Raw genomic sequence first — 144,179 nt, forward strand, 5'->3', positions numbered from 1 at the left:
TTTTTGTAACTGTTCTGTACAATTTAATCAAATATTTTTTTTAATGATTTTATCATTATTAATAATACATGTATAGCTGTCGTTCAAATGGTGAAAATCTAGAACTACCTCACGTAACAAGCCTGGATGGCACTGCGGGTAATAACAAATAGTCCGCTTAATCTTACAACCGCAAAATATTTGATTTCCCTGTTTACTGTCTCTTCGCAAGATATGGATAGGTGATTACTTGATACGATAAATAACGGCAGTAAACATGAATTATTCATTTTTTTGTTAACAGGAAGAAAGGGAATGTTCATTTGCAAACAAGCGTCGGCATTTCGTGAATTTTGAAGTGTGTACTCGACTGGAGCAAACATTTGATCGTGTTTGATATCAAAATGTTAATCCTTACCTAGTGTGATGAGAAGACAATTGTTTTAAACAGTAATGAAAATAACTGAAAAAAGGAAATTGCTAATTCACTAACATAGACAAAACAAAAGAGCTCACAATTTATGTTTCAACTTTCCCCAACTTCAACCTTATTTTAAAGACCTAATGTATTTTATAGCCCAAACGGTCGCACACAAAGAACCTGTTAGGTAGACTACGACGCCTACGCATGTGGAATTCCCCAGTTTTCTGGAAATACATACCCATCGTCTGAAATAGAGCAAACAAGGTTCCCAAGTCATTGTTGACGTAGCGAGTTTCAATATTTGACAGGCACGGTTATAATCCATTATGGCAAAGGTTTACGTTTTGTAGTTTGGAACTTTGTATTTAGGAGCTCGACACATTTTCGTGAATATTGATTTAATTGATGACTAAGCAGCAGGCTTCTCAAAACGTGTTGTCAAAATCCTCTTGTACCAAGTTTGGGCTGGAGCAATGAATATGGGTCAAAAGTTATGATATATCATCATATCGTTATATAATTCCCAAAACAATTGCTTACTTATTTACATTGACTATTAGGCGGTTGAAAAGGAAAGGTGTTGATATCAAATAAAAGTCAGGGAAGCTTACTACAAGCATAATTTATTATTTTTGTTCCCTCTTCATTATATATGATTACAATTTTGACTTCATTCCCTTTTTTGGGATGTTCTCTTTTGTTAAATAAAAGTCTACTGTCAATCACTTTGCTGTTTTTCATCATTTGTGTTCTTGCTTGCATATGGGTGTATCAACCTTTGAGTTTCCATTCGCTATTCGAGAAAACAATATGCTCCTCACACGTGTACAATAGTGCAGGGACACATGGGCAGAGATATATCACGAGACAAGAAGATAGGAGGCTGTTCGAAAAAATAAATGTTTTCAAAGTTCTGTGAAAGCCTAGATATATTTTTTCTAAAGGCAAATTTATTTTTGCATTCATTAACAAAATCAAAATCAAATATATAATGATTTTTTTTTCTCAATAAAACTAAAATAAGAAAACAATGAAATTAAAACAGTTATACAATCATAATATATAAATGTGACCAAAATGTAACTACATGTATATCATTATAACGATAAATAAATGCAGTACATCAACCGTCATAATCGTCACAATTGTCTAGCCTTACCTTATCTTCAATATTGTAATATTATTTGGGCCAATGTTTGAACAACGAAATTGGAACCGTTACACAAATTACAAAAGATAATTTTAAGAATATGTACAAATTCTTCCTTTAGATCCCATTCCCTAGCATTTTTCTTCCGTTTAAAAACCCTAAATATATATGATATACATAGATTTCAAATAGCATTAGTAATGTTTCGCACAATCCATAATATTACTCCTTGCAATGATTCCCAAATGTTCATCATAAATAGATCGGTCCATTATCACAATACTCGCTCAAGTAATAAATGTCATTATCCCAAAGTTAATACACGATTTTTATTTAACTCATTAAGACACAGAGGAAATAAAGAGTTCAACAAATATAACTTCATTTATTAACTGAAAAAGTTATATTGATGATTATTTAAACAAAAAGCCTCCTCTTTATTAAATGTACAATTACCATTACCCTCCCCCCCTCCCTGTATGATTGCTGGTGTTTGTTGGTGTAGTGTGTTACTGATTAATCTGCAAAATTTATATTCTATTATTGCGATTGTTTATTGTTTATTTTTCCTTTACTGGGAACTACTCCATACAAGTTTTTATAAACTTTTTTTGTAGTTTCCGTTTTTTCTCTTACTATGTATATTTGCCATTTGTGTACATATTATAATATTGTTTTTATGCTTGAGAAAAATTAATAAACTGAACTGAACTGAACTGTACTGTACTGAACTAAGCAGGGAGTTTGAGAGGATGGTGGCCTGGGAGGTGGAGGGGGGAAGCTACATGGTGACAAAAAGGCGTTTTATGATAAATAATGTATTCACATCGTCATTTAAATGCGTTATTTTAATTGTTAAACTACACAAAACTAAAAATAATTAAAAGCGTGTTGTGTGGGTCAATGCAAGTGCAAACGTGTGTTTGTTTCGTGATATATGCGGTGAAAGGGTGCACTATAGAGTGTATGTACGTGATGGTGCGGGTGCCAAACAAACGTTTCTGTCTTATGTACAGTTATGCGCCATATGGATAATAGTAATAATATACCAATGACGACTAATTTGCAAATACCTAATAAACTTTACACACTTTAAACAATTACATGTTTTATGAGTCTTGCATAAGTTTGAAGCACTGGAGCACGGGCCAAAGTTTAACTTTTAAAATGATTTCTGACCAAAGAAGCTTGGTACAAGGACATTTTGAAAACACTTTGTAAAGACCCTGGTGCTCAGGAATCCCTCCGTGACAGAAATATGTTTAATGAGGTGTCATTGTATCATTGTACAGAGGATAAGTTACTCTTCCTTATGAAATAGATTTCATTGTCATATTGATTATGACTTCTCAATTAGGAGCTACCAAAGTTGGATACTCTTTTTTTATACGCATGGTTTATCTACATAAAAACAAAAAAAGCGCAACTTCCGCAGAACTGCTTGCCTAATATCCCACAAAGGCCTCTTGCATTTGCCAGCCACAAACTTGACAATCGAATTTAATTGATAACATAAAGAAACACTGTTTTATGGCTGTTATTTCATCAATCCAGTAGTTATTATTACTTTTATTACTACGATTACTATCGGTATAATCATCACTATCATAATTGTTTTAACTATCAATTTTGATAGCGTATATAAGCAAAGGGCTAAAAAAAAATAAAAAAATCTCATCTCTGTTAAAACAACGACATTCACCAAGCCAAAGACCCCAAATTTGTCAAAGCGTGGTCTTTTACTACTTGAGTGAGAATGTTCATTTTGATTAAACAATAATCAATACAATTATGAATAGAGAATAAAAGAAACCTATACGATAGTAAGCAGTTTTGGGAGGTGATATGTTTTTGTATAATAACAATTACATCTCAGACAAGAGCTGCAAGTTAGACTGATCAACTTGATGCACAGCTGCTACTGGGTCTGAGGTTTCTTGAGCGACCAAGAATACAAAACAGAACAATCTTTTTATAGTGAAAAAAGGAATAATAAAACAAATACAAATCTGCTTGGTACAATTTGCATATACAAAATACACCTTTTCCATTTGCTAAAGATGGCAGCAGAATATTCTCAAATTTGTGACATGAGCCCAATTGCCAAACAGTTTAAAAGCGATCACAATTATAATTAATAAATGACACATATTTGGAAAGCTTAGATCATCCTCTTTCATTTGATGCAGCTCTTATGATGCCTATTTCACGCATGACTGATTAAAATCAATTTGAAGAGAGGAAACCAAAAAGTCATTTGGCGGGCGGTATCTGACTTTCAAAGAGAAAATCACATTTCTAGGAAGTTGAGTTTCTGCCCTTTCATATAACACCTCAATCAGGAAAAAGGAGCAAGGAATAACAAAGTTCTGTTTGTTTGAAGTGATGCTTGCATTTCCATAATTTTATTAAACGATTTCGTTTTCACAGGCTGCCTGCCGTAGCAACAAACGGAATTGACAAAATACTTAACTCTGTTTCGTTGACGATCAGCCATAGACGAAAGACTACATGTGTTTCACTCCCATGGGCTCTGATACAAAGAGTCTGTGTACCTCTGAAGGTGTTGGTTCATCGTTGTGCTGTTGTTGCACTGCCATCGATCTGACTTCTAATGAATAGAGAGAAAAATATGCATAAGGCACATTTGAGCAAGAAAAAAAAAATCAGTTGTTAGGCTAAAACTTAAAAGGACAAGACTTAAGATACATGTATACTGCCTTTGTTTTTCAAAAGAAATGTTGACATTATTTAATATTGTTTAATGTAAAACTTCACAATATCACACTAAAACAGAATAAAGGAAATAACATGCTCAAGATTGAACCAAAATTTAGAGCCCTTACAAGTTAATTTGACGGAACAAATGTATATATAAAATATATAAATGATATTGTTATACAAATCACATATGTATACAAATAATGTACATACAATTACATGCAACCCTAGATTCCTTTGTATGACTTATCCTTCATCACTACAATGTTTCATGAAAATGTATTTCCATGTTCGCACTATAGTCCTTTAAAGGGGGAGTCCATTCTGTCCCTTATCCCTGTATTAGTGGTAAAAGGGAAGTCCACTCATAAATTAGCTAATAGTTCTGAAAGCATTAACATTTGAAAAATTATAATTGAAAGTTTGAGCAATATCAAATTAAAAATAGGAAAGTTATGAATTTGATAAGTTGTCATCAGTAAAACACAAAAATGTAACACTGTGAAGTATCTTGCATGGTCCTCACTAATTTGTTATGTACAGAAATTTCATCACCTTTAATTGTCTTAGTTATTTATGACAGAAAAGCTTTGTTTTAAAAAGGGGTGGTGTAGATACACATTTGTAATAATTATATTTAGGGTGAATGCATGATTGAACATTTTCTTTACATGAGGGAAACTCTAAATTTCTGATTTTTGTTTAAGTACAAAGCTAGTGGGAAGGAATCTCGCGAGATACTTCACAGAGTTGCCAAATTGTTTTTCATTAATCGCAACTTCAAAAAATCATAACTTTCCCTTCTTTCATTGGATTTTACTCAGACGGTCACTAACCTGTTTCTCTAATTATTCTGCCTTTACTTAAACTAACTTAATATCATGGTGGGCTTCCCTTTTATTAAAAGCAAAACAAAAATAAAGACAAAGAGTCATGAGATTGGTGAGAGTCTGAGTAAATTCTGATAAATAATAAGTTTACTAGTTATGAATTCATAAAGTTGCAATCATAGTGAGGTCTAGTACCCATCGGCATCAACAATTCATGATTCACATAACAAACATCGTCCATGACCATGGCCCATATTAGCTCGAGTAGGTTGACAAATACAGGAGGTTTACACAGTCACAGCATCAAACATGTCGTTATAGGGTCATATTCCAATACGTGTATAGTTTTTACTAATATGAGAGTGGGAAAATAAAAATCATTTCTTTTCTTTATCTAAGATGGATAGTAGGCCTATAACTTAACTAGAGAATATATATTTTTCGGAGATGATGATTTATAAAAGGTGAATTTCAACAACAAAAAATCACATAAACATTCTATGGATAAACTGGAATATTAATTCTTCAACACCCTAAGCTAACTTCTCACCACCCGCTATCATGTATATTTTTAATGCATCAATTTAAATATGAATTCTTCAACATCAATAGAAAAGAGCACTTTGTCTTTAACACAAGAAGAAAACAAAAGGGATTTGTTTTTTTACATAAATCAACCTCAAAGCGAAAATATACAACTTTTTAACACTGGTAAATACCCCTGCTAACAAGGGTGCAAAGCCCCAATTTTGAGGATTTTGAGACATGTGATGTACAGTTGTAACAGGTCGTTTGTTGTCAACGTGTTTAGGGGACCACCCTGCACGATTCGTATGTGGAATACCTTGAAAAAGTGCTGCTGAAAAAAAAATGGCGTCAATTTTTCAAAATAACCACCATGTATAACAATTGTTGCACAATGTTGGAGATTTCTCATTAAAACAGAACCTCATGTCGCCATGATACCATGGTAGCACAAAAAGGTTTTGGGGATTATTTGTATAACAGTTTCGAACTAAAAAGTGTGATTTGTACAATTGTTAAAGTGATAAATTTAGTTATTCATCTAGACTAACATGCTTTCATTAAGGGTAGAAATATTGCAGGAGCTATTAGAAATATGTTTTATTACTTAAAAACAAAAAACCAGGATAATTTGTTATTTCCGATGAAATGATTTTTTAAAAAAGCCTTCAATTTAACAAACCATGAATTTAGTTATGAATCACTGGAGTCTGTAGGGTTAGGTCCAACATTTATTAAATGGGTTCAGACACTATATTGTAACATTGAAGGATATCTAGTATAAAAAAAAGGGCACTTCAACCGGGTATTCCCTATCCCCAGAGAGGTAAGACAAGCCTTTATCCCCGTACCTTTTTCGAAGTGCAATTGATATGTTAGCTTCTCGTTTAAGAAATACGGCAGAAATTGAAAGTCAACCAATACTATCATTATGTGCAGATGAGTAGCATTTTGTTTATATTATAATTCAGTTGAAGTATTATTCGTTGTGCTCAATATAGATGTTCTAGTCTGACATTTAACAAAGAAAAAAAAACAGAAATATTTACGATTTGAAAGCATCAATGTACTTAGATTATGGATGATAACCGCCTCGTCAATAATTTTAGAATCTTAAGAACTGAATTTGGGTACAATGCTAATGATTATCAGGCACAAAAACAGAGGTATATACTATTATCACTTAGAAGAGAACTACATGTTTAGAAAAAAAGAAATTGAACTTTATTTTATGAAATACATATCCTTAATTTTTTCGGTATATCAAAGTATATTTACGTATTCTCGTCGATTCTTATACCTGGCTGAGATGTGAAAGAATCTAAACTATATTTTTACGTTTTTCTATGGAAAGGGAAGGACAAAGTTAAACGGAATGCCAACTACCTACATTCTATGCCTCTATTAGTCCAGTAGACGGTACCATATACCATGTACATGACCTGGAAAAGTTGATAGGTACAAGTTTTTGTTGTTGATTTGTGTTCTAGATGGGTATTGAAGTAAATTCAGCTTGGTTGCCAGCTTGGCAACCTTGGGCAACTTTTTTAATAGCCATATTAGCATAATCATCTAATAAGCATTTGTGCAATATGTAATAATGTTGCTAATCTCAATCCAGGAAGCCTGAAAACATGGATAATACGACTTTTCAAGGGTTTTCTATGACGAGGAATTCATTTATGACACCAGTTTTTGATTCCAAGTAATGCAATTGTCTTACATAGCATAATTAGCATATGTACAATGTATGGACTTAATTGTCATTGTTTATCTATATAAAGCCTAAAAATGGTGCAATGCAACATTGTAAATCACTTTTGAAAGATTAATCATTAATTCATGAGAAGATATTCCTTGTATATGTAGTATTTTTTAATTAATAATTGTACCGATAATGAGGAGGAAATGAACATGAATTTGAATTCAGCCCATTTTAAAACGTTTTTTACATTACTTATTGTGGGAGGTTTATATATCGTCGTAGGAAAAAAACTTACCAATAGCTTTAAAATCTCAGGAACATCGTAGGATGTCGAAAACTTTGTTAGGGAATCGCAACTAAAGCTAAACTGTACGCTGCAGAATCTTCTCATGATCATGGGTTTAAATCATTTCGCAACTTGCTTTCTGTATAACCATAAAAGGCTTGTTCTATTGTTGAGCATTTTAATAGGGATCATGTCAGGAATGTGGGCTCGTCATTTTTCGTTATTGACAAAGTGTAATTGTTCAATGAATGCTTGATTTCTATATAAAATTCACGAAGTTTTCACACAAGTTTGTGATGGCTCAGTAGTTTGGAGGGACTTTTTACAATAACAACCATTTCCCTAGCAGTAAATATTCCCACTGAATAAAAGTAGTTTGCCTGAAGGGAATTATAGCATGAAAATAATCGCTGCTTTTCTCGAAATAAAACAAAATAAACTTCAGTGTACAAGAATATACATGAAATATGTCAAAAATGGTAGAAAATGTCTGTTTGTGTAAGAACTTCAGGTAAACATTGTTATTAAAATGTTTTCTCTATTTCCGTTTAGTATTGACCCGCCCCCCCCCCCCACTCAGGGGTCGGAATGACCGCATGCGTGTTGCCAAAATGTCCGGTAAAGGGGTACTTTTCGTGCGACAAAGTCCGGCCCGAGAATTGTAAAAAAAGGGGTATATTTGACTTTTCATCCGGAGATTTCTTTAAAAAGAGGGTGCTTTTCATTTTTTTCTCTCATCTCTTTGGACTCCTTAAAAGTTATTCCGAATTTGGGGGGTACATTGAGCATTTTTCCTGATTTAGGGGGGGGGGGGGGACTCCAAGGCAGGAAAAGCCCGCGAAAGCCCGCGAAAGGGGGTCGGAAATGTTGGCAGTCCAATTTTAACTGAGCAAACCGAATTCTCAGTGAAGCTCCGCCCATCCCTAGGGGGGGGGGGGGGGGGGGTAAGCGGACACTTTTTTTTTTTTTTTTTGGAGTCGCAAAAAAAAAATCGCAACGACTCAGCCAGCCGAAAAGTCGCTCAGTGGGGGGGGGGGGGGGGGGGGGGGGGGGGGGGGGGGGGGGGGGGGGGTAGTGAGCACATTTTTTTTTTTTTGGTCCTCGAAAATTTTAAAATTTGCACCCCCCCCCCCTTGAGCTCCAGGGGGGGGGGGCCCAACCCCCCAAAAAGGTAAAAATCGCATGATTTTGCATGATTTTTTTCTCAAGGGGGGGGGGGGGGGGGGGCCCGGGCCCCCCGGGCCTCCCCCCCTGGATCCGCCACTGCTACATAGTAGGTAGGCTACGTGTGCATTTCTATTCGACTCGAGCTCGAGTCAAAGGTTAGCAGCCGGAAATATAATAAAATTTGTACACATCCTGATAATGTGTCCTTAGAAAATGTGGATTTGATGATCATGTGTTATCATTCTCCTGTTTATCGGGAAACAACCTTATGACCTTATGACCTATTTATTTGTTAGCGAGGAAGAAGCCAAGATACAGTGGGGGAGGACCTGCCAGAGCTATTTATTAGGATAGTGTGGCCAACCTGGTTTGAGTTGGGCACGATATTGCTTTGTTGAACAAACACAGTACAACAAATATACGCCATGTTGTGACCAAGTGAAACCAAGTTGGCCAAATTCTGTGTATAAATGGATCTGGAACCAACAAAAATGCCCCTCCAAAAAATTTGCCCTTCTACGCAAATAAAGTACTATCACGGCAATAAAATAAATACCCTTCCTAAGGAGAAATATGTTCCTTCTTTTTTTGTTGCTCCCTTAAATAATATTCTTGACCCATTCGTGTGCTTTGTTCACTCATTGCAGTCCCCTGCCTGCACCGCCACTTAGGCCACCCCGTCCCCCTAAACAAAATTACAAAATATGGAATCATGGAATTATGCAATCATGAATAGGATAATTCATTCAAATAGAAGTGTCAATGAAGTTTATAATTTTGTTTGATCTAAGTTCAAGTAGAGTAATCGATATGATATATTTTCGTGGGTTAAGGCCCGGTCACACAGAGAGGACGCATGGGGGACGCACGGCCGGCGCATGGGAAATTTGCAATTTTGGTCAGTGCGTTGTCGTTCGCTAGGCGTGCGTCATCACTCGTTACTCGCTCGTCGAGCGCGCTGGACCAACGCTGGACCAGCGCTATGCATTCGTCGTCATTCGCTGTGTGCGTCGGGATTTTTTGAGCATGCTCAAAAGTGTGCGCGGAGCTCGACGCATGAATGTACACGCCAAAGGCACGCCAGACGTGCGTTGAGCGCGCTAGACCAGCGCCAGACATACGCGGAGCACACGCCCTGTATACGCACAGCGCGCTAGCTACACGCTGTGCATTTTGTGTCAGCTCGCTAGCTTTTCCAAAATCATGACAAAAGTTAGGCACACGGCCTTTTCCGATTTCCAATGCGCTGGCCGTGCGTCGTAGAACGCGGTGCATGCGTGGACCATTCGTCCAGCGCGCTAGCAACACGCTGTGCATTCGTGGAAGTTGTTATCATGTGCGCTCTGGGTACGGTCTGTATGCGCACTGTATGCGCCCTGTATGCGCTCAGCGCGCTAGCAACACGCTTTGAATTTGGTGACAAAAGTTGGGCGCACGACAACGCACTGGCCAAAATTGCAAATTTCCCATGCGCTGGCCGTGCGTTCCCCATGCGTCCTCCCTGTGTGACCGGGCCTTTACGTACAGGATAAAATAGCATGGACTTGCTAGCATAAATCTCAACGTACCGTACAACTTTTTTTAAAGAGCGCCATCTAAAACAAAATGTCAACATGACGTGTAAGTAAGTCTGAGATGCGGATCTGCCGTGTTACCTCTTTAATTGTGACATTGATGATGATTTGAAATTTTAAAATGACGATGATTGCTGATGATGATGATGCTGCTGCTGATGTTGGTGGTGATGATGTTGATGATGACATCTTAATAATTATAATCTTCATAAATTACATGATTATTATCAACATATTTTCATCAACATCATCATAATCATCATTATCATCATCATCATTGCCATCATTCTTTTTCACTTCTACCAACACAATCAGAATCATCATTACGCCCATCGGCCATGTCATCACTATCATCATCTATTTCATCCCCGACCTTGTCATCTACGTCATCATTTGAAAAAAACACCTTGTCACGGTATCGCTGTAATCATCATTTTCAATGTTTATATTGTAATATCATCATCTTCATCATCGTCATCATCAGTATGCCCATCACTCATGTCGTCACTATCATTCCTATGCTTTCAACAATATCACATTATCTATTTCACTATTATATTAAAATACACCTTTCCATGATATCACTGTCATCATTACTATCAATGTTTTTTATCGTCATAATCTTCATCATCATCGTCATCATCATCATCAATCGACTCCGTTTAAATCATAACTATAGACAATCAATTATTCTACATCATTATCACATAGTCAACATCAACATCACCACTGCCATTATCCCTATTTATTCCTTTCATTCATTTGATTATTATAAACGTAACAACAGACCATGAACAATGCATGCGAATTGCTGAAACTAAGTATTTACTTCTGTATTTTGTATAAGGGCTCTCATCATTGGTTACTGTTTCAAGAATCATATTTTAAAAATAAAACAAAACCAAAAAACGAACAACAACCAAAACAATATACAGAAAACAGCAAGACAAAAAAATCCAGATCATCATCATCATTCGCCACCCTTAGCAAAATTACTGGCAGTTATTTGTTGTACATTCTATCATCTTTAACACGGACTTTAGCGACAAATGAGACTTTCGAAGGAAGTAGGATGACCTTTTGAACAGCAGCAGCACTTTAATTATTGATCCATATCCGTACATTAAGAGTGACAATGTTCTTGCTTGGCATTTACCAGCTTTCAAATAAAACGATTTATTTTCGCCTCAAAATATAAACTGATACATACACAGGTTATAGAAAGAAAGACAAAAGTATTGTTGTGATGATAGTTTCTACAATGTTTATGATATACTCTACATTACCTCATATTTCAAGTTATGATAAACTTGTCCCAATTACTTTAACTTGTTCATACACATACAGAACATTTTAGGTTATAGTTGTAATACATGTTTCTATACATTCACATAAACAATCCTTGTTCTGTTGTTCTTCTTACGAAACAATATACATTGTCCAAAAAAGAATGTCAAAGAGAAGACTAAGTTCTGGTACTTTCTGAGCTTCCTCGTATTTTGTACATCAAGCCAAAAAAATATCATAGTAGAAATATCACCTAAAAGAGAACGCAGTTAAAATTCCAAGTATGACAATATGTAGCTGTAGAGTTTGGGTCAAAATGTTGCGTATAGTCCAATATACTCATGACAGTGCATGTGATCTTCAGCAAGCTGTAGTCTGTTGGTCAAAGCCTTTTCTATTATGATAATTTAAAACCTCACAGTATACATCAAGACTTATGTTTTACATATTGAACTTTCAACATTTGCTTCTAGGCAGTATCATTCACAGTGTCAACATAATTAATTTGAATTTGATAGGAATTACTATTGGTCGTCTTACTTACATGATTATATGCATACTTATTTCATTCTTTATATTGTTTATATGTATCCTTCGCGTTATTTTTCATATTTTATTACAAATATGTTTTGTTAAATGAAATATTCATGTTACATGTCAATTCAGTTTTTCATTTTAAAGACAATGTACTCTTTTGACCAGAACTCATTTTATCTAAAAGAACATGAAGAAATATATACACCGAGATATAATTTTTTTGTAGAGCTTAGGATGATCCATTTTCCTCCAATAACTCTGTAAGCTTTAGGAGTTCGGGATTACCCGGTGATGTACAATATTCTATTTCTTTGGCTTCTCTCAATTATGATATATTTTGAGAATTATCAATATAATATACACAACTTGCACTGCTTACATTTTGCAACAATATTATCCATGGAATAACCACAACAAAGTCTCCTTACCATTGACGTATAAATCATTCCTTCTTAACACTATAAACATGTAATTTCCCAAAGAACTTGAGTTACAGAACGAAATGATAATACAGAGATGGAACTCTACCAATATAGGTGTATCCTACATGCATACAAAAAAGAAAGAATGGAAACACAAGTATTTTCTATTTCAACTTGTCTATAAGGCCTACTTTGAAAGACGATGGAGTAAAATGATTGCAAGGTCGTCATGTGATGGTCTCCACCTATAAATGTATTAAACATAAAACTTCATCTTTTAACATGACAGTGAAATTTCACAAAAGCAGTCAGTTATTATCAATTGCAATACTAATTACTAGTTTTTTCATTAAACATTCATTCATAGTCATATATATATATCGAAGTTTTCAGTTTCCAGCTTAGTTCCCCATAAAAGAAAGATAACAACAATAAAAGCATAAACTTGATAATACAAATTATGAACACAAAAATATTCATATTTACATTTACGTATACGTGTACATAAGCTGATAGGTGAGAAAATGAAAGAAAAGAAATAACTAGATTCAGATTGTAGGAGCTGACAGAGGCCAAAGACCTGTCAAGGGCTAGCTTCTATTGCTTGATTTAGAATATCATTCTAAAACATTGGAAGGAGAAAAAGAAGGGAAAATATAAACAAAGAAACAAACTAAAAAGTAGAAAGAAATACAGAAAACGGAAAATTCGGAATTTATACAAGTATGACAATTCACAGTATTTGAGTTTTAAAGGAACTCAATTAATTTTGAGCCAACCATGCCAATGGCTTCATTAAATATTATTTTGTCATTATCATACTACATGTACAACATATTATCTAATGATAACATCTCAAAGGTCTAAGTACAGGTTATATATACCTAACAAAAGTCAAATCCAGGGTGGTGTTTCGCAAAGATTCTTAGTCGAACTTAACTCTAAGTGGACTTAAACATTATGGAGAGCCATTTGTAGCCTTAAAACAAAATATATTCAAATGCAAAAATGTTAGTATTTCAAACTTTTCATAAATTCCACATCAAGAACATGAAATCTCCCATGATAAAAGAAAATATAAATGATTTAAATCAACATTTTATGCCCTTTAAAATAACTTTTACAACATATTTTCAAAAAAAAATGCTAACGGCTTTTCATAATTGTTAAGTCCAACTTAGAGATAAGTTCAACTTAGGATCTTCGTGAAACACCCCCAGGTCTATACATCTATTCGAGCTCAACGTAAGCTTCTACAAAGTAAAAGTAAAATAAAAATGTAGAAGTATGCAATGGTGAGAATAACAAGTTGCTTGAAACATTGCCATTTCTAACAGAAGTCTGTAAGTATATTAACTATACAAAGTGCAGATTATTCTTGTCATGCTTTTACGATAATTACAATTAAAGTGTTATGTATAACTTACATTTTATGTGAATGCAAACATACTCGATTATGTGTAGTTGAAAAATAACGCTTATATCTCATTTATTACCATCCCATTCATGATTCTATTTTTTTCTGTATCAAATCTATGACCTTGTGTGTTCCACGAATATCTTATATTATATGTGAAAGAAACGTTTAGTTACTTTGTTTTTTTGTAATAGATTAGTGATACATATTAACACAATCTGAGTAGGAGCGACCCAGTTACATTGGTCAAATTGGGACTCTTCTTACAGGTACTGCTGTTGTTATCAGTTGTCAACATTATCTGTTGATACCTGAACTGGCTGTGGTTCGCATTTGCATATTACACACCGAAAAGAATAAATCGGTAAAACTGTATGTTTTATATACAGTAGGCTTGCGGGTGGGGCACCATGTGAGAGAGAGGGAGGATTGAGGAGTCCTGAAAAGGACTCTCGGTAATCTTTCTTGAGGGTTTGTAGTCCTGTATGTTTTATGTTACGTCCTGCTTTGGCAATTGCATTGTCCTGTATGGGTCATAGATATTTTGTGTTATTTGTGATGTATCTTTGTATGTGATCTATTGGTACCACTATCTATGTTGATTGTGTAATCAAGATTGATATTGAATTAAAAGATAGTATTTTAAAGTGTTTTCCCCCTCAATTTTGCGTAAAATGACCTCAGTATCCGTCAGTTAATAACCAAAGTATTTTTAAAGGTCATGATAGGTATGTTTTCATTGTGGTTATTTCTGTAAACCTTATTTCATCAGACATTAACAAATGATGTTAAATTTCGAGGACACAGGTGATTCACAAGGTGATAAATATGGTGTTAGTGCCTGTTTTGCTTGAATTGACAGGATTCATTTCCATCGGTAGTCCAGCTTTACATTACCGTTGATGCGGTCTAATCGACGGGTAGTCCAGTGGTACTTTGCCGTTAATGCGCGATGACGGATGAAAACATTTCATTTGTTGACGCCTCTTCAATCTAAGAATCGGAAGGGATCAATGTATCTTTCAACGCAAATTAAAGAAAACGTGGACACAAACATAAGTCTGATTGATTTAAATAATAATATTTTAATTAACCCTAATAAGGCCGGGGGGCCATTATGACCCCCCCCCCCCCTCCGCGATTTTTCCGATTGCTCGGGAACGCATATGAATGGCGCCCCGCCGCTCGCTGACTTTTTTCTTTCGAGTCTTGCGCATCTTTCAAAAAAATTAATGTAAAAATCGGACCAAGAGTTACAAGGTCACTTGACCTTTTGTCTTTGCATGTCAGCCCGAAAATCGCACATTTTTGTGATTTGTGTACAAAACATATGGAAATGTCATTTTCCTAAAACTTGGTTATTGGGTCTTGTTTAAAGTTTAGGTGATTATTTTTGGAGTCAAAATAGTTGAATTGTAGTAAGAAATGAAATAAAATAACAAAAACAATAAAATACATAAGTTAAAAAAACAATGAAATACATAAGAAATTATAAAAACAAGAGATAACATAAGGAATAAGCTAGCTCTTCCGAATTGTTTTTGTCGTATTTTATTCCAATTGGTCTAATAAAGATATGTAGTGAAAAGGAATGCTCAAATATGAATAATGTATGATATATGGGCAAAAATGTGATTTTATGACTTTATTTGCATAAATTACCATAAATATGCAAATAAGTGAATTTGTCAAAAAATTGAAACTATCATATCATTCTATACACTTCACTTGACAAGCGTGCACATTTTCGCGGAGATCGGCCGCTTCACGGCCTAGATCTAAAGGAGGGGGGGGGGGCATAATGCCCCCCCCCCCCCCGGCCGTACTAAGACCTCAAATAGCCCGGCCTTTTTAGGGTTAAATTAAACATTTAGTCATGCTTTTATGCGCTTTGTTTTTCAAGATATTTTGCATAAAAATAATTCTAAATAATTGAAAGTCAGAATACAACACGTCACATCACGTTATCATACATTTCGAATTCAATTAAATATTTAGTCATGTTAGTATGCATTTACATCACGTTAGGATACATGTTTAAATCATTGCATAATTGTGTAGTCTTCTGATATTGGACTGATATCATTCATGGACTGATGTGATGGTTAGTTGAATATATAGAGTCTATCAGGAGTGCAGAAAACAATTTCCCCTGATCGGAACTTGCATAGACTGTACCACTTTATCTCAGGCTTCTCTATATTGTGATTAGAGATGAGAGTCTGGACGTGTTTCAGCTCGCTTGTGTACTCATCTATACTAACCAACCCATCATCATGCTTGACCCAAGCGATCAGGATTGAATTATTTTGAGTCACAGCGGCCGCTGCGTTCATGTTTGATTTCTCTACCTCGTGTTTTACTTTGCCATCTTTGTCAACTATTCTTAATATTTTACCATGTTCGATGATCAATAAGTCATTATAACTAATGATCTGAATAGGTTTATACCCATCGCATAGTATCACTCTGATCGCCCTCCCACCTGCTGGTGAGAACACCTGGATCTTCGGGGCTTTCCAGTAGCCGACAAAGATAAGATTGTTACTGTTTACAGTGAGACAACCAATCCCACCTTCATCAGTACTCAGAGTATCAAACGTTACATCCAACTTCTCATACTCATGTGTGTACAATGTGATGACATTGTTGGAATTCAGTAAGACATACCGACCATCAGACAGATATCCTACATCATACACTGTATCTCCCTTGAGGACTATCCTCTGTAGCTGGCCATCAGCAGAGAAGATATCGATTCCTCCGGTGCTGTGTCCCACTGCCATTCTGCCATCGGGTGTAGCAGCCATGCTATTCATGCTGCCTTTCTCAGTGAATTATACATCACATTCCAATTCACATTTCATGAACCTCATCTCACCAATGTTCAACTGATCACATTGATTGTTGGGTGTGAATATCAGTTGCTCTGCACGATCAGCTACATCCGTAGCCATCTTCTTCTCTGGATCATCCCTATCTAGTACATTCTTAAACTCACCAGACAATGTATCACGAATAACAATGATGTCACCTTCTAATGGAGCCTTCATGCTATTACCTGCTAACACACTCGCACTCTCAATACTCGTAATCAACCTCTCATCAACATCTTGCATCTCATCCAATCTTTTACATAATTCCACTTTCTGAGCGTCCAACTGCTTGTCTAATGCTGCTTTCCTCTCGTTTAATTTCTTGAGTGATTCTTGATAACTCTTTTTGACATCAGCCCTTTTGCCGGCAATGTGATCCGTGACACGCTTTTTCTGAGTCTTGATGCAGGTCACGTGATTCTTTATGGTTGTAGCTTTCGTTTTACTTTGGGCTTGAAGAGATTCAATTTGTGTCTTGGTAGAAGCATTGTATTCTTCAGTATTCTGAACTGTGTGACCTTGATTCTCATGACTCAGCAACCTACATCTCAAGCAGATGAACTTCTTACAGGTGATACACACATCAGTACAGATGTGTTTTTGCTTATCTGATTTGTGTTCTTGGCAGTCAACCTCTTTTTCGAGGACCACTCTTCCCTCTCTGACGTCTTCTGCTCTCACAACTCTATGCTTGACATGAGGCGGCCATTTGTTGTGAATCTCAAGGCATGTGTTACACATGTTCTTACCACACTCACAACAGAAATGTACAGCTCTCGAGTATGTGTAGCAAATTTCACAAACTTGCTGGCTATTCCTCACATCATCAATGAGAGACTTAAGAGGAAAATTAGTACTTAAATTCAAGACATTGCCACCCTTTACAGATGTTTCGCTTCGACAGATGGGACATGTTAAACAAGTTTTTGAAGAGCTTTTAAGAATATCATTGAGGCATTTCTTACAGAAAGTATGTGTACATGATAACTGCTTCGGGTCACAAAGCAGCTCGAAACAAACAGGACACTTCAAATTGCGTGAAAGTCTGTGTTCAAATTCCGACATTGTGATTCTCCTATCTCACTATGCACTGATATGATACATAATGCAAACAACAATAGTACATCAATGAAAGAAATTGAACATGTTGACTAGAGGATATTTATATTTCTCGTATATTCAATACAGATCCAGCTCCAGTAGGCAATGGATTCATCAGGTTGTCTAAACTTCTTCAGTTATCATAAACCGCCTTTAATCATATCAATAATTATTTAAAAAAAACGGGCTGAAAATAATCGAGATAGGACGAGAGATTGTCTTGTTAAGTTTTTCAGCTAAAAGTCTTATCGGTAATTACTAAGAAACAGCATATAAATTAATGAAAGAGTACTTTTTAAAAATTATGGTTAGGGGTTTAATTTACCAAAGTAACAAAATGTAAAGAGATGGACGGGTGAGTTTACAGTCGGGTATATTCTCCTTCCTGCCGTTGACCACCACGTGCTATCTGCTGCGGATCAAGAACAAGTCAGGAGGCAGTCTGAAGAGGACTGAAGATGAACTCATTTCTTCTGATCCGTTCTCCTCACAAAATATGCTAGTTTGCCCTAAATTTGAAAATGAATAAATAATGATACAACATAATAATTGGGCCTTATATACCCAGGGTAGGGCAACTGGGTTAATACTGCTCTTCCTGCGGGCCCCCAATTATAAGTAGCCCACCATTCGTCAGTTACCTATTTACACCTGGGTGGATGGTGGTAAATGCGGGCCCCCAGTTATTTTTGAACCACTATAACACGACACCTCCAAAATATGACCAGTCGAGTCAATATTGTTAGTAAAGAACAATTATATCTTTGATTATAATCATAAAGAATTTTGCGTCACCATGGAGAGCGAGAAAGAAAGGAATGACTAGGTACGGGCTACGAGGAGGGGGAGGGTGCAATGAACCAGAGAGAGAGAGAGAGAGAGAGACACACACACAGAGAGAGAGAGAGGAGTTTACCGTTCATGACGGTGGTCTCCTGCGATTTTTTAATTTATCTTTTTTCATTTAAAAATATTTGTGTTTGTATGCATCATATTTAATGTACCGAATATTTTATAATTATGTGTAATGAAGAAATAATTGTTAATTTATGTATATGTTTATGTACTATTTTGAAAACATTTAAAAAAAAAACACAGAACTGACAGAAGGCCTTGTGTTGATATAGTTGCATTTCCCTTCTCTATATATTTTAACATATTCGTGATGTTTCAAACAAAACAAATCTTGTCATTAATACATTTACTAAATAAAGTATACAATAAACTGTGCGATTGATATCAACATTTTGCTATAATATACATGTCGATCAAGGTCGAAAACTATTCAACTAACTCTCAATAAAACAGATACCAATTTCACATATTCACCTTATAGAGCGTTTGAGATAAAATGTGTTTCAAGACCTATAGCTATAAACATGAATTTTCTGCATTATTTCCACATTAAAATAATCCCTAATATAATTTCTAAATGTGAAGTTTTAAATATTTGTGAAAAGACTGTTCTTAAACAGGTCATCAAAAGACCGATATCACCATAAAATGCCTGACAAGTAGCTTTAAATCCATTTTCAAATTTGGAAACAAAGTTCATAGTCTATTAAAGTGCAGACATCCTCTTTTCGAAAACGTCCTCACAAAATTTCCAATCAGCCTTTTTGGCAAATTGACAACTGACTATGATGCCAAAGTGGAGGTCCCTCTCTTCGTTTTTCATTTCATGTTTATGTAATGTGCCAAGCATCCTCATAATGAATTTATTCAAGTAAAATTGGCTGCTATAGTCATAGAACAATCATGCAATACTTTTGTTTAATGTGATAATCAGTTGATGGTTGATTTAAAGATTTATACACCGTTATCATGACTGTGTATATCGTACACCATAATCTGACAGTAACTTACATAAACCACGTAAAATCTTTCGTTGGACTCGAATGCATGTTGTCCACCTAGAAGATTCCTCTTTGCTGTTAATATTTCGGATCTAGAATAAAAAGGAGACATGTTAGTAAAATTGAGACCAATCTATATTCATGATAACACGGCAGGAATTCATTCAGAATATTATATGGGCGGGTGGGTGTGGTTATTTACCCGACTGCTAAGAAAGCATACATGATTGTTAGTAAGCAACCAGACGGCCGACGGCTTTATTTCCTCTCCGAGGGACCTGGTAATGAGGATTAGTGCCTTACCAAAGGGCACTAGCACATCAACTTGGTTTCGAACCCGGGTCACCGGATTATGAGACCACTGCTCTACCGATTGAGCTATCCCGCCTCCTCTTATAAATCAGACTCAACTATAGTCATAATAGTAGAGTAGACGTTCCGTCACGATTATTACACTAGAAGATTGTCAATTTAATAAAATGTCGATCAGTTGGCAACATATATTAATGGGCTATGATAACTTTGAAAGACAATCTTACCAAATCTCTTTGAAATTCTAATAATTGAAGCAAGTGTCATTCCAAAAAGGCTTGGACAAGGCTGAAAACTTCGATTTTCAGAAGCTAAAGAAACAAATCGTGTTGCTGTTGATAGAAATCTCAGTGTGAAATAACGAACAAGTTAGTTCCTGGTTTGAGTAAAGCCTATCCTACAAAGGAATGAAACAATGACAGGAAATCAGTTGGGTTCAAGCTAGATACGAACGGTACACGTCAGGGATCAAATCGGTGACTCATGGTTAACACAATTCTGACGATATTCCAACATGTAGGATACCTTACTATGACATAACCTTCATTCGATCCCCTAAACATGGAAAGTCTTCAAAGGGAAGTTTCCTTAAAGCCTCGGCCACAAATGCGATTCCGAACTGCTACGAACGCCATACGAACGATTTTCAGACCATTTCGTAAGATCTTCTTAAAGGGACTTAGTAACATTGTTCAGATGAGAGAAAGTGGTGCTAAGTTAGTGACTCCAATGCTAGATGTACAATTAAAGATAATCTAAATATTTGAGTGAAAACGGACCATTACTAATGATACAAATTGGGAAAAACTGATCTGATCGATTCCTTAATTCTCCCAACTATATTACAACAATTTAATTACATTTTAGGCGAATGTAAACTGCCACAAGGCAATACATTGGCTTTACATACCATTACAGACATTTAAGTTCTGACAGATTTTTAATAGCCCGTTTTTATGTCTCTTTTTCATGGAAAAACAGTTGGGGAGATTCAAAAATGGTTGGGAGAATTTACTGTTAATCACTGTTAGAGAGTGTCATACATTGACACCTTCAAAGAAAACCATAGATATCTTCGTGGTTTGAGAATGTTTTCAGGATTTTTTGCATGTCAGAGGGTTAGTACAGTATATAAGGAATGTAATAAGTAACATTTTATACAAAAATTTAGCAATTTTTTAATCAACCTTCAACAATGTTACCGAGTCACTATAAGAAGGCCGACCTAGGCATTATGCCTAGGTCACATTTGATTGTCCAAATCGGGTCAATGTCGCTATTCATAAGGTCCGCTATTCATAAGGTCCGCTATCCATAAGGTCGGTAAGGACCGCTATTCATAAGGACCGCTTTTCATAATTGGAGAAAAGGGTCATTATTCATAAGGTTCATTATTCATAAGGACCGCTATTCATAATCAGAGAAGAGGGTCGGTATTCATAATACGAGAAGAGGGTCGTTATTCATAATGCAAAATCGGGGTCGTTATTCGTAAGGGTCGCTATTCATAATAGGAGAAGAGGGTCGCTATTCATAATACGAAAAGAGGTTCGCTATTCATAATAGGAGAAGAGGGTCGCTATTCATAATAGGAGAAGAGGGTCGCTATTCATAATAGGAGAAGAGGTTCGCTATTCATAATACGAAATGAGGTTCGCTATTCATAATAGGAGAAGAGGGTCGCTATTCATAATAGGAGAAGAGGGTCGCTATTCATAATAGGAAATGAGGGTCGCTATTCATAATAGGAGAAGAGGGTCGCTATTCATAATACGAAATGAGGTTCGCTATTCATAATAGGAGAAGAGGGTCGCTATTCATAAAAGGAGAAGAGGGTAGCTATTCATAATATGAGAAGAGGGTCGCTATTCATAATAGGAAATGAGGGTCGCTATTCATAATAGGAGAAGAGGGTCGCTATTCATAATAGGAGAAGAGGGTCGCTATTCATAATAGGAGAAGAGGGTCGCTATTCATAATACGAAATGAGGTTCGCTATTCATAATAGGAGAAGAGGGTCGCTATTCATAATACGAAATGAGGGTCGCTATTCATAATAGGAGAAGAGGGTCGCTATTCATAATAGGAGAAGAGGGTCGCTATTCATAATACGAAATGAGGTTCGCTATAGGAGAAGAGGGTCGCTATTTATAATACGAAATGAGGTTCGCTATTCATATTAGGAGTAGAGGTTCGCTATTCATAATATGAAATGAGGGTCGTTATTCATAATAGGAATAGAGGGTTACTATTCATAATAGGGTCACTATTCATAATACGAAATGAGGTTCGCTATTCAAAATAGGAGTAGAGGTTCGCTGTTCAATATACGAATGAGGGTCGCTATTCATAATATAGAGTTAGGGTCGCTATTCATAATACGGGATGAGGGTTGTTATTCATAAAATGAAATAGGCCTAAGCAATATCCAAAATGCTCATAACAAATGGAAATATTGGACGGAGGACACCCCCAAGGCGACACATGGCCCTGAATATTTGTCTTGTTTTTAAGTAGGTTTGAAATTTGTTATCCAATGTTATAAACATAATTGAGAATTTAAATCAATAACATTTGAATCATGAAACATCCTCAAGCTCACCTCCCCCCTCCCCCTCCCCCCCCCCCCCCACACCCGCCGCCTTCGCCTTTATGATGACGACTCGGACATTCAGGTAGCGGACCGTAATATTTATTTTCGGGGGGGGGGCTGAGGTGGTTTCCTTATAATAAATATGGTCTTGTCACCAAAGTAAATTTTCTTAAGTTTGACTATCAGTTGAGGGGAGGGGGGGGGGGGGGGTTCACACAAGGGGGACAAATTACGATAGGATTATGTGTGTGTTATGTTTCCCTTTTTTTGTCACCACTGGAGCGGGGGAAATATATTAGCTAGATTAGGGGGATGTATTTTTATATAATTATCAAAGCTTAAAAGAAAATATAGGCCTACTTTAAAAAAATACATAATAAAGGGGACGCCACCGTTTGCATAATGCTTTACGGTCGCAAAATCGTATCTTATTTGACTTTAAATCTTGAAAATCTTACTTCCTTACTTATGAGGAGAAAAAAAAATCGTGCAATGTTATATATTTACGAAAAGCTTGAATATTGTATATAATCTAACTCTCTACAACCAGGGGCGTCGCTAAGGGGGGGGGGGGGGGGGGGGTGTGGGGTGCGACAACCCCACCTGTCAAGATATTGTCGGTAAAATTGCGCTGCTGTCGGGAAAAATGATAAAAGGGGGAGGGGAAAAAGGAGAGGGAAAGGGAAAGAAAAGAAAGAAAAGGAAAAGAAAGGAAAGAGAAGAGAAAAAAGACAAAGACGAAGGAGAGGAAAGAAAGGAAAAGAAGAAAAAAGAAAGAAAAGGAGCAAAAGAAAAAGGGGATTAAAGAGAAAGAGAGAGAGGGTATGTTTGGTGGAGTCGCCACGTCGAGGGAGCAAGAAAGATACGCATAGATAATTTTGTTGCTGTGTCGGGTCCGCTGTGTCGGTATTCTTGCTCGATCTTCGTATACTATATTTATGTAGAAGTTTGAAGTCGGTGAGATGTATTATGTCGGTATTTTTTTTCCCCTACGAAGTGTGACTTTTTATCGGATAAAGAAACATTTTTGAGAATTCAGACAATGATTAAGAGTCGCCCGAATCGTCCGAATCGTCTTCTTTGTCTAATATTTTAATGAAACGTTAAAGCTTCCGCGCTTTAACGGGTTATTTTCGTTTCTTTTTGTCCTTCATTTTCTGAATGCATTTCATGAACTAATGTAGATGAAATGAAATGAATGAATGTTGATGATGTGGGAGGAAAAAGGAGTTACCTAAAAGTCATTTCGAATATACTGAAATAACTTTCCATCTATCACTGTACGTCCCATATAATGTACACTAAACACTCATTACATGTCGTGGGAAATTTTGAAAAAAAAGTAGAGCAGCAAGCCACATTCCCCAATACGCGCATACCTCCTAGTTAATTTCAAACAGCTCATCAATATGTAAGACCTGAAATGACCTCAATACAAGCAAGCACATGCATCTTACCAGGTAAACCATCTGCAAGTAAAGCATTATACAATGTACTAGGTCATCATGGAAATTCTAGAAAACAACAAGGGGAGGGATCAAAATAAGCTTTGAAGGGCACTTATACGGGGAAAAATGAATTCAGACAAGGATTAAGAGTAGTGAACGGTACAACGAATCGTCTTCTTTCTCTCATATTTTAATGGAACGTCAAAGCTTCCGCGCTTCGCACGGGAAGGGGGGGGGGGTTGAAAATAATTTAGCTCCTTGCCCCGGATTTATAGGGTTAAATTTGTAGACATTGGGACATTGGCATTAACATATATATATATGTTAATATATAATTGGTAGCTATTTTTGTCGGTATTCGGTGGCCTCTTCACCCCCCCCCCCCCCCACCTCAAACTGAAAAAGGTCTAGCGACGCCCCTGCCTACAACCCCCTTTTTGTCGCTTCCATCCTTTGCTGAAGGTAAGGGACATGATAGATCAACCCCTTGATGGCAACACTGCTACACCCCAACCGCACCCCCCCCCCCCCCGTGAAACACAAACAGTATACGCCATCTATGAACTAATTGGACGAGAATTGTCAGTAATATGTACTTGTACCACGGAAATAGTGCAGGGAGGGTAGGCCGAATGGTCGGACTGATGGGGGGGGGGGGCACGCCTTTTTCTTTTCTTTTGTTCAGAAATATTTTCAATATGTTTTCAATAAATGTTTTCTACAAATATTCGGGGCCATGTGGCCCCCTCCCGCCGACGCTACAGCCGTGGGGTATCCCCTATCCATTATTTCGCCTACTGATGTTTATTGCTTATTTAATTTACGTTTTTTATGAATAGCAACCCTTATACCGTATTATGATTAGCGACCCTCATTTCGTATTATGAATAGCAAACCTCTAGTCGTATTATGTATAGCGACTCTCATTCCTTATTATGAACAGCGACCCTCTTCTCCTATTATGAATAGCGAACCTCATTTTGTATTATGAATAGCGACCCTCTTCTCCTATTATGAATAGCGACCCTCTTCTCCTATTATGAATAGCGACCCTCATTTCGGATTATGAATAGCGACCCTCTTCTCCTATTATGAATAGCGACCCTCTTCTCCTATTATGAATAGCGACCCTCATTTCCTATTATGAATAGCGACCCTATTCTCCTATTATGAATAGCGACCCTCTTCTCCTATTATGAATAGCGACCCTCATTTCGTATTATGAATAGCGACCCTCTTCCCGTGTTATGAATAGCGACCCTTATAAGTAATGAACCTTATTTCGTATTATGAATAGCGACCCTCTCGTCGTATTATGAATAGCGACCCTGATTTCATATTATGAATAGCGGTCCTTATGATTAATGACCCTTAATATGAATTATGAATAGCGACCCTCATCTCACGTTATGAATAGCGGTCCTTATGATTAACGAACCTTATTTCTTTATGAATAGTGACCCTCTTTTACCATTATGAATAGCGGACCAGGAAGTACGGGAATTTACACGTTATGAATAGCGGTCCTTATGAATTGCGGACCTTATGAATAGCGGTCCTTAGGAATAGCGAATAGACCCCTCCAAATCAACAGGTCTTGCCTCTACCAAAAGCCACGAGAGAATGACACGATTTTCACATGCACGTACGCGCTCTCACAATCCCGTGTTATGCGTTTCGTGTGCAAAAGAGAGCGCATTCGGAAACGCGCCAAAAAAGCGTGTCTAGAGGCGCCAACTTCTTAACACTGTAAACAAACCAGCCGATAAATAAATATTTTTTGAAAGCGTTTTTGTAACTCTTTAAAGGAGCACCGTCCCGGCAGAGTAGTTGCGCTGCTCTGGTCATCGCCATCTTGGTTCCGAAGATCGACTTCTAATTTGCAGACAGCTGTCAATCAAAGTACGCGCGTCCTGGCCTGCCTTCGCCAAGCCAGCTGATCGCTGCCGATCGTGACGTCACGAAAGTGGGCGGAAACAGCAGCCGAATCTTCGAGCCGAACTGCGATTGGTATTACTTCGGCACATGTATGCGCTAATCGGCATTGTGCGGGCATTCGGAACATGCCATCTGCGTAAGAGCCGTATTCTGTTGGTGTCAATAAATAATAATAATAATACATAACATTTATTAGGCGCTTAATACTGATGTTTCTAAGCGCACAGTGTTCTGATTAAGAGAAGACTATAACCCGTAGAATTAAATTAGAAGAAAAAGCAAAAATACAAAAGTAACATAGATAAGGTAAGAAAAACAGTGGCAATCAACTAAATAAAGACAAATATGGTGCGCACCTCCATTGACCGACGCTCAACTGCAATTTACAATTTGAAAAGATAGGTTTTGAGTAGAGATTTGAATTGAGATACAGAGGGGGCGCAGTGAATAAAGGCGGGCAGTTTGTTCCAGAGAGCGGGGGCAATAACTGAAAAGGCGCGGTCACCATACCGGGTGTTAGTGCGGGGTCCAGGTGTTAACAGTAATGTGGAAGATGAACGAAGTGTTCGTGACGACGTACGGGAACGTAAGGATATGAGATCGGAAAGGTAAGAGGGGGCTAATAGGCAATAGGCAGCTAGCACCGTCCGCCAGCGGGTACGTATTTTGAACGCCCTCTGGAATATGGGGAACATGCCCCTTTAAGTTTCTTACTTAATAAAAACAATAATAAAGAAGCAAACAGCCGAAGTTTTTCGGGTCAAATCGAAATTGAATTGTTGATGTTGATATTTATCACGAATTCTAACCTTTTTTTCTAATGTAGGCCTCCCTATATATAAACACGGGAAAGTTAGTAAAGTATGCACATAGATCGGCAAAGCGACAATTCGTGTAATAACACAATAAGCCAATTCATGGATAGCCTGCAAACCCGTATGACGTCACGTGTCAAACGTCAAATGAGACATTATGTCGCAATTTTTACAATCGATACGCATATATTCAAGTAGTGCACTCAAGGTAAATTGGTGTGCAATATCTTTATGTGCTTAATCTTTTTTCGGTCATCAACTTTCACATTTTCACCTTTTATCATCTGACTTTATGAAATGGAAAAAAATGTTCAGAACATCAATCTTATCTCCAGCGTATAGTTGACGAGACAAAACATACGCATTCTGACCGAGCAACCAGGGGGCGTTTCACAAAACTTGTCATCAGTGACAAATTACAGTTTTTGTTTTAAGCTACTGAAATCCTTGCTTCTGATTGGTTATCAGCAGATTTGTCACTGTTTTTTGTCATTTGTCATTGAAAAAAGGCTTTGTGAAACGGGTTCCAGATGTGACTAAGTGGGAAGGAATTCAACAATTTGGCAGAAATACTAACTGAAATTTTTGTTTTATTTTCATTTAGTATTGACGGGTAGTTTCTAACGTCTTTAAGATGCTTTATTGAACTGAGCGAATCGAATTCTCGGACAAGCTCCGCTATCAGCTAACCCGGGGAATTTTGGACTCTCCTTGGGTGTGGCCGTTAGTGTAGTTGGGCTAGCAGGCAGCTGTAGTAGACTGCAGTGCCGTGCAAAAATGCACAACTTTGGCAGTGCTGTGCTCTACCTCTTTTCAGAAATTAAGTTTCTGTTTTCCCGACATACATTTACTGTTAGACAAACGGTAATATTAGATAGCTTAGACAGAAACCGAGATGTAATTGGTCCAGAGCACGTCCTGTGATATCAATTGCGAGAATCCAAATTGTTATATTTCCTGGCCGGTCACCGTTTTCAGTGTTATAAAAAATACCAGCTGGTGAAATGAATATATTTTTTATCAATGCATGTCGCCCTCATGAGGACTGTATGTCACCAATACACCAGTTTACGGTTAGGGGCGCCATTTTGATTGGCGAGTAAACAAAGTCAATGACCTAGAAGTCAGTGGTTTGTGCGTAATTGAGATTGCGCACATGCAAATTATGATAACATCACTGCCTGCGCGCTGCGTTGTGCGCTCACATCATAATTTGCATGGGCGCAATCTTAATGTACGCATTAATACCACTAACCTCTAGGTCATTGGCTTTGTTTACTCGCCAATTAAAATGGCGCCCGTGTCTGCGCATGCGCACTGATATAACCGTAAACTGGTGTGTTACACACATTACACCATTACCGAGGGTCATTTTTTGTCAATATTTTTTTCATGAATTTTTTTTCCCCTTGAAATTATTTTTCCATTTTTGTTTTCTTCCCCAAAAATGCTTTTTTAGCTAAGAATTTTTTTATTGCCCCAAAAAAGCTTTTTTGGGCAAGATTTTTTTTTCCCAAATTTTTTTTAATAATCATTTTTTTTTTAAAGGTTTTTTCCTTTTCTTGAAACATCTCGAAATATTTTGTTTCACTCAATCCTTTTTTTTGCACTTCTTTTTCGAAAATTTGGATTGTCCCCGAAAAATTTTCGGGCAAAAAAAAGTATGGACCCCCCCCCCCCCCCCCGAAAAACAAAAACAAAATCAAACCAAGGCTAACTTATATAACAGTTATTGACTGGCAGGGGGTATATAACATTCTTTGGACCTAAAGGGATTTATATTTTCCCTCAGCCCTGCGCGCTTTTGGGAAATATAACTCTCTTCAGCAGTCCAAATAATGTTATATTACACCCCCTGCCAGTCAATAACTGTATAATATATTCCAGTCGGAATGTATCATAGACAAATTTTCATTATGTTGTAGCCTACTTAGTAGGTACTCAACTTGTGTATTTTTTATTCGACTCGTTAGGAGTCGGAAATATATAGCATTTGTACGCTTCCTGAGAATTCGTACTTATAACATGTGGTTTTGATGATCATATACTCGCTCAGGTTTATAATCTTCCTGTTTGGCAGGAAATAACCTTATGACCTATCGATTTGTGAGCGAGGGGGAAACCGAGATGGTGGGTGAAAGGTGGGGAGAGGACGTCCCACAACAGGACCTGTCAGAGCCATTTATTAGGATAGTGTGGCCAACCTGGTTCGAGTTGGGCACACTATAGCGAGTACTGCTTTATTAGTCAAGTACAAAACAATAGAATATACGCCATGTTGTGACTTAGTGATACAAAGTCGGCAAAATGATGTGTATAAATGAATCTTGGACCAACACAAATGCCCCTTCACAAATGGCCTTCCTAGCAAAAAAAAGTACTAACCCGGCAATACAATAAGTCCCCATCCTAGGGAGAAATACGTTCCTTCATTTTCCGATGCTACCTTTGATAATATACTTGACACAAGTAACATTCATTAATAGATAGTGGAGGCATTATTGTGCTTTGTTACTCCATTGCATCCCCCCCCCCTTTAACGTTACCCGAGCCACATATGTTGAATCATTATTCTAGCCTGTCTAGTAGGTCAAATAATCATTATGTATGGGAAAGTCCAAAAGTATGTCCCACACCAAGGAAAATGTAATAATGGAAACATGAACATGTACTCGAAGTTGAAAACACTGAATATATTTGACTTATATTTTTTTGAATTAAATTGCCCTGCTTGGATTCTTTTATTTTCAAAATAAACTACCGCAAAATATGTCTAAAATGTTCACTTTAAATAATGATGTTCATAATTATAAAACTCGTGGGCGAGACTCTTTTCATTTTTTGGCCAGTTAAGACAAATATATATTTGAAATCTGTAAGAAACAATTTTCCTGTTATTTGGAACTCTATTCCTCCTGACATATCCTCATGCAAGTCTTTAACATTATTTAAAAGAAAATTGAAGCAGCATCTTATATCTAAATATCATTAATTCTTGTTCCCATATTCATATTAAACAGCATTACTTATAACTGTTTTCAAACCTATGATTTTGTAATGATTATTTCCATTTGTATTACCTGCCTTGAACGATGCCCCTGTCATGTTTTGTCATGTATGTTTCTTTTTTTAGCTTTGTTTGTATATGTAAATCTCTTAACTACTGTTCGGAGAACTATGCTTCCACAAGGCCTTATTTTTTAGTTCCCTATTTTCATTTTCTTATTACTGCAAATGCTTATCATTGTATATATCTTTATATTATTTTTTTTTAAATGAAAATGGAAATGAATAAAATGAATTGAATTGATTTGAATCGATATCAATAGAGGTGTTAATCAATTTGATATTTGTCTGGTCTAAGGTCAAGCAGGGTGATCGGCTTGACATATTTTGGTTGATTACGTATGTGAAAAAAGGTAGGACTGGCTAGCATAGATCTCAGCGTACCATAAAACTTTAAAGAGCGCCATCTGAAACAAAACGTCGGCATACTTGTTAGTAAGTCTGAGATGGTCTTCCGTGTAGCCTATCAAGTTGTAACATTGATGATGATGTGACATGTGAAAATGACGCTGATGATGATGTGAAATGTGATGTTGATGGTGAAACTAATGATGATGATGATATTGTTGATGATGATAATGCTGCTGCTGATAATGAAGGTGATGATGATGTTGACATCTTCATACATTTAATGTGTATTTACAATATATTATTATCAGCAGCAGCATAATCTTCCTCATCCATAACAACTACCAACAACATCATCATCATCATCATCATCATCATCATTATTGCAATCATCTTGTCATCACCACTACCAACACCGTCAACATCATCCTCATGTCCATCTTCTATGTCATCACTATCATCCTCTATTTAATCCCCGACCTCGTAATCTACGTCATCATTATAAAATAAGAAAGTTTTCACGGTTTCACTGTCATCAATGATCCACATCATTATCATCCTGCCCACCGTTCGTGTCGGGAATATAAATGTTATCACCAATATCATCATTTACGTAATTATTATATTAAATAAAACGTTGCCATAGTACCACTGTCGTCATCACTATCAATGTTTCTGTCTGTATTATCATCATCATCATCGTTATCATAATCATCATCATCTTCATCACTATCATCATCGTCAACATCACCACTGCCATTCACACTTTGTTTTCTTCATTCCTTTGAGTTGTATAAACGTAGAGTCAGACCATAAACAATGCATACGGATTGGATAAAGGGTGTAGTCTTTTAGTCAAATCCTTTTCGATTATGATAATTCAAAACATCATGTGATACATAAAGACTTATATGCTGCTTGTAAGTATCGGCTTGCATGGTGATGTAGATATACAGTAGGCTTGCGGGTGCACCATGTGAGAGAGAGGGAGGATTGAGGAGTCCTGAAAAGGACTCTCGGTAATCTTTCTTGAGGGTGTGTAGTCCTGAAAAGGACTGTTGATTATCTTTCTTAGCTTATAGTTCTAAGGAGAACTATAGCGCTTGGAGAAGATGGGTGGCGGGAGTGGCTCGACGTTTTGAACAGGTTAAAGATAAACTTTAGTACTGGTAATGCGATTGCATTGTGAAAGAAAAGGTGTGGAAAGGATCAGAAACAGTTGATCATGTAGCATGTAAGTATTGGTGTGCACTGCAAGGTTCTGGAGTCATCAAAATCATAATAAATTTGACCGAGTCTTGGTAAAGTACCAAGCACATACACAGAAAGCTATATATGGGACAACAAACATGATGTCGGGGCTGGTACTACCTTGATTCCTTGTCTTTCTATGCTCATTACTCAGCCAGTATACATTTTCTTCCAAAATTGTTTGGCACATGTCATTTATTTGTAATCTTGAACATTCAGTGTAAGTTTCGTTTGATTCTGTGAGAAATAATTTTCTTTTTTTTTTACCAGAACTCAAGTTTATCTTTAACTATCCGTCGTCAGGAGAAAGATTACCGAGAGTCCTTTTCAGGACTCCTCAATCCTTCCTCTCTCTCACATGGTGCACCCGCAAGCCTACTGTATATAAAGACTTATGTTTTACATACTGAACTTCCGCCATTTGCTTCTAGGCAGCATCTTTAACAGTGTCAACACAACTGTTTTGAATTTGATATGAATTACCGTTATTCGCCTTCCTAACATAATTATATGAATACTTATTTCATTCCTTATAGTGTTTACATGTATTCAAATGAAATATTCATGTAACATATACATTTAGTTTTCCTTTAAAAGACAATGTACTCGTTTGACTAGAACTTAACTTTTTTTTAATAATTTTTTTTAAAATCGAGAATGAAATGAATGAGAATTGAATTTAATTTAATTGAATCTTAAGGAACTTAAGGAAATACTATACACCGAGTTATTGCGTTTTCGTTGAGCTTAGGTTAACGTTGATCCATTTATTTCAAAAAAACTTTGTAAGCTTTAGGAGTTCGGGATTACCCGGTGATGTATAAGAATGCTCCTCTTTGGCTTCTCTCAATTATAATTTGTTTAAACAAAATAATATTCATCAACATATTATACAGAAACTGTACTGTTCAATCTTGGCCTACAATATTGTCCATGGGATAACCACAAAAAAGTCTCCTAACCATTGACGTATAAATCTTATACTTTCTCAACACTATACAAATGTCATTTCTCCAAGAACTTGAGTTACAGAATGAAATAATTATACAGGGATGGTACCCTACCCAAATAGATGTACATGACTGTCTCCAACACAGAATAGAAATACAAGTATTTTTCATTTCACCTTGTGTATAAGGCCTACTTTAAAGGATGATGGAGTAACATGTTTACAAGTTCATAACATGATGGTCTCCACCTATACATGTATTAAACATACGGCTTCATAATGTTATAGCTTCATCTTTTTTACACGACAGCAAAATTCCATCAAAGCAGCTAATTATTATCAGTTGGAATACTTATTATTACTTTTTCCATTAAAAATTGCGTCATAGCCATAAACATATTCATGTTTCCAGTTTCAGATTTACTTCCACTCATAAAAAAGATAACAATAATACAAGAATATACTGAAAATACAAGTTATGAACGTATACACATGAACATATTCATTTATTTATACGTGTACATAAACTGATAAGTGAGACAAGGACAGATAATTATATTCAGAGTGGAGGAGCCGACAGAGGCCAAAGACCTGTCAAGGGCTAGCTTGTTGTGGTCTTGCTTAATTTAAAATATTATCCTAAACATTAGTAATTGAACAAGAAGAAGTAAGGAAATAGGTAATTATTATTATGACGATTCACAGCATTTGATTAAATATATTTATTTCAGGAAATCAGTCAATAGTACTTTGATTTTCTCTTGACTGAAGACAGGTTTGATATTGACCCTATCAATGTCTACTAAAAATGCCACTTCAGTTGTAACAATCTTGAGCCAACCATACCAAAGGCTTCATTTCTCTTGATCATACTATACTCAAAGGCCTAATTACGAGGTATATAAACAATACAAATAATCAAATCTACGTCCATCAATATACTATATTATTCCGATTCCACGTAAGCTTTCTATACCAGGTAAAGTAAAATGAAGAGATAAGCATGCCGTTATGAAACATACATTTTTTGCGGCAAACAATGCTGTTTCCAACATAAAATGTATACTTTAAGCAATTGTATATCGTATTGTATATTGCAATAACATATTTTAAAAGATGCATAGGCCATTTTTTTTTTAATATATCAATTACATTTAATTTTCACCTTCATTAATTATGTATTACTACTATTATTATAATTCTTATTTATTCATTTAAATTATTATGCTATTGTCATATAACACAAATCTGATATTATATATACGTAATATACATACGTAATATATATATATATATACTTGTGAAGATAGGTATACAGAGGATTGCTCAGATGAGAGTAGAACAGTGGGAGGAGAAGAGACAACAAAGACAGCAGCTAGTTACGGCTTCAAAAGCACAGCAACAAATGACTTTTGTCTGCAGCAACTGCAACAGGACCTGCCTCTCTAGGATTAGACTGTTTAGTCACAGCATGAGCTGCACACCAAGAAACTAATTAGTACAACTATAGCGCAATATTATATTGTCTTTCGAGACAGACATATGCCAAGTATATATATACATATATATATATTATAATATCATGTATAATTTATTTCAAGAGAATAATTGAAAGTCATAATACATCACGTTAGAAGAATTTTTTCAATCATTTATAATTGTGTAGTCCCGTGATACTGGACTGCTATCATTCATGGACTGCATGGTGCGATGGTTAGTTTGAATATATAGAGTCTATCAGGAGTGCAGAAAGCAATCTCCCCTGATCGAAACTCACGGAGATTGTACCATCTTGTCGCAGGCTTCTCAATCTTGTGATCAGAGATAAGAGTCTGGACGTGTTTGAGCTCGCTGGTGTACTCATCGATACTTACCAACCCATCAGCATGCTTGACCCAAGCGATCAGGATTGAATTATTCTTAGTCACAGCAGCGTATGGGTGAATGTTTGATTTCTCTACCTTGTGTTTTACATTGCCATCTTTGTCAATTATTCTTACTTCATCAAAATAATTTACGAGTAAGAAGTCCTTAAAACTAGTGATCTGCACAGGTCTATACCCATCGCATGGTATCTCCCTGATCGCCTTCCCACCTGCTGGTTGGAACACCTGGATCTTCGAGGCTTTCCAGTAGCCGACATAGATTTGATCATTACTGTCTACAGTGAGACAACCAAACCAACCTTCATCAAAACTCAGAGTATCAAACGTAACATCCAGCCTCTCATACTCCTGTGTGTACAATGTGATGACATTTTTGTAATTCAGTACGACAGACCGACCATCAGACAGATATCCTACATCAAGGATACCAACATCCTTGAGGACTATCTTCTGCGGGTGGCCATCAACAGAGTAGATATAGATTTCTCCTGTGCCGAGCCCCACTGCCATCCTACCATCGGGTGTAGCAGCCATGCTTTTCACGCAGTCTTTCTTAGAGAGTTCTACATCACATACCGACAAACATTTCACTACCCTAACCTCACCAATGTTCAACTGATCAGATTGATTGTTAGGTGTGGACAATATACACGCAATGACGATCAGAAAGACTGGGAATCCTACCATAACGATTCCGATAGCTTTCTTCTGCAGCTGACCAAAGTTCAACTGACAATTAGGTGTCAATGTCATTTGCTCTGCAAGGTCAGCTACATCCGTAGCAAGCTTCTCCTTTGGATCATCCCTATCTAGTACATTCTTCAGCTCACAAGACAATGTATCACGAATAATAATAATATCACCTTCTAATGGAGCCTTCATGCTATTACCCGCTAACAAACTAGCACTCTCAATACTCGTAATGAACCTCTCATCAACATCTTGCATCTCATCCAAGCTTTTACATAATCTTACTTCCTGAGTTTCCAACTGCTTGTCTGATTCTGCTTTCCTCTCGTTTAATTTCTTGAGTGATTCTTGATAACTCTTGTTGTTTTCAGCCTTTTTGCAGGCAATGCGATCCGTGACACGCTTCTTCTGAGTCATGATGCAGGTCAGGTGATTCTTGATGGCTGTAATTTTCGTCTCACCTCGGGCTTGTAGAGATTCAATTTGTGTCTTGGTAGAAGCATTGTAGTCCTTAGCTTTTTGAACTGTGTGACCTTGATTCTCATGATCTAGCAACCTACATCTAAAGCAGATAAACTTCTTACAAGTGACACACACATCAGTAAAGATATGTTTTAGTTTATCCTCTTTGTGTTCCTGGCAGTAAACCTCATTTTCGAGGACCACCCTACCCTCTCTGACGTCTTTTATTCTCACAACTCTATGCTGGAGTTGAGCCAGCCATTTGTTATGATTCTCAAGGCATGTGCTACACATATTTTTACCACACTCACAACAGAAATGTACAGCTCTCGAGTTTGAGTCGCAAGTTTCACAGACTTGCTGGTTATTTCTCACATCATCAATGAGAGACTTAAGAGGAACATTAGGATTTAGATTCGAGACATTGCCAGCCTCTACATATGTCTCGCTTCGACAGATGGGACATGCTACATAATCTTTTGAAGAGCTTTTAAGAATACCATTAAGGCAATTCTTACAGAAAGTATGTGTACATGATAACTGTTTCGGTTCACAAAGCAGCTCGAAACAAACAGGGCACTGCAAATTGCGTGAAACTTTGCGTTCGAATTCCGACATTGTGATTCTCCTATATTAATTTACACTGATATGATACATAATGCAAACAACAATAGTATATCAATGGAGAAATTTAACCCGTTAATTGGTGAATATCCCTATCTTCCATGGGTTTGGTACCAAAATTACCAGTTCCAGTAGACAATGGTTTTTATCAAGTTTGACTTACCATCCTTTGTTATTATACACCTTCAATCACGTTAATGATAAAATAAACCGGACTAAAATAATCGGATTAGGACGGGGGATTATCTTGCTTTCAGCCAACGGTCTTATCGGTAGTTATTCAGAAACCGTCTGATAACGTAATGACACTGTATTCTTGTATTATGGTAAGGGCTATAACTAACTAAAGTAACTAATTTTAATGAGATGAGAGGGTGTATTTACAGTCGGGTATATTCCCCTTCCTGCCGTCGACCACCACATGCTATCTGCTGAAGATCAAGAACAAGTCAGGAGGCAGTCTGAAGAGGGGTGAAGATTTTCTCATTTCTTCTGATCCGTACTCCTCACACAATGTAGTAGTTGGCCCTAAAATTGAAAAATGAATAATAGTGATACAACATAATAATTGGGCCTTATATACCCAGGGTAGGACAACTGGGTTAATACTGCTCTTCCTGCGGGCCCCCAATTATAAGTAGCCCACCATTCGTCAGTTACCTATTTACACCTGGGTGGATGGTGGTAAATATGGATTAACGTACTGCCAAAGGACGTTAATGCCGGGCCGGTATTCGAACCATCAGCCCCAGGATTAATAGTAAAGTGATTAATGAACCACTTTAACACGACACCTCCACACTATTACCAGTCGAGGAAATATGATGCGATATTATAAACAACAATCTGTATATATATATGATCATCATCATAAGGGAAGACAGGAGAGACAGAAATAGCTATGTACAGGCTCGGGAGGCAAGGGGTGGGGGTGCAACAAATCAGAGAGAGAGAGAGAGCGGGGGGGGGGGGATTACATGGTGAATGTGTTACCAAACACTTGCCTCCCCCTCCCAATAAGAGAGAGAGAGAGAGAGAGAGGGGGGGGGGGGAGTGGTTACACAGTGAATTTTTTACCAAACACTTGCCTCCCCCTCCCAATAAATACCAGATATACACCGTGATTCATATAAACACGGACAACAATGAGACAGAGAGAAAGTATTGCTTATTAATACGGGAATTTTCAACCGAAATTCGGTACATCACCCAAATAATATCTTTTAGTCATTATTTCATAAAGAGCGGTTCAGAAACTTCTGAAGGCCCACTTTTTTGTCAGAGAATGGAAAGGATTGCTATTTTGAAGTGTTTTATCATTGTGTAAGTGGCCCTTGTCCTGATCCGTTCTGGATGAAAATTTAAAGCGCTTTTTAACTGCAAGGCAAAAACGCTACACCAAAATACTATGTCGGTTGGATGGGATGGGATTAAAGAAATGTATTCATAATATAATTACTAAACTAGGCAAATAAACATGAATTATAATTCATAATAACTATGAATTACATGTGGAAGAGGGTTAGCATATTTCCAGATGTTAAGCAGTTTGACCACAACAGGGAAATGTAAAGGAATAGGAAATTCAAATGAGGTATCTCCCTATAAAATGGTCCGGTAGTGTCAAAAAAAAATCAATAGAACGCTGTTCATCAAAGCGAGAAGTAAATGAATAAATTCAATAAACGATGGTAGGTGTACTGCGATTATGGCACATTTATCATTTTTATATCGAACACCATAATCCGACAGCAACTTACATGTACCACGTAAACTCGTCCGTTGGACTTGAATGTATGTTGTCTTCCTAAAAGATTCCTCTTGGCTGTCAATATTTGCGATCTGAAATGAAGGGAAGACACGTTTGTAAAGTTGAGGACCATATATATTCTATAGTCATGTTTGTATCAGTCTTTGAACTAAAACAAGCGTTTTGAACTGAAAGGCACGAACACTGGAACATTTTTGGATAACAAAGGTAAACACTTGGAAGAAGAATTCGGGAGATATGTGAAGGCGAGTTACCAATTGCACAGTGCCAAGCAGCGGTTAATAAAACGCCAACAGGAATATCACCAGGTAACAATGCCTCACAAAAGAATTGTATTATCAGATTCTGGGACATTGTATCTGCTCCTTTCCTATCAGCCCTCAGTTCATTACAACTCCTTTGTGTTTCTATTGTAAGATCCGAACTGTCTGCTATTAATCAAAACAATGTCTTATCATATTAATATTTTAAACTGAACAAGGATAAACACAATTCAAGAAAATTACCGATCTCATTGATAAATGTCTTTAAAATCTTTTTAATAATCATTAATCCAGATCAACATGCTTTTATCAAGGGTAGAAATATATTTGATTTTTGGAAAAGCCTTCGATGCAATAGACCATGAAGATATTTGTAAAGCACTTGAGTCTTTAGGCCTAGGCCCAATATTAATGAAATGGGTTCAAACACTCTTGTAACATTGAAGGATGTGTTCTCGATAATTGTACTACAAACCGGATATTTTTCTATATCCAGAGGAATAAGACAGGGGGACCCTTTTTCTGTTTGAAATTGAAATGTTAGCCTCTCGTTTAATAAATACGACAGAAACTAGAGTGAATAAAAACTATTATTATATGCAGATGATTTGTGTGCATGTTGTTTCGATTATAATTCAGTCGAAGTATTATTCAATGTGAAAGCAATAAGATAGATGTTGTAGTCTGACATTTAACAAAGAAAAACAGAAACACTGAAGATTGGAAAGCATCGATGTGTTCAGATTTATGATAACCGCCTTGTTGGTAATATCAAAGTCTTAGATGGGGTACAATGATAATGATTATCAGGAACAAATACTGAGGGATATGCTGTTATCACTCAGGCGAAAACTACATGTTTGGAAACAAAGAAACTTAACTTTATTTGGTAAAACATATCTACGGATATTTACCTATTCTCATCCATTCTTATATCCAGCTGGGTCGTGAAAGAAATTGAAACTATATTTTAAGTATTTATATTTAATGGGAAGGACAAGGTTAGACGAAAAGTAATTATAACACAAGTTGAGAAAGGAGGTCTTAAAATGGTAAATGTCAAATCCGTGTTCTTGGTACAACAGTTAACCTGGATTTTAAGAATAAAGATTAGAAACAATCAAGCCTAATTCAATAATTCTAATTGTTATAGACATAAATATGGTGGTGCCCTTTATTCATAACTGCAACTTTGGTACTGATCTAAAAAGCGTACATCTACCTCCACAATGAATTAAAAAATAGGAATGTCTATATTTTATTACGAGGGGTAGCTTCATGCATGATGAAGGGCAGTGATCAAAAAGTTAAATAGTCAAGCTTACAAAGTTGAAAAAGACGCAACTACTAAAGAAATAATTAAGCCTAATCGGAGTTTAGACATCTTAAGGTGTTAACAAGTTAACACGTTTATGAAAAAATTGTTCAAATGGAGAGAGAGAGCAATCTCTGAGTTTTTTCGTTTAAAAAATTAATATGATGTGAGTAATACTGAATTGTTTGAAGTACGACAAATTATGATCAATACAAATATTGATACATAAACACAAAAGATCCAGTCTAACGTTTTTCATAATATTATTTTATTATGTGAAGCATTCCAAAATACATATAAAGCCTTTCAAGTACTTTCGTTTGGCTGTAAAAGTTCAGAAACCTTAAAACATGCAGTATGGCAATGTAGCTATATTTAGACGTTTTGGAATGATGTTGCTGATGTTTGACTTATCTTTTCTGAATGTAAAATACAGTAATCGTAGCATATTCTAAAAACGTACCGACAAAGTATAACAATACATCATGTTTTACGATAAAATCATCTAAACAATATTTTTTTTAAACATTGGTGCTACTCTGTCTAGCTCCATACCTGATATATAGGAAACCTTTGAAAATTATTTAGCCAGTCCAAATGAAAAGACTTTATTTTGTGTTCCTGTAGCGAATTATGAGGTTACAGATGGTGTTAGTTGCTTGAAAAGGAAGGAGAGCCCTCGATATGACCACCCTATGAGAGGAAATAAATAAATAAATAAATAAATAAATAAAAAAGTAATGATTTGATACGAGATGTAATTTCATTTGTAGTCTTACCTCTCACTCACACTTATAACTTGTCTTTATTGCATGGAAGTGTTCCTTTTAAAAAAAATAGCTCAATTTGTGCCTTTATATAAAAAAGAGAACCCTGTAGAAACGGGTAATTATATTGACCAATTTCTCTACTAACTATCTTCTCTAAGATTTTGGAAAAAACTTGTATATATTAGATTGATAAAGTTTTATAAGTCTTGTGAATTTTTCTCAAATTCTCAGTTTGGTTTTCGCGAGAAACACACAACTTCTCATGCTGTTTTATGTCTTTTAGACAAAGTATCTTCTGCACTTGATAAACAACTTCATACGATTGGTATATTTTTGGATTATTCCAAAGCTTTTGCTACGGTGAACCATAATATTTTGTTACACAAGCTTTCTTATTGTGGGGTAAGAGGGTCTGCACTCGAATGGTTTAGAAGTTATCTGAGTGACAGACAGCAATTTGTGCAGCTCAACGGAATTTTTTTTCAGTTATGTTACCCGTCAAGTGTGGAGTACCTCAAGGTTCCCTTTTGTGTTCCCTGATTTTTATTTTATACATGTAAATGATTTTCCAAAATCCTCAGAGACGTTTTCTTTTTTCCTGTTTGCAGCCGATACAAGTGTATTCTGTTCTCATAGAAACTTAGAAACTCTTTTAGAAATTGTAAATAGAGAGCTCTGTGTATTAACAAAATGGATTCTTGCAAATAAACTGTCACCTAATTTATTGAAAACGAAATATATGTTATTCAGTAATAGTTAAACAGTAATTTTATTTGTTGACCGATTTTAAAATTCTTTTCATGAGAAGAAAGGATAGTCCACTAGCAAACCTTAAAGCCACTTTGCAATATTCGTCAGGTACGGAAAGAGGTGATTTCGGACGCATTTTGCCTTTTGGTAATTTGTTTTCCCAGTCTCCGCGCAGGCCTAGGCTATGGCAGTATGGATGCCAGTTAAGGCTAAGTGATATCAAATTACCAATATCATATTACACATTATCACTTAGCCCTTAATGCTAACTCAAAATGTCATGCCAGCATACCCGAAGTACAAAGTTTTAACCTAGCAAGTCAATGAATAGTGTCTTGCAAGCTAAATCAAATTTTAAAGCCTAAATTTTGTCACCTAATAAAGTCAAGCACAAGCTGCATGAAATCAAAGATTTGATGAATATTAATGAAAACAACCTTTATCTTCAGTACATCTATAAACTAAATGTACAATGTTTACTCCATATTCTCCTTTTCTGTTCTGAGAATTATTTAACCGGACAAAAAACATGACTACATACTTCTACGTACGTCTATGGAGTATGGGCGCTGCCATTTTGGATTCCAATTGCCACGTCCATTAGGGGTCCAGACAGCCCGACCCTGGCAAATCCGACCCAATACTAGTAACCTAGACAACTCGACCAGGTCAGGTTGGCCAGGGTGAGGTGCCTCGGCGACCCACTTTTTTCCCCTAAACAAAATATGGATAGAGGGTCTACTGCTTAGAATGAAGGTGATATTAGGGTGTCTGATCGCGCAATCAGTTTTGTGTGCTTAAAATACTTCCCATAGAGATTGCACGCATCCCTATTCAATCCATTTGCATTGCAAAATTGGTCAATGTTTTTATTACCAAAATGAGATTCAAACCAATAGTGCTCGTGATCCTGAAGGTGATACTCAATAAGTGAGGTGTCATATGAAAGAGCAGTTTTTTTCCTCCATATTCCCCAAAGGGGCTCACCCCAAAATTATAAAAAATATCTTGATCAAAACAGCAATTTAAACATTGTTTCTATGGTAACTCGGAGATTTACTAATTTCACGAAGTGAGCGCCAGAGGGATAAGTTGGGCCAGCCGTAAGGAGTATTTCCATGTGCTTATTTTTTCTCTAGTCCCAACGGATCACGAGCAGTTACAGTTTGAAAATACCCTTACTCCAAGCTTTGCATATCGTGCTGTGCAGATTTTGAGCAAAAATTATAACTCGGCGTGTACCACTTTTTTGTCCATTCTGACCAAAATGCTATGAATATTGACTAGGGTCTATAGGCCCCCTAGATTTATTTTTTATTTTTTTTAAATTTTTTTTTTTTGAGGGGGGGGGGGTTGTATCTGAGTAAACGATTTTTCCAAATATCCAACCACAATTTTTTTGTTTTGTAATATTCTTTATTGTATTCACTCAATAAATAATATTAATTCATACAAATTGTAATATATAACATATTGGAACCAATTACAGAGTACAAAATACAGTAATCTCAATTATATTGAATGAATTAATATTGTTATAACCCCCCCCCCCCCTGGTGACAAACGATCCAAAGGGGAAAATTGAAAAATCGTCCAGACACCCTACTCCCTAGGCTAATGATTTTGTATACATTTTTATTATGATATAGGTTAGGAAAAGGGTTAGGGTTAGGTTAGGCTGGCTGTCGCAAAAGGAATTCTTTCCAAAAGTGGATCGAGCTTTCCGCCGAAGCACCCCATCCTGGACAACTCGACCTCGTGGAGTTGTTCAGGGTATTGGGTCGGGTTGTCCAGGGTCGGGCTGTTTGATGGTTGGGTTGTCTAGGATCCGTACATTATGCCAATGTGATGCGTTCCGTACAGTTTTGTATAGTCTAAATCCTCTATGTTATTTTTCCGTTTTATAAGTTCATATTTAAGTATATAAATTAATCTTCACACTCACTTCTGTGGCGGGAATAAAACTTCACCAGGAATACTGGAACGGCATCTGATGGGTTTAGCTAGTAAACTTATCAAACCGGACAAGAAGTCGATTGCCAGACGACAGTGACAACGTTGTTGTTGTGTTTTGAGTTATTGGCGATTAGTCAGTGATTTGACTATTTGACTACAACATTGACCTATGGTAACTTTAAAGTAAAAAAGAAAAAGAAAAAGATTTTAAAGATGCTATTGTCCATTTTGCAGTCAACGTCAAATTCTGTAGAACTGAATACTGAATTGTTTGAAGTACGAAAAATTATGATCAATACAAATATTGATACATAAACACAAATGATCCAATCTAACGTTTTCATAATATTATGTTATTATATAATAATTACAAGCATTTTAAAATACACATAAAGCCTTTTCAAGAACTTTCGTTTGGCTGTAAAAATTCAGAAACCTTAGAACATGCAGTATGGAAATGTAGCTATATTTAGACGTTTTGGAATGATATTGCCGATGTTTGACTTATCTTTTCTGAATGTAAAATACAGTAATCGTAGCATATTTTAAAAAAAGTACCAACAAAGTATAACAATACATCATGTTTTACGATAAAAGCATTTAATACATTTTTTTTTCTAACATTGATGCTACTCTGTCTAGCTCCATACCTGATATACAGGAAACCTTTGAAAATTATTTAGCCAGTCCGAAATGAAAAGACTTTATTTTTTGTTCCTGTAGCGAATTTTTGAGGTTACAGATGGTGTTAGTTGCTTGAAAAGGAAGAATAGCCCTGGATATGATGGTAGAACTAATGATTTGATACAAGATGTAATTTCATTTGTAGTCTAACCTCTCACTCACACTTATAACTTGTCTTTAATGCATGGCAGTGTTCCTTAAAAAATGAAAATAGCTAAATTTGTGCCTATACATACAAAAAAGGGAACCCTGTAGAAACTGGTAATTATAGACCAATTTCTCTACTAACTGTCTTCTCTAAGATTTTGGAAAAAACTTGTATATATTAGATTGAAAAAGTTTTTGAAGTCGTGTGAATTTTCCTCAAATTCTCAATTTGGTTTTCGCGAGAAACACACAACTTCCCATGCTGTTTTATGTCTTTTAGACAAAGTACCTTCTACACTTGATAAACAACTTCATACGATTGGTATATTTGTGGATTATTCCAAACCTTTTGCTACGGTGAACCATAATATGTTGTTACACAAGCTCTCTTTTTATGGGGTAAGAGGGTCTGCACTGTTATCTGAGTGACAGACAGCAATTTGTGCAGCTCGACGGAATTTGTTTCCAGTTTTGCTAGCCGTCATGTGTGGAGGTCCCCTGATTTTTATTTTATAAATGTAAATGATTTTCCAAAATCCTCAGAGACGTTTTCTTGTTTGTTGTTTGCAGTCGATACAAGTGTATTCTGTTCTCATAGAAACTTAGAAACTCTTTTAGAAATTGTAAATAGAGAACTCTGTGCATTGACAAAATGGATTCTGGCAAATGAACTGTCACTTAATTTATTGAAAACGGAATATATGTTATCCAGTAATAGTGGAACAGTAATTTTATTTGTTGACCGATTTTAAAATGCTTTTCATGAGAAGAAAGGATAGTCAACTAGCAATCCTTAATAATAATAATCTTTTAGAGTCCACTCCAAATTTTATTAAACCGAAAATGGAAATTCTTTTTGCCCAATTGATCGTGAGCCCGGCAGCCACTGAGTAGCGCCAGATCGACGTTGCTCTATCCCTTTATTATTGAACACCAAACAAGGTAGCAGGCAACTCCCGTCTTTTAACGTCTTTTGGTATGACGCGGCCGGGGTTCGAACCCACGACCTTCCGGTTGCGAGGCGGACGCTCTACTGACTGAGGCAACACACCGGTATAGGCCTTAAAGCCACTTTGCAATATTCGTCAGGTACGGGAAGAGGTGATTTCGGACGCATTTTACCTTTTGTTAAGTTGCCTCCCCAGTCTCCGCGCAGGCCTAGGCTATGGCAGTATGGATGCCAGTTATTAAGGCTAAGTGATATCAAATTACCAATACCATATTACACATTATCACTGAGCCCTTAAGGCTAACTCAAAATGTCATGCCAGCATGCCAGAAGTACAAATTTTTAACCTAGCAAGTCAATGAATAGTGTCTTGCAAGCTTAATCAAATTTTGAAGACTAAATTTTGTCACCTAATTAAGTCCAAGCGCAAGCTGCATGAAATCAAAGATTTGATGAATATTAATGAAAACAACCTTTATCTTCAGTACATCTATAAACTAAATGTACACTGTTTACTCCATATTCTCCTTTTCTGTTCTGAGAATTATTTAACCGGACAAAAACATGACTACAGTACGTCTATGGAGTATAGGCGCACACACACGGGCGCGGCCATTTTGGATTCCAATTGCCACGTACATTAAGGATCCAGACAGCCCGACCCTGGTAAATCCGACCCGATACTAGTAACCTGGACAACTCGACCAGGTCGGGTTGGCCAGGGTGGGGTGCCTCGGCGACCCACTTTTTTCCCCTAAAAAAATATGGGTACTGCTTAGAATCAAGATGATATTAGGGTGTCTGATCGCGCACTCAGTTTTGTGTGCTAAAATCCTTCCTATAGAGATTGCACACATCCCTATTCAGTACGTGTGCATTGCAAAATCGGTCAGTGTTTGTATTACCAAAATGAGATTCAAACCAATACTGCTCCATATTTGTCCATATTCCACAAATGGACTCACCCTTAAAATAATAAAAATATCTTGATCAAAACAGCAATTTAAACATTGTTTCTATGGTAACTCGGAGATTTACTGATTTCACGAAGTGAGCCCCCGAGGGATAGTTGGGCCAACTGTAAGGAATATTTCCATGCGCTTATTTTTTTTCTAGTCCCAAGGGATCACGAGCAGTTACAGTTTGAAAATACCCTTACCCTTACAAAGATTATAAAGTACTTTTCTTTTAAATGTGCAGTTTAAAAATTTGTGAAAAGACTGCTCTTAAACAGATCATTAAAAGACCGAAATCACCATTCCTATAATACCTGACAAGTAACTTTATATATATATAGTATGGTATTTATTCATCAACATATCGCAGCCAATGGCTGAATTGCATGCATGATTTATAGAGATTTTATTTAAAAAATATTTAAAAACAACATTATATTTACAGTTCGTTATTTAACAATAATTCAAAGACAAGAACCTCAATAAACTCATAAAGGGAAGACAGAAATAAAGCAAATATGGAGCGGGGAGATAAGGAAAGAAGAAAAGGAATGTTGAGGGAGAGGGAGTGGAGAGAGAAGGGGAGAAGAGAAGGGAGTGTGAGGGAGAGAGAGAGGGAGCGAGAGAGGTAGAGAGAGAGTGAGAGAAGAACAAAGAGAGAGAGAGAGAGGAACACAAACACAGAGCTGGTATAATATTTAAAAAAATGAAAATGTAATTGAAAATGTAATTGAAAATAGTTATTTCATCCACATAAGTGGGAAGGAATTGATTTGTAAAAAGTTATTTTGAGGCAAGATTTTCCCATTAAACCCATTTTCAAATTCGGAAACAAAGTTCATAGTCTATTAAAGGGATCGTTTAACAATGTTAAATCAAAGATGCACGGCCCTACGTGTAATCAGTGTCTGTGATATAGTGTTATATTGAAGCCCTAAATAAATTGTGCTTCAAAATGACCAAGAGGTGCCTCAAAAGTAAAAACCTTTGAGTGACCGGTTTTGGCATATTCTTCTCCCCCAGTAGACTGTAGTGTTATGAAAACCGTTTGGCAAACGCAAAATTTGATTTCGATTTTCAATCATAAATATCTTGATAATCAGACAGGCGATCGGCTTGTAAAAGTCATAGAGTTCCTGACTGACCTAAAGGTTTATAATTATTATTGCAGCATGAGCTAAATCAAGGATAACAAAAACGGATTTAAGACAAAGTTACCGGATCCCTTTAAAGTAGAGACATCCTCTTTCCGAAAACATCCTCACAAAATTTCCTAAGCAGCCTTTTTGGCAAATTGACAACTTACTATAATGCCAAAGAGGAGGTCCCTCTCTTCGGTATTTCATTTCATGTTTATGTAATGTGCCAAGCATCCTCATAATGAATTTATTCAAGTAAAATTGGCTGCTATAGTCATAGAACAATCATGCAATACTTTTGTTTAATGTGATAATCAGTTGATGGTTGATTTAAAGATTTATACACCGTTATCATGACTGTGTATATCGTACACCATAATCCGACAGTAACTTACATAAACCACGTAAAATCTTTCGTTGGACTCCAATGCATGTTATCTACCTAGAAGATTCCTCTTTGCTGTTAATATTTCGGATCTGGAATAAAAGGGAGACATGTTAGTAAAATTGAGACAAATCTGTATTCATGATGACACGGCAGGAATTCATTCAGAATACTATATGGGTGGGTGGGTGTAGTTATTTTACCTGACTGCTAAGAAAGCATAAATGCTTGTTAGTAAGCAACCAGATGGCCTACGGCTTTAAGTCCTCTCCGAGGGACCTGGTAATGAGGATTAGTGCCTTACCAAAGGGCACTAGCACATCGACTTGGTTTCGAACCCGGGTCACCGGATTATAACACCACTGCTCTACCGACTGAGCTATCGCGCCTCCTCTTATAACTCAGACTCAACTATAGTCATAATAGTAGAGTAGACGTTCCGTCATGATTATTACACTAGAAGATTGTCAATTTAATTAAATATCGATCAGTTGGCAACATATATTCATGGCTATAATACCTTTAAAAGACAATCTTACCAAATCTCTTTGAAATTCTAATAATCGAAGCAAGTGTCATTCCAAAAAGGTTTGAACAAGGCTGAAAACATCGATTTTCAGAAGCTAAAGAAACAAATCGTGTCGATGTTGATAGAAGTCTCAGTGTGAAATAACGAACAAGTTAGTTCCTGGTTTGAGTAAAGCCTATCCTATATAGGAATGAAACAATGACAGGAAGCCAGTTGGGTTCAAGCTAGGTACGAACGGTACACGTCAGGAATCAAATCGGTGACTCATGGTTGACACAATTCTGACGATAATCCAACATGTTACATACCGTACTATAACGGAAGCTTCATTTGCTCTCCCGGACATGGATATTCTTCATGGAGAAGTTTTCTTAACCCTGCAATTTTCTAGAAAATATATTTCCATGTTAGTATTCTGAGCTAGGTTCAGGAAGGATAAAGTATTCTTAATATCAAGGCTAAGTAGAAATCCAAAGCAGCATGAGAGATTGGCCTTTATCACGCTTGAGGAGGCGAATACCTTTGAACATCACTGGTATTGATACATACCACAAATTTAATAACTAACATACGTCAGCCGTCTTTGAAAATTGTTCTCACCCAACATAATGATGTCGTAGAACTTGCTGAAAAGGTCGGAATATTGAAGGACTTGCAGAATATGTTGATGTGTTAGGGTTTGCGGAGTAGGGCGTGAAATTATAGGAACTGAAGAATAGGTCAGGTTGTTGTAGGACTTGCAGAAGAGGTCAGAATGTTGTAGGGCTTGCAAAATAGGTCAGGATGTTTTAGGGCCAGCAGAATAGGTCAGGATATTGTAAGGCTTGTCGCGTAGGACGGGATGTTGAATTTCAATTAAGTTGAGTTTATAACGGGAATATTTACATTACTAATTGACAGATCTTTAGATGTCATTGTAGGACAAATATTTTTTACAAATAGCCTTAAAATATCTGTAAAATCTTAAGATGTTGGAAGATTCGTTGGGGGAATCGCAAGTCAAGCTCTACGATATGCTGCAGAATGTTTTCATGATCATGGGTTAAAAGTATTTTTGTTATCTGATTTCTGTATAACCATAAAAGCTCGACTATTGTTGAGCATTTGAACAAGAATCATGTCAGGAACGGGGTCCAGTACCTTTTTCTTGATTAAGAAAATCAGGCAGAAGCTCTTATTGATTTTGTTTAGCATTTGACTCTATTTACATTAGAACTATAGGCAATCAATCATACTACATCACTGTCATCATCGTCAACATCAACGTCACCACTGCAATTATCACTAGTCTTTTCATTCATTATAAACGTAACATCAAACCATAACACAGTGCATGTGGATTGATGAGACAAAGTATATGCTTCCGTATTTTGATAAGGGCTCTTATCATTGGTAACTGTTTCAACAATAACATTTCACTATACAATACAAAAACAAGTAAGCAAACAAAACAATACACACAAAACATCAACCAGAAAATGAGTTCATCATTTGCTACCATTATCATAATTCCTGCCAGTTATTTCTTGTACGTACTACCTGTAAAAAAGGAGTTAACGTTATAACCATGAATGAGTATTACCCAAGTCACAATATAAAATGTATGGGTAGAAGAGCAGGATGATATAGACTGAGGCGTATTTTACGTGCTAATAAAAGAATAACATGCTACATCATTAACTCGTAGTGGTAAACAAAAACGTAAGTTAGAATGACCTGTCCTTACAAAAGTTTGCCTGATTTAAATATGTTTAATAATGTTCCTTTCTGATCGGCCTAGATTGCCTATAGATGAGCCAATCACACGAAACCATTTGTCTGTTTCCACATACCTGTGATGATTCAGCGAATTTTCTTGTCACCTGATTGAGTTTACTCTACTAATTTAGGGTGGGTCAACTTATTCAGAATGAGGAGGAGCGAAACCTTGTTGGGATGTTGGTTTTGGGAGAGAAGAAAGCCTTTTGGGTAATTGGATCCATATTTTATCTGATCTCTTTCGACTAATGTATATGCTTTTTTTTGCGTTACTAATAAGCTCATATTACCAGGGTCATTCGATGTAAATGTGACTTTTTGGAAGTATTATGTATCATTAGTAGATTCTCGTTACCAGAAGGTTCCAGGTTTCAACTTGACGTGTTTGTCCCCCGGAGAAGGCATTAGTTTTCAATTCCGTCAGATTTAGCATGAATTTCTAAGTCCACTGGTTACATATCAATATCAAACATTTGTATTATTTGGGGGTCAAATAAAATGAATAAACCAATACAGAAAAATAGAATCCCTAGCTGTTTTCAAGTTTTAATTCTTAAAAAAAATTATATTTTCATATGGCTCCGTTTAGTCTCATTTCACGACGCCCCCTATCGTCAGAGCATCGTCAGCGTCAGCAGCCTAACATGTTAGCCTATGGACGTTTTTAAAAAAAATCGTTAAAAATTCATTTTTTGTTTAAACGAAAAGCACATCCACCCCGACGTACGTTATCACTAGCTCTTTCATTTGAGCCCTCATGTCTCATTGACTTTTGAAAGTTCACCCACCGTAATTTTTCAAAATAGGTTGCAAGCTCGTCATTGCCTATAATACACATGTGAAACAAGTCTAACTTTGGACTTGTAGCGACAAATGTTACAGTGCATTCATTTATAATTCACTGGTATACATATTGTGTTTTTAATCCAAAATGGCCGCTTTAGAAGTCATTGAGAGTTCGAGGATTTGGTATTACGCCATGTCCTCAGAACTGGTTTTAACTCGATTTATTACTGCACGATGTTTATTCATTAGTATTTTGATCACATGACCAATTAACATAGATGTACGCGTATTTATTCATAAGTATTTAGATCACGTGCTTAATTAACATACATGTGCGCTTGTTTTGAACCAATCGCGCTGTAGTTGATTGGCGCTCTTCTGATTTTCCTGTGCGGAAATCAGTGAGCTGTTTTAATATTGGTATACACACATGCTGTCATTGTGTTGATATTTGTACCTAGAAAATTGTATCCAACGAGGATTGAACTGCTACGTCCCCGGACCATTCCCGGTGGACGTGCTCACCTATTTACATCTTGTACGTTTTGCAAGATATATTTTGACTCTCTCGATGTTCAACATTGACGACACTTTAATTCACCAGCAGTGAGAATAGAACATTTAATATGATCTAACGTTTTTCTCACCTGCATTATTGTTTGACAACCTTTTATCATCGACTTCATATATATTGTCTCGACATTTGATTCTTCGACCTGCATCGCAAGTCACTGAAGTTGATCTATTGACATTGACTGCATCATCATTGTATTCATCTGTTAACTGATTCATCATCGTTGTCTTCATCACCGTTGTCTTCATCATCGCTGTCTTCACCAGCGTCGTCTTCATCGTCGACTTCATCATCGCTGTCTTCACCAGCGTCGTCTTCATCATTGTTGTCATCATCGTTGTATTCATCTAGCGTCGATCATCGTCTGCATATCCTACGCGATCGACAACCAGCTCGTCGACCACTGTTTTCGACTAGCTAGTTTCTACATCTACCTAGAACTTGAAGAAGATCTACTTTGAATTCAACTCCAATGACTCACGTAACGTTAATTATATTGTGATTTATGCTTTGCATTGTTTATCATTGTGAGGCCTTATTTTGACTGACTGAGTGCCTGTTGTTGAGTGCGTACGCTTACTAACACATATTTTACATGTTTATAATTGCACTAGTTCTAGGCCTATGCCTGGTCTACTGATCTAGATCTGCTATAGTCTAGATCCACCGATATATTGTTGTATTCTCGTGTTGTGCATTCCGTACACATACACAAGTAGAGATTTGTTTAGCGGTTTCTTGAACCACAATATTTCGTGCCTATGTAAGTAAATCTAAACGCTGTCTAGCTTAGATTTGAGTAGTATTTTCTTGACTGTTATTATTCATGCAGTGTGAATGATATTTAACTGACTTGTTTTAGTACGGTTTTAAGTTGTACTGAACAGCTAGACTCCTGATATTTCGAGACTTGTATTCAGCGGTAATCATTAATACCATAGTGACTAAGTTGAGTCTCCTTTACATTAATGTGCTGTTGGAAGTTATCTATGTTTGATTATTAATAGTAACTACCAAGGGCCTAGTGATACTTGTCTGTCACTGTTGAGATAGACAGAAGAGGTTTCTGATAATTCTGTAATCATTGTATCTTATGTGAAATTATAGAATATAGAACCAGTTTTTAACCATAATCAATTTGTCTGGATGTGATCATTTATTAAGTGTTTTCTTGTCTGGAGGGATACTGCTTTTTAGTAGTTTAATTAAAAAAGGGAATTATGTGGGATTACTAGTTAACACGCAACATAGTCCATACCCATGTAGTTTTCCAAATTGGTGACCCCGACGTGATCCCCCTGAGATAAGAAACATTTAGTTAGATTACCTTTGCTTATTAATATTTTTTTTTTACCATTAGATAATCACATTTCTTACTGATACATTGAATTTAGTTGTGTGAACAGTGGGCGTGGCGCGGCGTCATGACTGAACCCAATACTCTTCAGCACCAAGTTGCTGCGCTCACGAAATTGGTCAAGGAATTGACCGCCACTATCGGTTGCATGCGGAGCCGAAGCAGCAGCAGCATGAGAAGCATGAGCAGCAACAGGAAGCGCGACTCATCCCGCTATAAATCAGCGAGCACTTCTGAAGTTTGCTGGTATCATGAGAAGTGGGGTGACAAGGCTCACCAGTGCCGCCCGCCATGCACATATAGCAAGCCGGCGGAAAACATCTAGGCCAGGAGGTGGGCGCGACACCCCTCACTGGCCCTCTTCGTGACGGTCGCTTATTCTATGTCACAGATAGAGATTCTGGGACACGATTTTTGGTCGATACGGGTGCCGCGGTAAGCGTAATTCCTGCCAACACCGCTGATAAGAGGCACCTTATGCCACTCGTTTTGCAGGCTGCAAACAAGACGCGCATATGCACATATGGGCAGCGTGAGCTCACAGTGTGTATTGGGCTGCGGCGTTCGTTTAAGTGGTCATTCATATTGGCCGATGTTTCGCAGCCTATCCTCGGCGCAGATTTTTTGAGGCATTACGGCTTACTAGTGGATTTGCGCACCAACCGACTTTGGGATGCCACCACTAGTCTGTCCGTACATGGCATCGCCTCCGACTTACCGTCGCTGAATCTCACAATAGTGCAGGTAGACTCCGATTCTGTCTACAAACGCTTACTTGCCGAGTTCACGGAAGTAACTCGGCCCATGTTTAAGAACTGTCCGTTGAAACATGACGTCACGCATAGAATACTCACAACCGGCCCACCAGTTTCGGCACGACCTCGACGCTTAGCGCCGGACAAACACAAGATCGCTAAAGACGAGTTTGGCCGGTTACTCGATTTGGGCATTGTCGAGCCCTCAGACAGTTCATGGGCATCGCCGCTCCACATGGTGCCAAAGAAGTCAGGCGGTTGGCGACCATGTGGCGATTACCGCGCTCTTAATCGCGTGACCGTCCCAGATCGCTATCCCATTCCGCACCTTCACGACTTTGCCGCACAGTTGCGAGACAAGTGCGTATTTTCCAAAGTTGACTTAGTGCGCGCATATCATCAGATCCCCGTACACCCTGATGATGTAAAGAAGACCGCGCTGACAACCCCCTTTGGGTTATTCCATTTTCGACGCATGCCATTCGGACTACGCAACGCGGCGCAAACCTTTCAAAGGTTTATTGATAGGGTCGTCCGTGACCTGCCATTTGTATTCGTGTATCTTGATGATATTCTTGTTGCCAGCGAGAATCCCGAACAGCACGAGACTCATTTGCGCCAGCTGTTCACAAGCCTCCGTGATTATGGAGTAGTAGTGCATCCTGACAAATGCCAGTTTGGAGTCGAAGCACTAGACTTTCTAGGGCACCATGTGACTGCCCAGGGCGTCTCCCCGATGGATGACAAGGTCGCGGTAATTCGCAAATTTCCGCGCCCTACCTCGCTACGCCAGCTGCGCCGGTTCTTAGGCATGGTTAATTTTTACCGCCGATTTATGCCTAAGTGCGCATCCTCGCTGGCCGCCTTGACTGATTTGCTGCGCAAGCAACCTAAGCGCTCTCGAAAGGCGTTAGATTGGTCCCCTGTGTGCGACTCTGCTTTCGCGGCTGTCAAAGAGGACCTCGCGAACGTCACGATGCTTACATACCCGTCTGTTGAGCTACCTACAAGCCTCGCGGTAGACGCTTCCGATCTAGCCGTAGGTGGTGTGTTACAGCAACTCCATGAAGGGGAGTGGCGACCGCTTGCGTTCTTTTCTCGCCGCCTCAAGCCTCCCGAGACTAGGTATAGTACCTTTGGTCGAGAGCTGCTAGCCATTTACCTCGGAATACGCCATTTCCGATACTTCTTAGAGGGGCGTGATTTTTTTGTTTTTACAGACCACAAGCCTCTTACCTTTGCGCTCAAGACATCGCCCGATCGACATTCCCCTAGGGAAGCGCGGCAACTCGATTACGTGTCACAGTTTACCTCCGACATACGCCATATTCGAGGCGTTGATAATCAGGTAGCTGATGCACTTTCTCGCACTGAGATTGACTCAGTGCAATTACCGAACTCGATTAACCTGCGTGTAGTCGCGACCGACCAAGTCGATGACGTTGAGCTCGCTGCTCTGCGCTCAGACACGTCAACCTCGCTCAAATTTGAGAAGGTCCTCCTTCCGGAAGGGGACGCGCACATTTGGTGCGACATGTCCACAGGGCATCCGCGGCCGTATGTATCGGTAGCGCACCGTCGATCGTTGTTTGACAATCTGCACAATCTCGCGCATCCGGGCATTAAAGCTTCGCAAAAGCTTATAGCGGCCCGTTTTGTGTGGCGGGGTATGAACAAGGACATTTGTACATGGGCGCGTACTTGCATCCCATGTCAGCGCGCAAAGATCCAACGTCATACGCACTCACCGCTTGGCACTTTTGCCAACCCCGATGCCCGTTTTGCACACGTTCATATTGATCTTGTTGGGCCACTACCGCCCTCGAAAGGGCACATTTATCTGCTGACTTGTATCGACAGGTTCACCCGTTGGCCCGAAGCGATCCCGATAGCGGATGCCACTGCCGAGACAGTAGCCATAGCTCTAGTGGAGAACTGGGTAGCTCGCTTTGGAGCTCCAGCCACGATTACGCATGATCGAGGTCGTCAGTTTCAATCTGCGCTTTTCACTGCTTTAGCTAATTTGCTAGGTTGTCGGACCATAGCCACCACGGCCTACCACCCGCAGGCCAACGGTATGGTGGAACGGTTCCATCGGCAACTTAAAGCCTCTCTCAAATCTCAACCCGAGCCGAACCGTTGGCAAGAATACCTTCCTTTGGTCATGTTGGGTATCCGCGCAGCTATTAAGGAAGACATCGGAGCTTCCGCTGCCGAACTAGTCTACGGGACGGCGTTGCGTCTTCCAGGCCAGCTGATAGTGCCTACGCGACACGATACTGTTGACCCCGCGGACTACGTCCAACGCTTGAAGGACCATATGTCTGTTTTAGCGCCTACAGCGACACGTAGGTCACCACAGACCAGTTTTGTACATAGGTCTCTCGATACTTGTACGCATATTTTCTTGCGTATCGATGCTGTCCGTAAGCCATTACAGCCTCCGTATTTGGGTCCGTTCAAGGTTCTCAAACGAACCCCGAAGTTTTTCGTTATTGAGCAAAAGGGCAAGCATGTTTCTGTAAGCATTGATCGACTGAAACCCGCATTTTTGGAAAGCGTTTCGGCTAGGACTACCGCGGCTGACGTGCCTCTAGAGGGAGAGCCTACCGTCTCCTCCCCTCTGCGCACAGCACTTCGCGCAACCTCTGCGCCTGCTCCTGCACCTGCTCCTACGCCTGCTCCTGCTCTGGTGAAATCGCAACCTGCTGCGCGTGTCACACGTTCAGGCCGCCACGTCCACTGGCCGCAAAGGTACGTTCAGGTTCACTACATTGAACGTGTCGCATAAATAGTGGTTATTTTCATGTATATTAATGTATTTTGTACATATGTTTCCTTTATATTTTTAATTGTGTATTTTCGCCCCTCGGAGCTTACGCAAGCTCGGGTCTAGTAGGGGGGTTAATGTAGCGACAAATGTTACAGTGCATTCATTTATAATTCACTGGTATACATATTGTGTTTTTAATCCAAAATGGCCGCTTTAGAAGTCATTGAGAGTTCGAGGATTTGGTATTACGCCATGTCCTCAGAACTGGTTTTAACTCGATTTATTACTGCACGATGTTTATTCATTAGTATTTTGATCACATGACCAATTAACATAGATGTACGCGTATTTATTCATAAGTATTTAGATCACGTGCTTAATTAACATACATGTGCGCTTGTTTTGAACCAATCGCGCTGTAGTTGATTGGCGCTCTTCTGATTTTCCTGTGCGGAAATCAGTGAGCTGTTTTAATATTGGTATACACACATGCTGTCATTGTGTTGATATTTGTACCTAGAAAATTGTATCCAACGAGGATTGAACTGCTACGTCCCCGGACCATTCCCGGTGGACGTGCTCACCTATTTACATCTTGTACGTTTTGCAAGATATATTTTGACTCTCTCGATGTTCAACATTGACGACACTTTAATTCACCAGCAGTGAGAATAGAACATTTAATATGATCTAACGTTTTTCTCACCTGCATTATTGTTTGACAACCTTTTATCATCGACTTCATATATATTGTCTCGACATTTGATTCTTCGACCTGCATCGCAAGTCACTGAAGTTGATCTATTGACATTGACTGCATCATCATTGTATTCATCTGTTAACTGATTCATCATCGTTGTCTTCATCACCGTTGTCTTCATCATCGCTGTCTTCACCAGCGTCGTCTTCATCGTCGACTTCATCATCGCTGTCTTCACCAGCGTCGTCTTCATCATTGTTGTCATCATCGTTGTATTCATCTAGCGTCGATCATCGTCTGCATATCCTACGCGATCGACAACCAGCTCGTCGACCACTGTTTTCGACTAGCTAGTTTCTACATCTACCTAGAACTTGAAGAAGATCTACTTTGAATTCAACTCCAATGACTCACGTAACGTTAATTATATTGTGATTTATGCTTTGCATTGTTTATCATTGTGAGGCCTTATTTTGACTGACTGAGTGCCTGTTGTTGAGTGCGTACGCTTACTAACACATATTTTACATGTTTATAATTGCACTAGTTCTAGGCCTATGCCTGGTCTACTGATCTAGATCTGCTATAGTCTAGATCCACCGATATATTGTTGTATTCTCGTGTTGTGCATTCCGTACACATACACAAGTAGAGATTTGTTTAGCGGTTTCTTGAACCACAATATTTCGTGCCTATGTAAGTAAATCTAAACGCTGTCTAGCTTAGATTTGAGTAGTATTTTCTTGACTGTTATTATTCATGCAGTGTGAATGATATTTAACTGACTTGTTTTAGTACGGTTTTAAGTTGTACTGAACAGCTAGACTCCTGATATTTCGAGACTTGTATTCAGCGGTAATCATTAATACCATAGTGACTAAGTTGAGTCTCCTTTACATTAATGTGCTGTTGGAAGTTATCTATGTTTGATTATTAATAGTAACTACCAAGGGCCTAGTGATACTTGTCTGTCACTGTTGAGATAGACAGAAGAGGTTTCTGATAATTCTGTAATCATTGTATCTTATGTGAAATTATAGAATATAGAACCAGTTTTTAACCATAATCAATTTGTCTGGATGTGATCATTTATTAAGTGTTTTCTTGTCTGGAGGGATACTGCTTTTTAGTAGTTTAATTAAAAAAGGGAATTATGTGGGATTACTAGTTAACACGCAACATAGTCCATACCCATGTAGTTTTCCAAAGACTCAGTTTACCAAGCGATTTGAAGATTATAGGTCGAGCACACGAAACATAAAACGCATGAATTATCATAGATCACTTCTGCCTATTTCATTATGTCCATTTCATCCAACCCCCCACCGTAATTTTTCCATTTAGTAAAAGCAAACATTTTGCCGAGTTTAGCAAAAACATGAATATTCATGAACGGTCAGACAATACAGCCTGTTAGTACGTAACGTATAGTGAATGGGAATGGGCGATGATCCGTGCAGGAGGTAGAGGTCAGTGGTTTGTGCTGGCAATGTTCACGCGAGCGAAAATGAGACAATCGGAGCAATATGATAGTTGGATTTAGGGGCTTAAATACATACCTGACGTAAAAGTGAGAGAACGAGGTATGGAATTGCTCTAAACTACTGCTCTTAGATTAATAAATTAGGTGTATATCATTTGTGTTAAACTATTTTTGTTATTTACTGTCTTCCTTTTTCCAAGAGTCGATCTTCTGTAATTTTCAACTTTCTCTCCATTTCTCCCAACTTTTTGATGGACCAATAAATACTGCTCATTTACATTACAATTCTTGGCACGAAACAAAATTACAGATCTACTGTCTAAGTAGCTAGAAAGTACGGAACCAAAGACTCATTAAACAGAAACTAAGTATAATGAGGTTAAATTATAATATCGAAATTTTGAGAGAAATTCTTTACTATGATTCTGAAGCACAATCATACAGCAAAGATTAAAGCAAAATAAATGTGGGAACACATACAAGTAAGGAAAGATAAGAGAACTCGCTATATTTACCTCTAGATACGACTCAGTTTGTGGTAATGTTCTTCATCTGTTCGGCATTTTGTTTAATAATGCAGATAGTCAAGCTAATACATCATATTTTTATATGAACTATAGTTTGTTTTGTCTTTGCCTCTATCTTCACCTACATGATGTATACTTGTATCGATATCTATAGGAAGGGCCGAATTACCCACCCCCCCCCAACACACACACACACACACACACACACACACACACACACGTACACAACCCCATTCAGTAGTTGTATCGCTATGAAATGCCTTCTTGCTAGGTTTATGATTTTGGAATGTTTGCATCGCTCATTAAACACTGACGTTTATACTTTGTGTGTGCGTATGTGTGTATGTGCGTGTGTCACCCTTTTACATCGCTTAGAAGGCGACTAGAGGGGAGGGGGGCGATTTTGATACTAAGTTTCCTCCGTGTACCAACTTTAAACCATTTCAGGTATACAGGACAAGGATATTAAGGTTGCAATGTTCGTGCATGATTGCTACGTTGGATAAAATCATGAAACTGTGTAGCCCGTGAACTTTGATTATCAAATTGCATTTAAATATATTGTGACATCTGCTACGTTAAGCATTAAGGGGATACATAGAATATACTGAACGTGTCCCTAGGTCAAAGGCGAACTCATTCGATAAATGGAATGAGCTAGGGCGTAAATGATATGTTTTTTAATCAGTTTTTAAGTTTGATAAGGGCGCAATATATATATAAACATCAATTTGAATTAAAATTGTCTGTATCGTTGCAGATAATACTAAAAGTAGATTCAAAGCAGCCCCTTGAACAACAAAGAGTTCTTTTTTCTTAGTAAATCCCATGATTTCATTCGTTTCTATTTCAATCTTGTTTTATGGAACTTTCGCCCGTTGTACGCATGGGAGTTAGTACAGGAGTCGTCGTCGTCTTCCTACAATCATGGACCTACTACGAATCATGACGCTCCCTTTATGACCCTACTGATGATAACGTTCCAACCACTTCTATACTGGGCATAGCGATGAGCGATGAGCCACCCGATACGAGCTGCGACATGAAAGTCATTGACCAGTTTTGGAAAAATGATGCAATATGTATTGACCCGTTTTTGTATCACATCCAACATGTGTTTGATTTGCGTCCAGTAGTCATTAACGCTATTTTAAGACCTACTTTTTGTGGTTAGACTCATTAACCAGGCGACAGCGCCCAGCAACATTTTTTTCTACAAACGACTGTAGCGCCAGGTTACCCGGCCATACATCCAGGGGCAGATCAAAGACTTTACAGGGGAGGGGGGGGGGGGGGGAGGAGGAAGCTTGAAATAAACGAAATTGCGAGAACGAAGCCTTCAACTGGATGCGGTCCCCGGATAATCTTAGCCTTTTGGCAGATTCTGAGGCCTATCCAAATGCTTAAACAGAATATGTATGCGAACACATTTTTTTCGGGAGAAAAAAAAAGGGGGTGGGCGTGCGCCTCCCAGTACCAGGCATCCACTGGATCTGGGCAGCGTTTCATGAGACCGTCATAACTACAAGTTCACCGACATCCCATTGAAACGTGTGTTAAACGTAATACACACATTTCAATGGGATGTCGTTGGACTTGTACTTATGACGGTTTCATGAAACGCTGCCCAGATCCCTGACACCGAACACCTGGGGAGGTTTCACGAAACCGTCATTAAGTCTAACTTTTTAGACATCGTATTGAAACGTGTGATAGAGATCTAACACGTGTTTCTACCAAATCTCCACGAGCTTAGACTTATGGCAGTTTCGAGAAACTAGCACTCGCTCTGAATCTGGCGCATCCACGGCCACGCTGGAAGCTCGGATCTGACCGCCTGCGATGCATGCCCCGGACGCGACGGCAGCCCGCTCTCGAGCTAACTCTCCATCGCATCGTGCAGCTGTCTTTCTTCTCTTTCACGAACACGGTTGCCCGACTGAAACAACTAGACCACATTAGTATCCTGACATCAAGATAGGTCTCTATTATGTGCCCATCCGTCTGATTAAGGTAGGTTCTACAGTAACACCGTATTTTATTCTTTTTTTAAATAAATCTAACTTGCACATTCAAATGGAAATAATAGCCCTACCAGGTGCGCCGGGCCCGCCGCTCCCGCCCGGCAGGAAACCTAGACTGGTGGACATCACGAGCCATGTCCCTGGTTTTGCCCACACATAGCTGCATTACTATCCTGGCTGTGCAGCTGTGTATTAAAAACTGTTCATATTGATTTTCAGCATTTCAAACTACACTGTACAAAACTCAACTGATTTCACTCAAAATCGGTACTTTAGTGATAGTTGATGCCCGCCCCCCCCCCACTCAGTATTATTTAGGGTATGCATATGCGTGTTCCCCCCCCCCCTTTGCAGCAAAAGTCCGGTGTGTAAAGTCCCTGGCCCCCCCCCCCCCCACTCAGTGTTATTTAGGGTACGCATATGCTCGTTCCCTCTTTTTGAAAGCACCCCCTATCTGAGGACTGCCAACATTTTCGAACCCCCCTTTCGCGGGCTTTTCACAGGCTTTTCCTGCCTTGGAGACCCCCCTAAATCAGGAAAAATGCTCAATGCACCCCCCTAAATTCAGAATAATTTCTCAGGAGTCAAAAGAGATGAGAGAAAAAAAGAAAAAAAAAACCCTTTTTAAAGAAATCTCCGGGTGAAAAGTCAAATACACCCCTTTTTTTACAATTCTCGGGCCGGACTTTGTCGCACGAAAAGTACCCCTTTACCGGACATTTTGGTAACACGCATACGGTCATTCCGACCCCTGCGTGGGGGGCCGGGGTAAAGTCAATACGGGTCGACCTTTTTCTTTTGTTATACAAGCCTTTTTCAGCAAAAGTCCGGTGTGTAAAGTCAATACGGGTCGACCTTTTTCTTTTGTTACGAAAAGGACATTTTGGTAACACGCATGGGGTCCATCCGTTCTCGGAGTGGGGGGGGGGGGGGGGGGCCGGGAGTTGATGACACCTAAATAGCATACAATTTTTTCAACTTAGGTCTATGTTATAGTTATACTTAGAGATCTAGAATCTAGTCTATAGTCATATAGATCTAGACTAGAAAGAAAAATTCAAAAATTCAAATCGTGAGTCTACTGTCAAACTTGCTAATCAACCACTTTGTATACATTGTGTGCATTAGTGTGCAATTGTGTGCAATGTGTTCATCGTGTGCTATTGCTGCCTCTCAGCACGTACATGTAACAGCGCTAGAGGACAATACGCCTAAGCATTAATTGACTCTAGCCTTGCTGGAGTGGTTTTGCCCTGCAGGCCTGGGTGGAATACGATATAAAATATCAAAAACTGTGACTCTAATGATTGCATTTTAGGCGTGGACTTTACGTAAGGTAGCATATGACGTTCAAATCAGATTTCTTAATAATCTTGCCATATGACCCATGTGCATGTGCATTTTCACACGTATAGGCTACTGTCGGTGTCATCATGCATCCTCAGCTCATGGTAGCTGCTAGACGCAGGTTGTAGATCTAATAACATTGATATCACTTGGCCTATACCCATCATTTAATAATATTCAATCTGAGCTGTATGGCCCTATGTGTTATCAGTGCCTGTGATATGGTGTAATATTGAAGCCCTAAACAAAATTGCGCTTCAAAATGATCATGATAGAAATGCCTCAAAGAAGTAAAAATCTGTTAGTTTGAGTTACCATTTTTACCATACTCATTTTCCCCAAAAGACTGTAGTGTACATGAATGTAATAAAAAACTGTTAGGTAAACAAAAAATAAAATTTTGATTTCCAATCATAAATATCTTGATAATCAGACAGCTAGGCAATCGGCTTGTAAAGTCATGGGATTCCTGACTGACCTTAATGTTTGTAATCATGATTGCAGCATGAGCTAAATCCAGGAGTTTTTTCTTCAGAATCTGAGGCAATGTTACCGAGCCACTTAATTGATACCCGTACCCCTATCAAGACTGATAATTGATATAAAACAAAAATTCAAATTTGTTCATAATAACCACTAGAAGTACCCACACTAAAATAACCTTACCCACTGGTGGTAGCTGTTAATACTAGTATGATTAGTATTACTATACTGTAGGACTAGTAATATAAACTCTTCTTTCTTCTCATACAAATCACTTTAAAATAATACAAACATTTAACAAAAAATGTAAATATTTGATACTGGAGGGATAGCAATTTGGTGTGTCACTCTCGATATGGGTGCCAATTAAGGCTTAGTGACATCCATATCATATTTCATGTTATCACCTAGCCCTAAGGCTATTCTAACCAGTCTAGCGAACAAGCTGTTGGTTGTCCCTGTTCTGTAATTGATCATCTTGGTTGCACTCACATTTATGGAAGTTTATGCAAATTTATGCAAGTTTATCCAAATTAATTGTTGACACTATTGGGACCTTTATGTGACTGTAGTGAAATTCACTGCTGCAGGGACGGATCCAGTCTGCAGAAAGGGAGGGGGCCGGCTGAAAGGGGGCCCAATTCGTGAAAAAATGTTGAGCACCGAGTTAACACCCACCACCCCCGGCCCCCCTTTGCTCCCCCCTTTCTCCAGGGGGGCGTCTTTTTTAAATCTAAAAAAAGGTTAAATTTACCTGTTTATGGGGCCAAGTGAGGGGGTCCCGCGCCCCCCCCCCCCCCAAATCTGGATCTGCCACTGCACTGCTGCAATAGTGAAAAACAGACACCATAATCTCTCTTCTCACAGAAGATTTAATATACCTAATATATATATGTTAAAGGGAAATCCACCTTATTCTCTAGTATTAGCAAACTACCAGTGGAAGGCTGAACAAATATAAGAAGCACAATGGGGACAATTTGATTTAAATTTAAATCAGACTAAAAGTGACAAAGTTACATGTACACATTTTTGAAGTTGTAAATTTGTAATCATTAAAACATGTAGGTATGGACTCTTCAAATTGGCTGAATCAGTAACGTCTATAGGATGTAGTGGCGGACAACTTTTCCATTTGTTCCAACACACAGAATGACTAAAATGTAAATGAAAAAGAAAAAAAACATGTACATGTATGACTCAGAAGGTTCTTTATATCTTAAGAGGACCTGTAAATAAACTGATAATTTCCACAAGGAAGAAGGCACTTAAGATTATGTTTTGTATACAACAAACAGGAGAGTTATCCATACATGTCTACATCATGTATTTCAAACTTTTGCCATTCTCTTTTTCTTACAGTGTATTTTTTTAAAACCCAATTCAGGGACTCTTCAACTCACACATGTAATGTAATTTATGCTACATGTTTGTTTCAGAGGTGAAGTAGACAACAAACAGAAGAGTTATCAATGTCTACATGAATGTACCAAATTGCCAATTTGAGATTCACATTTATTTAGTGATCTCATACTTCAAACATTCATAACTCTTAGTATTGGTCTGATTTATTTCAAACTTTTGCCATTCTGTTTCTCTTACATTGTATTTAAAAAAAACTCAATTCAGGGACTCTTCAACCCATACATGTATTGTAATTAATGCTACACGTACATATTTTGTGTTTCAGAGTTGAAGGGAAATTTTGAATAATTTTTTCCTCATGTACATTTATATATCTATGAATGGTCAATCCCTGCTATTAATACTAGAACACAAGACATATTGAAGCCTCTTCAACAGGTACATTTTGTAAAGCTATGGTGGAGTACAACTGCTGTGAGTATTCTCAAACTTGTGTGTGAGTTTTGACAAGGGAAATAAATCACCAGCCCCCCCCCCCCCCCCAAAAAAAGCCTCAAAATTTCACTTGATCAAGGTGACAGAGATCCAAGTTATGGAATTGTATGGAAATAAGATTCTAAATCGTGAAAAGGATTTATATTTTTTAATTTGTGAGATTTTTCTGGTGTTTTTAAGTACGCTTCAACAAAGAGGTAGGCCACCACCAAAATTGACACATCCCCAATTATTAATGATTTCCTGTTCTTTGGATGCTTCTTCTTTATAAAAAAATGGAAGGTATTAGTGGGCAACTTCTCTGTGCATTAGTGAGTTTATGTCATTTTTGTTTTCTTACATTTTTATGTAAAACATGACCACCATTCGCAGTCATGAGGTGATATGAATGAGAAAATAAAGATAAACATAGTTGATTGTAAACATGGAGGATGATAACATTTAAGATAAAGAATACATGCGAAAAAGGTGTGAAAGAGAAAATGAGTGAAGGAAGAAGAACAAAGATAACTGTTTAGATACGAATGAGAAAAATAAAGGCACACACAGGGAAAGAGAGAAGAACCAATGAAAGAAGACAAAAACTGAGTGAAAAGTCATATCCTATGTAGACAGAAATAGGGGAAAGTGAAAGAAGAATATAAAAAACAGTATATGAATAGAAGATATTAAAGTAAAAGATAAAAGAAGGATAAAATAAGAGAACATGAAGCGAGGACAGAAAAAAGAAGAAAAAAAGATGTAGACAATAAAAAAGGAATAACATAGAAAATGAGAGAAAGAGGAAAACAGAAGGAAAAAAAAGACTAACATAGGGTTATCTCAATAAAAGGAGAAATTTAAACAAATAATAAAACAGAAGAATAGAAAACTGTAAAGTGCTGCATGATATTGAATGTAAATATATGTCACAAGCTTTCTATCTGGGCAGATTTCTCCTGGGTACATTTTGAAATTCTAATCACCTACTCGTCATCACAATGAAATGACCTAATGAATAAAATGATGTGATTTTTTATTTTTCTCATCAATGACGATTCATTAATTTTCAGATTTCCTGTTCTTCATCCCAAGTGTTAATATTTGTATAACCGATTTATGTTCTATAGTATTTTGCTCCAAAGTTACTATCCCGTTTCATTCTATAAAATGCACGATAAGCAGACTCTAGATTTGTGCAGCTACTTTTACATACATGTACATGTCCACTTTATTACCCCGTATCTGTAGCTAGATATTTGGGATGCCAATTTGAAACAAAGTCTGTCAAAAGTACCCTCCTTAATACCCTATTTCCAATGACACCCATGTACCTTTATTCCTGTTAGGTGCTTAACATTGCACAAACTTAAAACAAAACAGTACCTGGAACTTGCAGCTGCAAAGAGAGAAGAGAGAGAGAGAGAGAGAGAGAGAGAGAGATATTTAAAGAGAGAGAAAAGGAGATCATACATGTATGAGAATAATAAACTGGAAAGAGTGACTATTATTGATTGCAAAAGTGACTGCAATTATTTGTCAGTAAATAAATGAAATGTAAATTACTTTGGTATGTAGAAGGAAAATTGTAAGGTTCAGAATTCAGAATTATTTTCTAATCTGCCCTTCTCTATCACCTCTGCATTAACATCATCACCCCTTTTTAAATATCCATCTGATATCCCTCTAATAGAAAACTGAATAGCTTTTGAGCCATAATGCATGGCCATTCAGAGTATTTGTTTATGTTGGGGACCGGGGTAAAATGCAATAAATTTCATTTTCTGTTTTTTATTTTGTTTATGGAAACTGCCCCCTATCCTAGCCCCCGCTTCGTACAGTCATGGTTCAGTGACAAAGCAATGGCCTCGTAACTGTGAGGCCCCAGGATCAAAACCGTGTCGATGTGCTATATTAGTGCCCTTTTGTGGGGCATTAATCCTCGTTACTGTCATTTATGACTTAAGGGCGTAGGTCCCCTATTTGATAAGCATAGTAGCATACACATGCTTTAGCAGACACGCAAAACACACATTGTCAAATCATTATTCAATAAAATCGGAGAATGGATACTATTATCTAGATCTATTATTTTTAAATTATTTTAAAAATAATTCCATAAAGTGGGGTAAAACAAAAATATTCCAACTATATGAGCGACAGTGTATAATGTGAAGCATCCATGTTGCACTTTCTCCCTCTTCATATTCTTATGCCATTTTAAAAACTATTTATTACAAATCTTTAATATAGTAAGACCCTACATGTACATTACATGTACATGTGCACATATTTTCAGAAGAGTCATATTATTGAGTGGAAAATACAGCTTTTCTATTCAATTTCCATTATGTTCTATAGATTAGGTAAAGCTAAATTAATTAATATAATTTGAGTTAAAATACATGTTTCTCTGAGGATCCAAAACCATTGAATACTATTGATTACCTAAGATTTAACTAACCATGGTCAGTTATCTTTCATTACCATAATATTTTGCAATTTGTCTGAATTTGTATAGAAATAAATGAAACTAAAGTATAATTTGCATATTAAAAAGATAATGTTTTTCTCCAACAATAATCAGCTGATTATCCTTTATTTTTGTTTGTTTGTAGTTGTTTTTTATTGATATATTTTATTTATTTCCTGTACAAAGATATTAATTGCATAATGTTTTCTCCTTTAAATGATTTTTTTTTTCTATTTTGATCCAATTTCCAAAAGATTACCCCTTATCCCTACAGTATATGCAATCTCCTACATGTATATACTACATGTAGCATTAAAAGTTGGCCAGTCTTCCTTTTAAAATTTATTGGATTTTTGTTTGTGTGTGTCTATGTCAAAGTTATTCTTATGCACATCTATTTTTTCATTTATTCTTCAACTCTGGTATGATTTCCATTCAGTTTGGTATATATTGTATACAGTGTACATATTACGTAGAGCCGTTCCTTGGTTTTAGCGGTCTATGGTTTTAGTCTTTAAAAGAGGGTTGGGTGTGGAAATTTGTTCCCCCCCCCCCCCTGTGCAAAATTAATGACTGCTGTGGATTGCAACCTGTAAGTTTTACAGTGCACATCAACTTTATAATTAAGTTACCAAAGTTGGAACTGGTACATTTTTTTTTATTATACGCACTGAATAGTAACTTTGAGACTAAATTTGCATAAAATCTGACTGTCCATACATTTTAGCAGTAATTTATTGTTTCCATTGTTGCAATGCCAAATGAAATAATAATTATAGCTTGCAGTAAAAACTTAGGATTTTTGTTTTTCTACAGGGTGTCTACTGTCTAAAAAGAATATGCAACAATATTTTTATTGGATACATTTTAAAGTTTTAAACGGTACTCATCCATTCATTTTGTTGGCAGTGCTGTGTTAGTATTATCTAAATACCATTTGTGTACAAGGAACAATACTACCCCACAAACTTAAGTTAGGATTGTTTTTGCTAGACGTATCACATTTCAAATGTTAAAGATAGCATGTTGCATGCATCAGTGCACAAGAATACTGTGGCTTCTACATTTTAAAACAAACTTTCAATTTAAGTCACTCTTATTTCTTGGAAACAATACCATCATTGATTTGAAAGAAAATAATATACTTATTCATGCAGCTCTTCAAATATTTATTTCAAGTTAAGCAACAACTACCAAACATTGATTTTATATCATCCATTTCAGCAGATCTGCATGAACATGTATTAACAATACCTACATGTAGTTTTTGTATTGTATATTATTATGCAGATTCATATGAGTAGAAATGTATATGTCTTGGCAGCTCCTGATTCAATTATATCCTCTCTCTCTCTCTCTCTCTCTCTTTCTACCTTTTTATCCCTCTTTTCCCCTCTTTTTTTTCCCCTTTTTTTTACTTTCAATCACTCTAGCTACCTCTCTCTTCCCCTTTTTGATCGCAGGAAGTTGCAATATTGTTATTATGTCACTGTAATAGTTCTGTATAAATGCAACTTTACATGTGTATACTTATACTTAATTGTAACTATTGCTCTTACCCAAACTACAGTCTTCTTTGGAGCAAACTGTCAGACATTTGCGGTAGTATACAGCTGAAATGGAATTTCCGTTCAACCAAACAGTATACTTCAAGGCTATTTCTCAGCGACGAGGGTTAGCTCCAGGTAGCAGTAGCAGGTACATGTAACAATATCTTAAAAACATTTACTTACCTGTAAGTCCTTTTCATGTGAAGATGATTCAAAGTACAACTATATTTATTTATTGTATACAATGACCTGCTTTCATAAAGTCCTCTTGTGAAATCTTATGAATTTGAGTCCAATCCCCCCCCCCCCCACCCCCTTCCTGTTTTTCTGGCTTCTATGTATTCTTTGAGCCAGCCCTTTGACGTATGCTTAGATCTTTTAAGTTGCAAATTTAGAAATTGCTTTCTTCAGTCAGCAACATAATGCATGATTCACATAGATTAGGGATATGTACCGGTAACCCATAAGATATAAGAACAAATTGCGATAATGAAATGAAGTGTGGAAGAGAGGATCTGAGCTAGAAGACTATAAGGAGAATGCAGCCAAGGCTAAGCAGCAGGAACCAGTTTGGGCTTCACTCAAGACACAATATAGTTTTTGCAATGAGCTGTTAAATACTGGGTCTTTCCTTGCAGAGTAATAAGGGAGCAAGAGAAAGACCATCACCATGTATACACGTAGCAGAAACACAAAGCAAATAAATTTGAGACATTTTATGATTAATTATGTAGGAAGCCAAATCTAATTTCAAACGTCACTTGTCATCTTTTATGTGATAGATCTACAATTATCATAACAGTAATATTTGTAGCCTTAAAAAGAAATTGCAAGAGGAATGTCAATAAATAAAGTCTACACCATTCACAAGATGCTAATTTGCATTTAACACCATTCCAACAACTTTCAAATCAACTCCGGCAATTATGTTCTGATTCTATAATACATCTTTGTAAATACATCTTTGTAATGTTTGCAAGTTTCAGAAGATGAACCCTGCAAGGCCATCAAAATTACGACAAGAGTTCCATATGTACACGTAACCACCACTAAAATTGAAGGAAAAAATATGGGTATGCTGGGTTAGGATTAGGATGAGAGTGAGGGTAGGCTATACAGCTGTGCATCGATTTTAGTGGGGTTATATATATGGAACTCTTTCCGAAATTGCCTGTAGTTGATTTTTTTCCTTTCTCTTTAGGTAGTTGCAGACGTGTTGTTTTGGTCATTGAGTTTTTTGTCTGTAGTTTTTCTGCTTTTCTCAAAACCATCATTATATCAAGGTAGACTTCCCCTTTGATAACCAAGTTTCATCAGTGTGTGTAGTGAACATTCCCTCTTTTTCCAATACACTTTCGCAATATAATTAAATAGTTATAGATTAATTGTAATGCATCTTTGCAAGTTCATATTTTCATGTTTTCATGATTTGATTTATAACTGTTTTAATGCTAACCCTGATGAAACAGTACTGTAATTATTATGTACCTACATGTAATATACACTCACCCATAAACATTATCATATTCAGGAGGATATCCTGCAAATCTATGATCATGGTTCTATTAAACTATACAATTTTCAATTAAACCTCCTTTACAGAAAGGGGAAATCAACAAGTGGCACCATTCATGTTTTTTTTTATAACTTATATGTGTAGATAGAAAAAATGCCTCACAAGGCTTTTCAAGATGATGTGGTCATTACCTCTTAATAGATTATATGTCAAAGTGGTTACAGTATGAGAGAACCTTTTCCACGTATGTAGGAGGATAGCCTTTAGATATATATTTAAAATTGAATTTCCAATCATTCTCTCTGTAGATAAATGTACAGTATATAAAGAATGATATCTAGGGACTTGATAATGACATGTTCGATAATAATCAGTTTGTGTTCTTAATTAGATGCATTCATTCATTCCTAAAAGAAAGGCTTTGGAGCATACATGAATTTAAAAAAGAAGTCTATCCCACTTTATTTGTTACATGGAGGTTAAAGAATTGATATGATTTTAATTTTTTTATTAGAGACCTTTTGTAAAACCCTGATAGAATCAATTTTGATTTGTTTACGCGATTGTTGTATTTTTACCATTCACGCTATCATTTTCTTCTTTTTCTATGCAGGCTGGAAGTAACACACATGTGCAGTGTTTCAGTCGAAAACGAATACCACCCATTCAAAATCGGTTATAGGATCTTGTCCATATGTCCATATTTTTGTATGCATGTGAAACATGGACCATGACAGCAGACATTAAAAGAAGGATACAGGCACTGGAGATGAAATGTTTCCGCAAACTCCTCAGTATCTGGTATAGAGATCACATAACCAACGAGGTAGTGAAAATCAGAATTGGAAACACCATAGGGCCGTATGAAGACCTCCTGACTTCAGTGAAAAGATGCAAAGTAAAGTGGTATGGGTATGTCACATGATCATGTGGACTGGCCAAGACTATTCTACATGGAACAGTACAAGGAGGGAGACGAAAAGGCAGGCAGAGGAAACGATGGGAAGACAACATTAACGAGTGACCTTGACTGAAACATCATACTTCGTAAAGCCAAGAACCACGAGGAGTGGAGGAAGCTGGTAGTATAAATCTTCAGTGGTGCCCCAAGGGTCAGCCAGACTGTGGGATAGGTGAAGGTGAAGGTGAAGGAAGCTAAGAATCAGATAGTTAGACATTATATTGGATCATTTATCCTTTCCTTCAAAAGGAATGTTGCTTTATACTGTAGCACATAAACAATGCTTTTTAATTGGCAATATTTCAGTTCAGTACGCTTGTTATTAATTTCATCAAACATTAAAATGTAAAAGGGAGAAACACTGTCATTTGAAAATCAAAATGTAAGTCATAAAAATTTCACTGTCTAACTATCTGAATCTTGTCAGGATCCATGTACGAGTTAGTGCAATTCTTTTCTCTTCACTACAACCGCATTGATTTACTTTAATAGCATGTTACTAGGTACATCAATTGATGAGAAAAAGCAGCAAAACGCTTTAAATTTGTTGTAGTCTTAAAATTAAAGTTGGAAGTTTCCTAAAAAGGGAATTTTAGAACACTCCTTCAACTGACATGCACGGATGTTATACTTATGAATTTCCATACATTAATGTCTTTGTAATGCATGTTACCAAACAAAAAAAAGTATCATCAACCATTCTTGTCATTTCCTGTGCAATTATTTTCACATCCTGGCTTAACAGTACATAAACAGTGCTCTTTTATTTTCAATATTTCAGAAAAATGCATTTGCATTATGATACATGCAGGTATAGTTGGTCAAGTAAGAATATATTTACAGCATGCTCACTATGAATTGATTAAATCGCCATTGAATCTAAAAGGTATGTTATACCTCATTGTATATTCAGAAGGAAAAAGTGTGAGGATAGCTTTAAAAAAAAAAAAATCATGAGTATCCATAATGATGTGAATATGTACATGTTTGTTTGTTGCATATGATTCTTCCTTGGTATCAAAGCTGTAATAATTACATATTTATGATTCAGCATAATACTTTGTTCATTACAAAAAAAATATGTCATAATTTTCCAAAACGGTAGTGTAAAGAATAATGTAAGATTGAGGTAAGATTGTTACATATATTCTCTATACGTATCAACTAAATGTAAGTTTTCAAATGAGATACTATTTTGTCCCCAGATGAAATAAGTAATGGATCTTTTTTGTTAAATGTCAGCAAATGATCTAAATGAACATGTGTTCGGGTATATCAAATCTTGTACATGTAGTTTCTATAGCTAATATAGTTTGGAGGACTTAAAGATAGAAAAACTGCTGATTGATTAATTACCATTGTTTGTATTGTTGTATTGTTGTATTGTATTTATTTTCCAATCATATTAAAAAAGACAAATAACATATGACATAAAACGAAATGAAACATAACAGAATTAAAAAAAAAAAAAAATTACATGTGTATATAGATTGCTTAAAAATGATTGGCTGGATTGCCCGTTCAGTGTCATAAAAATATATGACACTGTTCTTCCTGGGGTCCAGGTACAATTAAAAGAAACATTACGTAAATAGAAATTTAAAAATAATGCACAAGCTGCTGAGTATAACACTTGCATGTCCTCTTTCGTGTTAACCAATGAAACAAAACAATTAAAAGCAAGAAAAGGCTATACATTTACAATTGCTGAGATTTGCGGATAATTAACCCGCTATGCGCGAATCAGTAAGAGGAACGACTGCAAGAAAGAGAGATAGAGAGAGAGAGAGAGAGAGAAAGGGAGAAAGAGAAATGGAGAAGAACTCTCTTGCAAAGCGTGTGGAAGGCACATGTAACGCCTGGCGCGTCCGGGGAAAGAAATCAAAGCAATTGTATAGGTGAATGAACAAGTACAAAATATGCTACCTTAAGCTATGGTCACAAATCAGAGCAGCGACCGACCGATCAGTAGCCTGCTCGGTCGCTGCTGGAATTAAGCATCGCCCAGCAATTAGGTCGGTGCCTGGGCGGCGACCGCCCAGGCACCGAGCGTATTTTGGGCGGCGAGTGAAAAATGAGCAGGCGCCGCCCAAATTTTAACTCCGCGCTAAAACTTCAGCGGCGACCGAGCGATGCCCTAAAAACGAGCGGTGCCTGGGCGGCCGCCGCTCGGTGGCCGGGCAGCCGCCGGGCAGAATTTGTTAATAACTCGCCGCTCGGCCGCCGAGCAGCCTACTTTTGGGTAATGTGACCATAGCATTATTCACGGATCCCGGACGCGCCCAGCATAACACCATGTAATTCCAAACCCCACGCGAGAGACCCGCCCACTGTGTTGTCTAATTCTCTATCCGACAATCGATCCTCAACTATAAACGTCAATAAACGATTTTCCCTATGAGGCCAAAATTTATACACACGCCATCATCAAACGCTAATTAAAAATGCCATACGCACACCTGACAACAAACTATCGCACCCCAATAGAAGGTACGCAGTGCTTGTTGCCAGCCGGGACAAGTTAAAAAGCTTATCCCAGCTAGCAACGCAAATGAATGCAATTCGCATTCCGACCATTGTGATGCGGCCGCTCGCTATCAGGTGATTACAGCAAGTAAAGGGACATTTAGTAGATGCCAAGAAAGTATTTCCAAAGCAATTACATTTCTCTTATCCTGTAATGTATTTTTTGCGTCAATAAAAGCAAATGTGAGGGTTGTCCACATAACATCACAACTACAGAACAGTTTAATTGAAATTAACATACATATTATTACATGTATATATGTGTATTATGGAATAACTTAGAATATTTCATAATTTGTTATTATTATCCAGTTCATTACATTTTTACCAATGTATTTCTTCAATATTTCTACTTTTCCTCAGAGCATATGCTGTGAACTAATGGATATTCCTTGTCAGTTCCATCATGTTATGTCAATGGGCTTGCACTGTATGCGTGTACATGTCCTTTTTGCAATGTACATGTGCTACGAAAATGTCAACAATATTGTTTGAGATATAAAATATAGAGTTAACAAGTGAATTATTCATACTCCTTGTAAATGTGATTTTTGGGGATGCATTTTTTTGTAACTTAAGAATGAAAGGTTGACTGGGTGAATTAGGGCCCTTTTAGAAATAAATGTACATGTAGTTGTAACGTTTTCAAATGGATGAAAGTTTTATGGTGTAATTGTTGAAATCAAGAATTTTAAATTCTGTTTTCATGTTCTCACAATAGTTGTGTTAAAATTACAATAAGAAAGTTAAAACTTGTAAAAATATGCCACCTTGAAAATGGACTAGACTGAATAATTTTGAATTTGTAATATCTATGACAATTATCAACTGCTTCAAATTATGAACCACAGCATTAAGGGTGGTTTGCAGTGGAACTTACATGATTTGCATATTTAATATCAAAATTTAAACTGTAAGCTAACTTTGGCAGACAACACCGAATTCATTGAAAACTTTACTGTGAATAGATGAAGATGATGATGATAATAGTGACGATGTTGGTGGTGATGATGATGATGGGGATAATGATGGTAGTAGTGGGGATAATGATGGTAGTAGTGACGACGACGATGATGATGGTGGTGATGATGGTATAGTAATGCTGATGGTGGTGGTAATGGTGGTAGTAGTGATGATGATGATAATGATGGTAGTAATGATGGTGGTGATGATGGTGATAATGAAAGTTGTAATGCTGGTGGTGATGATTGTAGTAGTGATGATGATGGTGATGATGATGGTAGTAGTGGTGATGATGATGGTAGTAGTGGTGATGATGATGGTAGTAGTGACGACGATGATGATGGTAGTGATGATAGTATAGTAGTGATGATGGTGGTAGTAGTGATGATAATGATGGTAGTAATGATGGTGGTGATAATGATGATAGTGATCGTAGTAGTGGTGATGATGATGGTAGTAGTGATGATGGTGGTGGTGAAAATGATGGTAGTAGTGATGATGATGGCACCAAGGGTGATGGTGATGATACATGTATAATAATGATATTTATACAATAATATTAAAGCATGTACTAATAATATCCCACTCCTTAAAGCAATTTCCTTTATCAAAAACAAGTAAACTTATACCTTTTAATGTGCATTTTAAATTCAAATGTTTTGTATGACTAAATCGAAATAAGTACATGTAACTACAGAAAAAAATAAACCTTGTCGTGCAATTCAACAGGGAGAGTCATCATTGTCATCACCAATGTCATCATCACCCCTCCCCCTCTTCTCTCTCTCTCTCTCCCTCCTCCTCTCTCTCTCTCTCTCTCTCTCTCCCAAGGCGGTATAAATCACATGAAGATAAATGTTTGTCACATTTTAACAATAAGTTGATCGGCATTGATGACCAAATAATAATCACCATAGTTGTTCAAGCAATCAATGTACGAGAAATTTTGTGAAAAATAGCTTAATATTCAGGTGGCTTAGCTCTTATCGTGCCAAGAACACTGTTCTGTGCATGCGCTGGCGTGCCACGCACACATAATCGGGTTTCTGTTGACTTGCCATGGACACATAAACTCTCATCCGCTCGCGTGCCACGGACACATTTTCGTGCATAAGTACACAAGCTAATTGTTTATGCCTATTGTGCGATGCGCATTGCGTGCACGCATGAATGCTTACTGTATTTGTGGAGGGGGTTTATTGTTGTTTTGATTTTGCGTGCTTCACGTATACCGTTACATTGGATTTTCCTGAGAAAATTGCGATATTTTATCATCAAATTAGTCAGTTTTGATCATGGCCCCTCAGATTGTGTGCGGGAAATGAGACAACGGATTGGTTTGACAACTCACTGATAGTGCTTATTTACTTTACCAAAATTACAGATTCATGAAATGATATTGGTATCAACAGAAAGAGAGTTAAATTTCCTACAACTTTAACGTACAATTCTTTTTTATACAATATACAGATGAGATGTTATAGTGGATCAAACATAGTAACAATTTAAACTACACGCACTTGAACCAACCCTAAATTAACTTAGCACACAGGAGATTAGTAGCGGGCACAATAGGGATTAGCACTGTGGCACTGGGTGAATTGCATAGGGGCAGCTTAAGAGTTAGTGAAATTACCGTTACTTGCCAGATCAAAAGCACCATTTTTGGTATAGTGCTTCCTTAGGACCTACTGAACGATAGTAGGGTAGGAGCCTCGGCAAAAATATCATTTAAGGGTGTGGGCGGGGGCGTCGCCTCGTAGACCACATAAAATTCATAAGGTATTATAACATTGAGATTTGTAGTACAGTCATCCTTTTTGGTACAGGGCTTCATTAGGACCTGCTGAATCAGTGGTGGATCCAGGGAGTGGGGCCCGGGGAGCCCGAACCCCCCCTACCCCTTGGGGTGAAAATTTTTAAATTTTCGACACTCCATCCCCCCCCCCCCCCACACTGAGCGAATTTTCGGCCGGCGCGATTTTCTAATTTTGGGGAGCAAAACAAATTTAAAAAATAGTGCTCACTACCCCCCCCCCCCCCCCGGATCCGCGCCTGTGCTGAATGATGGTAGGGTAGAAGCCCCCGGCATAATTATTCATATATGTGCGATTGGGGGCCCCATGGGTTTCACAAAAACCCAATGTTATATTATCTTATAAAATATTTGGGGGCTACGAGGCGACGCCCCCACCCACACCCTTATATGATATTTTTGCCGGGGCTCCTTCCCTAATATAGTTCAGAAGGTCCTAAGGGAGCCCTGTACCAAAAACGGCATTTGTACAGCAACAAATCAATGTTGTAAAATTATTTGGGGGCTCCAAAAAGACGCTCCCGCCCCCACACCCTTTAATCGATTTTGCTGCCGGGGGCTCTTAGCCTAATATCGTTTAGTAAGTCCTAACGAAGCCCTGTACCAAAAATTGTGCTTTTATCCAGCAAATAACGATAATCGATAAATTTGACTATATTCGGGTATAGCGGCGACTAAACAGCTTTGTAAAAACTTCTTCCTTTCATTTTGTTGTTGTCTTTTCTTGTTCTTTCTTTTCTACACTTTACAATGAATATGTCAAATAACGCTTCATATAGTAAATGAGCCTGAAGAAAGAGACTATGAGCCACTTGCGTAGTTCAATTTCTTTATTTGCGTCGATTGCAAAAGAGTCAATAGAGGGCTTTTTCCACTTTAAACAACGGTACGTAGTCTCATAATTCTGTCGCTGTAAAATTGGAAGTAAAATATCCGAAGTAACTGAGACAAACCCCTATTTTTTTTCTTCAAATTTATCTTTAATTTTGTTTTGCAGATGAAAAATTTCGGGATGGGTCGCATATCATGATTGTTGAATAATAACAACACTCTCTATCATGATATTTCAAAGTGCATGTGTATTTACGTTTTTAATACCAATGGTTTAAAAAAAGGGTACTTTTCCGCCTTTTCTTGTTAGTGTCATAAACTTATCAATTGGCTTCATTTAAAAGAATTTTTTAACAGTTTTGTTTGTTGCATGATGCCTAATCTGCAAATTATTCATCAGGATAATCTTCCATTTAAAGAAAATATTTGTTCTTCTTGTTTTGACATTTGATCGATGGTCGTCTAATCGGACATATACAAAAGGAGCGGGGGTTCATTAATTTTTATTAATAACATCAGCTAAAACGGCCTATAGGGCTTAACTGCAGAATTATCCACCATCCATGATAATGAATTAGGGTTAGGATTAGGGTCAGTGACAGGGGCTGGGTTAGAAGTAGGGTTAAGCTAGGATTGGGGTAAGGTTAAGTGTTATGACAAGGGTTAGGGGTATGACTAGGGTTAGGGCAATTTTAGGACTACGGTTGAGGTTACAATTAGTGTTGCTCTGTTCAACCCATGCAGCTCATTTTGGATTACCTAGAAATCCTTTTTTTAAGCAGGTTAAATTTAAGATTAAATAATTTGAAAATATTAATACATTGAGGATTGCCGTCTTTATCCAATTTTGTTTCCCTGATTATCAAAATTAACTATTTTTCAATCAAAATGCAATTGTTGATGAAAAATTCAAAAAAATATCCATACTGCCCCCCCCCCCCGTAACACGCATCCAACACAAATTATCCCCCCTTCTGAATATGATCGCCGTAAAGTCGATCGATCGACACAAATAAGGAAGTGGCGGGTAGCATTTTATTTAAAACATCAGGCAAACTGCAGAATAATCCACCATCAATAATAATGATTTTAGGGTTGAGGTTATGGTCAGGGAGAGGGTTGTTACTGGGGTGAGGTTCAGGGTTTAGAGTTAGGGTTAGGACAAGGGTTAGGACTAGGGTAAGGTTACGGGTTAGATCTAGGGTTAAGGATTATATCTAGGTTTAGGACTAGGGTTAATGTTACAATTAGTGTTACAAATTGGTTTACGTTCAACCCGTTCAGCTCGTTTCGGATGATTTATAAATTCAGTTTTTAAATAGGTTCAGCAAGGATGAATTAATTTGCAAATAGTAATCAATGAAGATTGACCGATCTTGTTTCCCCGATTATCAAAATTAACCATCTTTAATTAAATCTATCATCTTTACTTAAATCTAATTGCAACTTTTAATAAAAAAAGCATACCCACCGTGCCCCCCGTTAATACACATCCAAGCCCATCCAAGCTCATCCAAGACACATAAACGGACACCAATCCCCCCCCCCCCCCGAGGCCAACTAGCTATAATGACCATTATTCATAAAGACCGCTATTTATTAGGACCATTATTATAAGAACCGCTATTTATAATTTGAGAAAAGGGTAATTATTCATAAGGATAGCTAATCTTAATCGAAGAGTGTCGATATTTATCATTTGAGAAGAGAGTAGCTATTCATAAAACAGAATGAAGGTCGCTCTTTATAATGCGGAATGGGGGTCGCTATTCATAAAAAAAAATGAATAAGCAACAAAATGACAAGAGAGTTAATTGTTGGCTAGGAGCACCCCTATGGCTGTGGCGTATTTATTATGGAAAGCAACGCTTTTTTCGGATTATGAATATCGACCCTCTTCTCATATTATGAATAGCGACCCTCATTCTGCATTAATTATAAATAGTGCCCCTAAATTTATCTTATGAATAGCGGTCCTAGTGACCCCCAATATAAATTATGAAAAGCAACCCTCATCTCACATTATGAATAACGGTCCTCATGCTTTTATCAATAGTTACCGCCTTCGTGTTTTATATATGCAGTTCGACGTTATGAATAGCGAGATTACCCCCACACCCTCTGGTGTTGAAGATTGGAGGCCTAACCAAATATTGAAAGGGGAAAAGACGGGGGAAAGGGAAAAATCAGAAAATCAAGGAAGATAAGAAGTGGAAGAGAAAGTAAAAAGGAGATGATACGACACCCTACGGGCCCCGTCCGACGCCCTGCAACTCACTCCTACACCCCAAATTCTCACTTTTGCTATGCTACATCATCGCATGCCCTCATTACAACATACAGAGCCACAAACTGACTTATACACACAATCGCTTTCCCTCTGTCGTCTTACTTCCATCATTATTCTTCTTCTCCATGTCTTCACAGTTCATCTGTTCCATTCTTCTCCACCCCCTCCCTCTCTCTCTCTCTCTCTCTCTCTCTCTCTCATGCATTTCTTCCTTCTTCTTTTTTTTCTAACTTAACCCTCTCTCTTTAAATTGTTCTCTCCCTGACACTTTCTCTCTCTTTCAGTATTGTTCAATTATGTTTCTATGATAGATCCTCATATATTGTGTGTGACTGTCATGAATTACATTATAGAATATGAATAGGCAATAAATTTGCATTTTAATATGGTTCAAAATCAAACAAATCTTCAGTATCTACTTGTCACACACTCAATTAATCAGTCTCGATTTCTATTTAAAATATGAATATTCCTCACTTAACAATAATTATAAAAAATAATACTAATGACGAATCTATTCTATTTTTATCATCAATTTGTTTGCAAGTATGGAATAAGTAATAAGTTGTCACCTATTGTACTGTGTATTATTTGTACTTGTCTATATTAAGTTTTGTTGAGAGGCTTTTTAAAACTGAGCTTGTAAAACTAATTCTACTACTACCACTACTACTACTACTACTACTACTACTACTACCCACTACTACTACTACTACTACTATTACTACTACTACTACAGTCAGAAATATCAACATGCACACCAAACAAAAAATAAAGCACATACAAAACAGACTTTGTTTGGGTATTCCATGATGAATACTTAAGTATAATACCTCCTACAAAATGTGAGGAAAAATTGAGTTTTGTGACACATGCTCCTACTAAAATTGCTTCACAATAGTTCCCAACATTAAATGAATTACTAACTTTAATCCTGGACCAATACTATACGTAACCCTAAATCTTGCTTAAATATTAATCTAACCTTAACCCTAACCCTACAATTTTGTTAAACTAAAGCCCGGAACAATTGTCAACACAGCAATTCTCGAATTGCAGCAAACCAACATCGTGTTCCTGAAATCATATTTACTACATGGTAATTTTTCTTCATTTACACTTTTATATTTCAGCATGACCTATGTACAATAAAACCGGTCTGTTTGTATATTTTGAATGGAATGTATAGCACTATTATCCCCATAAAAAATAGCAAATGTTATTGAAATAATGTATATATTTACACAGGTGATATATCAATAGCCTCATACAGAAGCTATGCCGTAAACATGTTTGCAACTTTACAATGCTTTCATTTGTTACATATTTAATGTACAAAGAGCAATAGCTGCAGTCAGGTTTAATACGCCCACACAAATATGGATGTGTTGCCCACACCTGAAACATAGCACAAGAGATAATAAGGCCAGTCAAAGTAAATAATAAGAATGAAGTACCGGTAGGCACTTGGTCACCTTTGAATTCAGAAAACTTATGGAGCTTTTAATAACTAGTTTGTGATATTTAACATGGTTACAGAAAAGAAAAGAAGCCATATAGGAATTTAGATGATGACAGGGGACTAATAATTGTCACCTCTTATGTTTTAGTACAGTATTCAACTTTTGCAAGAAATAATTTCAAGGAGCTTGTAGAATGGTAATCATCTTGCTATCTAGCAACACATATCAGAAAAACCTGAACAAATAGTTAGGCAGGGGGTTACCAACTTTTGCATGAGCTATAAGACACTACATGTAATATATGCCTCCGTGGCGCCTTAAAGTGATCTCATTTGGTTCTTGTGTACATACACATCTTTAAAAAATAGTATGGTTGAATGCTCAATATTTTTGCTTGTTTGGGTTTATTTTTTATGTTGAAATCATCTTGTAATACAAGCTTATAAGTGGTATACCATAACCATTCTCATATCCTTTTATCATTATTCTAATCATTTTACAAACTATTTAAATCACATATAAGGTTTATTAGTTGCAAGATGATTGTACACCTGAAGTTGACTTTTCCTGAATGCCATTACGATAATACCATCAAATAAATATTATCTAATGGACTTTACATAAAGTGCTAAATTATTAATGCAGTTTTGGCAGAGATAAGGTGCTCAAAGGATATCTTTCGGCACCCATTTCCTTCATCTGATGCCTAAAATAAAATAATAATAATAATGATTCCGCTTTTATATAGCGTATGATGTCTCTAAGTGCTTTACAGATATATTATTACCCCGGTCATCAGATTCAGGCTTACCCGCACACTATGTATGCACATTCTCTACTTCCTGGGGATCATTCCAGCCAGGTGTCATTTTTACAAGTGCACACTTGCTCATCTAACCACATTAACTTTCGCATCCTACATACCGGTAGCTCTTTTCCATTTTCGTAAGGAATTTTGTACATCATAGGGCCGGCAGAAATACATCTCACTTTTCAGAATACCTACGCTTATTCTTTAGGGTGAGGTTTTGTGAGGTTTCCTCTAACAATAGTGGATGATCGACCTTTCACAAAAATTTGTAGTATAATGAAACAAATGGATATCCCACATTTATCAAACTACACACCCTATTTGTTTAACTTGTATAATCTTAAATTGTTTGCTCTAATTCAAACCCAAATTAAATATCATCAAAATACAGTGATATTGAGTTCTGTAAACTCTTACAAATTACACTTTTTCAAATTTGTGTAACCTCCAAGAAACTTGCAAATTATTTTAAATAATTAAACCCTTTAGATATAAAGTGTGAAATTTTATAGTCATAGGTTCTGAAACTTCTTTGTAAGAAATCAAAATATAGCGCTCTTTTCGATTGCCACAGCAGGAGCTTTTTTTTTCAAATCAACACTAGTGAACACATATTTTTTTTACTTGAGACAATTAAATATCTGGAATTAAACATTAAAAAAATATTCACTGAAAAATCTCCATTTAATGTCTCGTTGAATCAACCTTAACCTTAGGCTGATCATACCAAGGGCCATGCTATTAGCCTCTGCCAGGTCCCTCTCAGTGCGTGTGTGAAGCTGCGTAGACCTTGTACTTAAAGGGATCCCATATGAAATCTGTTGGTTTGAAAAATAAAGAACAGAGCTTCCATTTATTTTTTGGTCTCAAGAACAGTGTGAACAGTGCTAACAATAATATATCTTGGAGTACAATTCATTCAAATGTCTACAATTTCTTCCGAGATGAATTTTTTCCCTATCATACCATACCATACTATCATATCATATAATATAATATACAAATATTGTCTAGTATTAAGTATTCTACAATTGTTGTAATCTTGTACCTGTACACTGTATTGCCAATACTAACAAATGGAAAGGTTCACATTGTTTTTCCCCAATAATTATCTATAACATAACAATCTATAAATTGTATTATATGCAATGCTCTACAATTTCTATGTGGATAAGTCACAGTACAGCATATATCAAATGAAATGACTTTCAGGAACAAAACAATAACAAAGTTGAGTTATTATCATATACTAGTATATATTCTAAGTAAAGACAAATATACTCAAGAGTTTGGTTTGATCAGTCATTTTCATACCGTAAATACATTTCATGCAAAAACATCTTCTTTACCTGCCTCTTAATAAATCATTTCATTCTCCTGCTTTGAAAAATTGTATTTCAATAATAAACACTTTCAGAATACCAATACCATACATTACGTGTTGTTAGGTCAGGCAGGCCATAATGTTTACCCAACCTACATGTAGCAACAACTAATCCTCACAATTTGCATTCTGACTACCGGTATTGAGGTACAATAATAGAAAACAGGTGAATGTACATGTACATGTAATAGCTCATCGCAAGGTACACGTACATGTATGTTTACATTTGAATACATTTTGAAAATTGTCTACTACATGGGCATATTAGTCAATTATGATCCAAAAGCATCAATTTTTACATCCATTCATTGAAAAACTACATTGTACATGCATGCAGCACTTAATAGCCATCAATAAAAAAATTGTGAAAAAATGGGTTAGGAGTCTTAAATACATGTACCTTGATCATTGAACACCCCTAAGTTTTTGTTACAATCCATCTACATTGTACATACCTCATAGATTTGCTGCTACTGTTACACTGGATCAAATTGATCTACCACTTTTTTCAAAGGATAATCAAGAGCCCCTTCTCACAATCGGTGGAGTACACATGCCATTTCTCCTTTATCTTGACAGTGACCTTGTGCCTTTGCGTTGATTGTCATCAAGTGTCTACCTGCCCCTCTGAAAAATGAATAAGCATTTTAAGAATTATAAAATTATATCAAATATCTAACATATCATACAGATTACATTACAGGATCAAAAGAAAGTATTCTTATAATATTTCAGTACACTACATACATGTACAGTACTGTATGTGTAGGTGATAGATCAATATGTCTACATGTGTACATGCTAAACCAATTAGAAATTTATTTGACAAAGCCAAAGAAATCCATGTTATGTATTAAAGCAAAGGATATACAAATCTTCCAATAAATATTTGCGAAAAGCATCTCAAGTATACAAAACAGTGATAATTACACAAATCTTGTGTATGTGAATATTGTTGAAGATGTACAGTACATGTACATGTACACCCTGTATAGGAGGCAATTCAAATTTCATAAGAATGTGATTCAATCTCTGTATGACCATAGGATTGAATGTACATGTACATGTACAGAGTACTACAAAAAATTGCCACATTAAAGCTAATGTCAAAAGGACTTCACAGAGGATTTGAAAAGACTAAAATGTGATTTAAGTTTCATGAGCTGCTATGTAAAATGATTCAGCAGTGTACTGGAGTACTAGCACTATTCTAAAGGATTTTCTCAGTGTCACATTATAAGACATTATACAAAGCAATATTTTTGAATTTTTAACTAACAATTTCCTACTCGATTTGGTTTTCCTACATTCTTGTATGGCTGGTAGTTTGTCTATCCACAACATGTACTCTCTAGGTGAAATTTTACAGGAACCAGTAGTGAATTTGATCTTTGTTTGCTTTATTACCTTCATGTATACAGTAGCAGGTAATTTTACATGTACATGGACCATGCATTAAAATGCATATTTGCCCGGTCCGCAAACTAACAGTTTTGAGCGGGCAATATTTCCTGATAGTTTCTCTCTTTCAGGTTTCACCATTCACTTTGAGTACAAAGATTGTGTTCCATATTGGACCTTTCAAACAGCTAAAATCGCCGCAAAGTTTGAGCAGACTATCATGCGGCGCTGTAGTAGGGTATAGTGACCGTACGTGATTCACAAATGAATAGGTAATAATTATAATCTTTTGGGAGATACAGTGATATGCATTTATATGTACATGTATTGCCCTTACTGAATCAGTGAAGGCAATACAGGGTGTATTACCTTGTTTCTCCCTCAAGGCCAGTAATATTATGTAAATGACAATCAAGTTAAGCTCCAATTAATGACAGGTTATGCCAAACTATACCATTTGAGAACCCTTCATCCCAAATCTTCTACATAGGTGAATTTCACATATCTTGGGGGCAAAGAATGTGATCCATAATAGCTATTCATAACCATGTACAGTATCATCATGATATTCAAACTACATGTATCACATCAAATGTAATACATACCAACATATTTGATTTAGAGAGGCTGTGTTGTTGTGAGGAAAAGTTTTTGCCCTGAATTTTTGTTAACATTTTTATTTACATAAGGGTGGTGTTGATATGCTTACTATTATTTACATAAATAGAAAATGAATTAATGTGACACCTACATGTACAGGGTGTATATCAAGATTTTTTTCTCAAAACTATTGCAGCTACAATGTACCATTTAAAAAAAGGTAGGCTATTTGCTTAGAAGTCAGGGTCAGCAAGACAACCATTATTGGAAGACATTGGAAGATCACATTACCAAAACAAAGTATTCAGAATTTTGAACCACATTGCTCACTTCATCACTGTATGGAAAGAGAATGACTACCGGTAGTCTGATTTGATTTACATTTCTTTAAATATAGCCCAAAAGAATACTGGTACTATTTACATGTTCAGTGAGATGGAGAAAGGGAATGGCCCATCAATCGTAACTGATACCACTTAAATCTATAATGCAGCCTCACAGCTCACTGAACATTGTATAATAAATTGAAACAGGATTTTCCAAAGATTAGAATTTTATACTACTCAAAATAGTAGGCTTTTGACCACTTCTATTGCAGGTACAGGCCATAGTTCATCCATACTTCAGAGTTGAAGCTGCCAGGAGAGGAATTTAATCTATTTCTTTTTATTAGTATACAAATGTTTTAATTTTCTAATTATACCTCAGATCAAAACCTGTTTTGCTTTAAAAAGTGATTTGAAGAAAGACACTCGCAACCAATTTCAACCAAACTACCCGGTAGTAAATGGAGCTTCAAATTTAGATTGCATGTAAATGTCACAGATATTAAATATTTGAAGGAAATATGCATTTCGGAAACAATCCACCCTGTTTAGAAAGTTGGTTTTTGATAATATCACTTATGAGAATATAATACTATCCTTTTTTATTCTGTAATACGTGTAGACCTATTTCTCTATGCAATGATACCCAATTGATTGTGGTGCTATTATTGAGAGTTATCATTTTGAGAGTTTCACCAGTTCTTTTGGATAACAAGACATCTGTTTAGGTGCAGAAATCTACAATCACTATGGAAATTAAGGACAAAGAAAGCGGACAAAATATACAGTTCCTCATTCTACCCTCAACAATTGCTATATATGGTAGACAAAGGAACATTCCTTCACTGCTATTATGTAAAAATGTGTAGAACAAAATGCATGTGACACCCGTTCTACAGATTTTTACATAATAGCAGTGAAAGGATGTTCCTTTATCTACCATAGCAATTGTTGAGGGTAGAATGAGGAAATGTATATTTTGTCCGCTTTCTTTGTCCGTCATGTTCATTGTGAATTTCATTAATGTACATGTATGTATTTTAGAATCAACATTAATATTAAGAGTCACTATTTGTTTTGCAACATTGTCACTTACATGTATCATGTTTCCCATTCAGCAGTATACTGCACATATCAAAGTTACAAAATCCATATTATTTAGGCACCAATGTAAACAGAAATTCATTGGTTAAAGAATGTTATGCAATGCTATGCAAATGATGAATTAACAAACAACAAACTTTTAAAAGTACTCATACAATCATGTTGACAGAAAATTAAAATTAAAATTGCAGAATAGGCAAGGTCCTGAAGTTGGATGTCTTTTGATATTCTTGTCTACTGAAAATAAAGCTACAGGTATTTAAATTCTGTAATACAGCTTTTTGACAAAGCTTTCACAATAAGAGATAACATCATTTCCTACACTGCAAGACATAAACAATAAGGTGTCTTCATTTTTGTTGCCATGCATTAACAAATTGTGTTATGTTTTGAGCCTGAACTCATATCACAGAATGTTTGTTGTATGATTGCTAAATGTTGGTATTTTTATACACTCTACATGTAAAATGGATATTCATTATTCAACATTTGAAAAGTTCTTTAATACAATAATATCTCTAGGGTTGATAAAATGTTACACTTCTATTCAACATTAACCACAAAAACATTTTTAGCTGTTGGGTGAAATATTTGCTCACTGTGTTAAAAAAATTTCTACTAAGAGTTGTTCAGTAATTGAAGTTATGAAAATAATACAGGTAATCACTATTCATTCCATATTGTTGTTGACCAATTGACCTAGCCAATGACTTTGACTCACTCCATATTTTAAAACATCATTACAATTTTTAAATATTGACTTTTGGATGATGAATGAAGTTTATAATGATGAATTTCATGGCTGTTTGATGAACAACACATCAGCAACAACATCAAAATATAGAGTTGTTATATTCAGTGTACAACTGCATGCTTCTGCTGCAAAGTATCAATAATGTTGTTGGATCATATAATATACCAACCTTTATAACAAGTTGAATCCGTAAATAAAGAAAGATCAGAGAAAAAATTGGTGAGAGTTTAAAAAAAAAAAAAAAAAAAGGAAAGTTCAAAGAAATTGATTTAAAACAAGAAGAACAAAATTTTTAGAAAGTTGTAATCACTTAACATTCACAACCAGCAATGTACAATACCCTGTAAGTCATTCTACTGGGACATAATTGTAAATCTCCATTCGTTTCACACTTTTAAAACAAAGTTTACAGTATACCAGTCCCTTTTCTCTCAGAGCTGTACTAAAAATATATTCAGAGAGCTCAATAGGTCCTCCAAAAATGAAGAGGTTCTATCATAGTCATATTACATGTGCAAGTGTTGAATGATATTGGTCCAACATTACATCACTATACATGCCCAATCATCAATTCAAAAATTTGAAATTCATATACAGACTACAAATTTCAAACATTAAAACCTTACTTATTACTTGTCTGAGTTTGTTCAAACTTTCACCAGCCTGCTTCTAAATTTTTTCTGTTTCCTTCAGAGCATCTTACTTTTAGGGTTACATTTCCCATAAAAAAAAACTATTACTATCAATACTTGCTAATGGCTCTCATTACCTTTAATATCTTTACTAATTAGATAAAAAAAGGGTCACAAAATAAGCATTAAAATTGTAACTTCAAATACGGTACTCTTTTGGTGTTGAATAACTTGAACACCAAGTGTCATGGCTTTAAAGGCTTTAACCTTTTTACCAGGCAAGTCTTCAATAATATTCCAATTACCGGTATTTATACAATATCTTTTATTGTCATTAAATTGTTTCTGGAATTAGTGCTGTGAGTTTAGTGTGTAATTTCCATTCAGTGCACACAGCCAGTTTATCTTTGCGTGTACACAGTTATGACATTTACCAAAAACAAAAGCAGTATTTCAGCTAGGTACATTTGTACATGTATAGTATGTTGTACAGTACATTTAAGACCAGCAATCCAGCGCGCATTCACAACAACCATTTTCTCTGTAAAGTTGTTACAGTAGTAACAGTACTGCACACAAAATCATCATGCTCATGGAATAGTCAGACCGCAATGATCGACATATTAGCGAGTTTTCGCTCAGCAACATACAGACCTTCGCGGACGCAGAGCACTCAGGTTTTTACGGCCGTCGCATACAGACTGCCCTCAATACAATATGTGGTTTTGCTTTTCGGTGAATGCGTACGTATTTCTACGGAGGTATTGCATTTGCAATGCCATTAGGCAATTTTTGTAATGTAACCAAATTTAATGCAAACGTCTTTGTGAAGTGCCTCGATACAAAATATTTCTTTCACCTGATAAGGATAATAGTATTTCAATAGACAGAATCCAAACTGCATACATTAGTTGTTGCCAGTTCGACAAACATTAGGGGTATTTCGCAAGCTAATTGCAGACAGAGAATCTGCGGTTCGTGTGCAAAATCAAGAAGCTACTATAGTAAGGCATGAGATATTTATTATTGCTGTCGTTCCGATGCAGGATCCTGCATGGAACGCTCGGCGCTGATTTGGTACGCGCACTTTGCCTGACTGCAGTCTCCAAATATAATTGTTAAATTGAAATCGTCGCGACGCAAGAGGACGAATTTGGTACGCGCACTTTGCCTGACTGCAAGTCTCCAAATTTAATTATTAGATTGAAATCATCGCGACGCAGGAGGACGAATGTCAATGCGCACATGCGCAGCAATCATAAAAGGATGCGCTAGCTGAAGATACTAGTGAGCCGCTAGTACTCGCTAGCCACGTTGGCTAGCTCCGCGCATGGTGTAATATAGGCGCAAGCCGAATGGAGTGAGCGAGCGAGCTAGCTAGCGTTGGAATTGCAGAGCAATGTGATTGAGATTATTCCTGATTAGTTTTAATTCCAAGCAATAGATCGATGGGTTTTACAATAGTAAAGTTTATTTGCTCACAATTTAATTTCAAGCTATAGATCTAAGTATGCAAAATATAGATTGCTTTGGTTTTATCAACACATTCCATGATAAATCTAACCTCAATTCTGTCCACGTCCTCGTGTAAAAAAGACGTATCGGCACGTAAATCTTGACCCATTAAAATCTAAACCTTTTGTTTATGTTTGGATGAGAGGTATCTTGCGCAATTCTGAACTGGAGTTCTATTTTGAGATTTGAATGAGAGGAGACAAAATGCCGCCCATTTGAACCCTTGAACTTTGTTTGAACAAAGGCCCTACGCGCAATTCCTTGGGCGTTGATAAACAAACATGAGGAAAGATGGAGACAAGAGAGAGGGAGAGGGAGAGGAAGGGGTACACTTGGAAGATGGAGGGAGGGAGAGAATAGATTGATGGGGGAAGTCTACGAGAGTCGAAATTGGGACATATGTGAAAATCAATTGTTAATAAAGACGATAAAGTATCAAGTTATTTATTTAATACCTATGATTCTTTTTATAAAATAATTCTAATCGTAATAATGCGAAACTAATCTTGTCTAGAGTCATTTCGAGCTCATCGATCTATTCGCGGCGTAGGCCTATTTTGTTGCTTGTTTGTGTGGTTGTGATGTGCCTGTTTGAAATAGGCCCTACTTGTCATGTTTATTTTTTGGTAAATTGAATCAATGATACAAAAATTTATTTCTAAAATTCAGCAATTTTATTTAAATTTTTTATGATCGATATGATTGAGGAGTCATTAGTTCGCAATGCTCAGATCACGATACCAGTCATGATAGCGAATTATCTCAGCCGTGATTTAGAATTAGATCCCTTTTCTGCAGTATTTTAATGAATAGTCGAATATGGATCTCTGTTTAGTGACAAAAAGTATTCATTAAATTATTAGAGAAAGAAGACGATTCATTGTACCTTTCTGGACACCTAATCCTTGCCTGAATTTAGCCTTCCCCCCCCCCCTCCCTCCCGCGCAGAAGCTTTGACATTTAATTACATTATTAGTGAAAGAAGACGATTCGTTGTTCCGATCTTGACTCTAAGTTGTCTGAATTCAGCCGCCCCCCCCCCCCCCCACCTCCCTCTCGCGCAGAAGCTTTGACATTTAATTACATTATTAGTGAAAGAAGACGATTCGTTGTTCCGATCTTGACTCTTAATCCTTGTCTGAATGCAGCCCCCTCCCGCGCGGAAGTTTTGACATGTCATTAAATTATTAGAGAAAGAAGACGATTCGTTGTAGCGTTCTCGACTCTCAATCCTTGTCTGAATTCAGTTCCCCCACCCCTCCAGCTCGGAAGCGTTAACATTTCATCAAATTATTAGAGAAAGAAGACGATTCATATAACCATTCTCGACTCTTAATCCTTGTCTGAATTCACCCCCTCCCCCGGCCCGCGCGGAAGCATGACATTTCCTTAAATTACTAGAGAAAGAAGACGATTCGTTGTACCTTTCTCGACTATTAATGCTTATCTAAATTCAGTCCCCCCTCCCCCCCCCCTCCAAGGTGGAAATATAACATTTCATTAAATTATTAGAGAGAGAAGATTCGTTGTACCGTTCTCGACTATTAATGCTTATCTAAATTTAGCCCCCACCCCCTCCAGCGCGAAGCGTGGAAGCTTTGATATTCATTAAATTACTAGAGAAAGAAGACGATTCGTTATACCGTTCTCGATTATTAATCTTTGCCTGAATTTAGTTCCTGCCCCCCCCCCCCCATCCAGGGCGAAGCGTGGAAGCTTTTACATTTAATTAAATTATAAGAGAAAGAAGACGATTCGTTGTAGCGTTCTCGACTATTAATCCTTGTCTGAATTCAGTCCCCCCCCCCCCCCCCTCCAGCGCGGAAGCTTTAACATTACATTTAATTATTAGAGAAAGAAGACGATTCGTTGTAGCGTTCTCGACTCTTAATCCTTGTCTGAATTCAGCCCGCCCCCCCCCCCCCCCCCGTCCCGCGCGGAGGCTTTGACATTAATTATTAGAGAAAGAAGACGATTCGTTGTACGGTTCTTGACTCTTAATCCTTGTCTGAATTCAGTTCCCCCCCCCCCCTCCAGCTTGGAAGCGTTAACATTTCATTAAATTATTAGAGAAAGAAGACGATTCGTTGTACCGTTCTCGATTATTAATCTTTGTCTGAATTCTGTCCCCCCCCCCTTCAGGGCGAAGCGTGGAAGCTTTTACATTTTCATTACATTATTGGAGTAAGAAGATGATTCGTTGTACCGTTCTCGACAATAAATCCTTGTCTGAATTCAGGCCCCCCCCCCCTCCCGCGCAGAAGCTTTGACATTTCATTAAATTATTAGAGAAAGAAGACGATCCGTTGTAGCGTTCTGGACTCTTAATCCTTGTCTGAATTCAGCCCCCCCCCCCCTCCATCGCGGAAGCTTTGACATTTCATTGAATTATTAGAGAAAGAAGACGATTCGTTGTAGCGTTTTCGACTCTCAATCCTTGTCTGAATTCAGTTCCCCCCCCCCCCCTCCAGCTTGGAAGCGTTAACATTTCATTAAATTATTAGAGAAAGAAGACGATCCGTTGTAGCGTTCTTGACTCTTAATCCTTGTCTGAATTCAGCCCCCCCCCCCCTCCATCGCGGAAGCTTTGACATTTCATTAAATTATTAGAGAAAGAAGACGATTCGTTGTAGCGTTTTCGACTCTCAATGTCTGAATTCAGTTCCCCCCCCCCTCCAGCTTGGAAGCGTTAACATTTCATTAAATTATTAGAGAAAGAAGACGATTCGTTGTACCGTTCTCGATTATTAATATTTGTCTGAATTCTGTCCCCCCCCCCCCCCTCCAGGGCGAAGCGTGGAAGCTTTTACATTTTCATTAAATTATTAGAGTAAGAAGATGATTCGTTGTACCGTTCTCGACAATAAATCCTTGTCTGAATTCAGTCCCCCCCCCCCCCCCTCCCGCACAGAAGCTTTGACATTTCATTAAATTATTAGAGAAAGAAGACGATCCGTTGTAGCGTTCTTGACTCTTAATCCTTGTCTGAATGCAGCCCCCCCCCCTCCATCGCGGAAGCTTTGACATTTCATTGAATTATTAGAGAAAGAAGACGATTCGTTGTAGCGTTTTCGACTCTCAATCCTTGTCTGAATTCAGTTCCCCCCCCCCCCCCTCCAGCTTGGAAGCGTTAACATTTCATTAAATTATTAGAGAAAGAAGACGATCCGTTGTAGCGTTCTTGACTCTTAATCCTTGTCTGAATTCAGTGACCCCCCCCCCCTCCATCGCGGAAGCTTTGACATTTCATTAAATTATTAGAGAAAGAAGACGATTCGTTGTAGCGTTTTCGACTCTCAATGTCTGAATTCAGTTCCCCCCCCCCCCCCCCTCCAGCTTGGAAGCGTTAACATTTCATTAAATTATTAGAGAAAGAAGACGATTCGTTGTACCGTTATCGATTATTAATATTTGTCTAAATTCTGTCCCCCCCCCCCTCCAGGGCGAAGCGTGGAAGCTTTTACATTTTCATTAAATTATTAGAGTAAGAAGATGATTCGTTGTACCGTTCTCGACAATAAATCCTTGTCTGAATTCAGTCCCCCCCCCCTCCCGCACAGAAGCTTTGACATTTCATTAAATTATTAGAGAAAGAAGACGATCCGTTGTAGCGTTCTTGACTCTTAATCCTTGTCTGAATGCAGCCCCCCCCCTCCCGCGCGGAAGCTTTGACATGTCATTAAATTATTAGAGAAAGAAGACTATTCGTTGTAGCGTTCTCGACTCTCAATCCTTGTCTGAATTCAGTTCCCCCCCCCCCCTCCAGCTTGGAAGCTTTAACATTTCATTAAATTACTAGAGAAAGAAAACAATCCGTTTTACCGTTCTCGATGATTAATCCTTGTCTAAATTCAGTGACCCCCCCCCCCCCTCCAGGGCGAAGCGTGGAAGCTTTTACATTATCATTAAATTATTAGAGTAAGAAGATGATTCGTTGTACCGTTCTCGACAATAAATCCTTGTCTGAATTCAGTCCCCCCCCCCCCCCTCCCGCACAGAAGCTTTGACATTTCATTAAATTATTAGAGAAAGAAGACGATCCGTTGTAGCGTTCTTGACTCTTAATCCTTGTCTGAATGCAGCCCCCCCCCCTCCCGCGCGGAAGCTTTGACATGTCATTAAATTATTAGAGAAAGAAGACTATTCGTTGTAGCGTTCTCGACTCTCAATCCTTGTCTGAATTCAGTGACCCCCCCCCCCCCTTCCAGCGCGGAAGCTTTAACATTTCATTAAATTACTAGAGAAAGAAAACAACCCGTTTTACCGTTCTCGATGATTAATCCTTGTCTGAATGCAGCCCCCCCCCCCCCTCCCGCGCGGAAGCTTTGACATGTCATTAAATTATTAGAGAAAGAAGACTATTCGTTGTAGCGTTCTCGACTCTCAAGCCTTGTCTGAATTCAGTTTCCCCCCCCCCCCTCCAGCTTGGAAGCTTTAACATTTCATTAAATTACTAGAGAAAGAAAACAATCCGTTTTACCGTTCTCGATGATTAATCCTTGTCTAAATTCAGTGACCCCCCCCCCCCCTCCAGGGCGAAGCGTGGAAGCTTTTACATTATCATTAAATTATTAGAGAAAGAAGACGATCCGTTGTAGCGTTCTTGACTCTTAATCCTTGTCTGAATTCAGCCCCCCCCCCCTCCATCGCGGAAGCTTTGACATTTCATTAAATTATTAGAGAAAGAAGACGATTCGTTGTAGCGTTTTCGACTCTCAATGTCTGAATTCAGTTCCCCCCCCCCCCCTCCAGCTTGGAAGCGTTAACATTTCATTAAATTATTAGAGAAAGAAGACGATTCGTTGTACCGTTCTCGATTATTAATATTTGTCTGAATTCTGTCCCCCCCCCCCCCCTCCAGGGCGAAGCGTGGAAGCTTTTACATTTTCATTAAATTATTAGAGTAAGAAGATGATTCGTTGTACCGTTCTCGACAATAAATCCTTGTCTGAATTCAGTCCCCCCCCCCCTCCCGCACAGAAGCTTTGACATTTCATTAAATTATTAGAGAAAGAAGACGATCCGTTGTAGCGTTCTTGACTCTTAATCCTTGTCTGAATGCAGCCCCCCCCCCCTCCATCGCGGAAGCTTTGACATTTCATTGAATTATTAGAGAAAGAAGACGATTCGTTGTAGCGTTTTCGACTCTCAATCCTTGTCTGAATTCAGTTCCCCCCCCCCCTCCAGCTTGGAAGCGTTAACATTTCATTAAATTATTAGAGAAAGAAGACGATCCGTTGTAGCGTTCTTGACTCTTAATCCTTGTCTGAATTCAGTGACCCCCCCCCCCCCCCTCCATCGCGGAAGCTTTGACATTTCATTAAATTATTAGAGAAAGAAGACGATTCGTTGTAGCGTTTTCGACTCTCAATGTCTGAATTCAGTTCCCCCCCCCCCCCTCCAGCTTGGAAGCGTTAACATTTCATTAAATTATTAGAGAAAGAAGACGATTCGTTGTACCGTTCTCGATTATTAATATTTGTCTAAATTCTGTCCCCCCCCCCCCCCTCCAGGGCGAAGCGTGGAAGCTTTTACATTTTCATTAAATTATTAGAGTAAGAAGATGATTCGTTGTACCGTTCTCGACAATAAATCCTTGTCTGAATTCAGTCCCCCCCCCTCCCGCACAGAAGCTTTGACATTTCATTAAATTATTAGAGAAAGAAGACGATCCGTTGTAGCGTTCTTGACTCTTAATCCTTGTCTGAATGCAGCCCCCCCCCCTCCCGCGCGGAAGCTTTGACATGTCATTAAATTATTAGAGAAAGAAGACTATTCGTTGTAGCGTTCTCGACTCTCAATCCTTGTCTGAATTCAGTTTCCCCCCCCCCCCCTCCAGCTTGGAAGCTTTAACATTTCATTAAATTACTAGAGAAAGAAAACAATCCGTTTTACCGTTCTCGATGATTAATCCTTGTCTAAATTCAGTGACCCCCCCCCCCCCTCCAGGGCGAAGCGTGGAAGCTTTTACATTATCATTAAATTATTAGAGTAAGAAGATGATTCGTTGTACCGTTCTCGACAATAAATCCTTGTCTGAATTCAGTCCCCCCCCCCCCCCCCCTCCCGCACAGAAGCTTTGACATTTCATTAAATTATTAGAGAAAGAAGACGATCCGTTGTAGCGTTCTTGACTCTTAATCCTTGTCTGAATGCAGCCCCCCCCCCTCCCGCGCGGAAGCTTTGACATGTCATTAAATTATTAGAGAAAGAAGACTATTCGTTGTAGCGTTCTCGACTCTCAATCCTTGTCTGAATTCAGTGACCCCCCCCCCCTTCCAGCGCGGAAGCTTTAACATTTCATTAAATTACTAGAGAAAGAAAACAACCCGTTTTACCGTTCTCGATGATTAATCCTTGTCTAAATTCAGTGACCCCCCCCCCCCATTCCAGCGCGAAGCGTGGAAGCTCTGACATTTCATTAAATTATTAGGGTAAGAAGTTGATTCGATTACATTTATCGACTCTTAATACTTGTCTGAATTCAGTACCCCCCCCCTCCCGCGCGGAAGCTTTGACATTTTAATAAATTATAAAAGACGGTTCGTTGTACCTCCTCGACTATTAATCCTTGTCTGAATTCTCTATCTTTAAAACTTAAAAAAGAAGTTATTTTTCGGATTTTGAAAGAATGTTTGGTTGTCCCAAGGACTATCAAAATTCAATATGTATAAATGTCTTTATTTTGTGTACAGTACCAGGTTCTACATTCACTGCTGCAAATTTAAGAAAGAGAAACCAAATTTTCATGGTCTTATATTTTGGATAAAAATTAAGTCTAAATCTGAATATGTAATTGCAGCCAAATATGGCAAGTTAAGCCTCCATTTTAAAAAGTTTATATTTGAGTTGTAGTGGACTATATGATGTTTTTGTCATTTCACATTCTTGTACATGATTGTAAACAGCCAGTTGGCTTTCATGTTATGTTTGAGTACCGAATAAAAAACATAAAAAAATAAAAAATAAAAAAATCCTTGTCTGAATTCAGTTCCCCCGCCCCCGATCGCAAAAAGTCTCCATGTTCGACAAGAAATCATGGCCTATCGGAATGGCCAACAGACTCTTTGGTGTAATTCCTTGTTTATTAGATGAGAACTAGTTGTAGACAAAATGATAGTAATTATGAATTTGGATTTGCCAAATTGTCATCATAGCTGTGTGCTTTTAACTCGCCCATAATATGAGGTTACGTCAAAAATATAAAATTCGCATACCTGTATAAAAAGGTCATGACTTAAAATATATATTTATATGAAAGGATTCCAAAAAATTGCGAAAGAAAAAGAAAAAGAGGTAGAACATATATGGTGGCGACTTTTGATTGAAAATATTTCACATCAAAATCCTCCCCCCCCCCCCCTCCCTGGATGGCTCTTTGCTGGAAGAAATTTGTCGCATACCACTCCACGCACAGAGCAAGAAGTTCAAGCAATGGCATGGCCTAATACTTGTAGGCAATCTCATTGTCATAAAAGTAAGAGGGGTTACAGCATGGAGATATAAGAAGAGATCTCCATGGTTACAGTACGTGATTACATTTCCCAGACATGTTTTGACAGTTCTTATCTAAGATATATGACACGCCCCAGCCAGCTGAAACCAAGAAGTTACAGGGCTTGTATAGTCTGCCAATTCAGACTTCATACCACTTGGAATACCTCAGGAGAATAAATGACAACTGAAAACAAACAAACATTTGCTTTCAAAAAATAAACTTGCAAATTATTATTTAGCCAATGAGAAGACCTTTTTCGAGTCGAAGACAGTTTCATTATGATTTGGATATACAGTAGCACTCCGATAAACTTTTAAAGAAATTAGTCTCAAAGCTGATTATCGATTGGCACAGGCTTGCAATTAACACCGCCCACCAACGTACGCCCAAGCAGTGTCTTGGACAAGAGCTGAGCACATGGTTGTTTGTGTGTGTGGATATAGCGTTGGGTTCAGTTGTGATGACCTAGAAATTCTATCATAACTCCGTCATGTGTGTTCGGATGTAGATTTAGTAGAAATTATTTTGTCGCGTTTATAACCAACACACAGTTGTAGCAAGGTAACTTCTTGGTTGTAGTGGAAATTATTTTAACTCTGTCATTAACTAAAGCGCGGGGTACACGGTAGTACAATTTATTTCACGCTGTCATTTTTATAAACAAACGCACAGTTGTAGGCCTACTTGTAGCAGTAGAAATTACTTAAACTCTGTCATGCTTTAATATCAAAAACGCAGAATTTGTAGTAGAAGTATTTAAACTCCGTCATGTTTATAAACAAACACACGGTCTTAGAAGAAATAATTTTAAACTCTGTCATGTTTAAAAACAACCAGATACCGGTAGTTGTAGTAGAAATTATTTTAACTCCATGATCAATCATGTTTATAAACAAATGCATATTTGTAGTAGAAATTATTTTTAAATGTCGTGTTTATAAACAAATTACACACATGCAATTGTGGTAGAAATTATATTAACTCCGTGAGGCTTATAAACAAACTCACAGAATTTGTAGTAGAAGTAAAAACTCCGTCATGTTTATAAACAAACACACGTTTAGAATAATTATTTTTTAAACTCCGTCATGTTTAAAAACAACCAAACAACATAGTAGAAATTATTTTAACTCCGTCATGTTTTTAAACTAACGCACGATTGTACGTAGAAATTATTTGTAAATGTCATGTTTTATTTATAAACAAATTACACACATGCAATTGTGGTAGAAATTATATTAACTCCATGATACTCATAAACAAACGCACATAATTTGTAGTAGAAGTTATTTAAACTCCGTCATGTAATATAAACAAACACACGGTCTTAGAAGAAATTTTTGTTAACTCCGTCATGTTTAAAAACAACCAAACAGTTGTAGTAGAAATTATTTTAACTCCGTCATGTTTATTAACAAACGCACGATTGTACGTAGAAATTATTTGTAAATGTTATGTTTATAAACACACGCACAGCTGTGGTAGAAGTTATTTTAACTCCTACTTGTTTATAATATAGAAATGTCAATGTCGGGACACTCGATATATAATTTTGAGTCGTGCGCATGTACAGTGTACCGACTTAAACGCTTGCCAGCGCTGCGCGTATAAATATTAAATCAATTCATCCAACTGCAGTCGGACGATTATCACGCCGTCGCGTTCTGGCGCAGTGTTGTATAATATTTGTACTCCTGTCACTGATCATTGCGCCGATCGTTCTGGAGCGCGCATTGCAGGATCCTGCATCGGAACGACAGCAATAATAAATATCTCATGCCTAACAGCAGGGTGATTGCTGAGGTACTGAAATCAAGAACGGGTTTTGGCCAAATCTATGGGCGTTCTCAATGACGCCCCAAGTGAATAAACAGCCAATCAGCGAGCTTGTACCAAAGATGGTTATGAGAATTTTGTCGTCTAATAACGAAGGGTGACAAATTTTAACGGGCGGATCTAGCTTCTTTTCTATGGCGTGGGCAGGCGGGGTTGACATTTGAAAAATCGCACCAACCAATATTTTGCTTAGTGGGGGGTAGGGAGCACTAAAATTTGTTTTCAATTTGAAAAAAGTGCCAACCAATATTTCGGGGGGGGGGGGGGGGAGGTAGAAAGCACCTTGGCCAGCCAAAGGGGGGATTTAAACCTCCTAACCCCCCTAGATCCGCCCCTGGCACAAAGGACTCTTCGGTGAATTTTGTTTCTTCCGATTATTGTTTCTGAACAGTAACAACATGAATATGGATATGAATTGTTTTAAAACTTGATGATAAATTATCGTTGAAATTTGATAAAAAGCTGTTTGTGGCTTGGTTGAGACAAGTTGTGCTAGTCGTGTAGTCCCGTCTGTACTGTATTGCGTTGAAGGGAACAGGCCATTTTCGTAATGTAATCAAATTTAATACATACTGTACGTCTTTGTGAAGTTCCTCAATACAAATTATTTCATTCACCTGTCTAGGATTCGCAATAGTCAGAATGCAAACTGCATGTATTAAGTGTGGCAACAACTAATGTATGCAGATTGGATTCTGTCTATTTAAATACTATTATTATCAGGTGAATGAAATGGTTTGTATCGAGGCACTTGATTCACTTGGGGCGTCATTGAGAACGCCCGTAGATTTGGCCAAAACCCGTTCTAGATTTCAGGGCCTCAGTGGTCATCCAACTGTTACTATAGTATCTTCTCGATTTTGCACACGAACCGCAGATTCTAATTCCGCAATGAGTTTGAAAAAAATTGCCTATTATTATTACCATGACGGCAAGAGAAAAGACTCAATGGCATTGGAAAAGTTGTAACTGTACAGGTGTAGTAACCATACTGCACACAAAACCATTGCGCTCGCTGGAAAGTTAGATCACAATGATTGGCATTGTTTGCATGATGACAAGAGAAGAGACTCAACGGCATTGAATCAAAATCGTACAGTGTATGGAAATGATTATTCAAGGAAGTAGCAGTGGAACTTAAACTTTATTTTTAGACTGATGACATTTTTGTGAAATATTGACTTCAGACTCTTATAATGCTGAAAAACAGGTGATTATTTGTTCTTCGTTTATCTGTTGTGTAGTGGTGGTTCGTGCCTATACACGGTCGCAGCACTATTCTGGATAATAATTTAGTCTGGTTCTGCATAATAATTTATCAAATATCTTCTACACATTCTTACTTTTTTAAAATTATCTTCAGAAGCATTCATAGAATTCATTGCGTATCAACTATCAACCAAACTACATGTACAGTAACTCAAATGTCATCCAAGAATGGTGGTGTTGTTGTATTTTACAGCTATTTTCAGTTCATTCCTTTTTCTTTTCAGGAGATTTTTGTACATTGTACAGTACATCAACCTTTAGGGCCAATTAAGTGTCATCATTGATTTGACGGTATTGAAGGACTCAGATGGAGGAGTTATTATGTGGTTACTTAATTGGAAAATTGGAAGTGATCAGTTGCATCACAATAAAGAATACCAGGAGTTATACTGGCACATACATGTACATCATTACATATTAGTAAAGATTTGTTCAATCAGAGATGCAGTCTTGTTTAATAGTTACCCTGGTATAGAAAATGTGAGTAACTCATACCAACAAAATCATTACCACTATTTGGCATATAAATATGGTCAATGTTAACATTAATCCTTATATACCGGTAATCATCTAGTGTATAAGTAAATGTTTGCATGTTTGATTTGGGTTTCTGAATATTTAACTACTATCAGCTTGCCAATTTGATTATTTCAGTAAAAAGAGATTCAATATCATCTGACTTGAGGAGGCGCAATAGCTCAGTCGGTAGAGCAGTGGTCTCATAATCCGGTGACCCGGGTTTTAAACCAAGGCGATGTGCTAGTTTGGTAAGGCATTAATCCTCACTACCAGGTTCCTCGGAGAGGACCTAAATCCGTCGGCCGTCTGGTTGCTTACTTACAAACATTTATGCATTCTTAGCAGTCAGATAAAATAACCATCACATTGACCGAGTCATGATGTCATCTCTAACAGTAATGTCAAGAGAATCTGAAATACCGTAAACATGGCATAGTGTAACCTTGTTTATTGAACAATAATGAAGTACTTTCATGAATCCATGTTTCAGAGAAAGCTAGAGAATGAAACCTCAAATACTACCAATATATTCACCAATCTCATTAATTTCTATAGAGGTTCCTTGAGTGAAATAAGGTTATACATGTATGTTAATTTGTCCTAATTAGGAATTAAAAACATCTAAATTAGTAATACAAAATGTACGTTTTCTGCATGCAACAGAAAAACAAAATTAAGTATTCTTTTTTTTATCAATATTTATCCTCAAACACAACTTTTTTGAAAATCCTTGCAGAAATGTGTTTTAAATGACATCCTTGTCTTTCACATTATGATACAATTTAAGTGAAATTTTGTCATCAAATTTTTGGCAAATTTGGGGCTCCCAACACTTTAGAGGGGCTTTAAAATGCAAGGGAAATGTTCACTATGGTTCATTGTACAAGATATGTACCAGCCAAATATGTAGTTGGGGGTATGTATCTAAATTATCCATTGCAGGCAAATGATCAAGATCTTCTTTGCATGAGATTAGCTTTTTTACATTTTTGTTATAATTTATTAAGGGGATGAGTTCAATAACTCATCCTGACTTGTCCTCCCAGTGGTTTAGGATGGGATCTTGTTGCGGATAGCAGACCAGCATTTTTCTTTTGATAGGGTCTTCTTGGATTGATTTTTTCCAGTAAGTTTTCTTCCACTCAAAGACCAATGCACTTTGTATACAAGTTGAATTTAGCTGTAATTGGGCAAGATTTTGTCTCTATACGTACGGGTTAGTGAGGGGAGGCTATGCAATGCAGTTTGTGTGTGATCACCCATCTTAACTCGCACAGAAGCTTCAAGAAAAGCATCAGATAAGCTGAAAGTACATGTAAGTCCTTCTATTTCGATGTTCTACAATTAATGTTATTTTCATAGTACCGGTATAAGAAAATTAGATTCATTTTGTTTTCAATCATTTTTTTTCTATATCATTTTGTCTAGATTGACCCCCCCCCCCAACCCCCTCCATTGTGCATATGCCAAGGATAACCGTAAATGTGTCGGTGTATGGGGAAGTTTGACAAATGTCAGTTTTATTTCAAAATTCCCCATACCAGACAGTTATTTCTGTCTATTGGCGAGAGAGATGCCAAGGCCAAAGGTCTCAATGACTGCTTTGAGGATGATTGCATCTGTGCCATATTGTTAGCACTTACAATTACATGTACACTGAATTCAGTTCCGTCGTGAGTAATTCTCCTGCTCGTTTGCTTGGAGTGACAAGATTTTGCGTGTATTTGTAGTATCACGTTCTTCAATGGCAGTTTGCATTCTTTCCATTTGTATTTTTTTCATTTGTAGAGGTGTAGATCTATGGACTTATTTTCAGCTTACTGTATCTGTCCAGCTCCAGTTTGTGAAGCTACTGAACTGTGCAGGATGGGTACGGCGCTCATGCACACACAAACTGCATTGCATAACCCAGGGCCGCCAACCCTCCCGCATTTGGAGGGAGTCATATGCCACCACACTCCTTTTCCCGCCGTCCCACCAGCTCGTAGCAGGAGACTCTCGCCAACACGCCCTTCCTCCTGCTCTCCCGCAAGCTCCTGGTTTATGAAAAAACCTCACGCCAGACGTGTAAAATAAACCAGCGTACTTGTATCATATGGATTTTGTTTGCTCATGGGGGGGGGGGGGGGGGGGTAGTGGGCACTTCTTACCCTTCCCTGTTGAGCTCCCCACAGCCACACTCAGTCAGCTCTGTATAGAGGCAGTCAGTGAATATGGAGGAGCCTGACGTAGTTATTTATCATGTTTAGATCTAGATCTATAGTATAGGCTACATGTAGCTAAGCCGAGTCTAGGCCTAGGCCTACACTGTAGTAATTAGTAGGTCTAGGTCCTATATAGCAGAACAACCATAACCATTGATATCAGACTTTTCAGAGACCAAAGGCAAAGCAAAGGCAAGGCTTTCATCGGTCCAACATCAGGAACATGCAGGCTAGGTTCGCGCTCATCGATTGACGAGTACTTGTACTAAAATGCATTAATTAACTGACTAACGAAGTTATAATTATAGTCTCATCTTCTTAGGCCACCGCCGGCAGGCGGCCTGGCAGGCGGCCTGGCGGGCGCAGCCGGGCTCAATTCATTCAACCAATGGTGGTGATTTGGGGCTTTCCCTAGCTCTAGTCTGGATACTGCGTTAGAAGCACACAGTTTCAACTAATGAAGCTATGATAAGATATATATATATTTAATCTACTACTCTTATTGACAATTAAGGAAAAACCAAAACAAACCTTACCTTAAAACATCTCGAAAACACCATTTTAGCGGCTTCTGTGGCGTGGTCTGTCTCTGAGGAGGGCATGGGACTACGGATCGACGATGAACTAATAGTAATAGACTAGTCTAGTTCTAAGCACACGCAGACCGCTATTTGTGACATTAAGCTGATCAAGTGTGTCTCATGACTCTCATCTCGACTCCAACTGACCGTCGACCTAACGGCTATCCCCAGTGGCATATCTAAGGGGGGGGGGGGGGGAGAGGGGGTCCCTCCCCCCTGGCCAAAAAACTGTTTTCAAATCAAAATGAAGACGGGCGTCCTCCCCTGGGGTGGGCACAAAAAAAAAGGGGGTGGGGGTGTTGATTTAAAAAAAAAGAAGCAGTGCTCAATACCCCCGCCCCCCCCCCCCCCTCGTTGCTCGTGTGTCAATCACGGAACTTCCGTGGTGTCCATTAGAAAGATCACATAATGTTGTTGTTTTATAGTTTTTATTGGCGTGTATATTTAGACTGCAATAGTCTTTTCACAAGCTTGACGCAAACATTATTTCCTATAATTTCATCGTCATTATTTTCTCTCCATCATAAACTTTAATAATGTTATATTCCAATCCAACGTCTATTCTGATTAAGAGTATAGCAATTTAGAACAACAGTCTTAGAAAAACATAAAAATTGACCGGTATAATAATAGGCCCAAATTATCCTATTAAAAAAAAAAAGTTTATGGTAATGTTAAGACTTTGGAACTGTTCCTTAGTCTATTTTAGCAGTGTTGAAACCGTCGATACCCATGTACATGTGGCTGTGTTTTAGAAGAATGGTCGAAACTAAAATTTATGCTGAACAAATAAAGCGACCAAATAAATGAAATGTTAAGCTTTGCTTATGATTGCGGTCTCCTGCACTTTTCCAACAGAATAGTTCAGATAATACTTTAAATTTACGATAATATGTTATGGAAGTAATAAGTTTCGTTATTATATGTACATATATGTACAAAAAACATTTTGACATTAAGAAATTATTGTTTGTTTATGTTTTATTATACCTTACATGTATTTTATGTTCTTTGTTATTCAGTTATATTTTATTTGGAAAATATGCAGAAATAAAATCAAATAAAAAATATACGAAATAAAACGGGTGATAATAGTGAGATGCGCCTACAATTTCACATTATTTTATTCTGTTCACCCCACGATCCAATTTGATGTCTGAGAAAATTAGACTAACTTCCGGCAACATGGAAAAAAAAAATCATTACTGCGTATACTACAGTGTGTCCCGAAAAAAACTATACACTTTTGAAATGGCTGCCGAATAAAAAATATATGATTCTAGGGGAAAAAGTTGTATATGTATGGAAAGCCCATAAACTCAACTTTCGTATGACACCAACAAGTTTGAAAATAATTCATGCTTGGGTGAGCACTGCTCACTTTTGTAAAGGGTATGAAAATTAGGTTGCGCAGGAATTAGCCTTCCAATGTGTGAGAGGTAAATCCTTTGGAGCTTACAACATAGAGGGTGATATGATAAATTCATGATTTGCTGAGTGAATTCCATGGTTTATTAAACCAAACTTTTATGCACGGAACAGGAATTTCATTTTCTATTGTAGCATTGTAACTTTCCCTGGTAGACTCAGTGGTGTGTTCATGAGAGTCAGGATGGGGTGATGGTACATGTTGTAATTTCCATGTTACAAACTGTTATTTTTTACATTTGTGACTTTAAATAAAAACCTTCACCCCACATTTCAGTTACCATTTACCTGAAGAATAAGTAGCCGACATCTTGGACATTCCTTTTGTCAACAAACCGTATTTGAATATTCGATTTACATTATCCCTACCTGGGTATTGAATAAATCAATGAGATGTTCAACTAATCTTACAATAATTGAAATGTGGGGTGAAGGTTTTTATTCAAAGTCACAGATGTAATAAGAGAATAACAGTTTGTAACATGGAAATTACAACATGTACCATCATCCAATCCTGACTCCCATGAACACACCACTGAGTCTAACAGGGAAGTTACAGTGCTACAATAAAAAATGCAATTTCTGTTCACTCATGCATAAAATGTTAATCCCATAAACCAAACATTTCACTCAGCAAACCCAAACTCATCACAATTGATCATAAATTGGTCATATCATCCTCAATTCCGTAAGCTCCAAAGGATTTACCTCTCACACATTGGAATGCTAATTCCTGCGCAACCTAATTTTCATACCCTTTACAAAAGTGAGCAGTGCTCACCCGAGCATGAATTATTTTCGCAACTTTTGGTGTCATATGAAAGTTGAGTATATGAGCTTTCCATACATATACAACTTTTCCCCCTAGAATCATATATTTGTTATTCGGCAGCCATTTCAAAAGTGTATAGTTTTTTTCGGGACACACTGTATAGTAGGTAGTCTTTAATAATCAACAGGTTACGACGTTACATGGTTGAATGTTGAAACGAGATGTTGTATATGGTCAATTTCTCTCGCTGACAAAATATACTGCCACATCTTTAGACACACGCAAATATTCCTCATGCTCCCTAGGCCCTGCCGAGGGCTAAGTCAATCAGAGATTATTGAGACTTAATATAATATTTAATTATTTCTGTTTTCAAGACTAGTACCATTTATCAATACATGTGTAGGCCATTTCACAATTATATACTTTCCACTTGAATAGCAACAATAAGCATTATCATAATTTAAGACTAACAAAATATATATTATTACATTAGCAAACCAAGGAATTTGTTTTTTCCAATAAAAATATCCTTATTCCTGTACATGAACTTCAAATTGGCTACTTGCCTGGTTGCTGCAGACAGAATAGATACGTATGTGGCTCAACGAACTCAAACTTGGATTTCGATGATGTGGCTAAACGTCATCATAAAGCTTGGCCTTTTCTAAAAACATACTTATAATTGTACTTTGATGATTGTGAATAAGCAAAGAATCAATAACAATAAATAACAAAAGATTGTTATTGATATGTATATTATCAAACAGTATTTATGTCAGTATTTTGAAGGGTACGACACTTAAAACGTGTACCAATATCTAAACAAAAATATAAGATTTACATCAAATTGGCCACATTTAACACCCTTCTGTACACATATAATTACGACTCAATGCTATTGATACAATACCTATCACAAGCTGGATATTTTGTAAAAGCAGTACGATATGCATTGTGCAATTATTCCACAATAGCTCAATATGTCATTGAGAACGCGGATCATATCGCCTGATCATAGGATGTCGGAACTATTGTTGAAGAATCGCAACTGAAGCTCAACAGTACGCTGCACGATCTTCTGATGGTCATGGATTAACATCATTTCGCAACCAGTTTTTTGTATAATCATAAAAGGCTTGTTCTATTGTTGAACATTTGAAAAGGGATCATGTCAGGAATGTGGGCTCGTCATTTTTCCATATTGACAAAGTGTAATTGTTCAATGAATGCTTGATTTCTATATACAATTCATGAAATTTTCACAAAAGTTTGTGATGGCTCATTTGTTTGGAGGAGCTTTTTACAATAACAACCATTTCCCTAGCAGTAAGTATTTCCACTGAATTAAACTAGTTTGCCTTAAGTGAATTATAGCATGAAAATAATCGCTGCTTTTCTCGAAATAAAACAAAATAAACTTCAGTGTTCAAGAATATACATGAAGTATGTCAAAAATGGTAGAAAATGTCTGTTTGTGTAAGAACTTCAGGCAAACATTGTTTTTGAAATGTTTGCTCTATTTCTATTTAGTATTGATGAGTAGTTGTCAAAAATTCAATTAAACTAATTATAACTGAGCAAACCGAAGGTCAAGCTCCGCGATCAGCGATCACACGGAACTTTGAGACACTGCGTGTGCGTGATCTCTAGTGAAGCTGAGCTAGCAGGCAGCTGCAGAAGACTGCAGTGCCGTGTATACAAATGCACAACTACATGTAATTTATCAGTTCGATGCTTTACCTCTTTTCAGAAATTCAATTTCTATTCTCCATTCATTCAACTACCGTTAGACAGTGTACTATATTCCAGTCGAAATGTATCATATACTAATTCGTATTATGTGGTAGTCTACGTGTGCATTTTTATTCGACTCGAGCTCAAAGGTTAGGAGCCAGAAATATAGTAACATTTGTCCTTAGTCCTTAGTAAATGTGGCTGTGATGATCATACATTGACTTTGATAGTCAGGTTTATCATCGTCACGTTTGGCAGGAAATAACCTGATGACCTCTTGATTTGTGAGCGAGGGAGAAACCAAGATGATGAGGGGGTGGGGTGGGAGAGGGCGTCCCACAACAGGACCTATAAGAGCCATTGATTAGTAGAGTGGGATCAACCTCGTTCGATTCGGACACAATATGGCGACTACTGCTTTGTTGGGAAAGCACAAAAAAAAATACACGCTATGTTGTGACCCAGCGAAACCAAGTTGGCCAAATTCTGTGTAGAAATGGATCTAGAACCAACAAAAATGCCCCTCCCCAAAATCGCCCTTCTATTAAAAGCAAATAAAGTATAGGATTTTCCGGCCAAATTCGCGAGTTTGTCATTCAAATTAATTTGTCTTACGTTCAAATTCGACGGTTTTAGTACTGTCAGGTATATCTTGAGTTATATTCCTTTTTCAAGTTTTCGTTAAAATCTATGTATGTTTCATTCAAATTAATGAATAATGTGCTTCTTTCGCTTTTTGGTCATTCGATAAGGGGCAACACGATTTCTGGCAGTGTGCTTCTCTAATTCTAATTCATGTGTAGCTATCAAATTAGCACTTTGTGCACTTAAATGGATGTTCAATATACATTTCTTGTTTATTACACTTTTCGTAGTTCATTTTTTTTCTTTCAAGATATTTTTTTTTCATGTGTAAGTCATCATATTTTGTTTTTCTTACATTTATATACTTCATAAATATATATCTGAAATTCATCATCCTTCAACTTCGATTGTTAAAGGTAATACAAAGTTTTGGTATGGGGTCATGAATTTGGTTCAAATGGATATATTGGAAGCATATGCGATCCTAAAATATTCAGTGATCGTTGTCGCGGTCGAAATCAAGTCTAAAGTTATGGAATTGTACACAATAAAGACTTTATGTTGTATAGCTCCCTCTCAAGGTCAAGATATTCATTAAGCTATAAAACAATGTTTCTCGACTAAAATCGATCGTTTAGCTATTCCTGTTCGGAAATTATATATCACAACTACATATTCTGAGATTTTCATGGTCGCAGCTACCATTGTAAGGACGTAGGCGCTACTTGAAATTTATCAAAATCATATTGCTCCGAGTGTCTCATTTTCGCTCGCGTGAACATTGCCAGCACAAACCACCGACCTCTACCTCCTGAACGGATCATCGCCCATTCCCATTCACTATACGTTACGTACTAAAAGGGTGTATTGTCTGACCGTTCATGAATATTCATGTTTTTGCTAAACTCGGCAAAATGTTTGCTTTTACTAAATGGAAAAATTACGGTGGGGGGTTGGATGAAATGGACATAATGAAATAGGCAGAAGTGATCTATGATAATTCATGCTTTTTATATTTCGTGTGCTCGACCTAAAATCTTCAAATCGCTTGGTAAACTGAGTCCAAAGTTAGACTTGTTTCACATGTGTATTATAGGCAATGACGAGCTTGCAACCTATTTTGAAAAATTACGGTGGGTGAACTTTCAAAAGTCAATGAGACATGAGGACTCCAATGAAAGAGCTAGTGATAACGTACGTCGGGGTCGATGTGCTTTTCGTTTAAACAAAAACAAAATGAATTTTTAACGATTTAAAAAAAAAAACGTCCATAGGCTAACATGTTAGGCTGCTGACTCTGATCATGCTCTGACGATAGGGGGCGTTGTGAAATGAGACTAAATGGAGCAATAATATTGCATATTATGTTACCGGGAACACCGGTAAATATTTATAATAAATTTTTCTCGAAAACAGTAGTTTTTAATTTTCTAGTGCTTTTAATATAGGATTTCCCGGCCAAATTCGCGTGTTTGTCATTCGAATTCATTTACTTTGCATTTAAGTTAGCGTAGATCGGCTTTGCCATGCCAATTATCATTCAATTTTCCAGCTTTTGTATTTAATTTAGGATTTTGGTCAAAGGGTTTCATAGATCTGTCATTCAATTTAGAAACTGCTTAACTAGCATTCAAATTAATATGCACTTGTCGAAACGTAATTTTTATCATTCAAATTAACACCTGTCATTCGTATTCGTAATATTTTTTATTCAAGTTAGGAATGTTAGGGGGAAGAATTGCAACAAACTTTTACAGTTTTTAAATAATGCAGTTAAAATGCATGATTTGTCATTGGGTTCTAAGCTGTTAATCCATTTATTTATTTTCAGGACAATGCAGATGGATGTAATCAGACATAAAGTAAAGAAGGGGCGAAATCAAGGAATATGGCATTTCTGCACGGACATGTTCATATACCCGGGAAAGGTGGGGGTACCCTCAATCGCCCCTTTTTACTAAAGACTCGGAATTTTACAAAAGTAATTCACATCGTCTCTTACACCCAGCACACCCCTCTGTTTTTCTTAAAGAGTTTCATAGTTTACTTGTCCGCCAGCAGATCGATGGCTAAAGACATGGCTAAATAATGAATCATGTTCAAATTGTTAACTCTAGTCCCCACCCCAGTCACAATATTGTACCCTTCTTCCATGATGAAATTATGATGAAATTATGATAAATTTATGATGAAACATAAGACAAACAACTTCCTTACATGAACGTTTACAAATATACTGAGACCATCAGGTCCGTAGATACAAGTCGTTTTTTTCTTCTTAATAATCAAACTTAAATGCTGATGAATATCAGATAGATCTAATAAGTATAAGTGTATAAATGCAAGAAAATGAAATATGATGAAATACACATGAAAAAACAATCTTGAAAGAAAAAGAATGAGCTCTAAAAAGTGTGTAATAAACGAGAAATGTATAATGACCATCAATTTAAGTGCACAAAGTGCTAATTTGAATGCTACAAATGAATTAGAATGCTAAAAGTACATTGTCGCGTTGTCAGAAAATCGTGTTGCGCCAAATTGAATGACCAAATAGCGAAAGAAGCACAATGTTCGTTAATTTGAATGAAACCGCCGAATTTGAAGGCAAGACAAATTAATTCGAATGACAAACTCGCGAATTTGGCCGGGAAATCCTATACATCCACAGGGGTATCCAAAATATCAAAATTGTAAAGAATTACTATCCACCCATTTTTCAAAATTTCCCAAAAATGTGTATTACCTTTAAGAGAAAAACAGAACACTTGCATTTACGAACTTGATGGTCTCAATATGTTTGTAATTTTTCTTGTAAGAGGTTGTTTGTCTTGTGTTTTATCAGAAATTTATCACAATTTTATTACGGAGGAATGGTACAATATTGTGACTGGTGTAGTATTTTTGTATCCCCACCTTTCCAGGGTATATGAAAATGTCCGTGCAGAAATGCCATATCTTTGATTTCACCCCTTCTTTACCTAATGTCCGACTACACCCATATGAATTGTCCTCGAAATTAATAAATGGAATAATAGAAAAAGACCCCAATGGCAAATCCTTTTTTAATTGCATTTTTTAAAACTGTAAACGTGTGTTGCATTTCCCCCCTAATATCCTTACTTGAATAAACATAATTCGAATACGAATGGCAGGTGTTAATTTGAATGATAAAAAATACGCCTCGACAAATGACGACTAATTTGAATGCTAGTTGAGCAGATTCTAAATTAAATGACAGATCTATGAAACCCTTCGACCAAAATCCTAAATTAAATACCCAAACGGGAAAATTGAATGATAATTGGCATGGCAAAGCCGATCTGTGCTAACTTAAATGCAAAGTAAATGAATTCGAATGACAAACTCGCGAATTTCACCGGGAAATCCTATACTAACGCGGCAATAAAATAAATGCCCTTTCTAAGAAGAAATATGTTCCTTATTTTTCTGTTGCTCCCTTAAATAATATTCTTGACTCATTCGTGTGCTTTGTTCACTCATTGCAGTCCCCCGCCTGCCCCGACACCTAGGCCACCCCGTCCCCCTAAACAAAATTACAAAATATGGAATTATGGAATCATGAACAGGAAAATGAATTAATGCAAATAGAAGTGTCAATCAAGTTGATAATTTTTTTGATCTAAGTTCAAGTAGAGTAATCGATATGATATATTTTCGTGGGTAAAGGCCCGGTCACACAGAGGGGACGCATGGGGGACGCACGGCCGGCGCATGGAAAATTTGCAATTTTGGCCAGTGCGTTGTCGTTCGCTAGGCGTGCTTCATCACTCGTTACTCGTTCGTCGAGCGCGCTGGACCCACGCCTTGCATTCGTCGTCATACGCTGTGTGCGTCGGGATTTTTTGAGCATGCTCAAAAGTGTGCGCGGAGCTCGACGCATGAATGTACACGCCAAAGGCACGCCAGACGTGCGTTCAGCGCTAGACCAGCGCCAGACATACGCGGAGCACACGCCCTGTATACGCACAGCGCGCTAGCTACACGCTGTGCATTTTGTGTCAGCTCGCTAGCTTTTCCAAAATCATGACAAAGGCCCGGTCACACAGAGAGGACGCATGGGGAACGCACGGCCAGCGCATGGGAAATTTGCAATGTTGGCCCGTGCGTTGTCGTGCGCCCAACTTTTATGGAAGCTACAGCGAGCTGACACCAAATGCATAGCGTGTTGCTAGCGCGCTGAGCGCATACAGGGCGCATACAGTGCGCATACAGACCGTACACAGAGCGCACATGAAAACAATTTCTACGAATGCACAGAGTGTGTTAGCGCGCTGGACGAATGGTCCACGCATGCACCGCGTTTTGGAAAAGCAAGCGAGCTGACAAAAAATGCACAGCGTGTAGCTAGCGCGCTGTGCGTATACAGGGCGTATGCTCCGCGTATGTCTGGCGCTGGTCTAGCGCGCTCCACGCATGTCTGGCGTGCCTTTGGCGTGTACATTTATGCGTCGAGCTCAGCGCACACTTTTGAGCATGTTAAGGCCCGGTCACACAGGGAGGACGCATGGGGAACGCACGGCCAGCGCATTGGAAATTTGCAATTTGGGCCAGTGCGTTGTCGTTCGCTAGGCGTGCGTCATCATTCGTTACTCGTTCGTCGAGCGCGCTGGACCAACGCTGGACCAGCGCTTTGCATGCGTCGTCATTCGCTGTGTGCGTCGGGATTTTTTGAGCATGCTCAAAAACGTGCGCCGAGCTCGACGCATGAATATACACGCCAAAGGCACGCCAGACATGCGCCGGAGCGCGCTAGACCAGCGCCAGACATGCGCGGAGCGCGCTAGACCAGCGCCAGACAAACGCGGAGCACACGCCCTGTATACGCACAGCGCGCTAGCTACACGCCGTGCATTTTGTGTCAGCTCGCTAGCTTTTCCAAAATTATGACAAAAGTTAGGCACACGTTCTTTTCCGATTTCCAATGCGCTGGCCGTGCGTCGTAGAACGCGGTGCATGCGTGGACCATTCGTCCAGCGCGCTAGCAGCACGCTGTGCATTCGTGGAAGTTGTTTTCATGTGCGCTCTGTGTGCGCCCTGTGTGCGCCCTGTGTGCGCCCTGTATACGCCCTGTATGCGTCCAGCGCGCTATGCATTTGGTGTCAGCTAGCTGTATAGCTTCGACAAAAGTTGGGCGCACGACAACGCACTGGCCAAAATTGCAAATTTTCCATGCGCCGGCCGTGCGTCCCCCATGCGTCCCCTCTGTGTGACCGGGCCTTTAAAAAGAAACCGGCGCACACAGCGAATGACGACGAATGCATGGCGCTGGTCCAGCGTTGGTCCAGCGCGCTCGACGAACGAGTAACGAATGATGACGCACGCCTAGCGAACGACAACGCACTGGCCCAAATTGCAAATTTCCAATGCGCTGACCGTGCCTCCCCCATGCGTCCCCTCTGTGTGACCGGGCCTTTACGTACAGGACAAAATAGCATTAGATGCTGCTTGTAAGTGTCGGCTTGCATGGTGATGAAGATATACAGTAGGTTTGCGGGTGCACCATGTGTGAGATAGAGAGGGGTTGAGGAGTCCTGAAAAGGACTGTTACTCGGTTATCTTTCTTATGGGGTGTGTAGTCCTGAAAAGGACTGTTTGTTATCTTTATAGCGCGTGGAGAGGATCAGTGGCTCATCATCTCCAAGCGCTATAGTTCTCCTTAGAACTATAAGCTAAGAAAGATAACAAACAGCCCTTTTCAGGACTACACACCCCCAAGAAAGATTACCGAGCCAAAGTCCTTTTCAGGACTCCTCAACCCCCTCTCTCTCTCTCTCTCTCTCACACATGGTGCAACCGCAAAGCTACTGTATAAAATAGCTTTAATTTGCCAAAATAGATCTAAACGCACCATAAAACTTTTTTAAAGAGCGCCATCTAAAACAAAATGTCAACATGACGTGTAAGTAAGTCTGAGATGCGGGTCTGCCGTGTAACCTAATAAAATATGACATTGATGATGATGTGAAATTTGAAAATAACAGTGATAAAAATGACGATAAGATTGTGATGATGACGATGACGTCATTAACATCCTCATCATAATATTAATAAATTGTATGGTAATTATCAACATATTTTCATAGACATCATCATTGCCATCATTATTCATTACTACTACCAACACCGTCAACATCATCATCACGCTAATTGGCCATATCTTAACTATCATCATCTATTCTATCCCTGACCTTGTCATATACGTCATCATTATGAAAAGAAACCTTGTCACGGTATCACTGTCATCATCATTATCAATGTTTCTATCATTTTCATCATCATCATCATCATCATCATCATCATCATCATCATCATCGTCATCATCTGCACCATAATCATGCCATCGTGAATGTCAGGACTATCATCATATATTTTATCATCAATATCTTTATCTACGTCATTAGTATATTAAATAAAACTCTGTCATGGTATAACTATCGTCATCACTATCAATATTGTTATCGTTATAATCTTCGTCATCATCATCATTCGACTTCGTTTATATCAAAACTATAGGCAATCAATCATACTACATCATTATCATCATCGTCAACATCAACGTCACCACTGTCATTGCCACTATTTATTCTTTTCATTCATTTGATTGTCATTTACGTATTACATCGGACCATAAATAATGCATGTGGATCGCTGAAAAAAAAGTATTTACTTCTGTATTTTGTTTGAGGGCTCTCCTCATTGGTTACTGTTTCAAAACTCAAATTTTAAAACTAAAACCAAACAACAAACAAACAACAACCAAAATAATATACAGAAAACAGCAAGAAAAAAAATCATCAACATCATTCACCGCCATTACCAGAATGACTGGCAGTTATTTGTTGTACATTCTATCATCTGTAAAACGGACTTTAGCAACAAATGAGTATTTTCAATGAGGTATGAGGAGCTTTGGTATTAAATCGACAGCAGCAGCTCCTTAATATTATATCAATATTCTTACCTTAAGAGAGACACAATTTTTGCTTGGGATTCACCACTTTTCAAATAAAACGATTTATTTTTGCCTCAAAATATAGACTGATACATGCACATGTTATAGAAAGAAGTAAACATTTTTTTATTATAGTATCTACAATGTTAAATGATACCCTCTACATTGATGCATTTTTCATGTCATCCTAGTACCCTCTACATAGATATAACTCTAAACGACATTTACTTGAAACGGGTCAGCTTGCAATACATTATAAAGATAATCACTGAACCTGTCAGATAAGTTTGTCCCAATGACCTGTTCATACACATACAGAAACATTTTAGGTTATAGTTCTTATACATTTGTCTATATATTCCCATATACATTCCTTGGTCTGTTCTTCATATTACGAAACAGTAAACATCGTCCAACTAAGAATGTCAAAGAGAAAACTGAGTCCTGGTAAAAACGAAAAATAATTTTTTTCCCCTCATTCTTCGTATGTCAATTTGGGAAAATATCATAGTAGGATTATATCCTGAAAAGAGATTGCTGTTAAAATACCAAATATGACAATTTTATAGCTGAAGAGTTTGGGTCACAATTTCGTTTGTAGGCCAATATTCCCTTGACAGTGCACGTGATCTTCAGCAAGTTGTAGTAGGTTAGTCAAAGGCTTTTCTATCATTACAATCTTTCACAGTGTTTCACATTGTTTACATGTTTCATTCCCGTGATTTTTCAACTTTTTGTTACAAATATGTTGTGTTAAATAGAATATTGATGTAACATGTAAAAAAAAAAAAATTCCTGTTAAAGACCATGTACTATTTTGACTAGAACTCAACTTTATCTAAAAGCGCATAGTTATTGAGTTTTCGTACAGCTTAAGATGATTCCTTTTCTTCAAATAACTTTGTAAGCTTTCGGAATTGGGGATTACCCGATGACGTACAGGAGTGCTCTTTTTTGGTTTTTCTTAATTGTGATTTACTTTGAGATTTTCCAATATAATATACCGAACTTGAACTGTTTTAATTTCGCAAAAATATTATCCATGGAATTACCACAATAAAGCCTCCTTACCATTGACGTACCAAATCCTATCATTTCTCTTTAACACTATAAACATATAATTTCCTAAAGAACTTGAGTTACAGAACGAAATGATAATACAGAGATGGTACTCTACCAATATAGGTGTATCCTACATGAATAAAAAGTATTTTCTATTTCACCTTGTGTATAAGGCATACTTTGAAAGACGATGGACTAAAATGATTAAAAGTCATCATGTGATGGTCTCCACCTATAAATGTATTAAACATACAACTTAATCGTTTAACATGACAGTGACATTTCACAAAAACAGTCAGTTATTATCAGTTGCAATACTAATTACTATTTTTTCATTAAACATTCCTTCATAGTCATATATATATATATATATTGAGGTTTCCAGTTTCCACTTTACTTCCACACATAAAAGAAAGATAACAACAATAAAAGCATATGCTTGATAGTAAAAATTATGAACACAAAAATATTCATATTTACATTTACGTATACGTGTACATAAGCTGATAGGTGAGAAAATGAAAGAAAAGAAATAACTAGATTCAGATTGTAGGAGCTGACAGAGGCCAAAGACCTGTCAAGGGCTAGCTTCTATCGCTTGATTTAGAATATCATTCTAAAACATCGGAAGGAGAAAGAACGAAAGAAATAAACAAAGAAACAAACTAACAAAACAAGGATAATTAGGAATATTTACAAGTATGACCATTCACAGCATATCAATGCAATGCAATGCAATTTCAGTTATGCAGTTAAAAGTACCTTAATTTTCTTCTAAATAAAGACAGATTTTATAGTTACCATATCTTCTTTAACAAAAATAACAAAAGCCTTTCTAAGTGCTACTATCTTTAGCCAATCATAGTAATTAAATTAAATATTCACTCATTATATTATGCACTATGTATTTCAAGAGAATTTGCTTTAATACAATTCATCACGTTGGAAGAAAATAATTCAATTTCCAATCATTTCATAATTGTGTAGTCGTCTGATACTTGTCTGTTATCATTCATGGACTGGTGTGATGGTTAGTTTGAATATATAGAGTCTATTAGGAGTACAGAAAGCAATCTCCCCTGATCGGAACTTGCTTAGATAGTACCAGTTATGGTTAGGCCTCTCAACCTTGTGATTAGAGATGAGAGTCTGGACGTGTTCCAGCTCGCTGGTGTACTCATCGATACTAACCAACCCATCAGCATGCTTGACCCAAGCGATCAGGATTGAATTATTTTGAGTCACAGCAGCGTGTGCCGATAGTCCCCGTTTATCTACCTTGTATTTTTCGTTGCCACCTTTGTCCATTATTATTACTCTACCACCATATTTAATGATCAATACGTCATTATAACTATCGATCCGATGATGTCTATCCTCACCACATGGTATCTCCCTGATCGCCTTCCCACCTGCTGGTGAGAACACCAGGATCTTCTTGGCTTCCCTGTAGCCGACATAAATCAGATCATTACTGTCTACAGTGAGACTAACAAACCCACCTTCATCTTTACTCAGAGTATCAAACCTCACATCCAGCTTCTCATCATCCTGTGTGTACAGCGCAACGACATTCATGTTAGTGTTTAGGACATACTGACCATCAGACAGAAATCCTACACAAGAAATAGCGACATCCTCGAGGACGGTCTCCTGCAGCTGACCGTCAGCAGAGAAGATATCGATTCCTCCTGTGCTGTATGTCACTGCCATCCTTCCATCGGGTGTAGCAGCCATGCCATTCATGTGGCCTCTCTCTGAGAGTTCTACATCACATTCCAACTCACATTTCATGAACCTGACCTCACCAATGTTCAACTGATCACATTGATTGTTAGGTGTGAATATCAGTTGCTCTGCCTGGTCAGCTTCATCCGTAGGTAGCTTATACTCTGGATCATCCCTTTCTAGTTCATTCTCCAGTTCTTTACACAATAAATTACTAATATCACCTTCTAATGGGGCCTTCATACTATAACCCGCTAACACACTCGCATTCTTAATACTCGTAATGAACCTCTCATCGACATCTTTCATCTCATCCAATCTTTTACAAAATGTCTTCTTCTGAGAGTCCAACTGCTTGTCTAATGCTGCTTTCCTCTTCTTCAATTTTTTGAGTGAATCTTGATAGCTCTTTTTGATATCCGCTTTTGTGCCGGCAATGTGATCAGTGACACTCTTCTTCTGATTCTTGATGCAGGTCACGTGATTCTTGATGGCTGCAATTTTGTTTTTCCTCGGGCTTGTAGAGCTTCAACTTTTTGTTTTCGACGAAGCATTGTATTCCTCAGCATCTTGAACAGAATATATGCTTTGTGTTTTTGGCAGTAAACCCCTTTTTCCAGGACCACCCTTCCCTCTATGACACCTTCTAATCTCACAACTCTATGCTAAACACGACGCGGCTATTTCTTGGGATTCTTAGGGCATCTGTTGTGAATCCCAAGGAATGTGCAACACATTTCCTTACCACACTTACAGCGGACGTATATAGCTCTTGAATTTGAGTCGCACATATCACATACTTGCTGGCAATTGTTCACATTATTAATGATAGACTAAATAGGAACATTATTATTAGTATTACAGGGCACTGCAAATTGCGTGAAACTTTGTGTTCAAATGGCGACACTGTGATTCTTCTATCTCAAAACGCGCTGATATATGACAAAATGCAGAAGTCCCTCAACACAATGATAAATTTAGCCCGTTGACTAGTGAATATTCACATTCCTCATAGATATAATACAGATATCACCAGATCCATTTGACGATGGTTGTATTAAGGTTGACTAAACATCTTCAGTTATCATAAACCACCTTTTATCATGTTAATGAGAAAATAAACCAGGCTAAAGTAATCGGGATAAGACTGGGGATTATTTTGTTAAAGTTTTTAGCCAAAAGACCTATCGGTAGTCATTCAGAAACAAAGTATTTTTGTCTTATATGGCTATGGCTATAATATGCTTAAGTCAGTTAATGTAATGAGATGAAAGGGTGAGTTTCCAGTCGGGTGTATTCTCCTTCCTGCCGTCGACCAACACATGCTATCTGCTGCAGATCAAGAACAAGTGAGGAGGCAGTCTGAAGAGGAATGAAGATTTTCTCGTTTCTTCTGATCCGTTCTCCTCACAAAATAAGGTAGATGGTCCTGTCAGAATTAAAAATGAATTACAAGTGACAATGACATAGGGTTTCCTGGCCTATTCCACTGCTTTTTCTGTCCATTTAATACAAACAAATTGATTAAATTTAGCGCAAGCAACATTTACAGCGGAGACTGTCATTCAAAAATGCACTTTACTCATTGAATTAAGAGTATCGGTGGAGGGATTTTGTACTTTTATCATTGCTCATGGTGTGCTAATGGAGGATGTTATTCGAGGTCGAAAATGTCTCCCATTAATTTACTGGGTTTATGAAAAAGTATCCACTGTTGAGCTTATCCACAGTCTATATATAAGTTTTCCACGCCAAATTTCGCTACTTGCCAAACAATTTCAAGTTGTCTGCATTCAGTTTTAGCACAATTCATCCCTGCCTATAATTGACAAATCATTCAACGGTGTTCTTAACCAATATAATCTCGAAAGATTTTTACCAAAATAGATCAACGGTATACCAACTATGTACATAAAAATTGAAAAAAATGTCTTGCTTATTACTTTGGAAATTATATTAATTTTATGAAATCCCTCATCTTGATTACTCCAAAAGTTTCCTGTTCCCGTTACCTGAATGTGGAGCATTTTGAAGTTTGAAATTTGAACTTTATTTGTTACACATTTACATCAAAAATGTTTTTTTTACAAGCGAATGCGATTTAAAATCAAGCATAATGTACGGAAAATAGGTACGAAGTTTTTAAATATATAGATATGACAGGCAAGGTATACAATGGAATGTGGGGAGCCTAAATGAAAAACATAGCTTGTACGTGAATAGGCTCACATACTGAGTAACATAATAAGTAGGTCTGAATTAAAAAGGTATCATAGGAGGCCAAACGGAGTAGAATATGAGGCGTACAAGGAGAATAAGTTTGAGAAAAAATAGAATAATGAGTAAAGAAAATAATATAATGATAAGTAGGAGAAGGTGAAGAAGTAAAGGAAGGAGAATAAGATGAAAAAGAAGAAGAAGAAGAAGCAAATTAATGAAATCAAAGGCATGGCAAAATAACAAAAACAAGGTCTGTATAACCACCTGTAAGATCTTTAAAACAAAAAAATGGAGGGGCTTTCAATTAGATCACAATTCAGGCTATTCCAGAATCTGGATTCAGTAAAAGAAATCATTTTGTTTGGAAAAAAGGTGATTTTGATAAGCTATGGAAGGCCTACGCATTGATTGTTATTAGTGTATAATTGTCTTAACCCTGTCAGGACAGTTACTCCCTGGAAAATCATCCCCCAAAAATTACCCCCAGAGGACACTTACCCATCGGAAAATACCACCCCGGAGAATTACCCCCGAGAACAATAAATCCCCCCCCCCCCTAAGGACAATTACCCCTGAAAAATTACACCCGGGAGAATTATCTCTTGTAATATACATTACCTTTGTAGCATGGTATTAATTACGATGTCCATGAATAAAGGCCGAGCAAAATTCTCTTTGTTTATAACCATGCAGATCTTCTGAAAATTGAAGAGAGATATGATCATGATACATATAACAAATATAACAAGTTTTTTGAATGTGTATACAATTTTAATAGAAATGTTGACATTAAAACAAAATGTAATTAATGTCCTCACTTATTCCCGATCTGAAAGGTAAATAGAGATTAACTATGACCATGATGATCATCTTGCAAACGCAGAAAACATTTAGGCGTATTTGACGTACTCGGTGGCGTAGCTTTGTTGTGGATGGGGTGAGGGGGGGGGGGACATGTGCTCCCCCTCACCCCATCCACAACAAAGCTACGCCACCGAGTACGTCAAATACGTCTGAATGCTTTTCAGGGAACCTTTTCTCTCTGATGTTCTTCTAAATTGCGAACAAAGTGTGAGGGTGGGAAAGATAAAGAAAAAGGAAAATAACGTGAGATAGTATAGATAGATATTTTGCTAAAAATGCTCTTAAAATTATAATATTATAAGAAATCACCTCTTACAAAAAATTATGAAAAAGAAAATTCAGTTTGATATTTAGTATTAAATATGTAAACAGAGACTGAATATTAATGTTTAGTGTTCGTAAATATATAAGTTATAGTTGCTTTAATCTCATTATCTTTGGAATAGTTATTCATATTCTTTTAACAAGTTTAAACATCAGTACTCATTACAGCTTCCTGGATAAAGGTGGGATCAAAGATACCAAATTGCTCTTCTTCTTTAGTTTTGTTTTAGTTTAAAAAAAGATCAGTATGATTTTTTTATAGATTAAATAACAAAAAAAGAAATCATAACAAAGAGCCTCCAAAAACTGCTTACTAGTGTATGGGTAACCTTGATTCTCTATTCATAGTCTTTTAGATAATTGTATAGTGGAAATGAATATTATCACTTAAAGAGGAGGTTGAGTCCTGGGGAGAGATGAAAAATAATGTGTGAGAGCTATCATTGCTATTTTGCAAGTTTGGAAGAACATCAGAGAGAAAAGGTTCCCTAAAAAGCATGGCTCTTCAATGCCTTCATATTCTAAATATGAGAAGTAACAGCTTGACAAAATGAGACCACTCTGTGACAAATTTGAGGTCCTTAGATGAGTGAATTCAGTTTTATCTTATTTAACAGACTAAGATGAAGAAAACAAATTATGTTAGTTTCAAGCTCTTTGCTTTTACACGCCCTCAAAATTCATACTTAACGCACAATTGATGATAACTTCTGGCTCGATAAAGTAACTGCCATAAAACAGTGTCTCTTGATATCATCAAATAAATATGATAGTTATAAGTTCGGGGCTTGCCTATAAGTGGGTTATTGTGCAAGCTGTTGTGTCGATATTGCATTGTTTGGTTTGCCTGTAGATATATAGCTGGGAAAATAGCGCTGGGTATTGTGTTATGTTGTATTGATAGCAGATGCTTCAAGGTTGAAACAACAGATATTAGATATACACTGATACCAACATACACAATTCTCAAAGCGTATGACATATTCTAAATCAATGCAGTATATATACGAAAATGTGTGGAGCTCTATACAAAACATATATTCGACCATTGCATACATTGTAGATTTAGAGATATGCTGGGAACTCCTGGATGAGTATTTTTGTCAGTAGTTTAAAAGAACAGACTGAGTATATTATGTGGTTGACATAAAGTTCATATCCCATTTATTCACTTAGGCAAGGCACAATAGGGCCTACCCAATCAGTACTCGTATAAATAGTTGACAAGTTATTATCTGTACACTGTTAATAACAGTTAGATTTTTAGCTCCCTGGTATTGTGCATAAATAAAGGCAAGATAAAACTCTTAAATAGGGTTTCATATGACCATGATGATCCTTTTACAAACGCAGAAAACATTTAGGCGTATTTGACGTGCTCAGTGGCGTCCCCGACTGTTCTTCTTCATTAATTTGTGAAATAGGATCAGTATGATAGGCATTAAGATAAGTAGAGCATTTCCATCAGAAATATTTCTTTTTTTGAGAATAAATAACAAAAATTAATCATAACTAATTATTCGCAAAACTGCTTACTTGCTTGCAGCATGCTTGCGTACCGGTAGCTTGCAGGGGCGCAAACTTAAACTCCTGCAAGCATGCAGGCAAACAGAATAGCTAGCAGGTACACAATCTGAAGCTCTTACAAGTTTGCCGCAAACTTTATACAGGCACGGGGATATGGCCTGCAAGCTTACAGAGCTTGCAGGGTGCAATTTCAAGCTCTAGTTAGCTTGCAGGCCAAAAGTCTGGCCAACCTTTTACACAACCATATACACATAATACAAATAAATCAAATGAGTGACACAAATTGCCCACTGTTCAGTTGTTACATTACACAGTTTTTTATATTAAAAATGTAAGAACTTTTATACAAATGTCTTAAATTATTACAACAAAATAAATGTTGCAAATATTTAACAAATGTTTTCAAACTGTTTTTCGAGTATTTCCATAATCTCATCTGCACAGTACAGTTTACTTTTGTGTGTACCATATGCTATGGACTTAACCCCATCTATGACCAAATTATTGTCACTGTAAACATACATCACAAAAGTTCATACATGATTGCACAATTTCATTGGTTGATATTTTTCCCAAACCTTTGAGTCTTTGCTAATGAGGTATAAATTAAGGGATCATTTAATGGTCATAAGTATACACATATAATTATAATAATAATACAGATCTTTTTATAACGCATTATACCTTCGGAAAAGGCTCTCAACATGCTTTAATGAGAGCAAAAAGGTGAAACAAAAGAATGAAATGCAGGAAAATTATAAAGAAGCTTGCGAATTTGCATTAGCTTGCACTATTCTCTTTTCTGATGGCTGAAAAGCTGCCTAATTGCAAGTTTTTAACCCTGGAAGCTTGTCACAAGGTTGCCAGTTACACAGCTTCTTAAAAATGTCTTAAATTATTGCAAAAAATGAAATGTTGCAAATATTAAACAAATATTTTCAAACTGTTGTTTAAGTATATGCATAATCTCATTTGCATAGTACAGTTTATTTTGGGTATGTCATATGCTATGGACTAAACCCCATCTATGACCAAATTATTGCCACTGTAAACATACATCACAAAAGTTTATGCACACTTTTATTGGTCAATAACTATCTCAAAACCTATGATTCTTTGCTAATGAGGTCTAAAACAGGGAATCATTTTTTGGTCATATACACACACATAATAATAATAATACAGATCTTATTTAGTGAATTATACCTTTGAAAAAGGCCCTCAACATGCTTTAATAGGAAAAACGTGCTGAAACATAGGAAAAAGCTGCAGGAAATATATGAAATGCAGCCCAAGATGAATTTTTTTCTAAACCACGCAAGCTTGCCTCCAGGTTGTCAGTCACGAGCTTGAATTGTTATGACCTGCAAATATATTTTCTCTATCCTGATTGGCTGACAGATAATCTCATTTACATTTTTAGGACAGTGCAAGCAAGTAACAAGCTTGAAAGAAGCTCGCAGCAGGCTTCCACTGCAAGTTTGTGGCAAGCTTGCACCAATTTCCATAAGGGTATGACCCTTGGCAGCCGCAAAACATATCTAGGGGTGTCGCAAGAAGAAATTTGATTATACAACAAAATGGTGATGGAATAAAATCAATTTCTTACCCTTAAAATGTGCCGTGACAACAACAAAATGGTTGAAAAACACTGATCTAGTAGGCTAAAGCCTAGTGCTACCCCTTCCAGTGACCATTAAGCCAACGCTACGCCACTTGACGTGCATGTACTAGCAGCAGAATAGCAATTTATAACGTTAGCTCGTAGTGGCAAAATTGTTAGAAATTTGATATCACATAGAAATTGATATTTATTGAATAAAACTCTAACACAAGGGTATTATTCCAGACTTAAAAATTCCCTCAAGCTTACCCGAATCACTCGTCCATAGTACGTCTGAAAATGAGAAAACGATGTTTGGTTGATGGGTAGAACTGACGACAATGAGCTGTCCTAACAAAGGTTCCCCTTATATAGATATTATGTTTAGTAATTTTTTTGTGATCGCCCTATATTACGCCCACTGCTTACCTAATGAACCAATCACATGAAGCCATATGTCTGTTTCTCATAAGTGTGATGATTCAGTCCGTCATAGTCAGCCCGCAGCCGCAGCGTCCGCCAATTCGCACGTATTAGGGAGTTTTCGCAAGCTCATCGCGGACGGAGAATCTGCTGTTCGTGTGCAAAATCGAGAAGCTAATATAACAGCGGGGTGACCCAGAACGGGTTTTGGCCAAATCTACGGGCGTTCTTAATGACGCCCCAAGTGAATCAAGTGCCTCGATACAAATTATTTCATTCACCTGGTAAGAATAATAGCATTTCAATAGACAGGATCCAATCTGCATAAATTAGTTGTTGCCACATTTGCATTCTGACTATTGAATACTATTATTCTTATTAGGTGTATGAAATAATTTGTATTCAGGAACTTCACAAAGACTTATGTATTAAATTTGATCACATCACGGAAATGGCCTAGTCCCTGCCACGCAATACAATACAGACGAAACTACACGACTAGCACGAATATCCATATTCATGTTGTTATAGCTGAGAAACAGTAATCGAAAGAAAAAACTCACCGAAGAGCCGTTCGCGTTGAAATTCGTCATCCTTCGTTATAAAACGAAGAAATTTCCATACCATCTTTGATACAAGCTCGCTGATTGGCTGTTTATTCAGTTGGGGCGTCATTGATTTGGCCAAAAACCGTTCTCGCTTTCAGTACCTCAGCAGTCACCCCGCTGTTACTGTAGTACTAGTAGCTTCCTGATTTTGCACACGAACCGCAGATTCCCCGTCTGCGTTGACCTTGCGAAAACTCCCTTGTTTGTCAAACCTGGCAACAACTAATGTTTGCAGTTTTTATTCTGTCTATTGAAATACTATTATTCTTATCAGGTAAATGAAATAGTTTGTATCGAGGCACTTCACTGAGACGTATGCATTAAATGTGGTTACATTACGAAAATCGCCTATTGGCACTGAATTGCAATACCTACGTACTATCTAATGAGGGCGGTCTGTGTGCGACGGCCGTAACCCTACTTGCAAGTTGTATGCGTGATATCTACAGTCTAGAATACGAAGTGCGAGAATACATCCCGAATTTACATTCTCCTAATTCCGCGGAGAAAGGGAAATATATCACCATGAAACTTCAGACATAGTCGGATTTAACTTTATAATACCCAACCTAGTACATAAAGATAAATTAAAAGGCTTATTACTGCTAAAAAGGTTTTAAATAATTCACTGCATTTTACCCCGGCCCCCCCCCCCAAAAAAAAACAAAAAACACAACCTCTGTACGGCCATGCATTATGGCTCAGTGCAATGGGACACGGAAGATTTTTGTTGGGGACCGGGGGACATTCAATGAAGTACTGATTATTTATTGCATTTTCTTTGTTTTTTTATTTGTGGGAACTGCCCCCTACCCTAGCCAACACGCTGCGTACAGTCATGGTTCAGTGGCAAAGCAATGTCCTCGTAACTGTGAGGCCCCAGGATCAAAACCGTGTCGATGTGCTATATTAGTGTCCTTTTGTGGGGCATTAATCATCATTACTGTCATTTATGACTTAAGGGCGTAGGTCCCCTAGTTGATAAGCATATTAGCATACACAGTCTGTACAACAGACTATTCCCATAACAGTATACTAGTTACACTACACCCATGTACCCTACCATTAAACTGCACGTGTAATGCATCATACAAAGTTACTGTGCGTACGTAACTTTCATAACAAATGCTATACATCAGATTATCTGAAAACTACGAACTGTATAAAACCAACACCCAAGTCAAACTGACGGCTAATTATGAATTATCTACATTGTTTGTTCAAATTATACTCACAACGTTGGGCTTGTCTGGAATACTAAATTATCGATTGCATATCAGAAAGATGACTTTCCCAAATAAAGAATAATGTGCTGCTCAATTGCTACGCCCCCACTCGGCAGACCAAAATCCAACCCCAAAACCATCTCTTCTGACGTCATACCTCGATCGTCGACTGAAATAAAAACTGTCCTGTCAAAACAGAGATTAGTATCTTACAGGAGGGATTCCGTAGGCTTTTCCCAAATCTCGTGACGTCTCGCAAGAATCTCGCAATGGATTTGGGTTAATAAGGCCATAACGTGAAACTATATAGTTTCGCCCGGAACAACTTATTCGCGCAGGTTGTGTCTCGGGCGGGCGCTGCATTCTGAATATTTTTTCTTACTAATGATCTGGTCATGTGATCGAAAAATTCAATTGATATAGGGTGGGTCCACTTATTTTGAAGGGGGAGGGACACAATGTGGGGATGTTGGTCGGGGGGAGGGACGAAGTCTCTTGAGTAAATAAATCCATGTTTGATATTTTCTATTTCGACTAATGCATACAGGCGCGCCGGAAGCAGTTTGGGATTGGGGGGGGGGGGGGGGTCAAACATTCCAGGGCTCACCTTCCAGGGGCAGTGACGCCATGAGAAAAAACGTTCTGAAGGGGGGGGGGGGCAGACGAAAAATGTGCATCCAGTATTACAGTATTCCAGTATTACACGTTACATGCAGGTCCCGCGGAACGTTTTTCAAAGTGGAGTATTATTAGAGCGTAAATTGGCTTGGGATCCAGGGCATGAGCCTCGGCAGGGGGTCAAGGGGCTGAGCCCCCGGAAGATCAGGGGTTTTAGGTATTTAATTACGGTTAGATGAGCATCCAGGGGCCCTCTTTTAGGCTATTGACGTGTTCCAGAAGGGGAAACCCCCAGAAGCTTAGAGGTTTTAATATTTAACTGCGGTCAGATGAGCATCAGGGGGCCGCCTTAGGGCCCTTGGTGGGGTCCAGGGGGCAGAGCCCCCGGAAGCTCAGGGGTTTTAGGTATTTATTAACGGTCAGATGAGCATCCAGGGGCCCGCCTTAAGGGGGTCCAACAAACGCATAAAAAGGTATGACTTAACAAAATGGAGAAAAAATACCGGAAAATGTCATAACAGCAACATTTGTAAATCACTGGTATCGAATAAGCAAAACATCCCCCAATCAGTACGCCAGCGTTCAGGGGCTCATGTCTCCTCACCCCTATAACACAAAAACAGACACGCTTTTCCATTCTCGCACAATATGTTCACGATATGCGCGTATCGCTATTATAAAGAACTCCATTGATAAATACCGTATAGGTGGCATATGCGCAATGTTTATGAAATTTAATTCCTGTGAACTTTCCTTTTCTTTGAATGGAATTGTATATGTGATTTTTTCCAGGTTTTAATTTTTGTAATGTTCTTTTGGGTTAAAAATACAAACCATGTTTGCCCCTTTACTGCTTTTTTTTTTGGAGGGGGGGGGGCTTTCTTTTTTGACTGGGGGCAACTGCCCCCCTGCCCCCCCCCCCCCCCCCCCCACTTCCGGCGCCTATGAATGCATATCTATATAATTTTCATATTTCATATTACTGGGGCTATTCGATGGAGAAAAAAGTGCTATGGTTCAGTAGTAAAGTCTCGTAACCAGAAAGTTTCAGATACCAGGTTCCGAACCGACGCTCTTGTCCTTTCGGATTCGCATCGTGTTTCACGGTTTTTCAGATTGGCCATGATTGTTTTAATAAAACAAAGCAGCAAAATAGATATCAAATAAAATGAAAAGGTGGTATTATGTTTTTATTACTGTCATAATGTACATTTTAAAGTTTGAATTACGGGGTCCTGAAAAAAGACGTGCCTTTTTTTTTGAAAGAGCTAGGCAATTAAAAGAAAGGAGCCATTTTAGGGGGTATTCGCGGATATGATATTTGTGTTGATTAGCAAAAGAACGAGATGGGCGGGGACAGAAGGCGTCCTTCAACAGGGCTTGCCAGAGCCATCTATACACAGAGTTTGGCCAACTTTGTTTCACTGGGTCACAACATGGCGTATATTCTTTTGTGTGGTGCTTGCTCAACAGAACAGTAGTCGCCATCTTTTGTCCTACTCGAACCGGGGTTGGCCAAATTTTGTACAGATTACTCTGGGGCTCGCCAGAGCAATTGATTATGAGAGTTTCAATCAAGTTGATATGTTGTCTGATCAAAGCTCAAGTAGAGCAATCGGCTTGATAGATTTTGGTGGTTTACGTACGAGACAGAATAGCATACATCTCATCCTACTGTACAACTTTGAAGAGCGCCAACTTAAACAAAATTTCGACATACGTCTGAGTCTGAGATGGTCTGCCTTGTAAGCTATCGAATTGTGACGCTGCTGATGATGTGAAATGTGAAAATTTAATGTGTATTTATATACAATATATTATCATCATCATCATCATTATTACAATCATTATTGCAATCATCTTGTTACCACTACTACCAACACCGTCAACATTATCATCACGTCCATCGTCTATGCCATTACTATCAAAGTCTATCATCCTTTATTTAATCCCTGACCTCATCATCTACGTCATCATTATAAAATAAGAAAATTGTCACGGTATCACTGTCATCAACATTATCCACATCATCATCATCCTGCCCATCGTTCGTGTCGGGAATATAAATGTTATCACCAATATCATCATTTACGTAATTATTATATTAAATAAAACGTTGCAATAGTACCACTGTCGTTATCACTATTAATGTTTCTTTCTTTATTACCATCATCGTTATCATCATCATCATCTTCATCATCATCTTCATCATTGTCATCATCTTCATCATCGTCATCGTCATTCGCCTCCGTTCACATCAGAACTATACGTAATTAATTATACTACATCACTAACATCATCGTCAACATCACCACTGCCATTCACACTTTGTTTTCTTCATTCCTTTGATTTTTTTATAAACGTAACATCAGACCATAAGCAATGCATAAGGATTGGATAAAGGGTGTAGTCTTTGAGTCAAATCCTTTTCTATTATGATAATTCAAAACCTTACAGTATTCATGAAGAATTATGTTTTACAAACTGAACTGCCGCCATTTGCTTCTAGGCAGCATCTTTCACAGTGTCAACACAACTGTTTTTAATTTGATATGAATTACCGTTATTCGTCTTCCTAAAGGCCCGGTCACACAAAGGGGACGCATGGGGGGTGCACGGCCGGCTAACTGAAAATCGGAAAAAGTCGTGATTCCGACTTTTGTCAGGATTTGGGAGAAGCTAGCGAGCTAACATCGAATGCATAGCGTGTTGCTAGCGCGCTGCGCGTATACAGGGCGTGTGCTCCACGTATGTCTGGAGTTGGTCTAGCGCGCTCCGCGCATGTCTGGCGTGCCTTTGGCGTGTACATGCATGCGCCGAGCTCTGCGCACAATTTTGAGCATGCTCAAAAAATCCCGACGCACACAGCGAACGACGACGAATGCATAGCGTTGGTCCGGCGTTGGTCCAGCGCGCTCGACGAACGAGTAACGAATGATGACGCACATCTAGGTAACGAAAACGCACTGGCCAAAATTGCAAATTTCCAACGCGCTGGCCGTGCGTCCCCCATGCGTCCCCTCTGTGTGACCGGGCCTTTACATAATTATATGAATACTTATTTCATTTCTTATAGTGTTTCAGTCCTTATAGTGTTTACATGTATTCAAATGAAATATTCATGTAACATATACATTCAGTTTTCCTTTAAAAGACAATTTACTCGTTTGACTAGAACTTAACTTAATTTCTTTTCTTTTTTAAATCGAGATTGAAATAAATGAGAATTGAATTGAATTGAATTGAATCTTAAGAAACTTAAGGAAATATATACACCGAGTTATTGTGTTTTCGTTGAGCTCAGGTTAACGTTGATCCATCTATTTTCCAAAACTTTGTAAGCTTTAGGAGTTCGGGATTACCCGGTCATGTACAAGAATGCTCCTCTTTGGCTTCTCTCAATTATAATCTTTAAAAAAAAAAAATATTTATCAACATATTATACAGGAACTGTACTGTGCAATCTTGTCCAACAATATTATCCATGGGATAACCACAACAAAGTCTCCTAACCATTGACGTAAAATCTTATACTTTCTCAACACTATACAAATGTCATTTCTCCAAGAACTTGAGTTACAGAATGAAATAATTACACAGAGATGGTAACGTACTCATATCTATGGAAAGATTCAAAGAATATGGAAACAAACTCAACTGCAACTGCACCTGATTAAGGCCTACTCTGATAGACGATGGAGTAACCTGTTTACAAGGTCACCACGTGATGTACTCCACCTATTGTGTATTAAACAAACAGCTTTGTGATTCGATAGCTTCATCTTTGTACATGATGGTGACATTCCACCGAAGCTGCTAGTTACTATCAGTTGGAATAATACATCCTTTTTTTTAATATTAAACATTCCTTCATAGCCATACACATAAGCAATTTTATTTCCACTCAGATAACAACAGTAGAAGCATATACTTGAAAATACAAAGAATAAACATATGCACCTGAATATATACATCTAATATACGTGTTCATAAGGTGATAGGTGAGAAAATAAAAGAAAATGAATTATTAAATTCAGAGTGAAAGAGCCGACAGAGGCCAAATATTTGCAGACTTGCTTAATTTACAATATCATTCTAAAACATTAGAAGTATAAAAAGAAAGAATATTTACGAATAGATACATTCATAAATTTAGTTAAAAGTATCTTAATTTCCTTCTAAATAAAGAAAACTTTTATTGTTACCCTATTACCTTTAAAAAAACAACATCAAATGCCTTTTCAAGTGCTACTATATTGAGCCATCCATGCCAGCCTGCGGCTTCATTTCTCATTATCAATTTATAGCATATACTCTTATGATATCATCTCAAAGGTCTAATCACGAGGTATATAAACAATAGCTATAATCAAATCAACCTCTATAGATCTAGTAGTATTCGGGTTCAACGTACATTGACCATTCAAACACATTGCTTATCCTACCTGGTGTATAATGATCCAACTTTTGATACGTTCCAAGTTACGATATTTTCCCCCATGTATATAATTCGTTATATCTGGGTGTAATTTAAAATGATTTATAACATACAATACTTATGTTGTACACTTTAAATATATGTCATTATGCTATTTCTAAATACATTTTTAATATATATAATTGTATATATATATAGGCGTAAAGAAAATGGTCAAGGAACGTGAGACGTAGCTGTCATATCAGAGTTGAGAATTCTCGCACTTTTATACGTAATATATATATATATATACGTATACATATAAAACTAGTTCTATGGGGACTTGTGTATGAGACCGCGTTACGGGGACTTGGACTTGCCGTGGGTTATTAAAGCAATCTCAACGTAGGATATGTAAAGCTATTCGAGGCGAAACTATATATCATTATATATCATTTGAAATACGAAATACATTCAAATAAAAACAAAATTAGTCTGTCTGTACCAGACCGTGGTGCGCGGACATTTGTCCCCGTAGCCCGGTATATATCCCCATAGCCCGGTATATATCAATGTCCCCATAGCCCGGTATATATCAATGTCCCCATAGCCCGGTATATATATATGTCCCCATAACCGGTGTATATAAATATACCCTATCAAGCCCAAGCTATTATGGTCGAAGGGCAGGGACGGCCGAGCGACTTCCAAAGGGGGGGGGGGGGGGGGGCACCAAGAAAAAAGGGCACTTTCTAGAAAAAGAGCATGTGTCAGTACAACAAAATAATTATCAGAGGTGAAAATAGGGCATTTCTTACAACTTCAATAGGAGGCACTCACCAGGGATGAAAAAAGTCATTCATGAGAATAGGAAAATTGGCATTTGTCGACGGAAAAAGGGCCCCCATCAGATTTTGATAGGGGCATTTAAGGTGAAAAGGGCATTTATGAAAAGGGGATAGGTCCCTTATTAGAAAGGAAAAGGGGCACGTATCATTGGTAAAAAGGAAATTATCAAAGGTGAAAAGAGGCACTTATCGCACCTGAAAATGGGCAAAGACCAGATATAAAAAGGGGCACTTATATGAATAAAAAAGGGGCACTTATAATAAAGGAAAATGTGCATTATTTTGTTGAAAGAAAATGGGCACCGATCAGATTTTAAAGGGGCATTTATCGGAAGTGAAGCGGGCACTTATCTGAAGTTGAAAGGAGTAACTCCTCGCACCTGAAAAAGGTCATTTACCAGAGATGAAAAGGGGCATTTATGATAAGGTGAAGGGGCTCTTTTTTAATGGGGGCGCTTATTAGAAAGGTAAAGGGGAACATGTGAAAATATTTGCTTTATCCGAGTTAAAATGGGGGTAGCTATTTAAAGGGGGAAACTCTTACAAAGGAAAAGGGGCACTTGTCACAGTAACAGAGGCACCTCTCAGATTTGAATAGGGCAATTATCCAAGATGAAGGGGGCACTTATCAAAAGTGAAAAAGGGCACTTCTCGTACCTGAAAAGGAGCACTTACTATAGAGATTAAGAAGGGCACTTATTAGAATGGAAAATTGACACTTTTTGCAAAGGAAAATGGGAACTTGTCGAAGGAAAAGTGGCACGTGTGAAAATAAAAGGGGCACTTATCACAGATGAAAAGGGGAAGGGTCAATTTGACAAATTAATAGGGACACTTGTTAGGTAAGAGGGGCACTATTCCTATGTAAAAAAGGGGCACTTTTTACAAAGATAAAGGGGCACTTTTCCTATGTAAAAAGGGGCACTTTTCGGGTGCTTGAAAAAGTGGAGGCACTAATGAAATTGAATGACGATCGTTTGGAAATGATTGGGCAAACCTATAATTATATACAAATACCGTGCGCATACTCCAGTGGCGGATCCGGGGGGAGGGGGGGGGGGCTGAGGAAAAAAACGTGAAAAAACACGTTAAGTTTACCTTTTTTTGGAGATGGACCCACCCCTTGCGCTCAAAGGGGGGGGGGTGCAATTTTTAAATTTTCGAGGACCAAAAAAAGAATTGTGCTCACTACCCCCCCCCCCCCCCCGTGGTGCGCGGACATTTGTCCCCGTAGCCCGGTATATATCAATGTCCCCATAGCCCGGTTTATATCAATGTCCCCATAGCCCGGTATATATCAATGTCCCCATAGCCCGGTATATATCAATGTCCCCATAGCCCGGTATATATATATCTCCCCATAACCGGTGTATAATAAAAATACCCTATCAAGCCCAAGCTATTATGGGCGAAGGGCAGGGACGGCCGAGCGACTTTCAAACTGGGGGGGGGGGGGGCACCAAGAAAAAAGGGCACTTTCTAGATAAAGAGCATGTGTCGGTACAACAAAATAATTATCAGAGGTGAAAATAGGGCATTTCTTACAACTTCAATAGGAGGCACTCACCAGGGATGAAAAAAGTCATTCATGAGAATAGGAAAATTGGCATTTGTCGACGGAAAAGGGGCCCCCATCAGATTTTGATAGGGGCATTTAAGGTGAAAAGGGTATTTATGAAAAGGGGATAGGTCCCTTATTAGAAAGGAAAAGGGGCACGTATCATTGGTAAAAAGGAAATTATCAAAGGTGAAAAGAGGCACTTATCGCACTTGAAAATGGGCAAAGACCAGATATAAAAAGGGGCACTTATGTGAATAAAAAAGGGGCACTTTTAATAAAGGAAAATGTGCATTATTTTGTTGAAAGAAAATGGGCACCGATCAGATTTTAAAGGGGCATTTATCGGAAGTGAAGCGGGCACTTATCTGAAGTTGATAGGAGTAACTCCTCGTACCTGAAAAAGGTCATTTACCAGAGATGAAAAGGGGCATTTATGATAAGGTAAAGGGGCTCTTTTTTAATGGGGGCGCTTATTAGAAAGGTAAAGGGGAACATGTGAAAATATTTGCTTTATCCGAGTTAAAATGGGGGTAGCTATTTAAAGGGGGAAACTCTTACAAAGGAAAAGGGGCACTTGTCACAGTAACAGAGGCACCTCTCAGATTTGAATAGGGCAATTATCCAAGATGAAGGGGGCACTTATCAAAAGTGAAAAAGGGCACTTCTCGTACCTGAAAAGAAGCACTTACTATAGAGATTAAGAAGGGCACTTATTAGAATGGAAAATTGACACTTTTTGCAAAGGAAAATGGGAACTTGTCGAAGGAAAAGGGGGCACGTGTGAAAATAAAAGGGGCACTTATCACAGATGAAAAGGGGAAGGGTCAATTTGACTAATTAATAGGGACACTCGTCAGGTAAGAGGGGCACTATTCCTATGTAAAAAAGGGCTATTTTTACAAAGTTAAAGGGGCACTTTTCCTATGTAAAAAGGGGAACTTTTCGAGTGCTTGAAAAAGTCGGTGCACTAATGAAATTGAATGACGATCTTTTGAAAAATGGATGGGAAAACCTATAATTATATACAGCTACCGTGCGCATACCCCAGTGGCGGATCCAGAGAGGGGGGGGGGGGGGCCTGGGAAAAAAAAACGTGTAAAAATACGTTTCTTTGGAAATGCCCCCCCCCCTCCCTGGCGCTCAAATTTTCAAGGACCAAAACAAAAAAGCAGTGCTCACTACCCCCCCCCCCCTCAGAAATGTTCAGATTATAGAATGCACGTTGCAAGAACACCGACGAAACCCTGAATGGTATCAGTTATTAAGGAATAACCACAATGCAATCTCTATGGGATTCTAGCGGGGAAATTTGAGCTCAGAAATGTTCCTAACATCGCCTTGCTGGGAAGGTCGCCACGTAGATCCTATATTTTGGCAGTAATCTGAAGTAATAGATATGCGGTATAAGTAGACAGTGGGGCATAGCCACCATACGCTCTTTAAACTAGAAACCCCCAAAAGAGCAATATTTCATAAGTGTATACGTAAGTTATGTTTTAATGTCGTTCTTTATACGCCTACGCACAGGTTTTAAATGATCCGTGCCTTCAAAACATTCGATGATTTGTATTCAGTTACATGCAGCATGGATAAAGAATATCTACATGATCTAGATAAAAGAGTTATGAATGACCCCCCCCCTCCCCCTCCCCGGGAGGGGAGAAAAGAGGAAGGCATAACAATTTGTTATGGATGGCTAGGGGTTGCCAGGGGGATAGGTCTGGATAAGGGGATATAACGTGTAAATGTTACCTTATTTGGTTCCAGGGTTTTAATTAGATATGAACAGAGAATGGGACTAGTGTCGGAAGGGGAGAAGGGGGAGGGCATAGCAATGTTTTATGGATGACAAAGAGAAACCAAGCTGGGGGATATGTCTGGATAAGGGGATATAAAGTGTCAATGTTGCCTCCTTGGTTTTGGGTTTAATGATACCAATGTCAACATATTATTTACGTTTAGAATTGTGGATTAATAAGCTAAAGGGATGCCAGTAAAGTGTCAGATTTCCCCAAAATGTTACCTCCTTGGTTGTAGGGTTTTATTAGAGGGGATAACAATGTGTTATGGATGGCAAGGGGTAACCAAGGGGGGGGGGGTAGATTACGGGATATAAAGCAGTATAGTTATGTTACCTCCTTGGTTTTGGTTATTTTTTTATTATAATGAACGGGAATGGGACTAGAAGTATCAGGAGGGGAGAAAAGGGAAGGGCACAACAATGTTTTATTGATGGCAAAGGGTAGCCAGGGGGAAGGATATGTCTGGATAAGGGGATATAAAGTGTAAATGTTACCTCCTTGGTTGCAGGGTTTTAATTAGATACGAACAGAGAATGGGACTAGTGTCGGGAGGGGAGAAGGGGGAGGGCATTACAATGTGTCATGTATGGCAAAGCAGTATGTATTACCTCCTTGGTTTAAAAAAAAAAAAAAATTAACAGAGAATGGGACTAGGATCGGAAGGGGGGAAAGGGGAGGGCATAACAATGTTTTATGGATGGCAAGGGGTAACCAAGGAGGTGGGGGAAGGTCTAGATAAGGGATTTAAAACATTTTATATTTCCTCCTTGGTTTTTAGGAATTTTAATCAGATATGAACAGAGAATGGTACTTCTGCTGGGAGGTGAGAAAATGGGAAGGCATAACAATGGGGGGGGGGGGGGGGGGGTGATAAAATAGCTGAACTGAAAAGGTCGCCACGTAGATCCTACTAGATATTTCGGCAATAATCTGGAGTAATAACGGATTTGTGTTATGAGTAGCCACCATACGCCATGTAATCTGGAAACCCCCCAAAGATCACTATTTCATATTTGTATAAATATGTTTTAATTTATGCTTTATACGAATACGCAAAGTTTATCAAAGCAGCATGGATAAAGATCATCTACATGATCTAGAGAAATAGTTTTGAATGACTAACTCCCCCCCCCCCCCGCCCCCCGTTATATTAAAAACTATAATAACTATATAAGGTTATGATTAAAAGTAATGTTTCGATTTATCTAGCGCCTAATATGGATGATAAGCGCTTTACAATGATATCATTAGCCCGGTCATAGGAAACAATGCAAACCAGCACACATTGTGTGTACCATCACAACTCCCTGGGGAGCAATCCTCCTTAGCGGCTCATGGGCATTGAGAAGATCTTTTACATGAGGGCTTTCACCTCCTACAGGGTCCTCATTTATACACCTGAGTATAGAGCATCAATAATATTATTGTGGAAAAGTTGTTTTGCTGAAGGAAAAAAAAGGCAGTGGGAAGGGTTCGAACTCGGGCTCCTATTATCGGAAAGCATGCGCTCTACCAATCTTGACAAGCCACATGCACATGAATGTGCATGTAGCGCGAATTCCTCAATATACTTGTAAAGGAAGTCGGTCAGATGACCAACATGATCAACGTTCATGATCACAAATAAAATACTAATCATATATATACAAATAATGTCTCCATAGCCCTGTCTAATCGTGGTTACTACAGTGTCCTCTTGTTTCGGAGTTGCAAAGTGCTTAAATAACGTAGGCATTGTAATAATTAATAAAGCCAATATCAGTTAACTATAATAACTATAATAAGTTATGATTAAAAGTTATATTTCGAGTTATATAGCGCCAATTTTGGATGATTAGCGCTTTCAATGATATTATTAGCCCGGTCATAGGAAACAATGCAAGCCAGCGCACATTGTGTGCACCATCTCAACTCCCTGGGAGCAATCCTCCTAAGCGGCTCATGGGCATTGAGAAGATCTTGTACATGAGGGGTCTTACCTCCTACAGGGTATTCATTTATACACCCGAGTATAAAGCATCAATAATTGTGGATAAATTGCTTTGATGAAGGCCAAAAAGGCAGTGGGAAGGGTTCGAACTCGGGATCCTATTATCAGAAAGCATGCGCTCTACCAATCTTGAGAAGCCACATGCACATGAATGTGCATATATCGCGAATTCCTGTATATACTTGTACAGGACGGTCGGACAGATGACCCCCTTGATCGACGTTCATGATCACAAATAAAATACTAATCATATATATACAAATAATGTCCCCATAGCCCTGTCTAATCGTGGTTACTACAGTGTCCTCTTGTTTCGGAGTTGCAAAGTGCTTAAATAACGTATAGGCATTGTAATAATTACTAAAGCCAATATCAGTTAACTATAATAACTATAATAAGTTATGATTAAAAGTTATATTTCGAGTTATATAGCGCCAATTTTGGATGATTAGCGCTTTACAATGATATTATTAACCCGGTCATAGGAAACAATGCAAGCCAGCGCACATTGTGTGCACCATCTCAACTCCCTGGGGAGCAATCCTCCTAAGCGGCTCATGGGCATTGAGAAGATCTTGTACATGAGGGGTCTTACCTCCTACAGGGTATTCATTTATACACCCGAGTATAGAGCATCAATAATTGTGGATAAATTGCTTTGATGAAGGCCAAAAAGGCAGTGGGAAGGGTTCGAACTCGGGATCCTATTATCAGAAAGCATGCGCTCTACCAATCTTGACAAGCCACATGCACATGAATGTGCATATATCGCGAATTCCTGTATATACTTGTACAGGACGGTCGGACAGATGACCCCTTGATCGACGTTCATGATCACAAATAAAATACTAATCATGACCCCATAGCCCTGTCTAATCGTGGTTACTACAGTGTCCTCTTGTTTCGGAGTTGCAAAGTGCTTAAATAACGTAGGCATTGTAATAGTTACTAAAGCCAATATCAGTTAACTATAATAACTATAAAAAGTTATGATTAAAAGTTATATTTCGAGTTATATAGCGCCAATTTTGGATGATTAGCGCTTTACAATGATATTATTAACCCGGTCATAGGAAACAATGCAAGCCAGCGCACATTGTGTGCACCATCTCAACTCCCTGGGGAGCAATCCTCCTAAGCGGCTCATGGGCATTGAGAAGATCTTGTACATGAGGGGTCTTACCTCCTACAGGGTATTCATTTATACACCCGAGTATAGAGCATCAATAATTGTGGATAAATTGCTTTGATGAAGGCCAAAAAGGCAGTGGGAAGGGTTCGAACTCGGGATCCTATTATCAGAAAGCATGCTCTCTACCAATCTTGACAAGCCACATGCACATGAATGTGCATATATCGCGAATTCCTGTATATACTTGTACAGGACGGTCGGACAGATGACCCCTTGATCGACGTTCATGATCACAAATAAAATACTAATCATATATATACAAATAATGTCCCCATAGCCCTGTCTAATCGTGGTTACTACAGTGTCCTCTTGTTTCGGAGTTGCAAAGTGCTTAAATAACGTAGGCATTGTAATAGTTACTAAAGCCAATATCAGTTAACTATAATAACTATAAAAAGTTATGATTAAAAGTTATATTTCGAGTTATATAGCGCCAATTTTGGATGATTAGCGCTTTACAATGATATTATTAGCCCGGTCATAGGAAACAATGCAAGCCAGCGCACATTGTGTGCACCATCTCAACTCCCTGGGGAGCAATCCTCCTAAGCGGCTCATGGGCATTGAGAAGATCTTGTACATGAGGGGTCTTACCTCCTACAGGGTATTCATTTATACACCCGAGTATAAAGCATCAATAATTGTGGATAAATTGCTTTGATGAAGGTCAAAAAGGCAGTGGGAAGGGTTCGAACTCGGGATCCTATTATCAGAAAGCATGCGCTCTACCAATCTTGACAAGCCACATGCACATGAATGTGCATATAGTGCGAATTCCTGTATATACTTGTACAGGAAGTCGGACAGATGACCCCCTTGATCGACGTTCATGATCACAAATAAAATACTAATCATATATATATACAAATAATGTCCCCATAGCCCTGTCTAATCGTGGTTACTACAGTGTCCTCTTGTTTCGGAGTTGCAAAGTGCTTAAATAACGTAGGCATTGTAATAATTACTAAAGCCAATATCAGTTAACTATAATAACTATAATAAGTTATGATTAAAAGTTATATTTCGAGTTATATAGCGCCAATTTTGGATGATTAGCGCTTTACAATGATATTATTAACCCGGTCATAGGAAACAATGCAAGCCAGCGCACATTGTGTGCACCATCTCAACTCCCTGGGGAGCAATCCTCCTAAGCGGCTCATGGGCATTGAGAAGATCTTGTACATGAGGGGTCTTACCTCCTACAGGGTATTCATTTATACACCCGAGTATAAAGCATCAATAATTGTGGATAAATTGCTTTGATGAAGGCCAAAAAGGCAGTGGGAAGGGTTCGAACTCGGGATCCTATTATCAGAAAGCATGCGCTCTACCAATCTTGACAAGCCACATGCACATGAATGTGCATATAGCGCGAATTCCTGTAAATACTTGTACAGGACGGTCGGACAGATGACCCCCTTGATCGACGTTCATGATCACAAATAAAATACTAATCATATATATACAAATAATGTCCCCATAGCCCTGTCTAATCGTGGTTACTACAGTGTCCTCTTGTTTCGGAGTTGCAAAGTGCTTAAATAACGTAGGCATTGTAATAATTACTAAAGCCAATATCAGTTAACTATAATAACTATAATAAGTTATGATTAAAAGTTATATTTCGAGTTATATAGCGCCGATTTTGGATGATTAGCGCTTTACAATGATATTATTAGCCCGGTCATAGGAAACAATGCAAGCCAGCGCACATTGTGTGCACCATCTCAACTCCCTGGGGAGCAATCCTCCTAAGCGGCTCATGGGCATTGAGAAGATCTTGTACATGAGGGGTCTTACCTCCTACAGGGTATTCATTTATACACCCGAGTATAAAGCATCAATAATTGTGGATAAATTGCTTTGATGAAGGCCAAAAAGGCAGTGGGAAGGGTTCGAACTCGGGATCCTATTATCAGAAAGCATGCGCTCTACCAATCTTGAGAAGCCACATGCACATGAATGTGCATATATCGCGAATTCCTGTATATACTTGTACAGGACGGTCGGACAGATGACCCCCTTGATCGACGTTCATGATCACAAATAAAATACTAATCATATATATACAAATAATGTCCCCATAGCCCTGTCTAATCGTGGTTACTACAGTGTCCTCTTGTTTCGGAGTTGCAAAGTGCTTAAATAACGTAGGCATTGTAATAATTACTAAAGCCAATATCAGTTAACTATAATAACTATAATAAGTTATGATTAAAAGTTATATTTCGAGTTATATAGCGCCAATTTTGGATGATTAGCGCTTTACAATGATATTATTAACCCGGTCATAGGAAACAATGCAAGCCAGCGCACATTGTGTGCACCATCTCAACTCCCTGGGGAGCAATCCTCCTAAGCGGCTCATGGGCATTGAGAAGATCTTGTACATGAGGGGTCTTACCTCCTACAGGGTATTCATTTATACACCCGAGTATAGAGCATCAATAATTGTGGATAAATTGCTTTGATGAAGGCCAAAAAGGCAGTGGGAAGGGTTCGAACTCGGGATCCTATTATCAGAAAGCATGCGCTCTACCAATCTTGACAAGCCACATGCACATGAATGTGCATATATCGCGAATTCCTGTATATACTTGTACAGGACGGTCGGACAGATGACCCCCTTGATCGACGTTCATGATCACAAATAAAATACTAATCATATATATACAAATAATGTCCCATAGCCCTGTCTAATCGTGGTTACTACAGTGTCCTCTTGTTTCGGAGTTGCAAAGTGCTTAAATAACGTAGGCATTGTAATAGTTACTAAAGCCAATATCAGTTAACTATAATAACTATAAAAAGTTATGATTAAAAGTTATATTTCGAGTTATATAGCGCCAATTTTGGATGATTAGCGCTTTACAATGATATTATTAGCCCGGTCATAGGAAACAATGCAAGCCAGCGCACATTGTGTGCACCATCTCAACTCCCTGGGGAGCAATCCTCCTAAGCGGCTCATGGGCATTGAGAAGATCTTGTACATGAGGGGTCTTACCTCCTACAGGGTATTCATTTATACACCCGAGTATAAAGCATCAATAATTGTGGATAAATTGCTTTGATGAAGGTCAAAAAGGCAGTGGGAAAGGTTCGAACTCGGGATCCTATTATCAGAAAGCATGCGCTCTACCAATCTTGACAAGCCACATGCACATGAATGTGCATATAGCGCGAATTCCTGTATATACTTGTACAGGAAGTCGGACAGATGACCCCCTTGATCGACGTTCATGATCACAAATAAAATACTAATCATATATATACAAATAATGTCCCCATAGCCCTGTCTAATCGTGGTTACTACAGTGTCCTCTTGTTTCGGAGTTGCAAAGTGCTTAAATAACGTAGGCATTGTAATAATTACTAAAGCCAATATCAGTTAACTATAATAACTATAAAAAGTTATGATTAAAAGTTATATTTCGAGTTATATAGCGCCAATTTTGGATGATTAGCGCTTTACAATGATATTATTAGCCCGGTCATAGGAAACAATGCAAGCCAGCGCACATTGTGTGCACCATCTCAACTCCCTGGGGAGCAATCCTCCTAAGCGGCTCATGGGCATTGAGAAGATCTTGTACATGAGGGGTCTTACCTCCTACAGGGTATTCATTTATACACCCGAGTATAAAGCATCAATAATTGTGGATAAATTGCTTTGATGAAGGTCAAAAAGGCAGTGGGAAGGGTTCGAACTCGGGATCCTATTATCAGAAAGCATGCGCTCTACCAATCTTGACAAGCCACATGCACATGAATGTGCATATAGTGCGAATTCCTGTATATACTTGTACAGGAAGTCGGACAGATGACCCCCTTGATCGACGTTCATGATCACAAATAAAATACTAATATATATATATACAAATAATGTCCCCATAACCCTGTCTAATCGTGGTTACTACAGTGTCCTCTTGTTTCGGAATTGCAAAGTGCTTAAATAACGTAGGCATTGTAATAATTACTAAAGCCAATATCAGTTAACTATAATAACTATAATAAGTTATGATTAAAAGTTATATTTCGAGTTATATAGCGCCAATTTTGGATGATTAGCGCTTTACAATGATATTATTAACCCGGTCATAGGAAACAATGCAAGCCAGCGCACATTGTGTGCACCATCTCAACTCCCTGGGGAGCAATCCTCCTAAGCGGCTCATGGGCATTGAGAAGATCTTGTACATGAGGGGTCTTACCTCCTACAGGGTATTCATTTATACACCCGAGTATAAAGCATCAATAATTGTGGATAAATTGCTTTGATGAAGGTCAAAAAGGCAGTGGGAAGGGTTCGAACTCGGGATCCTATTATCAGAAAGCATGCGCTCTACCAATCTTGACAAGCCACATGCACATGAATGTGCATATAGCGCGAATTCCTGTATATACTTGTACAGGACGGTCGGACAGATGACCCCCTTGATCGACGTTCATGATCACAAATAAAATACTAATCATATATATACAAATAATGTCCCCATAGCCCTGTCTAATCGTGGTTACTACAGTGTCCTCTTGTTTCGGAGTTGCAAAGTGCTTAAATAACGTAGGCATTGTAATAATTACTAAAGCCAATATCAGTTAACTATAATAACTATAATAAGTTATGATTAAAAGTTATATTTCGAGTTATATAGCGCCAATTTTGGATGATTAGCGCTTTACAATGATATTATTAGCCCGGTCATAGGAAACAATGCAAGCCAGCGCACATTGTGTGCACCATCTCAACTCCCTGGGGAGCAATCCTCCTAAGCGGCTCATGGGCATTGAGAAGATCTTGTACATGAGGGGTCTTACCTCCTACAGGGTATTCATTTATACACCCGAGTATAAAGCATCAATAATTGTGGATAAATTGCTTTGATGAAGGTCAAAAAGGCAGTGGGAAGGGTTCGAACTCGGGATCCTATTATCAGAAAGCATGCGCTCTACCAATCTTGAAAAGCCACATGCACATGAATGTGCATATAGCGCGAATTCCTGTATATACTTGTACAGGAAGTCGGACAGATGACCCCCTTGATCGACGTTCATGATCACAAATAAAATACTAATCATATATATACAAATAATGTCCCCATAGCCCTGTCTAATCGTGGTTACTACAGTGTCCTCTTGTTTCGGAGTTGCAAAGTGCTTAAATAACGTAGGCATTGTAATAATTACTAAAGCCAATATCAGTTAACTATAATAACTATAATAAGTTATGATTAAAAGTTATATTTCGAGTTATATAGCGCCAATTTTGGATGATTAGCGCTTTACAATGATATTATTAACCCGGTCATAGGAAACAATGCAAGCCAGCGCACATTGTGTGCACCATCTCAACTCCCTGGGGAGCAATCCTCCTAAGCGGCTCATGGGCATTGAGAAGATCTTGTACATGAGGGGTCTTACCTCCTACAGGGTATATACACCCGAGTATAAAGCATCAATAATTGTGGATAAATTGCTTTGATGAAGGCCAAAAAGGCAGTGGGAAAGGTTCGAACTCGGGATCCTATTATCAGAAAGCATGCGCTCTACCAATCTTGACAAGCCACATGCACATGAATGTGC

The 144,179-nt window shown here is 37.7% G+C and overlaps 2 long non-coding RNA genes across 2 annotated transcripts; one reads left to right on the top strand and one right to left on the bottom strand.

Moving 5' to 3' along the window:
• The first annotated feature begins 60,191 nt into the window (after positions 1-60,191).
• Positions 60,192-71,710, top strand: LOC115926244. The gene is made up of 3 exons (XR_004065038.1): positions 60,192-60,579; positions 68,303-68,430; positions 70,412-71,710. It is a non-coding gene; the product is annotated as an uncharacterized LOC115926244 (long non-coding RNA).
• Positions 71,711-79,978: 8,268 nt separating this feature from the next.
• LOC115926245 lies at positions 79,979-103,136 on the bottom strand. Its single transcript, XR_004065039.1, has 3 exons — positions 103,038-103,136; positions 83,299-83,470; positions 79,979-82,277 (listed from the first exon to the last, which is right to left on the bottom strand). It is a non-coding gene; the product is annotated as an uncharacterized LOC115926245 (long non-coding RNA).
• Positions 103,137-144,179: the final 41,043 nt, after the last annotated feature.

Source organism: Strongylocentrotus purpuratus, unplaced genomic scaffold (assembly GCF_000002235.5).
Source record: "Strongylocentrotus purpuratus isolate Spur 01 unplaced genomic scaffold, Spur_5.0 spur5_scaffold_19, whole genome shotgun sequence".
NCBI lineage: Eukaryota > Metazoa > Echinodermata > Echinoidea > Camarodonta > Strongylocentrotidae > Strongylocentrotus > Strongylocentrotus purpuratus.